This window comes from Pituophis catenifer, unplaced genomic scaffold (assembly GCF_029215685.1).
Source record: "Pituophis catenifer annectens isolate HBS135680 unplaced genomic scaffold, rPitCat1.0.hap2 SCAF_2, whole genome shotgun sequence".
NCBI lineage: Eukaryota > Metazoa > Chordata > Lepidosauria > Squamata > Colubridae > Pituophis > Pituophis catenifer.
Window position 1 is genome coordinate 88,953,742 of NW_027256882.1, and position 144,179 is coordinate 89,097,920.

The following is a 144,179-nucleotide window of genomic DNA, read 5'->3' on the forward strand; positions in this document are numbered from 1 at the left end:
CCCTCCTCTTGTAGTATCTGCCTTAATTTGAAACGGCGGGCTATGCGGGACGGAACCGGAGAATAGTGGCCCCTTAACTTTTCCTTCAGGACATCCCAAGGAATTGTGTGGACTGGCTGGGGTGCTACTAAAGCTCGGCTGTCGCAAAGACCTCAGGGCCACAAGCGTTTAAGAAATGTGCCCGTTTACGGCTGCCAGACAAATCAGTATAGTCATTTGCCTCCAAAAAACATTCAAACTTCTCTTCGTAGGCATCCCAGGTTTCGGCGCCGGTGTTAAACGGGGCGAACATGGGCAGAGCCATTTGTATAGTGCTCTTAAACTGTTGTTTGTTAAAATTCACTTTCCAGCAAGCTCCCTCAACGAATCGGCCCCTTCCTCAGGACTCCAATAACCATGCGCCTCAATATCCCATCCTCGTCACCAGTACTAAATTAGCGAGGGTGGTAATTACTGAGGCAACACGGGCGGCAGAGAACCTCATTTATTGAGTAACGAACGTAACCCAGTAACAACAACAACAGAAGAAAATGCCTGACAGCTCTTATATAGCTGCTGTCAGAATCGCTCTAACCAATCAGGAACTGCAGAAACAAAAGGAATAATGTGACCAATTAGGACGAGGCAGCTCCGTTTTCAGGGCAACATGCCGACGCAACAATATTGGCTCCAGCAAAATTCACAATTGGCAGATGGCAAATGTTAGGGTTTGCCAAGTACATCAACATGATCTATCAATAAATAGTGCTTTTTATAAGGCTGTTTATGCTGATTTTATAACTATTTAGTCAAGGGCCACTCAGATTCAATTTTCACTACAGTACTTAACTGTCCATCAAGAAAAATATAATCTTTTAAATGTTGCAAAATCCAGATTATTGTGTACGAAAAAACCCTCCCTTTTTATGACCTTGTAGTCCCTATTATAAAACAATTATTCTTTTACCTTGGTTCTATTGTTTATTGTCAGCATTCCCATGCCTTGTTATTTTGTTGCTATTGTTATTGCTTTACTGGTTCTACTGTGATTTTTTGGGTTCTTGTAGACGGTTAACAAAGAACTCCATTCATTCCAAAGCTCTTATCCTATTTTGGAGATATAGATAAAGTTCTGCCAAGAGAGCTAGTATCTTGGAATCACACAAAAAATGGAGATTGTGGCCAAACAGCCGACAAGATGCAGAACCATTCAGGATACTGCTTTACTCTAGAGCAGGCAGATTTTCCTTCAATGGGAGGACTTAGGAGTGGCTCCCTCATCACCTTCTCTCTCTTTTTTAAAAGAATGCTATTTACAATCCTATTTCAATTATAGTATTCTACACCAAGTAAATCTGAATGTTAGACTACCATCCTTGCTCCCTCCTTTTTTGGGGGGGGGGGGAGGGGGTGCCTTCAAATCACTTTTTGACTCCTGGTGATTCCTTGGACTCCCTGCAGTTTTCTTGGCACAATTTTGGAAGTGATTTGCCCTTGCCTTCTTCCAAGGACCGATAGGGAATGACTTAACCAAGATTATCCAATTGGCTTTGTACCTAAGAGACAATTAGAACTCACCCTCCCGGATTCTAGCATAATGCCTTAAACACTATACCCAACTATCCCATTTACTCAGTGGTAAATTCCATTATTTTCCATCTTCTTATCACCTAGTAAGTATGCTTAAAGCTCCCTTACCTGAATGGTTTTGCACATGGCAGTTGGGGGTTTTGAAGCCAAATGCTCTTGGAAGGCCTGAGCTGGTCATTTGGCTGTTCTCAGTCACCCTGGCTGTATGTCCAAATTATGCCTGGTTCCCACCAGGCAATTTCTGACACGACAGAGGACTTGTGAGGGGGGTAATAGCAATAGCAATAGCACTTAGACTTATATACCACTTCATAGTACTTTACAGCCCACTCTAAGTGGTTTACAGAGTCAGCCTATTGCCCCCAACAATCTGGGTCCTCATTTTATCCACCTTGGAAGGATGGAAGGCTGAATCAATCTTGAGCCAGTCAGGATCATACTCCTGGCAATTTATTTATTTATTTATTTTATTTTATTAAATTTCTATACCACCCTTCTCCCGAAGGACTCAGGGCAGTGAACAGCCACAAGATAAAACACATAAATACAAAAATTTAAAATAAATTAAAAATGAATTAAATAATTTGGCTGAATTTAAAATACCCCATAATTTAAAACAAATTAAAATTTACATTTAAAAAGGGGAGAAGATTTAGGCCAGGCCAGCTTGATGAAATAAAAAAGTCTTAAGCGCGCGACGGAAGGTGCGTAGATCCGGGATCCTCCGTATCTCCGGGGGGAGCTCGTTCCAGATTGTAGGTGCCCCCACAGAGAAGGCTCTCCCCCTGGGGCCGCCAGTCGACATTGTTTGGCCGATGGCACCCGGAGGAGCCCCTCTCTATGGGAGCGTACTGGCCGGTAGGAGGCTATTGGTGGTAGCAGGCGGTCCCGTAGATAACCAGGTCCTAAGCTATGGAGCGCTTTAAAGGTGATAACCAGAACCTTGAAGCGCACTCGGAAGACCACCGGGAACCAGTGCAGCTCGCGCAGGAGAGGTGTTACATGGGCAGAGTTAGCCTGCAATACTGCATTTTAACCACTGCGTCACCACGGCTCTAAAAGAGTCATTGGGGAATGGGTGACTGTATAAACTTACATACATACATACATACATATGCACACATACATATATGGAAAAGATTTGTGCACTAAATTAAAGTCAAGGCCAGAAACCAGTTGCCACTATCACAAGGAAGGACTATTATATGTAAATAATCAAACCAGCCCCTTCTACTGATAAAATAGCAAAGAGATCCAAGAACTGAATTTCAGCTTGTCGCACATAAAAGAAGCATAGGGTACAGTATAGCAGCCCTTTTTCTGTCGTTGCGCTGAAAATGCATTCAAAATAATTAAAAATAATTCAAGCACATACTGAGAAAGGAGAGGCATCTTTTGTGCCAGTGTTTACAGTCTTCATTGTTATTGCTTCTGTTTACTCTTCTATTCATTCCTTTCATTGTTGCTCAATGGCACTTAAACAATACAGCAACCCTCAGGTTGACCAGAATGGTGTACTTTTGCCAGGTAATCAAAAGCTTCTTGGTAATGTGGCATCCAGGTAAAACTACACTCAGGTTAAATAAGGTACTGTACATTTAAGCTGCATGTTGATTTTAAAGGCATACTATAGCGGTTGGGGTGGAGGAGCATTGCTCATATCATGGGAATAAAACAGAGGTGTGTGCAAAGGAACTGAATCTCCTCTTTCCTTGGTGGACTCCTGAACAAAATCTCTCTTTGAAATTAGTCATTGTTTTGAAGACGAAGAGGAAGAATTCACAGGCACCAAAGTAAACACCAGCTCTTTTTTTTTAACCTTCTGGACCACAGCCCAGGAAGAAAAGACTAATTCCACCCCCATTGCCATGCCCACTCCCATTCCATTAATCAGCCCATACAGTAGCTGATGCATTTTGCATTTTTGCACATTATGACCACAAAGATGCATTTAGTTCTACATGTAATTTGATTCTCATTTGATACAGAACCTCCTGTTTGTATGAAAAATTCATCTATTACAAGCTGTTATAAGGGCTAATATTGTAGAAGAAAATGGATAACATTTATTTAAAAAAAAAAACACTTTCAGTGTTGCCCTGAACTCACAGCTTCTACTTGAATGGCAGGTGAAGGCTATGGCCAAGATAAAATTTGCAAAATTACATCTGGTATACTAATTGTGTCCTTTCCTGGATGTGGCAGGACTATGAATTTCACTTGTGGCTTATCAACTCACAGCAGACCTGTTGCCACTCACTCTACATGGTACTGTGATGGAAGACTACTCAGATATTAAACTGGTACAGCTTGCCCATGTAACATCTTTCTTCTAGGAGTTGCCCTGGTTGCCAGTAATCTTACGATTTAAGGTGCTGGTTGCTCCCTTGAAAGTCCTGCCTGGGGTTTCTTCAGTGACAGCGCCCATCAGGGGATTTCATCAGCAAAAAGCCCACAATTGAGATCAGCTTGCTCTTACATCTACCATCCTTCCTTGTTATGATTTCACAAGACTGTAAAAACCCTCTCGCTATTTTAGAGAATATTTGGGTTAGATCCAGATTTAGTCTGGTCCCAGTGGATAGCAATGGTACTGTTTCTGAGGTTATATGGGTGAAAGGCCTGCTGTTTTATTTTAAAGATTTTGATAACTGCATGCTGTTTAGCAGGAGCAGCTCAGAAATCCCAATAAATAAATAGGGTCTGTCATCAAACTTATGTTCATGTCATATAACATTCATAGCCCTTACATTTTGCAAGTCACAAATATAGCGCAAAGTACTGAACAGAGAAAGCTATAGCTTCCAAGCTGCAGCCTAAAAGAGCATTAGTGCACTCTTAATAGGTGCACAACAAAAAGGAGATTTTCTGTCAACACGAACTATCTTAATCAATGGAGCTGAGCTGTTCCAAAGTAATGTTTACCAAACTTTTCTCATAAAGGTTCCCTTGGGAAAGAGGCCGAATTCAAAGTATAGAAACGAGTCCTGATTCAATTTTCTGTCAGTTTTAAATCTCATCGTTGATCTGGCTGATGGCAACAAAGAATGTTTTCTGGCTGACTTTAGATATTGTGCATTTACTAATGGAGTATTGAGCTTCTTAAAGGAGCAACTTAAGGCAAGGTGTCTTTATATTACATGAATCTGAGTGTAGGGACAACTATAGTTAATCAAACTCAATCTACTAACCCTATCACTTCTCTCATCTAAGTGTTACATAAGTCAAATGACTTACAGGCAGTATTCTTAACACTCAAAATTCTCACTATGAACTTGTTGTAACACAGGTACAAATCATTATATGCCTGGAATTAAGTGCTGAAAAGAAATTACAGAAGGGCAGAAAATGGAAACATCAGAGAAAGAATCTAAAGGCAAGCTGTTCAGGAGTTCCATGTGATTTTTCACTAATTTTCAATGACCAGCCATGTCTTTCTTAATGAGCAATACCGTAGCTTTCACCTTTCTATTCTTCCATGGGTGCCATTTTAACAGTGCATTTTTCTAATACTGGAGTTATGGACAATGAACAAAAACATTACCTGAGGCAAGGATGTTATTGGGAGATTTTTTAAAAAGTTTGTTTGTGTTTTGGTGACTTCTTAAATAATTTAGTGTAGCACTGGTACAGTGATTTTGACAAGACCCTCCCTTCCCTCTCTTGGGAAGGTTCGCTATTACTTCAAATCATTTTGAAAGTATATCGCTGACTATGGATTACTGGACTCCTAAAGCTACAAAAATAGTTTCATAATCTTTTCCAGATTGATATGCATCAGTTATCTTTTTGCAGAAGTCTTTTGAAATATATTTTGAGCTGCACATGATGTGCCTCTAGAGATATGGTGACAACTTCACTGTGATGGTGGATACCCAAAGTTTATTTGATTTGTGCAGTGCTGGGTCATATCAGTTTTGGTGTAGTATTTTTTCCACAGAGGTATGAGGTATAGCAGACATACTATATAACAACCTTGCAGATGTGAAACAGTCAGAATCTTATCAGTATCAAATACAAGAGTAGATTCTTTTGTATCCAAAGCCTTCACCCCTAAGAGTCAAGTCAAAATATAAATAAATATTTCTAGAAGAGATTTTCAGGACCCTGATTTCTTCATTTGCTGTTGCTTTTTTGTTGAATGTGTTTTACTTTCCTGTTATCAAGTCTGTTGCAGAAACAAATAAGTGCTATGCAAACAAACAATTTACACATAGAACCAAGGGATGTGAAATCTAGTCTCATTTTAAGCGCACTCTGGTGAATTCAGATATGCAAAACTAATATTTTTATTAGCTAGCAGAATTATGTCTTTGAGAGGCAGAGTATCCTGATAATAGCATATAAGGTATGCGGGATTTCAGATATCATATATATTTTAGGCCCATGTTGTCTGCTAATTGTTTCTTTCAATGTCTTGGGCAAATAAGATACAGTACTGGGAAGTGAAGTAGCTATTAATTTTAACATTATATTTCACTGTCATCCACAATTAAATCACACATAAAGCATTGGTCCTGTCTTCGCTTGCACTCAATATGACACAATCAATTTCCCTCTTTGGCCCTGTGACTCCATTTCCTCCCAATCCATGAGTGAAACATGTTTGTCATTGGCTGCAATGCTACAATAGCAATATTCTCCTTGTTATTCTGCTGCTCTCTAAGGACAGCTTCAAATGGGTAAAACAGGCCACCTGTTACCTGGATGCTGAGGTCAACTGATCGGTGGTGCATCAGGTATGATCAGAGGTGGGTTTGAGAGTGTAAGGATGTTTAGTGGCCAGAAGGGCATACCTTCTGGCCACTAATACAACATCTCTTTAGTCTGCTCAGCCTTGGTGGTGCAGCAGACTAAAGTGCTGTTAAATAGCACTTAGCTGCCAGCTGCCTGCAATTACTGCAAGTTCAAATCCCACCAGGCTCAAGGTTGACTCAGCCTTCCATCCTTTCGAGGTAGGTAAAATGAGGACCCGGATTGTGGGGGCAATAAGCTGACTTTGTATAAAAAGAACACCGCTAAGGGGGGGGGGGCGAAAGCCCTAAGCAGGTAAATACAAAAGTATGAAGGCTATTGCTTAACGCATTGTAAGCCGCCCTGAGTCTCCGGAGAAGGGCGGCATATAAATTGAACCAATAAATAAATAAACAATAAATACAATAAATCTCAGTTAATACTCTCTATTACCACTTTGTGTCCTGAGTCCCGAGCCAAACCCACCCTCTTTTTCTAAGTTTTTTGACACCATCTTCTGTTTAGGCTTTGAATGAGATGAATATGGGAGTAGCAAACTCCATTGTTTATTCTGAGGAAGGAGGTATATTAGTGCTTATTCTGCACTGCACGATGCAGACTGGAGCTATTTGCACTGTGGTATCTTCTTATGTGTTTCTTTATTTCACATTACAGTCAAGAGTGTCAGCTTGACACAGAGTTGGAAGAGGCCATTCACTGAGTCCAATTCCCTGCTCTGTGCTGGAATCTAAGTTAAAGCATTCCAGTCAGATGCTTGTCTAGCCTGCTTGAATGCATCCAGTAAAGGGAAATTCAATCCATCTGTGAAATTGGTTCCACTGCTGAGTTGCTCTTATTGTCAGGATATTTGATACTTTTCTCCCTGTTACAGATTTAGGAGATGCCCAAATGGGATTTGAAAGGTGAGGCAGACAAGCCAGCCTCAAGAAGCCACACAGGTCCTGAAGTCAGATCCTCCCCTGCTGAAACATGACAGCAAAATCGAGAAGAACTATTATCTTCCTTGTAATGAGTGCCACGTTTGCCAGTTAGGACAACATGCTCAGGCAGCATCTCAGAACAGATGTAGAGATGCCTATATCTGCATAGATCCTAATAGTCTTAATGAATCAATCCCCAAAACATATACAGAATTTGCCTGATCAACCTGATCACCAGTCAAGCTCAATCCAATGCTGATCTTGACATGCCTACTGCTTTCCAACAAACATCTGCTCACCAAGATTTTCTGTAGAATTTAAAGATTGGCCACTGTGCAGTTATGCCTCAAATGTGCATTTTTGCTGTTGGATTGATCCCTTTCAGCCATTGACTGGCTTTTAATTATGTTGCAACCCCAGCTGGCTGAACACAGTATTAAGGCCACTTCAGACTTCCTGTTAACTTTGGGAGTTTAGGGGATAGAGAGAAATAGCATGTATTCCAAAGGTGCTTTTTCAGGAGGCAACTGGACTTTGTTTTTTTCTTTGAAGACATTTCTCTTCTCATCCAAGAAGCTTCTTCAGCTCTGACTGAATGGAAGGTGGGGAATGGAAGGATTTATATTCCTTGCAGACAGCTGGACATTTGCATCCTTTAGAGAATCATTGAGGCCATTGGGAGGTTTATCTGTGTCCTCAGAGTCACCTGAGTAGTGCAAATGGGTGCGGAGCCTTCTTGGCAGCAGGATGCTTTCTGCCCTGTGTCCCTTCTCTGTTGAAGACAGGCGCAGGCTGTTGGGGATGAGTCTCTGTTGTCTGCTTCTCAAACTGAAATTTAGCATGTATTCCATCTTCCCTTCCAGTTCTTTTCTTTTTCCTGAATGCCTAAAAAAAAAAAATCCTTAGCATGGCTGTTAAGTACTAATTAATGCCTTAAGGCTGGCTTAATTTTTTTTAAAGCTGGAGCATGCAACATGGCAGCGGTCTCAAACCTTTTTGGCACCAGGGACCAGTTTCATGGGAGATAATTTTTCCATGAATGAAAGGGAGGGGATGATTTCGTTTTCGTTTGCTCACATGCTGCTTACTCCCAGATGTGCAGCCCGGTTCCTAACAAGCCATGGACCAAGTTTGGGGACCCCTGCAATATGGGATGGGGGTGTAGAGAGTGAAGGGCCACATTTAGCTTTGGAGTAGCTTGTTCAAGACAACACTATAAAAATGATTTGGGCCAGGATATAATGGCAAATTTAGTGAGAGTGGGATCTAATTACAAATTAATTAAATATATTACTATGTTTCCCCCTTCTTCATGTTAACAAATATTAAAAAAAAAACATTTTGAGGAAAGTGGGGAGCTACCTCCAAAGCAGTGGAAGAACCACAAGATGTGCAATCTTTATTCAGGTATAACTGGTAATATTTTTGAGCTCCAGCTCAGCAAGACAGTTTCTATCAACCTAAAACATACTAACATACATTTCACTGTATTGCATTTAACCCCAAGGGCTCCACTCGGAGGTGGGTTTCAGCAGTTTCTGACCAGTTTTGGAGAACCAGTAGCAGAAATTTTGAGTAGTTCGGAGAACTGGTAGTAAAAATTCTGACTGGCCCTACCCCCATCTATTCTCTGCCTCCCAAGTCCCAGCTGATCAGGAGAAAATGGGGATTTTGCAATAATCTTCCCCTGGATTTGGGGGGAATGGAGATTTTACAAGATCCTTCCCCTGGAGTGGGGTGGGAATGGAGATTTTACAGTATCCTTCCCCTGCCACGCCCACCAAGCCATGCCATGCCCACCAAGCCACACCCACAGAACCGGTTGTAAAAAATTTTGAAACCCACCACTGGCTCCACTAATATATGGGCTTCAACAGGGACATATCATACTTATTCCAGTTGCCAACTCTGACTAGGTTATTTCAGACATCTTTAGTTTGGCAGCCTTCCAATATGAAGGAAAGTTGTCTTGGCATATTTTATCATACTAGCAGGGAAAAGGGAAAAGGGGATGATCAAGATGTTATGGAAATTCTCAGTCATCCAGGTCATGGTTGTCCCAAATGTGCTTTTTCAAGAGGCAACTGGACTTTGTTTTTCTTTGAAGACGTTCGAAGAGTTGAAGATCTGAAGAAACTTCTTGGATGAGAAGTGAAACGTCTTCAAGGAAAAATAAGGAAGTCCAGTTGCCTCTTGAAAAAATCTTTGGAAGATGATCAAGAGGTACTACAATGTCCATTTATGTATCCCAGATTAATATTTGACCATGCTAAGATGGTCTAATATATTCTTATTTCATGTACATTCACTGATTTCCATGCTATCATTACTACAAATGATAATAACAGTTTCATATCCTTCTTGTTTGTTCATTTTCCTGGTTAATTATACAAACTAGCTTCCCTCTCTCGGTCTTGACAGAGATGTCAGAGACAGCATAAATCATGGAGACCGTGTTCATAATCAGTCACAGAAGTAACCTTTTTTTTTGAAAGAGCCATGAGATGGGGCTTCTGCTATATAAGCTATGGGGTTGGCTTAGAAGAATTGAGTCCAGGCCTCGCACCTTCACCAGCAGATGACAAGAATAAACTCTTGCAATGAATGGTCTGCTCTGGCCATTTCTGTAATGAGGGAAGGTCTGTTTTCAATCAGTGTTGCTCCCTGCTTTCCCTTAAGTGTATTCTATCATTGATTGTCCCCTAAGGGCTGCTGGCTAGATAGCAGTGCATCAAATAATTGGAAAGTCAAACTCTGTGCTCTATTACTCATGTTAACAGGCTCTCTAGATAGTAGATGTTTCAGATTGAGAGCTAATCATCACCGTCACCAAGGTCTGTGTGTTCTTGTGTGTGTGTGTGTGTGTGTGTGTGTGTGTGTGTACTGCTGCACATTCTTCAATCACATAAGACACCATCCTGGCAATTGCCAATGATATGGTCTTTTCCATTTGGCAATGCAAAAATGAGAAACAGAAACAGTGGGAAGGTGTGGAGTAAAATAAGAACCTGAACAGTGATACCTAATTGCCCCCTTTGGCAATAGGTTGTTCATGCAGGACTTCTAGTTTCTGTGGCTTCAATCTTCCCTGAGGAGCTCCACTTCCTCACAGAAACTGAAGAACCTATGACAAGTCTGCTCCACTTTAATTTGAGTTTATTTTATGTACGCAGAGAGCGCATGCACCAAAGACAAATTCCTTGTGTCCAATCACGCTATGCTATGCTATGCTATGCTATTCAAATCCATGTTTTGATTTAGCGCCTTGGCTAATGAATGGATGATTATACCTTCTTTCTCAAATATGAATTTAATCCCGATGAGTCACATTTTGAGTCCAGGAGTAGAGCATCAACTATCTTTATGTATCTTTTCAGGGATTTTTTAAATGAGTAATTTATTAAGAGCTAAATAAGTACAATTTTACTTAGCTAGCAAGTTTGTGTTATTATCCATCTGTTCCACCTTTCTGTTTCCTTCATAAATCAAGGCAGCTAACTTGTTCATGAGGCAATGATACAATTTCTTACAGACTTTAGGAGCAAATTAATTTATGTATGTATTTTCATAGTAATCAGCATACTTTAAAAACAGGGACTGTTTAACTGTGGTGCCAGCCCCAAATGAACCTCCTTCCACACTAAATTGCTGCTTTTTGTCTTTTGGTTGTTTGTGGAAGTCTAACTTGGCACTCACATTTATTCCTGCTGTGTGATTCATTGCAAAGGAATCCTCCACTTTAGTTGAAACATATGACAGGGTAAATTGCTATGGACATGGGTGAGTGTTTATATATGGTACCTGCAAATGAACCCTTAGAGAAAAACCAAATATCAACTATTCAAAACTATTCAAAAAATCTGAGATTTCAAAATACTACAAATACTCAGTGCCACTTGCATTCTTTTCCTATTAATACCGTAATAAATAGAAGGAATCAGACAGCAACTTCTGTATTAAAAGCATGGCTTTTGTGAGCAGCCACTTATTTCATCAGATGCATAGAATACCATGGCTGCCATAGATCAACATGGCTGTTTTCTTGAAATTGAAATACTGTAATACAGTAATGGTATTCTGTATTTTAATAACAGCAGAAGCATCAAAATAGGATTCACTAAATCCAGCAAGCTGATGCCTAAAGAACTCCCACTAGCAAATGACATAGTTGACTTTATCCCAACTGCTTTCCAGATGGACAACAAATCCCAGAACTCTCAGCCAGAATGGCTATTGGCATGTGGTATAAGCTATAATGGAAGAATGGGTAACTCACAGACCATGTGTTCCTCCAACCCAACCTCTTTTTAAAAAATATCAGATAGGTTTCAAGTAGTTTTAAAATATGAAATGTTTCAAAAACAGCCATAATTAAATTTTAAAACCAACTCTAATAAATAAACCAAAATGCAATTTAAGATATTAATAAACAAACTGAAATTCAAAGATGCATAAAAAATAATTAGATTTTACAGTTTTAAGCTGTTGCCACTGCTTACATTGGGCAAACTTCCAAGGGTGGAGGGGAAGAATACCAGGAAACTGACTGGGAGGCAACAGTTTTTCCAGTTGGGAGTGTAAAGAAGACCTATTCAGTATACAGGGACTATACTGGTCTACTCCAGTCTTGAACTGCTTGAATATCAGTGTTAGAGCTTTTAAGAGATCTTATCATTCATGTTCAATAATTTCTTTTAAAAATGCCTGGCAAAGTTTTATAGAATTGTGCGATGTGATGCAGTTCGATGTAGGTTTTAGAAAAGGCCTGTCCACCTAGGCCAGGAGGAGATGGTTGATGCAATCATTAAACAATATTTTTTTAAAAACAACTTTTAGTTCAAGGTACCAATTCCAAGTGGATAAGTACCTATATTTTTCATCACACTAAATAGGCCATTTTGCAGGCTTTGATAAATTTCCCTCCTTCAATAACAACTGGCTAAAGGAAAGGAAAATGTTTCCATGCAAACAGCAAAGGTTTTCTCCTCTTGCCTTTTCTACTTTCTTTAGGCACAAATAATAATGAACACAGAATGGATGTTTAAAAAACTATTTGCATCCTTTTGCAAATGAAGACAATGATCTTATAACAGAGTACTAAAACTCTAATGCACTTATAATCAGGTTGGAAGGATGGATTCAGGACATAGTGTCATAGTCTAGCTTTGGGCGTGTCATTATTTCTCAAACTAATGCAATAGAATGTTTTGCTGTACACACTTGAGAACACAGAAAAACCAAAAATTAGGGTTGGAGAAAGCAGCAGAAAAGGGTGCTTCAAAAAACAAGGCATCCTGCCTCAAACTCTTGAAGCAGCCATGTCCTTTGGAGGGTTCAACATGGCTACTTCAAGGTTGCTTGTTTGTCTGCACATATGCTTATACAGGCATTTCACTGTCAGAGGCGTTGCCTGCGCATATGCATTTATAGACATCTCAGGACCATCTCTGAAATCACTGTCCCAAGACTTCCAAAAAGATAGGACTGCTTTAATGTTCCAAGAAAGGGTCTTTTACTCATATTAATTTTTTTTTACAAAGTATCCATTTGATGTGTTTGCACAACTCATATCAAAAATGGTTCCTTTCCGCCAGTAAACAAGGCATCAGTTATTTTAAGTGGTTTGCGTATTTTGTTTTAACCATTGGTTTTATTGCACACTGCTCGAGTCTCTTTGGGTGAGATGGATGGCCACATAAATTGGATTAAATGAATAAATAATATTTTTGGATATTATTATAATAATGCCCTCTGGAACGATTTGCCCCCGGAGATACAAAGGATACCAAATCTCCGGGCCTTTCGCCATGCCCTAAAAACTTTTCTTTTCCATCAAGCAGGGCTGGCGTGAAACCCCCCCTCCCCTTTTTAGCTCTTTTTAGTTCTTTAAGTGTAAATTGGGTTTTAATTGGATTGTTTTAAATTGTGGGCCAAAGCTGTATAATTCTTCTAATTGATTTTAAATTTTGTATTGGTATGTTTTTTATCCTTGGCTGTGCACCGCCCTGAGTCCAATAGGAGAAGGGTGGTATATAAATTGAATAAATAATAATAATAATAATAATAATAATAATAATAATAATAATAATAACAACAACAACAACAACAACAACAACAACAACAACAACAACAACATCAGGGCTGGTTTAAGACATTTTGTATTCTAAAAGAAACTCCACCATTGCTGACCACCAGTAAAAAGACAACTAGTCTGGCAGTCAGCATTGGTGTGGAACAATGTCTTCTACAGCAGAAGACAGATGGACATATGAGCCACAGCATTCTTCTCTACCCTTTTGTCAACTTGTACCTAAGGTGAAATCCAAATTTAAACAAAACTGCTCACTCTAATCTGCAAGCCCATCACAGGGTATCCTTTTACTTATTTATTTGTCAGACTTTAAGGCTGTCCAACTCTTAAGGCAACTTTGGGTAGCTTCCAATTAAAAAAACCAACAAATAAAGAACACAACCGACTGCAGGAATAAAATATCCACCATAAACTACCAGAGCATAACAGGACAAAACATAATCACCTTGTCCCCAAAGACTGAGAGAACAATTAGATTTTTAAAGATTTCCTAAACGATATAAGGTTACATGAAATTTGTACAATGAAAAGGTGCTCGTTACTAGGAATCATATTAGGTGAGATCTTAAATTTGAGGGGTACAACATAGAATAGAAGGGAGAAATTGAATTTGGTTAAGATTAGAGGTGAGGATGAAGGGTAATATTGATTTAAAAAAAAAATAGAAGAGAGTAAATATCATGGCAAAAAGGAAGTATAGAAATTGTAAATTTAGTTGAAATGATTAAAAACTGTTTAAATTTGTGAACTGGCCAAATACTCTGTTCAGAAAAAATATATTGTATGTTTGTATGTGTGTTTGTGTAAAAAATAAAAAAAAACTTTTTTTAAAAAAAAAGAAAAGGTGCTCACATATTTATTAATATTAGTTAATCCAAATGTAAACTAATTTTCATTGAATTTATATTGCCGCCTATTCGCCCATGGCGACTCAAGGCAGCTTACAGAATATAAAACCACATTTAAAACAATAAAAACTAACAAAAAGAATCAAACAAATTAATATAGTAAAATATTACAAAATCACCCGCCATCTCCCACCCCCTGCCCTGGTGACAGCAGATCACACAAGCCATTTAATGGGCTTCATCCCACTCTGGGTTTCCCAGGCCCACTGGCAGAACCAGGTCTTCAGTGCCTTTTGGAAGAGTATTAGAATGATGTTCCAGAGAGAGGGAGCCACCATGGAGAAGGCTGTTCTTCTGGGTCCCACCAGGTATATCTCCCTCGGGGATGGGACCCGCAACATTCCCTGCCTCCCCACTCTGATAGGTCGGGTAGATGTGACCGGCAAGAGATGATCTCTCAGATAGCCTGGTTCCAATCCAATCTTTTGCATCAGGAAAGAATAGCTTCTCTTATAAAATTAAAATATATATATACTGGAAATTGAAATATGCATATTTGATCATGTATACAGTACATGTTAGCTTTTTAATTACTGAATGTGTAATTGATGGCATAACATGAAGATAATTTCTAATACATTGTATTGTATGTGTTTGTGTGTGCATCAGAGAGACTACAGACAAATAAATAAAGTAGACAAATAAATATAGATAAATAAAAAAAATACAGATCAGACATTAAAATAAGAATACAATAACAAATAAAATGAATCACAGTTGGTCCAACACATAGTCAATTGATTACATATTTCTCGGTGGCTTGTATAGCAGTAAGGAGAAGTATAATATATTTACATCTATTTAGAAAGAAAATATTTCCATCTTACTTCACGAAGCACATTGTGTGAAAGGAGATGAAATGAAAACAACATATACAAATATGGCTCAATGCAAGATAGCAGAAAGCATAATCAGTCACGCCTGCTTCCCTGCAAAGCAGCGTGAGGTCACTTTTTACCCGTCTCCTTAGATATCTTTAGTAAAGATGATTAGGTTGGATAGTTAATTATCTGCTCCATGGACAGGACTAAAATATTACTCTGCATTATTACTCTGTACTAATTAAATTGAATTTGCCCATGGGGAATATTTGGCGTTTCAAAAATATGACTTGTATTATTCAGAATCAGTTCTGAAGCGCTTTTAAGAGGACTACTATATATCTACCATTCCTTAGCAGTACTAAAGAATATTTCTGTTTTACATTTTATACCTATGTCCACCTGTCTGCATCATATAAAAATATAACTTATTTTATAATAGGGAAAGTAAACAGCAGTCCAAAATTTCACCATCTCTGATATCTTTTTACATGTTTCGAAAATAAAAGAATGAACCAACAGAAGATAGGAAATATCTACCTGTGATAGATAGGAAAACACTTTGGATCATCTCTTCATCACATTACTCCTTTGTTAAAATCAGGTCCTGCTTCTTCATTTAAATAAATGCCAAATTCACAGCTGTGAATTATAAACCTTCTTAAAAAATACAATTCTGAATACATATACATCATATCAATTCTTATTATATTGTAACAGATTCAAAGTTAGTGATTTTCTGCCTTTTAAATCTTTTTTTTTCTCTCCCACTTTTCTTGTCTTAGTACATTTATTGCTGGGACCAAAGCTGGTGTGCTTTTACATGTGAACAGAGAAAGTAATTTTAAGTTTCAGAAATGATTATATACATTTCATGCCAACTTTAACTATACGTGAGAATGCGAGAAATAAAGTTTGGGGAGAAAAATCTAATCTACTTATCTTCCCTGTCCTGTTCTTATTTTTGGGTTTGGCTATAAAATCTTATTTCGGAAGCAAAAACTATAATTCTTGATTGTTTACACTTCCCTATAAGGGGGTTGGAGGTTTTCACTTATGAAAAGTTAGAGTACATACAGCCCATGATCTCTACCTTTCTCTCTTTGCTGAGCATTTCCTAAAAATGGTGCACAGGCTGCCCATAACCTGGGATTGCATTCTTACTATCACTGATGGGACATTGTAGACAGTAGTTATTCAATATTTTCCTGATCAAATGTGTTAGCTTTAGTTGTGTTAATGTATGATAACATAAGGGCTCATATGAGATTGAAGGTACTCCTGTATCAACTGTGCTGCCAACCTCTGGCTACACATGCTTGTGCTTGTCTTTGTCTTCCCATGTTGGGAACAGATGTGATTGTGCATCTGTATGGCACTCATTGCTGAGCATGGCAGGAATGACATTTCAAACTTGCAAATTTGTTTCAAAGTTAATTCTCCCATATCATATTGTAAATGTGGGATATTTAACATGCTACTGAAAGTAAAAGCTCTAGTCTTTGCAAGCGTTATGACTATTTTGGAGTATTATTAGTTCATTTGCTAATTGCAGTGTATCATTAAGGATCTAATGCACATGCTGCCTTGAAATTACTTAGATCCTAACAATATATTTGGATTCCTTCATGCTAGTGGGACAATGTCTTGCAACATCTCACTTTCACAATCACTAGGGGCTGAAGACAGTCTTAAATAAAAATAACGAATCTGTCTATTAGCTTTCATGTAAAAATCAACAAAAACCCTACAAAAAGAAAGTAAAAGATGGTAGACAGAGCATGGATAAGGGTCTTGGATAAAACATAATTTTTCAGATGCTGTTGAAATTCATAGACAGTGGCAAGAAAAAAAAAAGAATAAAGGCAAGGTGGCAAGATACAGATAAAGTAGAACCTCTGGTCATGACCATAATTCATTCCATAACTTTGGTTGCAACCCGATTTGGTCGTGACCCGAACCTAATTTCCGATTATTATTGGAAAGATATTTCCTAGCAGCGGGAGCGAAAGTCTTGTGCAGCCAATGGCATGGAAGGGGAAATTGGCTGTGTTTGGTCATAACCCGAGTATGTGTTTGTGACCAGATTCCAAAATTTTGTGGATTTTTTGGGCGGAACCCGATTTGGTCGTGGTCAGAAGCATACGTGACCAGAGATTCTACTGTACCAAATAAAATAAACTATACAGCAAGAGAATTAAGGAAGAAGCCAAAGAATAAAAAGACTTAAGAGTAAATATAATTATGTCCTTGCCCATCAAGGAAACAAAACAGACTTGCAAAGCCTTCCAAAAGGCTACCTGGCACCATGTAATTGACATGTTTTCTTCACAATATCCTGGCTTTGCTTTCTGGCAAACCACCTTAATGGGGAGGGAAAAAGAACTGCCTGCAGAGATTCTAACAGGCTATAAGAGGCAGCACTGGAATCATGCTGATGAACCAAACAAAGTAATAATCTAAGATTAAACATAATGTAGTCATACTTACACGAAGAGGAATTTGAAAACATGAGATGTACAATGGAAACCCATCGAGATGTAATGCAAAATGCAGATAAATACATTCATTACGAACTCTAAAAGGATATTTCCACTCCTTTTGGGGTTTCAAATTTATTTAGCATTATAATCACATAGGACGGCCTACTTCTGCAAAATGCTCTTTGCCAGGATCAAACATTATTCTGGCTGAATCACTTTTACTATAAACTGTGGGCTTGAGGTCTCTAACCTTACAAATAAACCTCTACAACCCAGTAATTGTTGCTTCTTAGCAATTTATTCATGTAATGGGCACATTAGCCTTCATCTTTTTTTATTGATTCTCGGTCATTCTCTTGCTAGCAGATTGTTCCAGGGGAAAGTAGAGATTATTAGACTAAAATTGGGCTGTAGTGCAGTGATGTGATGAACTAACTTCTGCTCTTCCAATGGCTCCTCACTTAATGTCAGCTAAGTTAATCTGCAGCTCTTTCAGATGCTATCAGCTTCATGTACAGCGTATTTAATTAGCCTCTTGCTTTAAAAGCCAGCCCTGGGTGTCACTTAAAAGATGCATTTATTACATACTGGAGTGACAGAATGAATTACGAGCTCTCATTATGAAGCCAGTCTGGAGAAATTGGATTACTGAACTCTTAGTGATCAAATACCCTTTCACCCTTTTTTTTTTGGCTCCAGCTTTCAAGGAAAAGCCCAAAGCGCCATCTTCTGCTCACTAACTGGAACCAAAAATAATGTGAGCACTCAGCTCCGTCCAAAGGGATTTGCTAAGAGGGAGATCTTTGGCATTTAAAACTAGCCTTCTGTTCATCAGTTAAATCACTTACCTATTCTGCTTCTGTGGGCATGCCAGGTGCCAGACAGAAACGCTGAAACTTCCTAACAGCTGTCTAATGCACAATCAGGAGAGATTGATAAAACTGGCAGACTGACTCTGGGAAACACAGGATGCATCAGGAGTTAGAAGGCCTAAAGAGGAACACGAAATTAAAACTGACCTTCGTATGAATATACTATTCTCAAAGGATAAAGCAGCTGAAGGGTACTGCAATGTATTTGCATCCAGCAGAGCTATAGAAACTTTTTTATTCTTGCATATTGCAAGTTTCAAATTGAGTATAGGGGAGGGAACTGTCAGAAATCCTTTGTACCCTTATAAAGGCCAGCTGACACAAATGACTATACATACTTTCACGCTCATCTTGGTGAACCTGGAACATGCTGCCATCGTGTGTGTGTGGGTGTGTGTTAACATATAGGCATTATGATTTTCAGAAAATAGGTTCTCTTTCAAATACAAAGATAATTATTAGAAAAATAGGTTTGGATGGATAAGAAAGTTTGGATGCTTGGAAAGTTTGGAAGCATCCAAAAGTTTGGATGAATAATAATGGATAATGGAGCTGCTGATCCAGTTCTACAGAGGAATTATTGAGTCTGTCATCTGCACCTCTATAACTGTCTGGTTTGGTTCTGCAACTCAACAAGACAGACACAGACTTAAGAGGATAATTAGAACTGCAGAAAAAACAATGGCTACCAACCTGCCTTCCATTGAGGACTTGTATACTGCATGAGTCAAAAAAAGGGCTGTGAAAATATTTACAGACCCCTCACATCCTGGACATAAACTGTTTCAACTCCTACCCTCAAAACAATGCTATAGAGCACTGCACACCAGAACAACTAGACACCAGAACAGTTTTTTCCCGAACACCATCACTCTGCTAAACAAATAATTCGCTCAACACTGACAAACTATTTACTAAGTCTGCACTACTATTAATCTTCTCATCTTCACATCGTTCCCATCACCCATCTCCTTCCACTTATGACTGTAACTTTGTTGCTTGTATCCTTACGATTTATATTGATATTGTTTCCTGATTGCTTATTTGTACCCTATGATTATCATTAAGTGTTGTACCTTATGATTCTTGATGAACATATCTATTCTTTTATGTACACTGAGAGCATATGCATCAAGACAAATTCCTTGTGTGTCCAATCACACTTGGCCAATAAAAAATTCTATTCTGTTCTGTTCTGTTCTGTTCTGTTCTGTTCTGTTCTGTTCTATTCTATTCTATTCTATTCTATTCTATTCTATTCTATTCTATTCTATTCTATTCTATTCTATTCTATAAATCTGAACCAAAGCTACCTCACACAAAGCTGTTATGAAATTAAAATGGGATAATCCATGAACTTTTTATTCCATTTATATCCCAGCTTTCCTCCACGGATATCAAACGAATACATATGCAATCATTTCACTGTATTCATTTGCTTAAGATCTTCTGTTTAACTCAAAATTATCTATAACAATATATCACCTGAAGTTCTTGAAGTAAAAGCAAATACATACAAGGCAAATATGATTATTGACATTGCTTTGTAATAGACAGAAAGTCTATTTCCCCTGCAGAAAAATCTTCTGTTTTATTTCCCCTGCAGATGGATATAGCAAGGGGAGTGGGAGTTGGGGGCTGAAGTATTAACTCTGTGCATGTGTATATTCCTGAGAACAGGAATCTAATCTAATCTTTGATGGGCTGACATCAGACAAGATCTGTTTCTACAGTTGGTACTTCTTGTCTTTGAGAAAATAACACAATATTGTAGGGATAAACGTACTAAGCCAAACTACCTCCTACAGTAGTTTTCTAGTTGAATTAAAAATTTCAAAATATATAACTGTGAAAATAGAACATCTTTCTTCAGGGTTCCTTCATGTTTCAGTCAGAAGTCAGATTTGGAAGAGCCATTTACAGAAATTCAACCGAAGCATTTTTGACATACAGCAATGGCTGTCCAGTCTCTGCTTGAACTAGCAAAGGAGAATACACAAGTTCCTTAAGCAATTGTTTCCATTTTTCCTAATATTCAGAATCAACATTGCTATTGTGTAAGATAATTATTCCATGCCTTGCACTCTGGGATAATAGAGAACAAGTCTTGATGCAGGATCCAATCTGGGTCGGTCACCAGGACCACTGGTTTTGCCTTCTAAGCTTTCAGACTTGTACTGGAGCCCATCTTCAGGGAACTTCTCTCTAGCAGAGTGTCTACACACTGTGCTAGAGAGAAATTCCAGTACGAGTCTGAAACCTCAGAAGACAAAATTGCTAGTCCCGGTGACTGACCCAGATTGGATCCTGTAACATTATCCTGGGACATGCCTTTATTTGTGAAACAAGTCTTGATTTCTGTATTGACCATCATACCAGCAGGATGATGGACAAAAATATCTCTGGGAGTAGCTGTTCCACAATATAGGTGCCATCCCTGAAAAGGTCTCCCTCTGAGACCCCCATTCCCTTACCTTTTTATGAATTGTGAACAATTAAGTGTCCTTCTTTGGGGACTGCATAGAAAACATTCTAGTATGTGAAAACAAATTTGTAAGCCCAAAAGAACCAAAAAATTAGGACTTTACAAGATGGTGCCTGGACTTTGAACAAACCCAGAAAACTATTGAATTGGGTAGGCCAAAAATTTTGGAACTCTTTTTTTGCTTGAGGGTGGGAGAGATAAAGAGAGCAAAACAATTGTTCTAAGAGTCATAAGATGTAATATATTTATTTTGCCCTTTTGCTTTGCATCCAAAAGAAGCAACAAATCATGCTGCTGAAAATCAGAAATGTTTGCTGCTTTATCTCCAAGCATTTGATGTAGGATTACTCTGAGGTTTCAAGAGACCCGGAGGGACGGGGGGGACGGGACAGTGGGGACTCTAGTTGTTTTTATGGGCTGCAGGTCATATCATCAAGTACACAGAATACACAAGTACCAAAGGACATGGCTTAGTTCTCAGATTAATATCAGTTCAGGAGATGGTCTTCTCCAAGCTCCTAATGCCCACCAGTTTGACAGTTCATAGAAAAGCAGTAAAAAAAGAAAAGAAAAGAAAAAAGAGGAAGGTCTTGCCCTGATATATGTTGATACTGGCAATTAGTTCAGTTGCTGGCATTCTTGTTACCCTGCCCCTCTTTCCTCTTAATACACTTTGAGAGAGAAATGTCTGCTTGGAAAAGGAATTCCCGTTGGGTTCAGACAGAGACCAAAAGCTTGACACTGGGAAAGGATGGGATGATAAACAAATCAGAGGTAAATGAAATGTAGACAATACCACCAATAAAAATTACATTAACTGCACTCATTGAAAAGAAAAAAGAAAACTGAGACTAATGGCAATGAAATAGAGGCATCCCATCAGTGGCAAACATAAATATAAGCAGGAAGCCGGGACTGGCATTAAATGAGGAGGTAGATGATGGTACAAAAAGATTCTCCTCCAGTGTCTTAATGGCCAAGCAGAAAGGAGGTGCTTATCTGTGGCAAGTAGAGAAATCCTCCATAAGTTGCTGCTGAATTATGAGTGTGTGGAAAAGGAGAACGTCTGAAATTATTGGAAGCCATAATATTAGCTGTATTTATTCAATTTATCAGTTCAATTATTTCCATTCAACTTAATCGAATGCTTGGAAAAGATAATTTAGGCAGAGATCAAATGCCTGGCTCTGGGAAAGGATGAGATGGTAAACAAATCAGTGATATTAAATTGAATTCAGATGGCCTATGATTAAATGAAATCATACGTACCTTTCCTTTTAATTCTCCCATTTCTTCATCTAGTCCTTCAAAATTTTAAATTCAAATTTATATATATTTATATATATAATTTATATATATTTATATATAATATATATATATATATATATTAGTTATTTACTTATAAGAATTTTCTGTAACTACGGAAGTAGAGTCACGGGCTGATCCTGGGGCTCAGAAAGATGGGGATGATGATTTTTTTTTTTTTTTACAGATACAGTAATAACGTTGCCACGCACCTTTCCACCCGACGCGAAAAAACCCAGCCAATAACCCTGGTATCCGGCTAGCCTTTACAGGAAGGACATGCGCATTCCCCCAATAGATACGATCCCCCCACACCCTCCCCAAAAAAACAAAGCACCCCAGAAAGGGTGCCAGATCTCGCAGCCCTTCACACGTGAAAAAGGCCGAAGGGGAGAGCGGCTCTTCGTCCCTTGTATGCCACCTCCTTTCCTCGAGCCTGTCATCTCTCAGCCAATGAAGACTCCGCATTTCGGTCCCCTCCGTCGCTATTCGTCAGCCAGCGCAAAAAAAAAAAAAAAAAAAAAAGGAGAGGGACGAATCCTCCAATAGCCTCCCGAGTTATGTGCGGCGCGCGCGCTCCGAGGCCCCCGAGTTTGCCAGACCCGAGCTGGGGGAGGCTGGGAAGATGGCGGCGGGAGCGTCGGTTTCGGGGCCGACGGCGGCAGCAGGGGCCGACTTCGCTTGTGCGGATTTCTCCGACTTGCGGGAGATCAAGAAGCAGCTGCTGGATGTGGCGGAACGGAGCCGGGAACGCGGCCTTCAGCATAGTGGGAAATGGTACGGGGACGCCGAGGGGGAAGGACGCCCAGGGAACGGTCCCTTTTGTAGGCTGCTCTTCCGAGGTGGCGGCGGTGGGGGTGAGGAGGCGGGAGGGTTTGCGTTGGCGAGAAGGGAAGTGAGGAGGCTCGCTGCGCTTTTACCTCTTGCGGGCGCTTGCTTGGAGAACGTCGATCTGTGCGGTTGCTAAGAGCCGAAAACGACTTGATGACGCTCAGGCGATCCAAATCGATGCAGGCAGTTCCTTAAGTCTCAGAAGTAACGGGACTGCCCGATATGAACTCTTTAAGGGGCCTGGTGGCGTTTGGGTGTGGGAGGAAACAAATTTAGTTTGTTTCGCTATAAACAAAACAAGTTTATAGCGGATAGCAATAGCACTTAGTTCTGCAACCCAACAAGACAGACACCCACAGACTTCAGAGGATAATTAGAACTGCAGAAAAAACAATGGCTACCAACCTGTCTTCCATTGAGGACCTGTATACTGCACGAGTCAAAAAGAGGGCTGAGAAAATATTTACAGACCCCTCACATCCTGGACATAAACTGTTTCAACTCCTACTCTCAAAACGACACTATAGAGCACTGCACACCAGAACAGCTAGACACAAGGACAGTTTTTTCCCAAATGCCATCACTCTGCTAAACAAATAATTCCCTCAACACTGTCAAACTAGTTGCCAAGTCTGCATTACTATTAATCTTCTCATCATTCCCATCACCCATCTCCTCCCACTTATGACTGTATGACTGTAACCTGGTTGCTGGTATCCTTATGATTTATATTGACTATTTCCCTATGACTACCATTAAGTGCTGTACCTTATGATTCTTGACGAATGTATCTTTTCTTTTATGTACACCGAGAGCGTATGCACCAAGACAAATTCCTTGTGTGTCCAATCACACTTGGCCAATAAAGAATTCTATTCTTTTATGTTCTCTTCTTACACTTATATACCGCTTGATAGTGCTTTACAGTCCTCTCTAAGCGGTTTACAGAGTCAGCCTATTGCCCCCCCCACACATATAGCATTTTATCAAGCAGCCTATAGATGTGCAACTTTAAGGTAGCAGTTGCAGCTGGGAGGGCTTTCCCTAGTGTGAAGTTATTATACAGTTTAGGGAATCTTTGTATGAGTCCATGATTGCTAGGTTCATATATGATATATGACGATTTGTTTAACTGGGAGTTATTGAATGATCTATAATTGATTGACTTTGGAAAACATGCTAAGATGTAAACTGAGAGTTGCAAACCAAGAACTGGTTCACAGAATATGCCTAGCCAGAACTGAGTAAATGGTATTGTGTAAACTTAGACAACGTGTTATAATTAACCAGGCAGTTTATAAGCAGTGTTTGCTTTAACACAGTGGATGTTATTGTTGCAGGGCCTCAGAACTGGCCTTTGCCTTGGACCCTCTACCCTTGAATGAACTACCGCCTGTTCCTGAACTTACAGAGGTAAGGATAATTGTCTGTATTGTCTGTGTAATACTAAACTAAAAATTATTACTTCAATGATATTGTAAAATCCAGGGACATTGTATATTAATAGTTGGTGATATATGCAAGTTAGTTGCTAAGCCTGCAGTCCCAAATTTACTTGGGAATAAGATTCATTGAATATAATTTTTATTTATGATTGTATTGTGTATCTCTGACCTATTGTTTGTTTGAAAATCTTTAGCCTGAAAGGCTCCCAGTACTACTAATTGATTAATTTAAAAATATCGTTCTTGGCTTTAGGATTACAATTTTTTAAAAAGATATGAAAAAGGAAATTGATAACTTGTGAAAACAAAACTACTCAGGAATCAGTTTAATGATGTAAGATCTTAGCCTTCCTCTCTACAGCCTGATGGAGTGAATTTTGGACGGTATTGAGAGTGGTAAATTCTCATTAAATCTTCTCAAAAGAAGATATGATGATTCTTTTTCTGAAAAAACCAGAGGGCGAAATTTAAGATGTCCTGGTATTCCATTGTATGTTTCATTTTTCTCTCATAACCTACCAGTCCAGCTATTCTAGAATTGTTTGTTGTAGTTTTATAAAAATAGATTTTCTGAAAGTGATTTCTTATGTTCCAAACATAGTGTAGATCTGATTTGCTAGGTTTTGCACATTATTGAAGAGTACTTATATACTGCTCCATAGTGCTTTACTGCACTCTCTGAGAAGTTTACACAGTCAACATATTGCCCTAACAATCTGAGTCCTCATTTTACTGACTTCGGAAGGATGGAAGGCTAAGTCAACCTTGAGCTAGTCAGGCTCTTGGCTATGGGCAGCATTGGTCTGCAGTACTGCATTCTAACCACCGCACTACTGGGGGTCATTTATTATTAAATATATAATAATCATTCTCAGAGAAGCACAAATCTTAATTTGTTGTAGCCAATACAGTTTGAAAATTCACAATTTAATTAATGTATTAAATTCACAATTTAATGTTGCTGTTTATAATGGGAATTGGGAACAGGTGGGTCTTCCAAATGTTACTGAACTACAATTCCTAGCAAGCCTCAGTATGTCCAGGCTGTGTAGACTGGAATTGCTGTGAGTTATAATTCAGCACTGTTGGAAGGGATTAGGTTTTCCCACTTTTAAGGAAATTACAGAATTGAAAGCCTGTTGTTCAAGAATAATATGTTCTTTCCCACAAGCTTTCCATGCAAGCAATGTGTCATTTGTTATGGAGCAGTTTAACATTGATTTCTCTTTTTTTCACAGGAAGATGCTTGTGATTTGGATGCTTACACTCTTGCCAAATCTTACTTTGATCTAAAAGAATACGACAGAGCAGCCTACTTTCTAAGAAACTGCAAGAGCCCAAAAGCCTATTTTTTGTATATGTACTCCAGATATCTGGTGAGCTATTACTACTTCCTTTCTGTTTCTGATGGTCAAACCAGTGTGATAAATATGAGAATATAATACGATTTACACTTGCTTAATCTAAAGTTAATTGTTCTTTGTTTTCAGTCTGGTGAGAAAAAGAAAGATGATGAGACAGTGGATAGTCTAGGTAAGGAACCCAAGGTAAATCTTTCATTTGACTTAGTTTGTTTGTTGATATGCAGTTTCTTAGGCATATTGTTCTTTAGAAGAAGGGTGTCATGCCCCCGTCGGAGCCTGAATCTGTAGGGGAATATTAGCTGGAACCTGAGCCAACAGAAATTGAGGGGACGGCTTTTTGTCTCTAGAAAAAAATGGGGAAGGCCAGGGCCTTTCAGGATTATGACAGCTTGTAGACAGGGAGGAACAGGGACAGGATGAACATGAGAGATAGAGCTCAGGCGAGGAGCAAGGACCACCCTCTCCTGATCCAAGAGCTCAGAGAGTGGACAGAAGACGTAAACAGCACAGACTGATCAGGCTACTCGGGAGAAAAGTGCCCTGCCCATCTTCACAAGATGGGGAATGAGACTTAAGGAGACGCTGTGAGGAAGGGCATTTGTTGGGAACAAATGCCGAGTTCCTGAAGTGTTGAGTGCTGGCGTTTGAACTTTCCAAGAGTCCTTGCATTCTTTCTGGCATTCTGGACTAATTACCTGGATCTTTTGCTTCCTGAACTCCTTGATTTGCCCTGCTGGATTTATTGCTGTCCAGCCCTGGTGTACATAGTGCTGGGCTGGACTAATTGCAGCCAGAGGGTGCTTGAGGTTTGTGTGGGGGGTTGTTATCACTTTGCTCTGGGACTTGCCAGAAATGTGGGAGCGTTTGGAGAAATTTGGAGCAATAGAGGGGCGGTTTGAACTGCCAGCTGTTTTGTGTTATCTCTGTGCCGTGCCCTGGGTTATCACAAAGGGTGCAATTCTTAGCATAGCTAGGCAGAAAAATCAATTCTCAATATGATACTTTATGGAAAACACAACAGCCTAACAATATAACACTGAAAATGATGTAGCTCAGAGTTATCATAATAAATTCCAGGCCATATAGATCTAAATGCAATGGTACAAATACAGTATATGTGTTTTATCCTTGATTGCTGTGTAAGAGATTTTGAAAGCCTGAGAAAGATTATTTTATCACCTGAAATATAAAACACTTCTGATCTAGCTACAAATTGGAAGGATGTGAAGTTGTAAATTACACATCCATTGTTAGCATGCAAAATATGATTATATGACAGTGCAGAAAAGGTGACAATTAAAAGGCAATTTTCTTTCTCTACAGGTCCCTTAGAGAAGGGACAGGTGAAGAATGAAGTTCTGAGAGAATTAAGAGTTGAACTTAGCAAGAAGCATAAAGCCCGAGAATTGGATGGATTTGGACTTTATCTGTAAGTTTGTATGAGATAACCAGTAATATAAGCCATATAGAAGCATTTGCATTCCTATGTGAAAGAGAAATTGTGAAAATAGCAAGGCTTTTTTTTCCCGGTTTATTTGTCTGCTATTCATTGTATAGCATCATAAATTAGGGCCACATCAGGGGTGAAATGCTCCTGGTTCCGACCAGATCACCCGATCCGGTAGCAATGGCGGCGGGTGGTTCGGAGAACCGGTAGCAAAAATCCATGCCTACCACCACCACCACCATCACCATGCCCAGCTGAGCTGCACGATCATCAGAGGCTTTTTTTTTTTTTTTACACTTTTAAAAGCATTTTTTCTACAACTTCTTCCGCCGAAAAAATGCTTTTAAAAGTAAAAAAAAAGCCTCTGATGATCGTGCGACTCAGCTGGGATCATCAGAGGCTTTTCAAAGCATTTTTTAAACCACCTCTTCCGCTGAAGAAGTTGCAGAAAAAAATGCATCATCTCTCTGATGATCCCAGCTGAGTTGCCTGATCGTTTTAAAAAATGCTTTGAAAGGTCTCTCTGAGATCAGGCAACTCAGCTGGGATCATCAGAGAGATGATGCATTTTTTTCTGCAACCTCTTCAGCAGAAGAGGTGGTTTAAAAAATGCTTTGAAAAGGCTCTGACGATCCCATCTGTGTTGCCTCATTGGCAGAGGCTTTTCAAAGCATTTTTTTGCTTTTGCAGAAAAAATGCTTTGAAAAGTTAAAAAAAAAAAGTTGCCCAGGCCCATCCAGTAACATTACCACCACCCCCACCAAGCCATGCCCACAGAACCGGTAGTAACAAATTTTACATTTCACCCCTGGGCCACATGATTACAGAGTTTTGCCCTTACAGTCTTTGCCTTTGTGTCCCATTAGGTATGGAGTTGTATTGCGAAAACTGGATCTAGTGAAAGAGGCTATTGATGTGTTTGTTGAAGCAACCCATATTCTGCCATTGCATTGGGGAGCCTGGCTGGAGCTTTGTAACTTGATCACAGACAAAGAGACGGTAAATTGTAGGATAACTTCATGCCCAATCCTTGTTTTCTCCCATTGCTTGATCATTAAGCGTTGGCTGGTCTAGATTTCATGGTGTTTTTCTGATGAAGAAAAAACAAATCTAGCCTACCTCTTAATTAAATAAATAGCCTTGGAGGTTTTTACTGTAATCCTTTCTAAAGATCTATTCATATGAGCAGACGCAGTGATTCCTACAATTCAGGGGAGGTGCAATAGACTCCTTCTCTAAGTGTGTTCCTCTTCTATTTGGTGCTTGCTGCCAGCTGAAGTTCCTGTCCTTGCCAGATACCTGGATGAAGGAGTTCTTCCTGGCACACATATACACAGAGCTGCAACTGATAGAGGAGGCCTTGCAGAAATACCAGAGTCTCATAGATGTTGGGTTTTCCAAGAGCACCTACATAATCTCCCAGATTGCAGTGGCCTATCATAACATTCGAGGTCAGTGAATCTTTTTAAGCTTGGTGTGGGAGGGTCTCTTTATAGTTCCATTATGCGCTGATCAGGATAACTGTTGGAAGGGACTTTGGAGGTCTTCTAATCATCCCCCTGCTCCAGCAGGAGACCCTTCGCCATTCTGAACAAATGGCTGTCCAGTCACTTCTTAAAAACCTCGTGATGGAATACCCACAATTTCTGAAGACAAGCCATTCCACTGGTTAATTGTTCTCACTGTCAGGAAATTTCTCATTACTTCTAGCTTGGTTCTCACCTTGATTAGTTTTCCATCCATTGCTGTTTGTCCCGCCTTCTGGTACTTCGGAAAATAGCTTGGCTGCCCCTCAAATATTGGAAATCTGTTATCATGTCACCCCTAGTCTTTCTTTTCACTGGACTACACATACTGAATTCCTGGAACCATTCTTCTTATATTTTAGCCTCCAGCCCCTTAATCATCTTTGTTGCTCTTCTCTGCACTCTTTCCAGAGTCACAACATCTTTTTTATATTGTGGCGATTAAAAATGGAGGCAGTATTCCAAGTGTAGTGTTACCAAAGCATTGTAAAGCAGTACTAACACTTCTTGTGATCTTGATTCTGTCCTTCTGTTAATGCAGTTTAGGATTGCATTGGGTTTTTTGGAGGCTGCAGCACAGTGCTGACTCATATTTAAGGGATTGTCTACTAAGACTCCTAGATCCCCCTCGCAGTTGCTGCTATTGAGTAAGGTTCCACCTATTTCGTACACATACATTTGGTTTTTCTTGCCTAAGTGTAAAGCCTTGCTTCTCTCACAATTGATTTTCATTTTGTTAGATAGGGCCCAGTGCTCAGGTCTGCCAAGATCCATCTGGATCTTGGGCCTATCTTCCGGGGTGTTGGTGTTGCCTGCAAATTTGATGAGTGCTCCTTCTATTTCCTCATCTAAATCGTTTACGATCATGTCATGTTGCTTTTTCTTCAGATATTGACAAAGCACTATCCATCTTTAATGAATTAAGAAAACAAGACCCTTTCAGGATAGAAAATATGGATACTTTCTCGAACTTGCTTTATGTCAGAGTAAGTATCTTTTGTATTATTCACAGCCATACAATGTGTTCACACTGTCAACAATGTCTGAAGCAGCTTCCAACTCTTCCGATGCTTTCAATCACTCTCTGCATGGAAATCCAGTTTCCACATAGTTAGCAGCCACCTTTGATTTAGACGTCTTCTGTTCATTTGACTTGCTTTGCAACTCTCCTGTGCAATGCTGTCCTTATTCCCTGTTCCATACACACACCAGCACAGCATCTCTTCCTAACACACCTATATTTTGATACAGAAAGATGCAGTTCATGCATCAAAGTTCTGGAGAAAAGGAAAAAAAGCAGGAAGGGAGGACTTATGCAGACTGTTGCATGTGACTTTACTACAAATAGCTTTCAAACATTCCAAAGCCCTAAAATATCTCACCGCTTTTGCTGAAAATCAAGATCCCTTCAAATCAAACTGATGCTTGCCTGGATACATCCATATAGGTTTTCTTGGCAACACGGGTTGTTTGGGATATTTGTTTGCCTTCCCGTCTTCCCCAAGTACTAACAATGTTTGATCTTAATTATCTCTTTCCAAAATCGGCCAGTGTTACCTAATGCTGCCATCTGCTGTGACTTTACAGAAAACTAGATAATATAGTGGGTTTGTTGGGTAATTAGGTTACAGTATTGCTACAATAATCAAATAGGGTTGTGGTATAATTTGTTTGATTTTATACCTTTCTTTGCTTGGTTATCTAGAAACAACAAATAACAGTAATAAAGTACCAGAAATCACCTTGATGGATTTGTTTCTAAACTTGTAGTGTGGCAGTCAAATTCTTAAGGTTAAGTAGGTTAAGTAGATTCAACCAAGTGGCTGAATCTGAGACCTGAAGTACTGTATTTCCTAATTTCCTTTTGCAGCAGAGTAAATTTTCAATTTTCCCCCTCGCTCCTTTCTCCTCCCCTTACTAGGGTATGAAGCCCGAATTGAGCTATTTGGCCCATAACCTATGTGAGATTGACAAGTATCGTGTAGAAACTTGCTGTGTAATTGGTGAGAAACTTTGCATTTTCTTTTCTTGAAGAAGCTGATTTTTTTCCCTCTTAAACAGTGCCCGTGAAGCTATTATTTTCTTTCTTTTTCCTATTTTTTTTTAAATTTAGGGAATTATTACAGTTTGCGTTCCCAGCATGAGAAAGCAGCACTCTATTTTCAGCGAGCACTGAAGCTGAATCCTCGGTATCTTGGAGCATGGACCCTGATGGGGCATGAATACATGGAGATGAAAAATACATCAGCAGCTATTCAAGCATATAGGTGTGTGCATGTAAGAGTTAGCTCTACTGCCTAGAGCTGGAAATGCTTTAACTGGGTGTTACCTTTTAAAGAACTTTTACCCTGTCCCAAACGAAATGCTCTGGGTATCGAATGAGAAAAGATTTGTAGCAATAGCATTTAGACTTATATACCACTTCATAGTGCTTTACAGCCCTCTCTAAGTGGTTTACAGAGTCAGCATATTGCCCCAATAATCTGGGTCTTCATTTTACTGACTTCGGAAAGATGGAAGGTTGAGTCAACCATGAACCGGTCAAAAACGAACTGCTGACAGTCAGCAGAATTAGCCTGCAATATTGCATTCTAACCACTGCGTCACCACAGCTCTCTTATAGAAAAAAAATATTTACTAGACGCAATCTATTAACATAACTTTAAGCCTAAAATATAATTATAGTTCTCACAGTCAGTGTAGGGAGGAAAAAATGACAGGAAATAGGATTGTTTTCTCTTATTTAGGAAAACCAAGGAGGATAGCAGCTGCTTGTCCCCTTGGCAGGAGAGAGTTCCATAATGTGGAGGCTACTGCAGAGAATGCTTACCACCTCAATCACACCTCACTTACCTCTAAAAAGAACCTTTTCTTATCATAAATAAAACACTTTTTTTCCTTTCTCTTCCCTCACAATTCTTTTCCTTCCAAAATAAATAAAAATATGTGATGATTTTAGCTATATTACTCTTTTTTTTCAAATGCCTCCTCTGTTAGACATGCCATTGAAGTGAATAAAAGAGACTACAGAGCATGGTATGGCCTGGGGCAAACATATGAGATTCTCAAGATGCCATTTTACTGCCTTTATTATTACCGACGAGCCCATCAACTCAGGTAAAACAGTGAGCATGGTTATCCCTATTGCCGATTTTTTAAAAAATCAAATATCTTGGTATGTGAAGTTAAATTATTATATATGAAATAAATTCTTTATTTGGAAGTAAAGAATAATGCCCTGCAAATGATAAAACCTTGGTTTTAAGTGGTTTTCAGACTACTAGCTTTATAAAAGGCAAAGGATTATAAATTGCAAAGAATTACAAAGATAAAAATTTCATAAACGAATTATTGTGGAAAAAGTAAGTCCTGTGCTTATTTAATGTTAACCTTCAGGGTTTGGGGTTTTTTTGGCCCAGTTTGATGAATAAAGCCATGACATTAGTTGATATTAGGGTAAGTTCTTCCAGTAGTCAAATTTGAAAAATCCCATTGCCAAAATCTGATAAGTCTTTAATTTTTTAACTTTGTGGTGAAGCCAACTGCTCAGCAAGTTATAGATGATTTTAAATGATTTTAGTCTTTTTGTCAGCTAGGTATCTTGTCTTTTTCGCAGACCCAATGATTCCCGTATGCTTGTTGCTCTTGGAGAATGTTATGAAAAATTAAATCAGCTAGTAGAAGCCAAAAAGGTACTAGAAAGAACAAATTTGCAAAAGGGGGGGGGGATTTGTGGTTTCATGGGGAATTATTGCATGTATTATGTTGTCCTAGTCTGTGCATCATCCTTTTGGTTTGTGAGATGTAGGTCATATGGTTAGGCTATCTTTGTTAAGAAAGGGACAAAAAACATCCAAGTCCTTCCTAGAATGGAATGAAAAATTTGATTATGATGTGCATTCATTTCCACACTTTCACATGCCCAATATAATAGGGACTAGTCCTTATTGCTTCATCCTCCCAGATGAAGAAAAGGAATGTCACTCAAACTCAGTGTTATAAAGTTATTTTCATTCCCAAGTCCTGATAATAAAGTTACAAAATACAGTCAGAATAACTTAATATAAATATTACATCAGAATCAGTGAAAATCCAAAACATCAAAAAGACTTTTCATTATAATAGTGTTGCTCAATTTGTTCTGATGTTTAGGATATTTTTGCCCAGATAGAATAAGGACTTGTTGGCAAATATAACAAACGTATAGCAATTGCGAAAGAATCATTTTTATTAAACCTGTTTGTTAGTCTGATCAATGATGTTAATATCCCAGTAAATGCAAAATTCCATAATCTTTCACACCAATAACTCAAAAGTCATTTTTACTGTGCATGAGCCACCAACAAAAGGAAATGGATTTGATTATCTATAAATTAGTTTATGTGACATCTGTGATATATTTTAACTAGCTTATTCATTGGTGGGGGGGGGGGGGGTTGTGGTAACAAAGAGTGCCACCTGAGTCTGGAGCCCAGAGATGTGGAGAGTTGGATGGCATACAAGTTTAATAGCTTATTATTCTTTACTTCATCTTTGCTTTTATCCTTGGCAGTGTTACTGGCGAGCATATGCTGTAGGGGATGTAGAAAAAATGGCACTGGTGAAGCTAGCAAAGTGAGTATGGCATTGTATTTCTCTTGCCTTACTTCCTCTATTAAGACTGCAATATTTTAAATATGGAATGTTTCTGTTTTAAAAGGAAAGAGAAAGTGGGGCTTGTAAAGGCATGTGGGCAGCAGATGTGTTACATCATTGTACTACGGGTATTTTTCCCTAGAAATGCAGTTCACGTGTGATTAACTTTCTGAGCTTCTGCCTAAAAGCCCCTTGCAGGGTGAATCAAGTTCTACAGCTTTGTACTCAAAAGTATAATGTTGAGTAGGAACCTCCTGCTCACCTGATCTTTTTATCATCAGCCAAGAGCATCCTCTTACTATTTGTGTCCTTTCTTAGACTTCATGAGCAATTGAATGAATCGGAACAAGCTGCCCAGTGCTATATCAAATACATCCAAGATATCTATTCTTGTGGGGTAAGTGAGTTCTAAATAAATTTGAGGGGAAATATAGGAAAATCCCCAAAGTCCTTACAGGTAATCCTTGGCCTAGGATGGAATTGGGATTGGATTTTCTGTTGTAAACTGTGATGTCACATGACCGCATCACTTTGCAGCTGCAGTCCCAGTAGTCTCAGTTGCCATCATAACCCCAGGATTGTGTGGGTGGGAATCCCAGGCAAGCAAGAGGTGGGAAAAGGTGGGAATCCCAGGCAAGCAAACTGGTCACTACTACAGGCAGGTGCTAGGGAGCAGGGAGGGGAGTACCATGGGTGTGTGGAAGGTGCCAGAAGTGGGCATGGGGATGGCTGTAAATGCAGGTGGCTCAGATGTTGATCACATAATCATGAGGGTGCTGAGATGGCCAGAACTTTGAAGACTCATAAGTCATTTTTTTCAACTGTAACTGAAACATTTAGTTGTGACTTTGAATGGCTGCTGAACAAATGGATGTAACCCAAGAACTACCTGTATTGTATCCCAGGAAATAGGGGAGAACTTGGAAGTAAGCACCGCCTTCCGCTACTTGGCTCAGTATTACTTCAAGTGTAAACTCTGGGATGAAGCCTCAGCCTGTGCCCAGAAATGCTGCGCCTTCAACGATGTGAGTAACAGCTCCAGTTTAAGTGGACAATTTTTCACTGGGGCTTTATACCTACTTCATACCTATCCCCATATGTATGTATACAACATTAATATATGAGTCCCTTCTCCCCCTTCATTTGTTGCTAGGCCAAAAGCTGTGTCCTCCATGCTTGGTGTAATTCATATCTAAAAGTAATCTGGCAGAGCTACTGTTTTAACTTAGGATGGTAAAAAATAATGCCTTGTGATGAGATAGGTGGCAAATAAATTTAATAAATAATTATTTAGTAGAGGTGGCCCTTATTATTTGTAGGAATTCCATTTCAACCTAATAAGTAGATAACAAAACTGCAGCCAATGAGATCTTGGAAATAATTTATTCTATAGAGTGTATGAATTCTACAGAATTTATTCTACAAGTACTTCTTCCCAATAATTTTTTGGTTTATTCAGACATTTGTGTATTTGCAATTTGCAAACAACTTTTGGCTGTTAAAATGGTGGCAAATATAACAGAGCTTACTACTTTTCTTTCTTATCAGAGAATGACGTTCTTTAAATTAATACAGACAGATCCCAGAAAGCATATAGGCCATTACAAGAAATATTCATGTAGCTGCCTCCTCCATCACATATGATCAATACAAAAGGCAGCATATAGCTGTCTCAGTATGTTGCAGAATTCACCTTTGCTTAGCTGCCATTCAGCTGTTTAATGGACTAAGGAGATTGATACTGTAATATACTCATATGCACAAGAGATTTACCATTACTGTATATCCTCTTTTCCATCTATTGTGTGTGTACATTCTTTTTTTTTAATATAAAGCATTACCTATAGTTATAATTTAGTGTGATGTGCCTGTGCTCAGGAACATCCATATAACTTCTTTTCTATCAGCATCCTCCCTTTCTCCCCCCTTTCCTCATGCATCTGGCTTTTATTTCTAGACAAGAGAAGAAGGGAAGGCTCTTTTGCGACAAATCTTACAGTTACGAAATCAAGGGGAGACATCAAATACAGAGACGGCAGCCACACCTTTCCTACTTCCTTCTTCACTCTCTGCCAACAATACTCCAACCCGCCGAGTATCCCCACTGAATTTGTCTAATATTACACCTTGAACTGAACTACCTTTCTGTACTGGCTCAGTCGAGAGGACGATCCTGTTGTAAACTGGGTCTTTCTCTTGAATACTGCCGTTCTAGGAAGGCTTGTGTATTCAGTTCGGGTGACTGACATCACGTTGCTGAGGATGACTGTCTATTGTATTGTAACCATGAAATGGTAATAGCTCAGACAGTGCAGTGACCTGAATTCACTGTACATCTCAGTCTTCTTACAAGTCTGGCACCTGCGAGAGAGAGAACCTCTCTTTACACTGGCTGTGGGGTTGCTTTCTGTCCCTTTCTTCATCACATGCCTTTCTGAGGATGTTGCAGTAAGATGCAAGTTATCCGTTTATCAGACTTGCGTCATATTTGAAACCGTATCACATTTATTTGAAACTGAAAAAGAGTGTCTGTGAGCACCTGACTTTGTTTTTTTATTATGTGACGAATAAAAGTTTATCTTAAAAGATAGCAACAGGATAGAGAACGTGGACGGAAAAGCGAATAGGTCACATCTAATTTAATGCTAGGCTGAAACTGGCAACATAAAGTGATGAGTCTATTTTATGCCAGCAGGTGCAGTGTTGCTGCTTTCCCACACAGGCTCTAGAAATTGTAAAGACTATTTTAATTAAATATTTTGTTAAGAATCAGGAAATTACTTGAACAAACCTGTTCATTTCTTTGACTTAGCAGCTTGTAAATGCTCTGTTTTTAAACAATGACTATGTTATTATAGCTTAATGATTGTAATCAGTCTTTAAATGTCAGGACTGTTAGAATTCAGGAATCATAAAACAATTTTGTGCGGTTAAGAATCATGTTATCTATCATTACCGTTTATCAGTATATTTTCAAGAAATCAGATTTATGGCTTCTGACATGTTTCAGAGATGTTGAGACTTCAGTATTCATATGTAGAAGTTTATCCTCCTCAAGGAAACTCAGCGTGGGAAACAGCCTTCCAAATTTATAGCAGATAAGTCAGTATCAGCCAATTGCTTGGATCATCTACTTATAAAAAAAATCTTATAAAGTAGAAGTAATCTAGCTATCCCATACTTCTATAATTGTAAAATAATCCAACCCACTGTTGTACTGTATGGTAGTCATTACATTTGGTGCCTTGTTATATTAGTGGAAACTGAAGCAAGACTGCCACCCTTTGAATAGTAGATCTATTTTTTTCCACATTAAAATCAATAAATTTGTGCACAAGGAGGTTCCTGCAAAATAGAGAACCAGAGTTGTGTTGGTGTTGGTTGTTATTCTAGAAGTATCCCTCCTTTAGCCTTGGATTATTATTCCAAGGCTAAACTTGGAATAATGCCTCACATGATTATCAAAATCTAAATATCTTTTGCTATTGAAATGAGGTATTTATCAAAGTTAGTGTATACCCATAATTTTAACAAATGCCAGTTGCTCAGGTGAAGCTGAAGCCCATTGACAGGTGCAGGACAATGGCTACCACAAAAAAAGACCTTTCAAATATAAAAGAGTCCCCTGAGAAACATCCCAAGACCTGAATAGCTACATGGAAACGCTTGCACTTCTGGTCGGCATTATTTGTGAGTTGTAATACATTGTCACACTAGCTGTTGCCAAAGCCTGTGACTTTTTTTTTACCAAACTGGGTAAAAGCTGTCTGCTATAAATCTATAGGAGCATGTAACACTGCCTAATGTTGACATTAATGTTGATAGAAGACGGTTTTCTAAAAATGCCCTCACTTTCTGAGGACCATTTGCCAAGTACATGGGAAAAGGCCTCCTGTGTAACTCCCAAGTTAAAGGAGACAAATCTTTGGGAGATGTGCTGAGGCTTCACTTCAGCTTTTAGGGAAGAAGCCAGTGTTTTCCTTTCAGTAGTTGAAAGAAAAGTTGTGATCCCTCTGACCACATTTGAATTGGGTATGGCCTTGTTAACCACCTTGAATGCCTTAGAAAGAAGATATAAATTGTAAGAATATTTTGCAATATTCCCCTCTCCAATTCCTCTAGAAGGAACTCTATCTGGCCAATATTTTTAAACACCTCAATTGTATCAAATCCAGTCTACACAATTCTATAACATTTCAGAAGTGAAAACAATGCATTTATTATCTGTTTAACATAGATAAAAATATATGTGGTTCTGCATGCTGTGTAACATTTTTTTAAAACAAAAATAAAACAGACATAACATAAATCTAGGTTACATAACCACTGAAATAGCAGCTGGCCTGGAAGAAAAAACATGCATAATCATCTTTGGGAAGCCAAAGGTGTTTAAAAAAAACCCCTCAGGCCGTATGTCACTAAATATAGTATATTTAGTATATATACATTAATTGGATCCAAAGGTAATTGTACTTGAGGCCGACCTGTTTAAGGCACTTGGTCACAATCCTCTTTTAAACTCTTAAAGCTTTCCTGTATGTGGAGCCAACTCACTGATGGTAAAGGCACTAATTGGCTGCCCTGCCTGACAAGGCCTGGGTTCAAAGCATTCAGTATTTTTTGCTAAAGGGCATTGGTTTAAACTCTGGAGTTCCTCGGGCACGTAAGATGCGAGTATAAGGGCTCTCCGTCGCTGCAGGCTGAGCCACTGTCCGAGTGAGGAAGTTGTGCAAGAATGGCTTCTTGATGGGAGGCTGACTCTTGGGCTGCAAGTTTTCATTATTTGCAGAGAAGCGTTTTTTCATAGAAGCAGGTGCCGCCACGTGTGCTGCAGCCTGGAGCTTCTGTACAGTCTGATATTGCTCTGCAATACAGGCAGCTTTCCTCCGCATATCCAGCTTCACCAGTATCATGTTATTCTGAAGTTCAGCCAAGGTCTGGTCCTAGAAAGAACATCCAGCCAAAAGATGGTGATAGTGATTTATCCAGACCAGTGGTCCTGACAATCCAGCTGCCTCCTAGCTCTATGAACTGAAAGTGACACACTAATTTGTGCCTCTTCCAGGCTAACTAGCACCATTTTGATCAGCCAGAGACCTGCTCAAAACTGCATGAATAAACAGCCTCATCTCCATAAGATCTGTTGATTGACTTTGGGTTTGGAATGCAAAGTGTTACAGTGATACCTTGGTACTCGGTGTTAATTGTTTCTGGGAGGTGCAGCAGGTACTAAAAAGGACGAGTCGCAAACAAAGTACACGATTTACCATGTGACCCTTTGTTTCAGCAGGGAAGAATTTTGTCCGCCCTCTCGCTCCTTTTGCAGCGACCTTCCCAGCATGGCTGACTTCCTGTCTATTCCCCAAAGTTTTTCATGCCAAAATGCATTGAGTAGCAAATAAATAAGGGCTTGTGGCAGTCCTGTCTTCTCACAGAGTTTTTCTCTTTAGTACTGTACTTGGTAAAAGCATTCCCCAGCCCCCCCACCAATTAAAAGAAAATCTAATTTATTGGGCTGCTGCCTCTGCTTCACTGCTTTTACATTTTCTTTATACCGAGGGATTACATTTTGCAATTTGCTTATGCTATAAGGCAGGGGTGGGCAAATGTGGCCCTTTTACAACCTGTGGACTTCAACTCCCAGAATTCCTGAGACAGCCAAGCTGGCTCAGGAATTCTGGGAGTTGAAGTCCACAGGTTGTAAAAGGGCCACATTTGCCCACCCCTGCTATAAGGCAGTGTTTCTCAACCTCGGCCAGGCGAAGATGTGCGGACTTCAACTCCCAGAATTCCCCAGCTGGCAAGGCCAGCTAGGGAATTCTGGGAGTAGAAGTCCGTACATCTTTGCCTGGCCGAAGTTGAGAAACACTGGTATAAGGCTTTCAGCAAAGGATAAAAGCAGCCTATAAAAACGAAGCGTAATCCAAAAAAAGCCTCACAAAGTAGCTAGATTCAACAGGCCTTTCCATACCTGCTTGACCAGGATACTGTCACACTTATTGAGGGCTTCGCGGAGTTTCCCAGCACTTGTGCGGTGACAACATGCTCTTTCGGCTGACTGGAACAGCTCACCAAGATTCAGCAGCTCTGAACGTAGCATCCTCACGTTCTGAGAGAGCAAGGAAGAGTCACATAACCAAGTAGAGAAAGACGAGAGCAGAAAGCTTTGATTATAAAGGGCAAGCTTCCCACCAGCGGAGAAGAGGAGCTAGAAAGAATACAGGTAGTCCTTGAGCTAGGACCAATCATTCAGCGATCATTTAAAATTACAGTCGTACAACTGAACAAAAGGGGTTTACAACTGGCCCACAAAACTGAATGCCTTCACAGTCACTCAGGCATCCAGTTTGTGACTTCAACGTCACGGTGAGCTGCAGTCACGTGATTGTCACTTGCAACTTTCTGTGTGGCTTCCCAGAATACAAGTCAATGGGGAATCCAGAAGGGAAGGTCACAAGTCGCTCTTGTAAGTCGCTCCCACTGCCAGGATTACTATTGGTAAGTGATGTGGTCACATGACATTTCATTTTATTACTGCATCACTTAATGACAGCAATCCCACTCTCAGGTACTGTTGTAACTCAAGAACTACCTTGGTCAGCAACATCCAAAAGAAAAAAACTAATTTTCTTTAGCAAGCTTTTCCTCCCTCTGTTAAAGTTACCTTTTGACCTTCTCCTAGTTTCCGGTCTAAATCAGCAGCAATGGGCCTTGCTGAAGGTGGAGGCTCCAACATTTTTCGATACTTAAGCAGTTCTGTAGGAAAACAGGGCCAAGTGCAAGAAGAAATTAAGCCTAGCAAATGAATTGCTAATGAACATGGTGGCTTCCAAATCAAGACCAGAAAGATAGAGATGTTCCCTGAGAAAGATCAAATCTCTCTTGCTTCTTTTCCACAAAATAAAGCAGACTCGCTGAAATTAGATGAGAGGAGATTAGAGGTGATGATGAAAATAATTATTTCTGTTTTTAAAGCTATCATATACCTATGCGGTGATGGGCTTCTTACTCAAAGGAAAGCCACTAGAGTCACAGGACACAATTAAGAGGACTAAGTAACACAGGACAGGGGATAATTTAACACTGGGCAGATGTACATCAATTTTCACAACACTACAATAATTAAGGCACTTTGCCTTTCTCCAGATATATGGTCTGATCTCCATGTGAAATGACAAGAAGAGGGCCTCACCTTTGGTAGATGTACTCAGCTCTGCCTGGCACTTCTCTAGTGTATATTTCACCTCCTGCAATTCTTGCTGCATAGATGTGATTCGTGTGGATCTACGACAAGGTTCTTCCATATCTTGTCTCTTGTCTGCTTTGGAATTTTCTTGTTTTGCCTCCTGCAAGGCAACTTCCAGCTCTTTGATCTTGTCATCCCGATTCTGAAGAAAAAAATAAATAAGATGCTTTAACTAAGGAAATGGAGGGAAAAGAGCTGTGGAACCAAGGAGGTACCTCCCCCAAGGTTCCTATAAAAATGTGTCACTCTTAAGTATCAGGGACGAACAACCAGACCCACACTTGTAGAGTTCAAACAAGTTATCTTATTGTTCTGTGTGTGTTCTGCGGACATCTCCCTATTCTGCTAGCTTTCGCTGGGAAAGGCTAGATAAAACTCAAAGGCATGGGATGATTAGACCTTGCTCTCTTGTGTTTAACAGACTGATTTCCCAGTTGAGCCCTCCTCCCAAATGATTGCCCTCCAAGATCAAGGCAAATTATCACACATGTAAGAATCTTCCACTAGCAAAGAATTTCCATTATAGAAGCATGTATCTGCTTTCTTTGTTGTTAGGAATAGTCAGCATTTTATTTATTGACTGGGATTGTAAGATTGCCAAGTTGTCAAGCAGCTCAAGGCTATTTTACCAGCAGGTTCCTAACCTAACTCAGCAGGAAATAACCAAATAGCTACCAACTCTTAAAGGAACATCAGTTTTGGAGAAGAGATTGGGCCAAACTTGACATTCAAGTTTCACCTGGAGTCAGCTAAGCAGTTGCAACAGAGCTTTTTTCTAAGGAGCTTCATGTGGCACAAGCCCACCAAAATTTAGACAATTTTAATGCCCACAAGCTTTGGAGTCAGAATGGAAGGAGGGAGGGAGGCAGACAGGCATCAATTACCAGAAGATTGATGGTAGGTCTCTCCACACCACACTACAAATATATTAAAGTTAAAAGAACATTTCTTCTCTAAACTGCCACTTCTTTGTTTGTGGAAGATGATATAGTCCCTGTCTCCAGAAAACCCCAGTACATCGTCTACCTCTTTTTCCTACCTCAATTTCCTCCAGATAGTAGTCTGTCAGTAACACCTTCAGATTATTCAGTTTGTCTTCATAAAGCTCCTCTAACAACTCCTTTTGGGAATCCATATGGTCACTACAGTAGACATAGAAGAAGGAAAAAGGAAGATGACACTGTAAGATGGGTGGATAGAAAGCCAAGGATCAATCACAGAGGTTTCCTATAAAGTACAGGTGGCCACAAAAGTACCTGCTCCACTGATCTCTCTGTTGTAGGTGTGTCATCATCTCATTGCAGATTTCATCACGGAGACGCACCTCCAGCTGAAGCTTCTCCCGACGTTCCTTCAGCAGAAGCTGTTGCACAGCTTCAACTATATGCACAAGATCCTGGATTTTGGGATGGGAAAATACAAAGAACATGGTGATTCAGGTTCAATGGGGCAGCCATCAGAATGCATCACACCCCCAACCACCTGATTTAAAAGTAGTGATCAATGCTTAAATCAGATGCTCAAAAGCTGAAGGATTCTAAAGCCCCAGAGATGTCCAATTGAGTAGCTCTGAAAACTTCTCCATTCAATAAGGAAAGATCAATCTCTTACCTCCTTATCATATGCAGCCACATCTATTTCATCTTCGCTGTCTTCATCAGATTCTGTTTCTTCATCCAAAACAGACACAGAGGCATTACTAGTTTGAATGCTGTGTTCCTTGACGAGTGAATGGATAGACAAAAGCCCCACCTTTGTAGGAACCTGGATAAGCTGTAAGAGACCAAATTATACTATCAACAGTTAAAAAAACAATGGCACTCATTTCCTTCCACCTTATGCCAGGGCTACTCTGAGCAGAATACTTTATGTTTTTGAAAAAGGCTTCCAGGACAAAATGGCCCTGATGTTTACCCTCAGGAGGAAGCAACTTGTGAAAAAAACAAAACAAAAACCCACCACATAGAACACCATCTTAAAGCATCTGCATAAAGAATAGGTTGCTTGAAATTGTGGCTATACACACATAGATTGTGTGCCTCCACATTGACCCACACTGAAAATCTTCTAAAGCAGGAGATTTTTGTTGGGAACTGCCACTATAGCCAAGCTGTCTCAGGAATTCTGGGAGTTGAAGTCCACAGGTTGTAAAAGAGCCACAATTGCCCACCCCTGCAGTATATATGCATGTGAAAGACAGCTCTTTCCTTTTCCCTCAGTTCCTTGAGACCACTGAAGCAGCCCTAGAACTCCAATCTTACATGCAACAGTAATATAAGAGAAGGTTGACAGTAGGACTGCCCAGAGAACCACTGGAAAAACCAGTTATAAATAAGTAACTTTTGGGTCTTTTATAGAGTCTCCCTCACACAATTAGCAGTCTCATTTATTCAGATACCCTATCACAGTAAAAAAATAAAGGGGAGAATAGTACATTCAAAGGAAGCAGCAGATCACAAGCTACCCAAGCCACAGGGAACGGATTAAAACCAAGTAGCAACCTTTCAAAAATCCAGCAATGACAGGCTCAGAACGGAGTTATAGAAGTTGTAGTATATGGAGTAGAATGTCCTTCAGTGCTCCCTGGAGTGGGCTTGTCACTATCAAGTCCACAGTTTAGTAGAACCCCAGGGGGTTAATGGCATGAGAGAAGGTGTACAGTAGGACTTTTAGCCAGTCAACATTGAATACTTTTGTTGCCACCGCTCCCTGGTTGGAAAGCAAAGGTTGAAGCGCTGTACCTTTGCAACTGATAAGGGTGTAGCTAAAAATTTATTACTGGCCTCCCAAAGATCAGAATAAATTGCTCAAACATAATTTGTTTGCTTCACAAAGTCCTTGTCATGAGTGATGGGTGAAACCAATGGGACCCACATGCTCTCGAGAGCAAGCAGAGTCCACAGGAAAGAATATCCAAATTTGTTCTAGTCCTGCAAATACAGGGAGATGATCACTACAGGAAAAAAAATTCTTGCTCCATAACTTCTGTGTTGACAGCATAGGTAGGAGGAAGGACATTCTAGTAATTAGACTAGTAATTGGCCAGGTAGTCACAGTTAACAGTACTAATAATATTGCAGTGAACTATCCTATTCTATCCTATCTGTTTTCTATTCAGTAAAGAATTCAAAAACTACCCAAATGAACTCCAATATTCCTTTTTCTTACCTGGCTGGCAATGGCAGAGAACTTAGCCACATGGAGGGTCTCATCATATGATGAAGCACATGGGTTGATATTGACAATCATACAGGACTGCCCATGTCCTGTGAAAAAGCCTTGGAATACACGGGTTAGTTTGCTATCCCGGAAAGGCACCACATTCTGCTTTGACCTGTTTAAAGAGAGAGAGAAGAAGAGGATTTGTGCTCTGGAAATGCTAATACAAAATGTGAAGCCTACCCCCCACACATCCTCATCCTCATCTTAACCTAGGAAACTGTATACACGTTCATCAGTATCTTCAACCAGATTGGACTTAATACCAGAAGAGCCAGACAAAGCTATAGACTTATCAGTGAATGCTAAAAGTAGAAATTCCTTTAACTTACTTGGTCTGATTGTGGCGCAAGATTGTGAGACATCGCCCCAGCGTGTGCAAGGAGGTATTGATGTTATTGGCTTCTTTCATACGGTCCCCCGTTCTCTGTTCTTTGCAGCGTTCTGAGCCAGCAAGGTCACACAGTGACAGCCTGGTGAAGAGAAAGAGGAGTATTTGATGCAGAGCCTGGTTTCCCACCTCTCAGTGTAGTTCCCCCACCACCACCCAAAATCAGGTTCTGACTTGAGGTTAGAAATTCTGGCAATCAGCATGAGAATCCATGACAAGGTCCAATCATAGTTTTACTCTTTATTTCTGTAATTTTAGGAGCCACAGTGGCATAGTGATTAGAATGCAGTACTGCAGGCTACTTCTGCTGACTGCCGGCTGCCTGTAATTTGGCAGATCGGATCTCACCAGGTTCAAGGTTGACTCAGCCTTCCATCCTTCCGAGGTCCGTAAAATGAGGGCCCAGATTGTTGGGGGCAATAGGCTGACTCTGTAAAACCACTTAGAGAGGGCTGTAAAACCACTGCAAAGCGGTATACAAGTCTAAGTGCTATTGCTATTACTACACTGCTCAAAAAAATAAAGGGAACACAAGCAGAAGACAACTGAGATCTGAATGAATGAAATAGCCTTATTAAATACTTTGTTCGTTACATACAGTAGTTTTGTGTTCCCTTTAGTTATTTGAGTAGTGTATAAACTACCGTATGTAAAGAACAAAGTGTTTAATAAGGCTATTTCATTCATTCAGATCTCGGATGTCTTCTGCTTGTGTTCCCTTTATTTTTTTGAGCAGTATATTTTAGGTTGCTTTGCTCCATACAGGAAAAAGTCTTTTTCATTTCAGGTTAGACACAAGACTGAACATTTTACAGCAACCCAAAGTTGTCATTCTGACAAACACATGTCAAAACTACACAGGGCAGCTTTCCCTGTGTAGTTGTCAAAACAAAGCTGTCTTTCCCATTCCCTTCAGGCCTTCAGTAAGAAAGTTTCCCCTTACTCGCTGATCTTTGAGATCGTTTTACTGCTCCTTTCCTGAAGGTGTAGAATTCGGATGGAGAAGATGCTGTGGCTACAGAGAGCAAGAGAAGAACCATTTTTAGAAAATAAACCAGTTCAAATGATTAAGCTCATTTATTCTCATATTTCCCAAACCTGGGCAAATTATATTTTTTGTACAGAGAACATACTTTACTAATCATTCAGAATCCCAACACTCCCTCTGTCACCAAAGTGAGGAATAGGACAGACCTGCGGCTAGAATTCTCATTCATGTGGGTGCTGGCAAAACTTTGATTTCTCCGGCCTAATTTCAGCAGTTTCCAGGCCTCTTCAGCATTTTGCACATTGACCCAGTTCAGGTCTACAAAACAAAGATGAGTCAGGGAACTGAAATAGCAGGAATTAGACTCCAAATTTACCTAGGAATCACCAGGGAAAACATCACACCTCAATAAGGGGACTGTGTCTTCTTACACTGCTTCAAGCCACTCAAAATATGGCTTATTAGATGACTGATCAGCTGGATTAATTATTCTACATGTTTAGTCCAATTTATATACTGGGTGAGAAGGCTGGGCTGTACCTTTAACATATGTATTTCCAGTATGATCCTCACACAGCCGCAGTGGGGGCCTCTTGCGGTTTGGGGCAGATGCAGGGGTCTCCAGCAAGTCATAAATCAACTCATTGTAGATCTCAAAGAAGGAGACCCAGATAGAAAATTGCACATCCTCTTGAGTCACAAATGAAACACAATCTTGTGGGTCAATCTTGTCAGTTCCTATCTCTATCAATGAAAGCAAAACAAAAAAAGTTATCAGTGATTGTAGCAATTCGTAGCAGACCCAATTAACATGGATTTTCTGAAAGTAAAACCAAAGTGCATAGTGATTGTTCCCAATAATCCCAGCTTCCATACATTCACTAATGTTTCCTTACTCTTAAAGCAGAAAACAATGTTTTCTTTTCAGACTAAGTTTCTCATATATTTCTGAGCGCCAAGTGAAATTTTAGTTTCATTATACATTGCAGGTAGTCGACTTACAATAGTTCATTCAGTGACCGGTCAGTTACAACGGCACTGAAAAAAGTGACATATGATCATTTTTCACATTTATGACCTTTGTAGCATCCCCATGATCATGACATTAAAATTCAGATGCTTGGCAGTGTCCCAAGGACATAACTCTAACCCTAGGCAACATTCTGACAAGCTAAATCAATGGGCAATGGGGAAGCCAGATACACTTAACAACTGTGTTACTAACTTACTAACTGCGGTGACTTACTTCTCAACTGTAGCAAGAAAGGTTGTAAAATGGGGCAAAGTTCACTTAACAAACATCTCACTTAACAACATAAATTTTGGGCTCAATTGTGGTCCTAAGTTGAAGACTACCTGTATACCTTCTACTTTACAAAGCTTACACAGTTAGCAACAAGAGATGTTTCATTGTCCAGTAATTGTTAAACCAGAAGATATTTGAAGGGGCAGTTTAAATTGCACTACAGAAAAACCAACGATTGCATAATCCCAGTCCTTTTCTGTGAAATGTAATTTAAACATATTTTGATCCCCACCTTTGGTTAAGGCTCTTTTACAATAGGCTTATGGATATTCTTCTGATTCAAATGCTTCCCTTGAATTCAATTTTTTCATAATGTCTTTTTACTGCATTTCTTAGTGCTGAAGACTTTATTATTCTTAGTTTTGAGGTGCCTATAGTGCTTAGCTTTTCAATTCTACAGAAAATAAAATTGCCCCAGAACCAAGGTTCAGGACAGTGCGTACCTTCCAGCTGGCTCCAGTTTGTCTGGTTTGTCGACTGGCAAACAGAGGAGAGTCCACCAATGCCACTGTCAATACTGCCACTTGTGGGTGCTTGTGATTGGGATCCTGTTCTGTGACTTTTGCGCAAAGAACTACAGAGCACCTCCTGCCAATCCAAAAGGAAGAATTATAGCAGGGATTTTGACCAGCTCATCCTCTTCCTTATCCTTAAGGGCTTTGAGGCACTTACCTCCTTTGTCCCACCATAGATCAGAGCCTGCTTCTTGGCTTCCTCTTGATGACTCTGTTTGCTGTCCAGCCAATTTACTATGTTTGATAGGAAAGGTTTCAGGTCTGTGGCTCGGTACAACCGTGTCCCAATACTTTTGAATATGATGGCTAGGGAACGGGGCAGGATCCCTCTGTTAGTACCATCTCCTGCAAGCCAAGGTCAAAGAAGCAAATAGTCAAGTCAAAGGACCTCTATTAAGCAGAGGTTATCTGGAACATTATACACCATGCACTGCTTACCTTGGATTGTATAAGTCTTCCCTGAATTCGTGACTCCATAGGTATAAACAAGCCAGTTCTGCCCATTGAGGACATCCTTCACCACTTCCTTCATCGTTGCGTCAAAGAATGCTTTCTGGCCTATCTCTGGTCCAAAGATCTGAACATCAAATACTAAGGATTAATGTCATCATACAGAGTACGATTACTCTAGATGTATGGTTAATTACATCAAATTATCAGGAATTAATCCCTGTTTCTCCATGAATTCTCTAATCTCCTTGCAGGAATCCTGCGAAAAGAGTTTCAAACACCACAATCTCTATTGGTTTCAGTAGAGGTCCAAGAAGAATGAGCACCATCACATTAAATGAAAAAAGCATACCTGGCTGAAGGTGAATTTGTGCACTGCCTGGCCAATTCCTCGCTCAGTGTTTCTCATTGTAAAGGAATCTCTGGGTGCTTTGAGAAGAAGAGCATCAGCATTTTCGATGCAGACACAGCCCTAAGAAGTATAGTTAGCATTCAGTATCTAAAACCATCTGCCATAACAGCAAACCACCTTTCAGCGGGCATTCTTAATTTTAAATATTTATATCCAGCCAATCTATCAAAGTCACTTTTTTCAGTGCTGTTGTTTGAACTAAGTTGTAAGTTGAGGGCTATCTGTATTCTAGCACCCCTGTGCTCTTTTGCATATAAAACTCTGCAAACCAATTTCAAGTGAGCCCAATAGGCAAGCAAAGAAATTGGCCTATCAAAGTTCTCCTATACTAATTGAGGGCTCCTACTCTGTTTCAGGTACTCACCTGATCCTCATGCTTCTCGATTTCTGTGGGCTTCAGTGGGCGCACTCTTGCATACACCTTCACCTTTCCATTGTCTCTGAAAACAGTCTATAGAAGTTACAGGTTGTTATTCCATTACCAGTCTGGCAAAACAGAACTAGTATCAATCTGATTTACACACTAACATTCTACCATATTAAAAATAGAAGCCAACAACCCTAACCCTTCCTCCTCTCCCCAGCAACCCAAGGATACTATAGTCCTGTATTGTAAACTGGAACAAGATAAACATGGAGAGGCTGCACAGCAGTTATAGGAAATAATTCAGAAGCAGGAAGAAATTAGGGAGCATAAAAGTTGTTAGATTTAAAATAGGGATGCATTGCAAAAGGAATTCAGCTGCTCAGGGCTTGAAAAGGCCTTGGGCATAGCCACAAATTTGCTGCAAAACTTGCTCCCAAACTGATGATTAATGTAACTGAAAGCATAAGTTGTTACAAGAATTACATGTGGATGTTACCATATTTACCACATTTCATTTTAATTAAATACATGTAAATCAAATGCAATGGTGTACTCATCATTGCCCTGGTTACTTTATAGAGTATGGCTCTAGCATAAGAAGCCAGCCCACCCACCCCCATTGCCTGCTCCTCCACTTTGAATCTAAACTGAAGGAAAAAACCCTCACAGTTTGTAGAGTTCTGGAGCATGTTACATCAGTTCTATTTAGATCACATGTCTGGTGAGAAGACAGGTGAAAGGGGAGGGTGTACTTCCTTATTCTTCCCATGTTACATGAATGTATGAGCTGACTGTCTGAATAAAGCCATATAGTAAGTTGCTAGTTCTAAGAAATAATGAGCATTGAGCAAAACCAAACATCGTGTATTGATCCAAAACTAATTCTTTAACCATGTCTAATAGAAACATTAGAGACTATCAAAAAAGTAAACCAAAAATCATATTGCACAAACTATACTAGGCTACTAGGCAAGAGAGAAATTTGTGTCTCTTTATTTTCACATTATCAGAAATTCTAGAAACAAAGGTCTTCCCACATGGGAAAGCTTGGCCTGCTTTACTAATGGCTCAATGCCATTCAGGTTCATCAACCTGAAGCTTTGTGAAAGCATGCAAATAGGATTGGAAGTCTACGAATCTATTATAGCAATATTAAATTCCTGATAATCTTACAGCAGACCAGCAGAACTGAATTTGGAATTCTTGCCCTGATCCCAGGGGACTAACAATAAAAATTAAGTTATTTCAGCATTTGGTAGAGAGGAGACCCCCAGCCCAGCCTCTAACTCCTCTTCATATCTCCTGTCCTCCTTAATGTTACCTGCTCTTGATCTGCAGAGATGGCAGAGAAATCTGGCAAAAGAGCTCGCCGCAGTCCACATTCTGCTGCGGTGGATTCCAGGACAGGAGAGATACCAGCTTCTTCATCAGAAAACAATCCAACCGGGGAGGCAATTCCCTGGGCCATGACAGCCAAGTGCTCTTCCTGTAAGAGCAGCAAAAGGAAGCATAGGCATTCCTGCAGGCTCTTGACTATTTCTAAACACAGCTTAGAATAGATAGAACTACTGGAGGAAAATGGCTGCACTGCATACCAACCAGCAGCAGGTCCAGGCAGGCCTCACAAAAGAGAGCTTCACCACAGAGAATTGAGTTCTATTAGCAGCTTGCCCCTTTCCCCTCACTGCAGTATATAATGGATGATTTAGGGATTTAGTACGCTCACACACACACCCCAAAGAGGCGCAATTATTTTCCTAGACAACAGATCTTCATCCAGGACCAGGCTCCTGTAGTATCAGAGGTAGGCTCAAACCTATGGACTTTACTACCTAGCCTGCAATATGAGAACGAGAAACCTTTTTTTAAATTAAGGCGTCTATGTTAGTGTAGGAATATTTAATCAGTCGCGCTCACTCCTTTAATTCCGAAGGCGCTTAATAAAATCCGCGAAGCCCACCTGGAGACCGTTACTGAAATCAAGAGGCCGCGTGGCTTCTCGTTAGTCGGGCGCTGGGAGCACCCAACCCTGGGACTTCCTCCAGCATAAGCGACGAGATGTGGTCCAAATGGGAGTCTTACCTAGTGCCTTCAGTTCCACTTCCACCTTCCTGCTCTGTGCCGCTCCGCCGCCGCCTGCTCGATGAGCCACTTATATTTTCTTTTCCGACCTGTTTCAAACCTCGCGGCCAATCCGCTCAACCAATCAAAGAACGGGATACCCAGGAGCCAATCGCTACCCGGGGCTCACCTACCGAAGAGCCAATAATGTCAGGAGTTGCTTTCCCCTTCACGTGGAGGCTCTTTTTGTACTGGCTGGGAGGGGGGGGGCGGCGGATGTTGTGCGGCGGAGATTGCTTTATTTCGATCATGGGTTAAAGCGAGTGGCGTTTTTGCAATCAAAATAGATGCGATTGTCGCACGCCCACACGGTAGCGTTCTACAGCCCACCATCTAATTCAGTAAATTTTCAAAACTTGGCAACTTTAATACCTGTGGCTTTTTTTTCCCCAATACACTTTATTAAGCTTTTAATACATTAAAGACATAAAAAAATATTTCGCTCAACAACAGCTATTTGTGGTGTTTTTCTTGTGACGATAATTTGTGCATCATTTACAAAAATTAAATTGTGCGTATTTACATTCTTATTTTATCTATTACTAAAAGTCTAAAAGATAAAGAGATATTGATATTTTACAACCTGTGGGAACAGTGGTATAACTGGATAGAACGGAGATAGATTAAAGATAGATAGTTATTAAGTATAAATATCTGTGGCTTTTTAACTTGCAAATGCTGGCTGGGGAATTCTAGGAATTGAAGTCCACGCATCTTAAAAGTTGCCAAGTTTGTAAACCACAGTTTTAATTGTTCACGCTCCTGAAATTGCATTCTGGAAGCCATGTTGCTTCTGGGGCCACCAAATTTGGAAGCACGATCCTGGTCTTGCTCTCAGCAAAGCAATATTGGGGCAAGGATGAGGTTTATATTTTAATACAGAAGGGTCTTAACATGAACATAAGATTGAAACCAGAGGTTTTCCTTTTAGGATTACTGGACAAGGAACTTGAAAAAGAATAGGAATTTTGTTACTGTGTATGTTAGTTGCAGCGAGGATTCTTTTTGCACAAAAATGGAAAGACTATCGATTCCCATGATATAGGAATGGATGAAAAAAGTGATGGAGATAGCAGAGGGCAAAATTAACTGTTTTAATGGAAACCGCTTCTAGGCAAGACAGAAAAAAAGTTGAAATCTCGATTTTGAGATTTGCTGATTAGTTTGTTGCTATAAAAAAATGGCTAGTGTTTGGTGCTCTCTGAGCTTGGTTGTTTTCTTGCAGATGTTTCATTACCTAACATAATCAGTGTTAGATGTGGGGTTTGCTCTCATTTTATATTCTAGTGGCTTATCCTGTCAGTGTTGGTAGGAGTGGTCTAGGTCAGCGGTCACCAACTGGTGGTCCATGGACCACCGGTGGTCCATGAGAAAATTTTGGTGGTCCACAGAAAAATTATTTTTTATATTGCACTAAATCAGGGGTCCTCAAACTACAGTCCCTGGGCCGGATACATACAATGAACGTTTGTGTTGCTGCAGAGTCTCCCCGTTTGGGGTCTTTTTGTGTGGGTCGGGGGGGGCACAGAAATTCCAACTTGGGGTCTGCTTCAGCCTCCTGGTGCAGGGCTTTTGGCAAAGGCTGGAGGGAAGTGCCGCTGGTGGCAAAGAACTGGAGGGCCTTGTTCCAGTGCGACTGCATCATGGCCTGGAACTGTTCTGCCCCAGCTACGGATCCCAAAGAACGCAGCACACACAAACTCCAAACAAAACTCTGTTTACTATAAAACACAGTCTTTTGCAGCCTGCAAATGCAGGCTGTTAATAAAACGTTCTTAACAACATGCCAGAAATTCCACAGATAAGATAGAGTCTTACTAGAGTTGGCAGAAAGCCCAGAAGCACTGTTTGCAGAGAAAATCCAAACTCAATGATCAGCGAACGAATGTTGTTTCCTGCAGCTTTTTACAAGCTGTGTGCACTCTTAAATAGGCTAAGGGAGTGGCCAAGTAGCCCCAAGCCTTACTCTCGTGGAGACCTCCTCCTGAGGAACCACTCCTGCTTTTTGCCAGCTTTGTGTGCTTGTGCATTGAGAAGAGGCTCATCCACTTCATCCTCTGCATTTAAAGGAACCTCTGGAGGTTCTGAAGGCCCTGGCTGAATCCCTGCCTCTGGCACCACATCTTCTTCAGCCTCCTTGTGTCCGACTCGAGCGCCGGCTGCACAGGCTGCTGGCACGACACCACACTAGCCTCCTCGTTGTTGGGATCAGCAACAATCCGTGCAGGCCGCTGGCGGGCCACAACAGGAACTGGCTGACCATCTCAGCTCACTGAGCCTCCAGGCCTTGCACTCCTGCAGGTCTTCCCTCTGCTTGGAAAGCCTATGCTCGTAGTCCTCAGTGAGGTGCTTTTGCTGAGCCTCCTCGGTCAGACCCAATTTGAACTGAGACAGCTGTTTGCCCAACTCTTTCTTGTGGTGGCTGCTTAGCTCCAACAACTGCTTCCTGTTGGGGCCCTAAGGAGCCCGGGTGGGGAGGCAAGGAGTGGCTGGCAGGGGAGGAATGAGTAAAGGCTGGCGAGGCACCCCTTGACATGAGTGACAGCAAGTTGGTCGCAAACAATTACATTAAATATCTTATCTGGAAACACCACTTCTGAGAGATGTCATGGCAGGAGAAAAAAGTAGAAACTTTTGAACAATCCACTTTTCTCCATTTTTTCAAATAGCTTTCTTTACTTTTTTCAGAGAAAAGTTTGTGGAAACACGGGTTCTTTTCCTTAATTCATATAACCATGGATGTCGCAGAAAGGAAGAATCCAGACTGTTCGCTAAGCCACTGCTCTTGTATGATAAGGATACTTTCACACTATTCAAATCTTCCTAACTCATTCCTAACTCACTCATTTCAGATTTTCATTAAATTGGAAGAGTTTCAATTCGATAAAAATAACTATCCTTTTTGAAAATGTACTTTTAAAATATGCTTTGAAAAAATAAAATGTTCTGCAATTGTCAAAAGGTCCAGAGTCACTTTGCAGAGTGACTGGCTGACATATAAATTTAATAAATTAATGTTTTATTGGAATAAGTTTTTGTAGCTCCTTCTGAGTACAAGCTATCAAAAACTTTGATATATTACAGCAGCAAAGTTTCACTTATGCTACAGCCTACAGCTCATCTTCATTTTTTATTTCCCAAATTTTATTTACTGATAAGATTCTGAGCCAGAGATAATAATGATTTAAAAGCAAGCAGTAAAAGAAACACAATATAGTACTTTTATTATTGTCTAAGAAACCAATGAATCTCCAGATATTAAACAAGTCTCCCAATGAACAGAATAGGACACACATTCTATCATGAAGATTCTTAAGAAAAGAAAGTGAGATGTCAGGCAGTGCTAAATTAGTAAACAAACAATTTTTTCCTTAGAACAAGACTTCAGGAAACAAGGTTGAATTCTTAACTTCTAAACATGCACCTGCCCTTTTCACGTCTTCATCAGCACCTGCAGAAGAGAAAGAAAAGTAAAATTTTCCATGTTTCGAAGGAATTATAGTGTCCCAGAACAGTTTCAAGCTCTGCTATGAAAACATCATTTGTGTACTATGTGAAGATCCACTGAGAATAAAAGTGATATCTTAAAAACAGGTATATTTGTTATAGAAAGAGTTAAGAAAGGAAAAGGCTTCCAGGTGGAGATAAATGCCAGTTCTTGACGTATGACTACAATTGAGTCAAAAAATTCTGTTGCTAAGCAAGATAGTTGTGAATTTTGCCCCGTTTTATGACCTTTCTTGCTATTATTAAGTGAATCAATGCAGTTGTTAACTTAGTAACATGGTTGTTGAGTAAATCTGGCTTCCCCATTGACTTTGCTTGTCAGAAGGACGCAAAAGGGGATCACATAAACTCATGACAGCGGAACCGTCATAAATGCATGCCAGTTGTCAAGTGTCTGAATTTTGATCACCTGACCACAGGAATGCTGCAACAGTTGTAATTGTGAAAGCAGTCTTAGATCACTTTTTTCAGTGCCATTGTACCTTCAAACAGTCACTAAACAAATGGTTATAAGAGAAGAACTATATGTATATTTGGGAGACACAAGCAGGGTTACTGTTGCTTGTAGGGCGGATGATTGTCATAGCACCATCTTTTGCTTTCCAGGCATGAGAACCTAGCAGAGGAATAAGGAATGTGATTTCTCCTGTTCAGAGATGAACATCTTACCTTCTCACAAATCCTCGCATTTCGTCGGAGCACAGGAGTGCCTCGCCCAACATCTGGAGTTGCTCCAGCACTTCCTGCTGCATCTCCACAGCAATGCGATGGATGTGGTGGTTGGAGTTATTGTACATGATGGCATTCTGAAACATCAGCATGAGATCACGTTGGAACTGGACCATGTGCTGAATCTGGCCTTTGGACAGGTTTCTCTTTATGGAGGAAAGATCCATTGGTCTTCAGAAAGGTAGGAAAAAGCACAGGGTTCAGCTTTGTGTAATAACTTATAGAGTTTGCAAAATAAAAAGGATCCAGATCCTTTTCCATTATCAATATCCCAGAACTACTGAGAAATCAAATTAAAATTAGACTAATAAAAGCAAGTAGATATGAAACTGTTATTTGCGTTTACAAGATATTAAAGGTAGAACAGAACACTAGGTTTTCGATAGTACTCAACCTTTGATAAAGTAATAGCAATTCTAAATACATTCCCTTAATATTGTTATTTAATACTGATATTTATGGTATGCACTTTCAAGCATGCCTAGGATCAGTTTATAATGATACTGTATTTCAGAGAAAATAATGCTGAAGCAAAAACCAGTATTATAGCACCTTCAAGGCTACATCTATCACACTTTGGGGGTAAGCTACATTGTACAAGTGTAGAAAAGGAAATACTAAGCCAAAGAAATTAAAAGCTTGACAAGAAAAAAATAGCCAATATTTTAAGACTGATAAATACATTATAGCATAAATTTTTGTGGATTACAATCCTTTCATCAGCTTCATGAAGTGTCATTTTGAGAGAAAGGAATGCATGTGGAGGGATATAAGCAAAAGAGAGATGGGAGAGCAAGAAGAAAATCTAATGTCTAACAAGGTACTTGCAAGTTATTTGCAAATAGGGGCAATTCAGAAAACAATAGCTATGCTATGAAATCTCTTACAATATTGAGTTGAGTAACACGTGTACATTAATGGAAGCTGGGAGAACCATAAGTTAGTGACCCAAATAGCTCTTCTGATTGAAATATCTACTTTTTCATGGGAAGAAGTTCCACTATTTTTTTCTGAGAACCTAACAAACATGGATGGCATCTTTACACTAGACTTTAGCCTGTCACTGTACTTTGTTTTTCTTTGAAGTGACTTGTTCTCTCTCCTTCCCATCTCCAGAACTTGGTTCATACCTTCTGTTCTTTGGGAGATAGATTTAGCCATGTTCCACTATTTCCTGGATTTTAAAAAAATCACTGTTCCTTCCCTTTCAGAACTGCTATTTATCAACGTGTATACATATATAGAGGGGGAAGAAATATAACATTAGTACCAGTCAGTGGTTAACTGCAGATGCAATGAGAAAGCCATTCAAGCCAGAAAAAAACTGCCCAGCTTTGCAGTACCAATTCATATCCTACCTTTCAAAGAGCTGATAGAAGAAAGTAAAAAGGACATAATGCAAACCATGGTGTTTGGTCCCTCACTTATCACATGACATTACTGCAAATTAGTAGTAAAGTGCTCCTGCGTCCCAATAATTCCATTTCTTCTCTCCTCCTTAAAAACAGATTTTCTTCCTCTGCTGCATTTCTGCCACAGCTTATCCCAGTGAGATAACCCTATGTTGCAGGCATTTTTTAAAATATATTTGACAGGCTACTTGCTTCCACTTCTGTTGCACAGTTTAGGAAAAAACACCTTGAATGCAGCTACCCTAGGAGAATTTAACAGAATTACACACTCCGTAGTTTGCCTAAATAGTGCATGAGGAGTTCAAAGCATTTTGGGGCAAGAAGGATTACAGGTAGGGAAAAAAAACTCAGTGGCTGGCATTGATTGGTTTCCGAACTCACCTACCGGCTTACTCAGACTGAGCAATGATTGGCTGAAGGTTCTCCCTGTGATTTACCATGCTAAATGCATTTGGGAGTTACAGATGGGGCCAAAGCAGGGGAAAAGTGGATTATAATTTAAAGTGTATTAGGGATTACTGGAAATGGAATGGAATTGGGGGAAGGGGGGGCAAAGCTCCAGAATTTCTGGACACTCATCTAATAAGCAGTACAGGAGGAACAATTCCTTGCCATGACAAAACAGAAATCGGGACTACAAAATATATTGCAGAGAGAAAACTATTTTCCTATTTCTAAAGAGGAACATGCTCATAAGCAGTGGACAGAGACAGAGGTGGAAAAGCAATTGAAAAAACACATTCCTTACTTACTAGCACTCTCTTTTCCCTCACTGACCTTTTGACCACATCTTTGTAACCAGGAGCCTGCTTCTCGGAAACCGGCTTCAGGAAGGGACCGCTGTATCTAGGGAGAAAGACCAAAAAGTGGGCTAGCAAACAAACCGCACATCCTTTCCTGTGCAGTTCAAATTAATAGTGAAAAGGCAGAAGGATGAAAGTCAACTCCTCCAATCAGCCCAGAATCATTACAATAGCAGAGTAATATTTTGAATGTTGATGTTAAATATATCATTTCATATACAAAAGCATCTGGAAGTAGTTTATGGGATATAAAATACACAAAACAAAAGCAGATTCCTCCTCAAAGCATTTCTTGAAACATTCATAGATGGTTTAAATGAAAAAAAGAATGAGTTCAACAAGCACTTAAAAGATGTAAATTTGGATCTCACAGATTTCAAGAGAGACGGATTCTCTCAATCACAAAAGATTCACCTCATCTTAGAGCATGCAGTAGAACCTCCTCTCATGGTAAAAGTTATCCGCTCTGCAAGGTGAAGATGGTTCACCCCAGGTGCCTTGTATTATATAATAAGCAAAAACTTAGAAACTAGTTCAATAACTAACTGGTCACACCAATTATGGGCATGACACATACTTTCTTGTAGACCTCTACTCTAGATGATTTTTTAGTCATCTTCTCCTCAGTAGTCAGTAGTTTCACTAGTTTAGTCATTTACCTATGGCCAGCAACCATCTTCCAGATAGATAACAGAGTTTTCTTGAAGAGCAAATGCTGTTGAAATGGATCATCTTGGCTTAAGTGCATCCTGGATAGAAGAGAAATCAAAAAGATTCATTTACATTTGTGAATGGGAAAGTAAAGAGGCCAGGAAAATAGATGACAAACCCTTCAAGTAAAAAATGTAATTTTATGAACCTCGGAAGCATGCTTTTTCTGTCGTAGCTCCTACCCTCTAGAACACCATAACCCCTCCTGACCCCCGAGATAAGATTGGAATCTACTCTCTGGTGTTTGGTGAAACATCAAAGGCCTGGATGTGCTCCAGAGCTTGGGAGATGGAAGGCTATATGGCTCAGTTTCAGGTCTTTATCAATTATTTTATTTGGCTTTTTTATCCTTTGCTAGTATGATTTTTTCTATTATTTAATGTGTTATTTACCTGCCTAGCTCACATATACTCACATTTGGGTAGTTATATACATTTATTTAATAAATAAATGTATCAGTGAAATAGGCGGTGTAGAAATGTAATAAACAAACAGCACCTTTGAAAAATTCATATGAAATGTGTTAATTCAGCTACCAAACCTAGCAATAGTTTGTTCCTTTATAGAAGAGAATTGTACAACTCAACCAACCCACATAATTGTTCTGATTCAAAGCTACAGTTGCATATACCCTGTTGGAAGCCACTTATACAGTCTTCAGAAAAAACAGTTGTTTTCTAATAGCACTCTCCACTTCAGATTCTTGATACTCTTTTCTCCCCCCTTTATTGGTCAGAATGTTTATAAAATGGCCCAACTCCCCCTCTTTCTAGAGAGTTTTAGGCTGCAATATCTACTTATCTAAGAGGATTATCCTATTGAATTCAGTGGACATCTTTCTGAATAGGTAGAGTGTTGTGCCATTTAACTTAAACTGGCAGGCATAAACTAGAGAAATACGCTAATTCCATTCAAAATCTATGTTATCGTTACTTACAAAGGCAGGGAGGCTGTACTTGTGGAAGGAGAGCTTATTAGGGGTGTCCCATAAGGACTGGAATCGTCATTGCTGTAACTCAAGTGGAAATCACTGTCTTTCCAATCCTCAGTTTGATCTTCAGTGTTTTCCACAGCCACCTCCTGATGATCACATACGGTAGTAGGAATTAACCACTTGGCAAAATAACAATAGGAATCCTAAACCCCATGAAATTCAACCATGAAGTTCCAGCATAGAAAATGCACTTCTCTGGGAGAAGTAGTACCAAATACCTCAAAGGAGTTGGTAAAGTGCTCACCCCTCAAAAAAATTAAAAACTTTATAAATTCCTTAGATCTTAGGAACTACCATTCCTTAGCTAATATATGATTTTTAGGGAAGCTATTTGAAAGGGTAAAGACTGTACAATTGCAGGCACTCTTGAAAGAAATGGTTTATTCCTCTATTTCATCCACTCTGGGTTCAGTTTTAGTTTATGGAGTTGAATGAGAGTTGTTCGGCCTTATAAGACAATTTGAGGAGTTCAGAGCACCATATTGTAATATTTCTGTTCCTTCTTATACATGTTCAGATGCAAACATAGAATGACTGTAGCTCAGCCTCTTATAGTTGGGTATAAGGTTCCCAAGAGTACCATTCTCCCTCCCTCTCTCTCTCCTCCTCTCTCCCTCTCCCTCCCTCCTTCTCTCCTCTTCTCTCCCTCCCTCCCTCTCTCTCTTCATTATAAGATTTGGAGTGAACTGTTACACTAGAAGTATGCTGATGATATCCTATTTCTCCATACTATCAGTTGAGTTAGGAAAAGCTGATCTGGTTGTGCAATTAAATGAACGCCAGTTAGCTGAGGCTGAGTCCTAGTCATATGGAGGCTTTATGAAAAGGCAGTTCCCGTCTTTAGAAATTAGGAAGCTGTAGGTGGAGTTGCATTCTCCCTAAAGAACAAGTGTGTAATCGGGGGTTGTTCCTAGAACCATCACTCTTGGTGGAAACACTGTGGTCTCTGTGACATGGAATGTTTTCAAGGCTCTTAAGTGCTTTGCCATTTAAGGCAACTGGTCCTTGATAAGAATAATTTGGCCACAGTGATCCATTCATTGGTTACCTCAAGATTATTGCAATGTGGTGCATGTGGGATTACTCTTAAATTGTTCCTGAATCTGCAATTAATCCTTGCAATGTCATTTATAATGACATACAAACATTGTCTAGATCTAGGCATTTAACCAAATGGCTTGACCAATCTAAGTTATATTTAGGAAGTTCTTTGGAAGGTACCACATCTATGAAGCAATCCAAGGCAATCATTTCCAACACAAACAGCTTGGTTGGGGATTCTTCTCCTGTTCGGATGTTGGTAATGTCAATGCCTTAGATTTTGGAGTCCCTTATGTTTAGGATATTTATATTCATTTATGTATTACGGGTATTACTGTCCTGCATTTTAGAGCTTTTTATGTTAAGATTGTTTTTAAAATATATAATTTTCCTATATTATGTTAAATCACGAATGTTTTAATAGACTCTACACCCCATTGGAATTATCTTTAATAATGAAAACACAACTAGTAATTTTATATATAAAATAATAATAAATACATCCAGCTAAGTTACCCAACATTTTGCTCTCACTTTCTTTTATCCCACTACTAACACGCCTTTTTTCACTTTCCCTTGGTTCTTATCTGGCTGGGTTCCTCTATATTTGTCTTTTCAAAAGAACACAATTTCACCCTTCATCTACTGAAATGAAAGTGTTTCTCATACAGTTGGTTTGCCTCAACATGGAACTTACAAGGGGTTCAAAAAACCTTTTTACTCTCCACAAAACATGCTTAAGGAGGGCAAGATGGAGCAGCCAAGCAATGCCTCCAGCTTTGGAGCTGGATATTTAGCAGTCCACAAAGGCAAAAGATAAGATTCTCCATTGATCATCCAACCCAAGTAATCCATCTACTTATAAAACAGTGTTCTGAGCGAGTCATAGCTTACCGTTCTAGTTGGAGGCATCCCTTTCTTCCGTATTTTCCACTCACAAGGAGTTTGCGTCATAAGTTCTAAAGTCGAGGCCTCATCTACATCCGTTTCTGCCGTACTGGCCATCAGGTAGTGCGTGACTTTCTTTCCTGAATCCTCATCGAACTGGCTATCCTGAAACTTAGAGCATCCAGGTTCCTCATACAAACCAGGAAGTCCTTCCATGGCCTCTGCTTCCAAGTTTACAACCGGCAGCCCTTCCAAAACCTGCAGTGCCCAATTTCCCCTTCTTTCCTTAGCTTGCTTTTTAAAAATCTCTGAATGACTTTCCTGCCCCGATTCTTCCTCTTTGGCTACAAGTGATCCTTTCGCAGCACCTTTGTGAGCCATGGCAAGCCTTCCATTCTGCTCTCTAGCACCAGAGAAAACCTGAGATCCCTGTGCCAAGTAAGGGTTGCTAACACGAACTGGCTCCATTAAATATGTCACCTGGAACAGAAGGTAAGAAGTTAACAGCTGAGGCTTGTAATTAAAAACACTCAGAAAAGCACACCTGAGGCTATTTTTCTTTCAGATATTATGTTCTTTCTTAATGAGCATGCTTTGCAGTGACACTGAGACCATATCCCTAACTTGGCAATTTCTCTCCTCCAACCCTCCAGGATCTGTACAGCAGGTATCTGTTGGCTAAGCCCTATGAGTTGTTGCCAATCTTGCCCAAAGGGCATTAAGATCAGGATGGCTAAAGTGGAATAACATATGTTCTGAGAGGTTAGCTAACTTTTCAGGTCTCCTGAAAATTATTTAGTGTCCAGATGCCAAAAAAAGGCCAATATATTAAATTGTCGTAACAGATTGCATAAGATTGGAAAGAAATCTCAGAGATTTCAGCAATTTTTATTTCTATTTCGGGAGAGTTAAAAGTACCTTGGGGATCCATTGGAAGTCACTTTGCTAACCCCTGATAAATATATGGAATATATATATATATATATATATATGGTTTCAATAGCACTAGATCTCTATCAGAATTAGGCCCCATATAAGCAGTTAAGATCACCATTACTCGTCTTATTATTTTTGAAATAGTAGAAAATATTAATCTTTGCTCATCTTTACCATTTAGAATCCTGACTTTCTAACCTTATTGAAATTTGCCTCTGTAGGCAGACTACCCTTTTTACTGAGAACTCTACTCTCGGCCACCGGAGGAAACCAGTATCACATCCCACCACTTGTAGTCTTCCCTACTAGCTGCTATATACCTCAGACAGAAATCTCAAGAGGGCATCCTCTTTGCATTTCCCACTCTCATCCTGCTCTCCTTCGTTAGCATATTCCCACGCTGTGGAGTCACCAGCTTCCAGCTGGCTCGTTGCCTCCTGGCTGCTGCTCTCTTCTAACTTCTCCTGAGCATCATCTTCAATTTCCCTCCAGCTGCTCAGTTCCTTTAGGTCAAGGTCTAAGCTAGAGTCTGAAGAACTACAGAGAGATTTGCAGCAGCTGCTCTTTTCAGACTCAGTAAAGTATTCTTCTCTGGATTCCAGCCAGGTCCACATGTGACCCATCTAAAAAGGTAGAGAGGGTAAAAAGTTTGTGACTTATGCAGTTGCTTCTTTTCCTTTGAGACATTCTAGGCTAGGGTCTCCCAGTTCTGAAGTGGCTCCATCTCTGACTCTAAATAGAACTACTTAACAACTTACAACTATGCCGACTTCAGTCTGATCTAAGCATAGTACATAAAATTATCTGCCACAATGTCCTTCCTGTCAACGACTACTTCAGCTTCAACCACAATACATGAGCAAATAATAGATACAAACTCAAGGTAAACCGCTCCAAACTCGATTGCAGAAAATATGACTTCAGTAACAGAGTGGTCAATGCCTGGAATGCACTACCTGACTCTGTGGTTTCATCCCAAAACCCCCACAATTTTAACCTTAGACTGTTTATTGTTGACCTCACCCCATTCCTAAGAGGTCTATAAGGGGTGTGCATAAGCGCACCAGCGTGCCTACAACATTTCTATTACTAAGCAAGACAGTTGTTAAGTGAATTTTGATCCATTTTATGACCTTTCTTTCCACAGTTGTGAAGTGAATCACTGCAGTTCTTAACTTAGTAACGTGGCTGTTAAGTGAATCTGGCTTCCCCAATGGCTTTGCTTGACAGAAGGTCGCAAAAGGTGATCAAATGACCCCAGGACACTGCAACCGTCATAAGTATGTGACACTGTTGCCAAGCATTCAAATTCTGATCATATGACATGGTGATGCTGCAACATTTGTAAGTGTGAACAATGGTCATAAGTCACTTTTGTCAAGGCTGTTGTAATTTTGAATGGTCACTAAATGAACTGTTGTAAATTGGGAACTAAAGGTAAAGGTTCCCCCGCATATTCGTGCTAGTAGTTTCTGGCTCTAGGGGGTGGTGCTCATCTCCGTTTCTAAGCTGAAGAGCCAGCAATGTCCGAAGTCGTCTCCATGGTCATGTGGCCGGCATGACTAAACACCGAAGGCGCATGGAATGCGGTTATTTTCCCACAAAAGGTGGTCCCTATTTTTCTACTTGCATTTTTTAGATGCTTTCAAACTGCTAGGTTGGCAGAAGCTGGGACAAGTAACGGGAGCTCACTCCATTACGTGGCACTAGGGATTCGAACGGCTGAACTGCCAACCTTCTGATCGACAAGCTCAGCGTCTTAGTCACTGAGCCACCGCGTTCCCTAAATCGGGGACCACCCAGACTCTATTTTATTTTATATTTTCTTTATTGTTAATTGCCCAGTCATTGAGATTGGTGACCACATGTATTCTTTAAATACCTATATTCGTACACATTCATTGTTCAAACGCAACAATATATATTCCATGACAGCCATTTCAAGCCAAGAACTTCAGTAGGGAGGCTGAAACCTGGAAGAAAGCCATTGGTTAACAGCCAGGATTAAGACCAATGCATTTCAAAGAAAGAACGCCACTTCTTGGTTAAAATGAGATTGTCATTATTTCCCTAATAATGACAATTGATTCTTTTCATGAAAAATCTCTGTGGCCTTTGTCTTATTACCCTCAGATGTAATGCTCTACATGGGCTGCATCAGTGTTCTTGGGAAATAAAAATGAAGGCTGGCTGCAGTTCAATGCTGTATTTGTAAATGTGCCTCAGCATACTCATGCATTGAAAGAAACAAAGAAAAAGAAGCTGGGATAATAGACAAAACCCTAGGTCCTAACAAGGATGGCAGGGGAAAACTTTGCTAGTTGGCTTCCAGGTAAATTGATATCTTGTAATTAACTATATCCACCATGGCAGGCATTTTCCGACTACAGGTAGTCCTCGATTTACAACAATTGAGCCCCAAATTTATGTTGCTAAGTGGAACATTTGTTAAGTGAGTTTGCTCCATTTTACAACTTTTCTTGCCATAGTTAAGTGAATCATTGCATTTGTTAATTTAGTAACACGGTTAAGTGAATCTAGATTCCCCACTGACTTTGCTTGTCAGAAGGTCGCAAAAGGTAATCACATGACCCTGGGCATTGCAACTGTCATAAATAGGAACCAAGCATCTGAATTTTGATCATGTGACCATGGGGATGCTGCAACGTGTGAACAATGGTCATAAGTCATTTTTTTCAGTGCTGTTGTAACTTTGAACAGTCACTAAATGAACTGTTGTATATTGACAACTACCTATATTTCTGACTTTGTCTCAGGTCAGAAAGGAATAAAACAGTCTTTTACTCTTTATTCATTCAACCAATATACTGAATATATTTATTGAAGGAGGCTGGATCAGATGATGAGTATGGTTTTAAAACTGGAAGAAGCATCACTCTACCAATGACACTTCAAAATGAAAATGATCTGTAAACTTTAGTAATGAAGATCAAGGAGCACAGTGAAAAAGAGGTCTAAAATTCAATATAAAAATAGCTAAATTAATGATAACGGATACAACAATCACCATTAAAACTGACCATGAAAATATTGATGTGGTGGATACCCTTGCCTAGTATTTTATGATCATCTGTCAACAAAAGGTAACTGTCAATCAAGAAAAATGCTGCAGACTAATATTTGCTAGAACAACAAGGCCTCTGATGTACCTATAGGTACAATATCAGAATTATGCAAGTAAATTGATTTCCCTGATACTCTTTGGAAGCAAAAATTGGGACTTTGAACAAGATAGGAAAAGAATGGGCATGTTAAAATTTTAGTATTGGAGAAAACTCCCAAGAACATCAAGGACAGTTAAGAAAACTAATGGATAATAGTACAAATCAATCCAGAACTCTCATTGAGACACAAGTGACCAGGCTCAAATGACTGTATTTTAGATATCTATATAAATAAAAATGTAAACGTTCGTTTGTTCAAAATTTTAAATCTCCGAAAGTTCTTCACCGATTGCTGTGAAATTTTGACACAACGTTGCATTCGAATACGCACGTGTTTTTATATACCTATATTATAGAGATGTTACATCTGTGACAGGTAAAAACATGCTTTCAAAACATGCTTGAAAAACAGTGCCATCTGTTGGACATAAAAGCAACACACACCGGCCACCGTCCCGGAGCCACAGGAACACAAACTCACCGATGCCAGCCCGCCCGGAGGCCTCCGTCAATCCCACGACGTGCAGCTCTCCCAATACAAGCACCAAATAGGTCAAAGTCCAAGAAAGCAATTGATTAAGTGACGTTAAAGTCCAAAAAGAAACGTAGAGAAAGGCAACTCAGGTCTGAATCCAATCCACCGAGTGAAAAGACTGGTGGGACCTGAGCTACAGAGGGAAATTATTGGCACTCGGTCAAAAAATATTGTATACCCACAAGACTGAGCCACGGCAATGCGTGGCCGGGTACAGCTAGTATTATATATAGATGTAGATATCTGAAAAATCTATAATCCTGAGAAAGATGGAAGGAAAGAGATGATGAAGCAGAAGAATAGCAGATAGACTCGATTGTAGCAAGGATGGGTGTGCTGATATTTGAAGGATCAGGACAGAGACATACTATCATTCGTTTATAGTCACTAAGAATCAACATCGACTTGATGCACATAATCAACTTGCATCCAACAAGGTATTGTTTAATATATATTGAATATAACATTCAATAGATTTCTATGACTTAATGTCTGGTCCTAGAATGTTGTTTTGTGAGGTAGGTGCCCAGAATCCAAGGACACATGAAAGTCCAGTGAGTCAAAGTTGGATTGTGTGTATTTCCAGCTTGATGTAGTGCACAGGTGATGAGAACGATGATGTTCTAATTGTGGTGTCTCTGTAATACATAGACTCAAATACTACAATATTTAAAGCAATGCAATTACTTTAAATAATAATGCCATTAATGTAACTCAATTCACTCAGTGAACATATAATGGTCAATAGCTTTTGCCAGCAGCACTCAATTAAATGCACAATGTACTTGCAGGTAGTTATTTCCACATAAGGAACATATCTATTATAAGAAGTTAAAAGAACTGTCTGTTTACTCCTTTTTTGTGTTGTTCAATTGAAGCAAAAGAGCTTAATACCAGAATGTGGAACTGTTGTGTGTAAAAATTGGGCATCGCCATTTAAAGTGTCATTTTACATCAGTTCTTAACATTTGTAGTTTGAAGAGTGGATAAAAAACATTCAATTAAGCGAAGTTGGAAAAGATGCAAAAGTTACTGTCAGTCAGAGGCAACATACACTATAGGGACAAATAGTATGATTCAATCTAATTTAGCGTGGATATTCTTTTAAGAAAAAATGTCACAGTTCCACAAAGCAGATTGAAGATTTTCCTGCTATATAGAAAGCATATAGCAAAAGAATGATCCTTTGGCCTTCCACTATGCTGTTGACATTCTTATGTTTTTAGAAAAGTTTACCACTTGAGCTCATGTCCTGTATCAGAAATGTTTGTATGGCTACTGGAAGAACTGATTGCAAAATTATGTTCAGGAGATCTTTATCGTATCTGGTCTGGCTTACATTTTACAATTACAACAAAAATTACAGTGGGCTGGGGCTGGTGGGACAGACCCAACAAACAGAGAAACCTGGCATATTATGGAGGTAGCATCTGCCTGTTCTGACCTAGGCTTCCTTAGAAATTAAACAGCACAAACTTAGTCCCGGCAAACCTCTTTAATTCATATGGCTCTAAATTACTTTCATTTACAGTCCGCAAGGCTTGATAAACAGTCTTTCAGAGGAAAGTTATCAACATCCACCTATCTCACATGGAACACTGCCAAAGAGCTAATTTCCAGGCGCAAGGCATGGCCAAACTTGGCACAGAGTCACAAACAGAATTTTCAAATCTTGAATCGGCCAGATGAACTAATTGCTTCCAGCAAAAGCTCACGTCCCATTCACTTCTGTCTTATGGGAGGGGCTAATCATCTCCAAGCCTTACTCCCAAGTCAACCCTGTTTCCTTAATTGTTTCTGTCTCCTGGCAGCTCTGTGCATGCTCACGCTGTTCTTCTGCCTTGCTGATATCAGACTTGGAGACTCCGGAGGCAGCAAAGAACTACCAAATGGCCTTGGCTCCCTCTCTGCCTCCGACTCAGAGCCATCATCTGAGCCTTCCCCAGACTCCAGGACTGGCCCACATTCCTCCCCAACCTCCTCACTGTCGGAATCTGCTGGCCGCTGGTGGGCCACAACACTGCCAAGCTTTCTTCTTAGTATTTTATGATTTGCAGACAGATATTCAAGGTGCACAGGGTTGAAATTTTAAAATACGCAATAGCATTGAGACACGCAATCATAATGTGAAACCTTAACTCCCTTGAGACAGGAAGAACAGTTATTTTACACATTAGTTTTTTTTTTTTTTGTATTTTGTGATTGTCCAGATAGCTGAGTTTACTGAACAGCATTAACAATTGAGTAAATTTTCAACTGAACATCTGAAGTTTTAATGCTGTTGTGTCCTTGGACTATACTACTGTCATACCAGTTGTTGAAGGGAAACATTTATTTATATCCAGCCTTTATTATTTTCACAAATAACTCAAGGCGGCAAACATATCTAACACACTTTCCTCTTCCTATTTTCTCCACAGCAACAACCCTCTGAGGTGGGTTGAACTGAAAGAGGATGATTGGTCCATCTGGCTTTCATGGCTAAGGCAGGATTTGATTTCTTACTTTTTAGCCTAGTGCCTTAACCACTAGACCAAACTGGCTCTGGGCATATTTTAAGTACCATATTTTTTGGACTATAAGATGCTCCAGACTATAAGACGCACCTAGCTTTTGGGGAGGAAAACAGGAAAAAAAAATCTACCTCTGCCTCCCAGCAATTTGCCTCCTTGCAGCAAACAGCATGGTTAGCTTCAGCACAGCCTGATTTAGCATGAGCAGCTGATTGGCGACTGGATTGGCCTCCCGGAATACCACCGATCAACTGTTCCAGGCTGCCACTACCCATCACCGCCAACACCATTTATCGCCACCTCCACGTGCCCCATTTTCGGCCTCAGCGTGTCCCATTTTTGGCCTCCACACGCCCCATTTTTGGCCACCGCCTATCCCTGCTGCCTGGAACGGGCCAAAAACGGGACATGCAAAGGCTGAAAATGGGGCACACGGAGGTGGCAATAGGTGGCGGTGATGGGCAGCGGCAATCCCCACAGCCTGGAACAGCTGATCGGCAGTATTCTGGGAGTCCGATCTAACCACCAATCAGCTGCTCATGCTAAATCAAGCTGCGTTGAAGCTGACCATGCTGTTACTGCAAGGAGGCAAATTGCTGAGAGGCAGAGGTAGAAGGGTGGGAGCTGGTGGGTGGGCAGGGTTTTGGCAACATTCGCTCTATAAGACACACTTTTTGGGGGGTGGGGGTGGAATGAGTCTTATACACCAAAAAATATGGTAATTTAACATTTCCAAGTTTTTATAACAGAAGCTAAGTAGCCTGCAAACACATCTTTTTTCTTCAATATAAAATGTGATTGATTTGTGCTATTACATGTCCAGCACGAGGCATCTGCTGCTCGTGTAAACTGTTGCTACAAGTAAAACAAAATTAAATTAAATTTAGAAGCCAAAAATAATAGGGAAATGAATGCTTAATAAAATGTTCTGGCCTGAAAGTAGTAAAATACAAAAATGAAAGTAGCCAGCATACCATGCTATACTTGATTCTCTACAATTTATTATACACATTTACAATCCACAAATACATAAAAAAAATCTGTACACATCACATTACAATACATACTAGCCACCAGTTGCTAGCTAATCAGAACACTCATAGGACCTGATTACAACTGCCTTAGAACAGGCAGAGGACTGTTCTCCTGGGCCTGGGATTTACCCAGTTAAGTATTCCAGGACAACACACACTAATACACATGGCCATCCCGAGCTGTGTCTCATTCAGAATCAGGAAAATTCTCATTCAGATGCCAAAGCCTAGGGTGTCTCCTGCTTTTGCGTCATTTCTTCATCTTCATGTCTGCTTCAATGGCACAACGACGTCCTCTAGTTCCTCCATCCTGTTCAAAATGCAAAGGAAAAGGGAACACACTGTTACTAGAAGGACTTATCCAAAGGACAGAGAGGCTTGGCTGCTATCTGTGTTAGCAGGAAAGACTCAGCACCTAGTCTGACAATACTGCTTTCCTTCCTATAACACAGAGGATTCTTTTCTGGAATGGAATTGTGGGATTTCTGTGTCAGCTCAGGAGCAAATGGGGGAAATATCTATTGTGGCTTGTTTGGGGATGCTTCAAAATTTCTTACATTTGAACAACATGTGCTCATTTCTGCAAGTGGACAGAACAGATGTTGTCTAACATACCTGATCAACTGCTGCTCTTTACAGAAGATCTCTTCCAGATGCAATACCCTGGCACTAGTTTCCCTAGCATCTCCTCACAGCGGCTCTCCATGAATGTAGGGCAATCAGATAGTTTACTTCCATTTGCTGCCCTCTCCATCTGGCTGCCTGTCCTCATGTTTCTCTGTCTTAATAGATAAGTATTAGAAATATCCTGAACCCTATTCTTTTGGCTGGAGGATGAACCTGCCAAAATGTATTTTTGGCGTATTGAGAGACAATGATTGCCCTGATTACCCATGAAAGGAACAAACAAACCACTGTATTTTAGTTTTGTGATAGTTACTATATGTCTCAGAAATTTGGTTCTCATGAGTCAGACTCTTAGAATTGAAAGGAGGCAGTGAAACCAGTCTTATTAGGTACAAAATTCAAATTAAAGTATTTAAAATAGATAGCTAAGGTTTGCCGGAACACATCCAGTAATGATTAGCCCACCATCTCTTTTGCTAACTGTATGATTGTCAAATTACTTTTACTGTTAGGAAGTCTTTTTCTTCATTCAATCAGAATCTGTGTTTAAGCCCATTATATTAAACATAATGGATTTTAATTTGGTTTCAGTGTAGCATGTTGTGAAAATCCAAAGAGTGGTGGTTAATTCAAAAAATGTAGGTTTAGGAAAGTATCTAAACCAAGCCACTGTGTGGTTGAAGGACTGCAATGATGGAATACCAACTCTGAAAGCAAAAACCCTTAATGAAACAGGCATGGGTGTAGAGGAATAAAATTCCTCTATGTAAAGGGAAGCAAATTAAAGAATATTTACAGGTTTTTCATCTTTAAAATATGTGAGGAATAAATCTATTCAATATATTCTCCTACACAACCAATAAATGTGTATGGTATTTTCTTTTACATATAACAAAACTAAATATAAATTACTGTAAAAATGATACATGATCTGAGAGCGACTTCAAATATCAATTATATATTCCAACTGTGGCCATGAAAATTTATCTATTGGGTTCTGTTATTGCTTTTAGGCTTTGCCATGGTTATGTCATACTGCATTTTTACATAACTTATTTAAAGTTTCAGTTTTTCCAATAACACTATATTCTAAAGTTCTGGAACATTTAAACAAAGAAATATATTTCCACCTAATTATAATTGAAAAATGAGTCAATATGTAAAAATTAGTTCTCAACTATTCAGCTAGGCAAAGATAGTTAGAAAACCACAATATGCAATGTAAAGATCATTCAGCAAAACAGGTACATGCATATCATCTACATACAGTACTTTTTTCAAGAGTGGATATAGCAAGGTACAATCCATAAAGCAAGGTTAGCAAAATCTTGCAACAATATGCAATGTATATTGGAACAATGAATCCAAGAAAAACATACACAAGTTTCACAAGAAACAATGTTCTAATGGGAAGTAAGGCTCAAACAGCACTTGCAATCCATCTGTAGGAACCATTATTAGGCGGAGAAACTGAAACTGAACACAACGACAAACTACAACATAAAACCCTGGATTTTTAAACAAAGTCTGATTTTTGGAGCACAACTAGGATTCTACTTCCCCTGATTTTTTTAAACAAAATATTTATTTACATAAATTACCTTCATTTTCAAATGAACCATTATAGTCATTTAAAAAGTACTATTGCATCATATGATTCTAGTATTTTCTTGCTAAAAATTGAATTAAAGAATTCTGTTTTATATTTAATTTGTCAACTATTTGTTCAAAAAGATCAGGTCTACTTTTTTCTGCCATTCTCTTTTTAACAACAGCTTTATAGAGGAGTTAAGTAAAAATTTAATGATTGGTTTAAAATTATCCAAAGCATTACTTGATAATGTTTGAACAGAAATCCTCCTGCTATTTCAACCAACACTATAACACTTCTCAATTCTTTAGAACTTTCTGAAAGATATAATTGGCTGTCTCTGGAATTCCTTGTCCAGACAAAATCAGCGCCATCCAAACTTTAACAAGGTTTTTTTAAATTAGATTCTAGTCAAATTATTTATGTTCAAGGAGGATGAAAAAGACTGGAATGGTTCTATATTTAAATATTTGTATTGATCTTTGCTGACTACCTAAATGTTTTGTTGCAGGTTTATTGTACTATTATATCTCAAAGGTAAAGGTTCCCCTAGCACATATGTGCTAGTTGTTCCCAACTCTAGGGAGCGGTGCTCATCTCAGTTTCAAAGCCGAAGAGCCAGCGCTGTCCCAAAATGTCTCCGTGGTCATGTGGCCAGCATGATTGAACGCCAAAGATGCACGAAACACTGTTACCTTCCCACCAAAGGTGGTCCCTATTTTTCTACTTGCAATTTTTTACGTGCTTTCGAACTGCTAGGTTGGCAGAAGCTGGGTCAAGTAATGGGAGCTCATCCTATTACTCGACACTAGGGATTCGAACTGCTGAACTGCCGACCTTTCGATCGACAAGCTCAGGTCTTAGCCACTGAGCTACCGCATTCCTTTTTATTATATCTCTAAAAACACCAAATATTGCAGGCAAGTAAAGAAGAACAATATAAAGTGCTGCAAATCCAGATATTACTAAGTTACATTCATTTTATATATTTTCAATAACCCACTTTGCCTTTTCAAAATGCTGACGACAATCTTACGAAGTACCATATATAGTACAAAGCTACAAATGTAAGACACAGCAGGGTCTTCTACCCGAAACTGACAAAAGCCTCTATCTCTGTTATACAATTAAAACACTCTAAAGCAGAACTGAATGTTTCTTAGATTTCAGTAACAAAAGAGCTAGAATCTTCCTAACATTTTAGGAAGGTCTCTATCATGTATTCAATGTTCCCAATTTTATTGTAATTGTGATTGTTAAGTACTTACAAAGAGAGAAAGAAGGAATGCTGGGGAGCCCATAGGGCCATTGTCCTATTAAGAAACAAACAGAAGAGGTAAATGGATTTGACAAGAATGAATACAGAATATCTAAGCTCCTAATTGTAACGATAGTCACTATTTCATATATTTTACATTCAGAGCCAGGAAATCTCCAATTCATAGGATACTATTAGACAGAAAAGTCTTAACAATTTAAATATCAAAACACCAGTTTTGTGGTTTCAAAAGCTGCTTTAAATCCTCCCATGTCCATGATAATATTAAAAGTCAAGATTCATCAGCTCTTATTGATCCTACCTTCTCCGAAGCATCTTGTTTCCGAGTAGAATCTCGTCCACGGAGACTTTTTGCACTGATCCCAGACTCATTCGTCTGCATGATCAACTGAGTGGCTAGAAATTGCTAAAAAAAAACCACATTGCACAGTATGCATTAGGATTCAGAATGAATAGAAAGTTTTATTCTTTCTCTTACCAAGATGGTAAGAACAGCATCTTACCATCATAACATTGGAAACAATTAGCTTGTTTTTAACCCTATATTCTTCTTGCTTGCTTTGAAATAGTCAGGTATCAGTCTTGTCAAGTTAACCTATTTCTTTCTATTTTATGCCAGGGAGACATTAACAATACCAGAAGAAGCAGGCCACTCCCCTAAAAACATTAACATCTCCCATGTCAAATCAGAATGTTGTTCAATGAAGACATTAATTTTGTGCCTTTACCTGAATCTGCTCTAAGACATCTCGCTGCATTTCCACAGCCATGTGATAAACATCATGATCAGAGCTGTTGTACATGACAGCGTTTTGGAACATCAGCATAATATCTCGCTGGAACTCTGCTGTGGTTCTGATCAACCCATTCTCAATATTTTTCTTAATTGTTGACAAATCCATTGGCCTACAAAAAAAATCAAGCTTAAAATTAAATGCATTAAAAATAAAGCGCATTATGAATAGGCTCCAAGCATCACAGTATCACTTAAATTAATTGTGCTCTCATGTTTTCCTCTGCTATTTTATTATTAGACTGAATGGGCCCCAGGCCAGACTATAAAAGCAGTAGCAGACTAAGCACTGGTGCTGACAGGTGGCTCAATATCAATGTAAAATGAATACTAACCTCTGTACAATACTATGGTAGCCTGGAGCAATATCATCAGTCACGGGCTGTAAGAAGACATTGGCATACCTGTTCAAAGAAAACATATTAGTCCTAAGAAATATTAGTCCTAAAATAGACATATTAGTCCTAAGGCAATAAACATAATTCCCATTTATTCATTTGTATCTCACCTTTATTATCTTTACAAATAACTCAAGGAGGCAAACATATCCAGCACACCTTTCTCCTCCTATTTTTCCCACAAAAGCAACCCAGTGAGGTGAGCTGGATAAAGAGAGTGACTAGCCCAAGGTCACCCAGCTGGCTTTCACGGCCACTTGAAGAAGCTTGGAAAACTTTTCTAATATACCACCCATTTATTTGCTCAATATACTGTAAAAGGAAGAAATCTGTGACATGAATTCCAGAAAAAACAGAAGTGCATATTTGCACCAGATGATACAATACAGTACAGCAAAGCTGTAATATATAGTAGCAAGCATGCAAAAGGCAAGTAGATGCAGCTCCAAGAAAAAAAGGTGCTAACCTCTGATCACTAGACATGCACTGCTTTTGAAAGCTTCTGCCAAAATTAATTCATTTCACGTATTTTCTAATGCAGCTCTATGTGCCTGATAAGAACTTTTTGGTAAAGAAGTTGTTAAAGTAAAAAATGGACTTCAGAGGCTGCCAGACTATGTGCTAAAGGCTCCCATGGGTAAGTCTAGACTGCAAAGTTTTTTTAAAAAAACATTTTAATAAGAAAAATAAATTCTCTCTATATAAAATAATTGATAACAATTGCAAATTATTTTTTCAATAATAAAAATAAATTCTCTATATATACAATATTTGATAATAGTTGCAAATGGCAAGCATGCAATTAAGAAGTTCTCTCCACCCCATCATCCTGCACAATGTAAGCTTTCTTTCAAGATGATGCTTGTTGTGACATACAAATTCCTATTTCTATTTTCCAGGAGAACCAAGGCAAGTCCCAAGGTTGCTGACTTACCTGTGATTAGCAGCTGCTCTCCAAACCAGCATAATAGCCTTCTTCCAGATTTTTTGTGCCTGAATAGCCTCCTGATCTTCACTGCAAACAGAACTAGAGCAAGACAGGAAAAGCCATTCTTCAAAAAAGGATACAAGTACTTTACTTCCTGAAGTAAAGCATACAAAGAAGGATCTAGTAATGAACTCTGACCCTCAGTGGGAATCCCCATTTCTTTTACATTTTTCTGCAAAAAAGGATGGCTTCTCTCCTCGAAGCTGGAGTCTAACCATGAAGCTCGACCAGAAATCAACAACTCATTAGACAGTGTTCTAAATTAGACAGGTTGCAATTAATACATACTACAGACTATGGTACAAAGGGACAAAACTATATCTAGCCTTCAGCCAGCTGGAGTTTGCTCTGGGGTATCTACTGAGTAACTGGAGGTTGACCGATACTCACAACTGTGAGGAGGCAGGGCTGCTGGGGATGGAATCAGCCAGCGTGTGAGACTGCAAAGGTGCATTATGGATACTGAAGCCATCATCACTCTCACTCACAGGGGGCTCATTGTCCATTTCTGAGAGATATCCCTCACCCTGATCTTCCTCTTTGGGCTCCTCCAAACTGGCAGCCTCGCTGGCACCATCCTCCTCATCCTCTTCACCCTGAGCATCCCGAAATACAGGATTAAAAGTCTAGCAAGTCAGCCCAGCCAAGATGCAGCTGCCAACAAGAAGCACTTCCACTATCCTCCAAAGATGATGGTTGCAGGGAAAGCAAAAGCTACATGCAGACCCCCAGCCCCACGTATGGCAGAACATGCTCAGAACATGCCAACAGCTTCCCCATCTAATCTGTGCTGCCTGATTAGATGTTCAGATGGAGCTCTATCTCACATATCTGAATATGGACCGAGGGCCTTTTTAAAACCAGGTCCTTCTCAGCAGTGGCATCACCGTCAAGCAAAATTCAGCCATTCTTTTAGATTAGTAGTAAATAGTACTTTTCCCAGAACCCATTTTCAGCTACTGAGGTTTTGTTTCTCCTTGGTTTTTATTATATTATTTTTCATGTTTACATTGTAGACATACTGCTGCCTTTTTGTTTTTACCTGTCTGATTGTAATTATGCTGTTATCTAATACATATAATTATTCAGGAGGACCTTGGCTAAAAAAAAGCAGCACAAAAAATAAACTCCTAACATTAGCAAAGCTGTAACTGAACCCCTACCCACCACTTAACTCCCCCATCTACCCTTTCCCGTTGCTTCCAAAAAAGTTAATTGATCCCATATGATTTCTGGGCATCAGGATGAATTGGGATGGAATTCTGCAGTAGGTCTGGGTTTCTTTGCCTATAGATCAGTTGCAAAACAATGAATGTCTGCTTTTATCCTCCACATATCAAAGAGTAAATAAAATACCTTCAGCTGGTTTTCAAAAAGAGCTTGAGCTTCATTTTTCATTGATTCTGAAAAGAAAACAACAGGTGAAATCCTCATAATTTTAAAGGACATTCTCCATCAGATCCACATAGATTGCCCTTCCTGCTTCCCAGGGTATACAGTGCAGTTACCTGACAGCTCATATTTGTGGTGGACATCTGCCTGTGAGGAATCCTCACTTGCACTTGGAGCATGTGGAGAGGAAGTCTCCTCATCAGGGGGAAGCTAGAAAGAAAAGAATTTTTGTTGTGTAGGACAATGAAAGCAAGCTGGGAGGCTGAAGTGACAGAACCCCAACTGGACAGCTGCATGTATGCATATCCAGACAGGGGGCTCCTTGAAAACCTAACCAATGACCAGAGCTCTGGGTGGGGTATAATCTCACAAGGGGAAGAACGGTAGTATATTATATTGGGAATTGCCTTCTAGTTCCTGAGAAACTTGGGCTTCATTTATGAAGCAGCGAGGGACTTTTTTAGACCAGTGACTGTACAGGAACGTTTGCAGCAGTCTTCAACAAGAGAAGAGAGCTCAGTACAGTTATAAAAATACTGAAGCTGAGACACTTTGACTCCTAGATACTTCTGGTTAATAAACAATGATACATTATGTAAAATAATAACCGATCACAAATGTTTTATATTGGGTTTAACATTCAAGGTTGAATTTTAATGTCTTGGCACCAAAACAACACAGTGCCAAATTTAGCCAAAATGTTAAACGGAACTAAACCCAATACATGGGCTACTCTTTCCATTTCTTACTCACAAATTCTAAATTACCCATAGCTTCTTTATCGATTTACCTCTGCTTTCACACTGCCACGATCCATGTCATCTTTTGTTGATTCTACATCCATATCAGAGCCTGTCAAACCAACCACTGTTGCCTCTTCATCTTCAGATATATGGCCCCTCAATTCAGAAGCTTCACTTGTTCTAGCTGCTAGTACAGCGGCTTCTTCGGAGCCCAAACGTACCTGCCCTTGTTCAGCAGGTTCAGTTTTTATATCTGCTCCCAAATCTCCAAGGCTCATCAGATCTCGGATCCCTTTTGCTTCCAATTCCTCACAGTCCGGTCTTTCTTGCTTTATTGTTACTGTCATTTGGGGCATCTGGCTCTGCTTGTCGTGCTCCTGTTGGATTGGATGCTCCCGCTGGAGGGGGTGCTCCCAAGGACTGGTCAGAGACTGAGGATCCTCAATTTCTTCACAGAAAGATAATGCAGCCTCTACCGCTGCTACATCCAAGACTTCAGGATGATCATCCACCTTTCCAAACAAGAACATAAGAAGCAGAAATAGATCATTTGTACAATAGAGAGGTAACCGGGACTGCAGGGGTGAGGTTCCAACTATTCTACATGCCAGAATGCAGTGATAGTATGGATGGAAACATTTTTTGCCACTTTCCCATAAATCAGGCATACTATTACAGATGGATAATTATGTAAATCAGTGGCTTTTGGATTGTGAAAGATTATAACAAAGGCAAAGCTTCTTTTTAAAGGAAATTATTTCCATTTTTGCCTCTGTTTATTAAATCTGTGAGCCTCTATTCTTCATCAGTCAAAGAACCTTAATATATTTTGAGCTGAAACTATCTGTTGAGGTAGTTAAAACAATGAGGGAAAGTAAACCAGGCAAATGCCTATTCGATGAAAGAAATTTTAATTTTTGTTAGAAACTACGAATAAAAGCTCAGGCCTCTGGATAGTTACCTTGTCCTCAATGATAGCTATGATGTCCCCAACAGTTTCAAAATCAAGTTCTTCCCCAGTGTAGGAAGGCTCTTCCCCTGTGTAGGAAACGGCAATATCCATCTTCTCAGCCAGATCCAGGTCTTCTTTGCTATCCATGTGGTCTTTGGAAGTCCCTACAGCACCAGATGCCCCAGAGCCTAGGCAGTCTTTCTTGATGGAATCAATGATCATGGAAATTTCACTGCTATCCATTGATACTGTCACAGTGTGAGGATCAGGTACTGCCTCCATGGAAACACAGGTGTTGGGCTGATTCACTGGACAAGAGTGACAAGTCAAGTGAAAGCCTGGCAGCTGCAGCAACCAGCAATGTGGGTCAGATCAAGGCATCAAAAAAGCATTCCACAGCCCTGCATAAAGGCACATGCAGGCTGGTACCACTTTCTCTCCCCTCCCCCACCAAGTTCTGAAATCAAAAGAAGAGCTATTTCTTAGCCTCAAAGCCTAATTCTAGTCCCACTGCAGTACTTTTACCATAACCCTTTCTTTCATCTGTTCTGACTGAAACTCACAAGAACTTTTTCTTAACAGCCTTGAGCCAATCATTTGCTGTATAATTAGCATGATGCTGCTGAAGTCCAGCCATCTATCACTCTGCTATTAAATTTAGATGCCCACAGCCCACATTCATACAGCCCTTCCTCTAAATCAAGGGAAACAGTCTTCAGTTAGGTACTGAGTGGCATATGAGTGCAAGCACGCACCTGTCGCTACACTTTCTGGAGTTGCAGCAGATGGCACAGCAGGTGGCGCTTGTAGCGTGGGCACCATGACTATGGTGGCCTGAGACACGGACTCTATAGGGGGAGGCAGGAGTTTGGCTGGAGGTTCACTGGCAACAGCAGAAAAGGAAGCAAGCGATGTGGTGAATTGTGCTGGACCAGCTTCTAAAAGGCGGGAAAGAGTAGGAGCACCTAACGAAGTAGGAAGACAGGAAAGGCACATTAGGCCACAAGCAACAGCTATAGAAGACTACAAAGCAAGCAATTCCTGTACTTATCCCACAATAGCTCATGCCACAACACTAACATACAACACCTTTTACAAAATGGCTTCAGGCAACTATGCTGGAAGTCACCTATTGGAATCCCAAAACATATGCAAACAAGGTCGTAGAATGCTTTCAAGTGGGCATTAATACAATTTATATATTACTGGAAAAATGCAATCCATGTTTTGCACCAAAGAGTTCTATTTCATTTTTGTACATCAAATTATTAAAAAAATAGTATTTAACTTATAAAGATATGCAGAATTTACAATCTCTCTCTGTCTATCTCTCTCTCATACTTGGGAAAGCAAATTCTACATCATACTGAAAGTATTGAAATCTACAGATCAAGTAACAGCAGAAGGATCAAATATTACGTAACGTTCATAATGCCTAGATTAAAAATACTGCACTTTGTACAATTATCATGTCTTCCAAGAACCTAACTTTTGCAGTGTTACATTCACAGGTTTTAAACAGTAGATAAAACAGTTTAAAACAACATGTCCTACCTGAAGCAGCAGGGGTCGCAGGAATAGTGGTAGAAGACGACTGCATTTCCCCACCATGTAATACTGGAAGAACCCCTCCCACTTCCAGGAGGAGACCAGAGCTGCTTGGATGACCAGCAACAACAGAGAGCTCACCCTCTGCCACCTGCCAAAACACATCATATTCTAAAGGTCAACACAAAGATGATTTAACTTTCTGTAAAGTAACAAAGTCTCATCCAGGTACAATATGTTGCACCACAATAAACTTTTTAAAGGCTTTCTTGCTTTTGTAGGAATAAAGAAATATAAATGATTTTGTTGCAGTGTGCAAAAGTTCACCAAGGAGAAAGAGAGGGGAAATTCTTCAAAATGCAATATCTATCCCTATCTAAACAATGTTTCTATGTTGGGTTGGATTTAACAGACTTCTTTAGAGTGAACACCAGAACAAAGGAATTTCAAATTCTGATGTTAAATTCAGGGAGATAAGTCTCCATTTGCCTGGCATTCTAACCTAAATTGAACATGTAACGTAGAATACCACAATGGCTTCTGCCTCTACATAGCATACCAGATTAAGGCTTACTATGCTGTCCAAAAGTTCTTTCTGGCATCAACTAACAAAAGAACACAGCCATGATTTGTTAGTTACTACATTTCTGATAGAATCCTGTATCTGAATGATAATCAGCAATGGCTATTTAATAACTGCATCAACTGGGAGGATAGGAACCAGAATACACTGAAGGATGTATTCCTTGCTTACCAATAAACTAGAAGAATGTGTCATGAAAACCGGCTCTAAATAGACTTATGTTGGATTCAAATTTTTGATAAAATACCAGGCAACAAAATTTGGCTACAAAATGGAACAAAGCTGAGAACATCTTTTTAGAAACTAGAGAACCTTTCCAATATTTTTAGGATAACACTCTCAGAAACAAAGAACAGGTTTCATCAAAACACAAACACAAACACACACACAAGAGGAAGAGATAGATTAACCATGGTGTAAACAGTGAAATGAACGCTAGGTATATATTACCAGTACCTCAATGCAGAGGGTCAGCACTATCATCCAGTGGAACGTCCCTAACATGGCTCATTAGACGTCTCTTTTTCTTGCATAATCTCCCACCCTAATAGAAGTTCCTGTTACAGCTACGCCTACCTATATGTATGTATGTATACAGTGTAAGTTGTATAATTGCCCATCTTATGGATTTGTGATTCATAGTTTCATCAAAACAAGAGAAACCACAGGTTTTTTGAGCTCCATGAATGTTTCCACATTCAATGATGTGTTCTAAATATATTAAGTCATCCAATCTAATGCAAACTTTAAGCAGTAAAAATGAAGTAAAGTTTCATGTAATTACTGCACTTTACATTTGTCCTATAATAAATAGTTCAAGAGACACCATTTTAAGGAATCTATAAACTACTAAAACTCTGTGTACAACCTATAATTGTACAAAATGTTGCATCGTAGGGCAACAATTTTTGAACCACGATATCTCAAATGTGCCAATTTACAGAACGTGTCCAAAATCCATAATTCAGCATCCCGTGGAATTAAATCTGGCAAATTTCATAAAATATTTTATGACATAATACAAACTATTAAAAATGTTATGACAGTTTGCATTATTTTATCATCAAATGTGGTCAACTCCTGATTCTTGACTGCGCTATACAGTTCAGCATGGCCTATTTTCATCTCTGAATATCTCCCTGAATTTTTAAGAACTTTTCCAGTGAAGGCAGTACATTAGAAGATCTGCCATTGTTCAAGGCACTGAAGAAGCTGGTGAGGAAATATCTCAAACCATGGCCTAATGGGTCATGGCCTTTCAGGTCACACATAGCACAGGCAAATTTTCTTTCATTCTATGCATTTTGGTTAGTCCTGCCACCTCTTTCAGTTTTAATATTTGAAGAATTCATTTAAGATATCTTTATTCTACCTAGATTGCATACCTTTATAACATACAGGAAGTCATGAGCATTCATTCAGCAACCGTTTGAAGATATAACGGTGCTGAATGAATGGTTGTGATCAGTTCCAGCCATCCCAGGACCTTTGCAGTCAAGTGATTGCTATGTAGGCGCTTGGCAATTGGTTTGTACTTATGAATGGTTGCAGTACCCCATGATCATGTAATTGTCATTTGCAATCTTTCTTCCTGGTTTCCCCAAAAAGTGAATGGGGAAGCCAGCAGGGAAAGTCACTGGGATAAGTCTTCCATACCCATACACTCACCACTAGCCCCTCTGCATTTGGTGCCATGCTTGCCACTCATTCACCCCCATGTACCTTCCCTGAGCATCAACGCACTTCCCACACCACTCTCCCTGAACCATGATACACCCCCTCATGGACCACATTGTGCCCTCCCCCCCAACAGCTGCCAGTTACCTGCCTGCCAGCCTGCTTCTGAGCTGCCTGGGACTTAACAAAAATTTCAGGCCCAGTTGCTGTCTTAAGTCAAGAATTATCTGTACAGGTAGTCCTCGAGTTAGGATTGGTTGCTTAATGACCATTTGAACTTAAAAAAAAGTACTTATGATCCATCCTCAAAATTGACTGCCACACACTCCGTGATCATGTGATCACATTTCTGGCACTTAGCAACTGGCTTACATCCATGACTGGTTGAAACATCCTATGGTTACATGACCACGATTTGCAATGCTTTTGGCCAGTTTCTGGCAGGTTTGTCAGTTTTTTAAAAGAATGGATTCATTTAATAATCACGATTCATTTCACAACCATAGTGACTCACTTCACAACTGTTATAAAAATGGTCAAAAAATCAAGTCCAGTCACCTGGTGCCTCAACTTACAACTGAAATTTTGGGCCCCACTATAGTCATAACTCAAGGACTATCTATAACTAAAAATAATCTGACCCTGAAACATTATTAGAGTAATGAGCGAAGCATAACCATTATTAATAAATACTAACCTTACTAAAAGAAAAAAAATGTAGGAACAACTGCCTTCCCCAAATCTGGTATTTTGGAATTGGAACTTATAACTACCACAATGAAAGCCCATATATCTGTGAATTCTGGTGCCAATATGCCCTGAACATGCCAGACTGTGGAAGGCTGATGATCAGATTAAGAAGAGTTTTCTCAAATTTGTTGTCCACATGTGCCAAAATATATTTGACTGTATATATTCCTCAACCACAATAGGGATCAGGAAATTTATTGTTAAGCTTTGCTTAAGTGAGGCATCACACGGCTACACTCAATTTCACCACCTTTTTGCCAGGGTTGTTAAGCATGCTTCATTGCACCATGGAAAAAGCACTATGTTGATGCCGTGCATCACTTTCACTCCTAAAATCTATCCAAACTATTCCATTTGAAAAGCTTTGAGCCCTTTCTGGTGAAAGTCAGTCACAGAGATTCCCCCAGATTTTTAAACATGTAAGGAGGGGACTCCATACCAGCCTGGGGCTTGTGGGCAGGAGGCTGCCTTTCTTCAGCAGCTCTGAAAGCAGAGGAGAAGGAGGCGGAGTCGCTTTCTGTCCTAGCATCTTTTTCTGGGTTGAATCATCTGTGACTGGGGTCAAGGGGGCATCCAAGGAGGTGGAGCCCATAGGGGTGTCAGGGATCCCAATGAAGGAGGCAACTGGGGTGCTGGGCAATGTCCCTGGAGTTACCTGAGGAAGAGAAAAACCACACTGTTCAAAGCCACATCCTCACCATCTTGACATGTCCCTGTGACTCCTCCCAACAGGGCCAATGACACAGCCTATCCCAAGCAGCTCCTCCATCACACTAGTTTCCCTTGCCATTCATGTATCTCCACCTGTTTTTCCCTGTATTAGTACTGTCACCAAAATATGCCTGTAAAGCAGGAAGTCTGTGAGAGCTGTGGAAAGCTCTGTACAGCCTAATGGCTTCATGTTCCTGCCAGATCTTACCCCTGGACTTGTCTCTTCCACACTGGGTTGAGACAAGTCTCCCAGAGCATACTCTGCTCCTGGTGATGTGGACCCTGCTGGAGAACGGACCATCATTCCCGGCATCCTTCTTGATGGATTTTTAACTGCTTGACGAGCTAGAGAAACAAAGGCAGAAAATTACATTCTAGTTCAGATCAATTAAGAATTGTCAACACAAAATGTGGTCAATTTTTCCACCCCCAAGTCAATCCAATGGGTATCCTCCTAAATTCTTTTAATTCCATCACACATGCTATTTATGAATACGGAACAGGAAAAATGTTCATTATTAGTTCTCTGATAATTTCTTGCATATGTCCATATTGGACAGGTTTTCTTTTCATTTCTTCTATGCTACTTGTTTGGTACGGGATCATTATGGCAATCCATTGTGCCTTAGAGACCTAAGCCCAGCCTTAAACACAGTATTGTAAAGAGAAGTCTATGAAATGCTCAGCCTTTCCACAGGAACTTTGAAGAGGAAATTGGGATGACCAAATAATTTTGTAGGTCTTACTTTTTTAAACTGCATTTTACTACTTTTAATTTCTGTCTAAGAAATTTAATTCTGAGGATCTTGGCTCAACTAAAAATCCAAAATTCCAACTAACCTTGATAAGCAGCATCAGTAGCTTTTCTCTTCACTTCCGCCTCCTCTTCTTCTATTCTTTTTTTCCTGAAAAAATACAGATCACTCAGTTATGGAAACAAAACAAGCTACTTCCCACTCATGTAAGTGGACCTCACTTAACAACAGTAATTGGGAACAGAATTTCTGTCACCAAGCAACCTGGCTGTAAAGCACAATGTCAAGTGACTGTGCTGTTTAGTAACAGCACTTCTGATTGCTGTCATTAAGTGAATTCCACGTGGATGCCATTTGTGACCTCCTGCCAGATTTCCTGTTGACTTTATTTATCAGAAATCGGCAGTGACAGTCATAAATGGCAATAACAGGACCAGATGCTGCAATGCCATAATTGTGAGAATTGCTAAGCACCTAGATCATGATCATGACTGTGGGGATACTGAGAGAGCTGCAACTACAAGAACCAGTCATAAGTTCATAACGACCAGTTCGTTCTCACAGGGAGGGACTACTCAGGGTACCATCAGTCAAATTATGCCGACTGGTGACTCCCAGGGGGAGGACCTTCTCTGTGAGGGCTCCAACCCTTTGGAATGAACTGCCCCCTGAGATACGAAATATCCCTGATCTCCGTGCTTTCCGCCGTGCCCTCAAAACCCTGAAGTTCCAACAGGCGGGGCTAAACATATGAACATGTGAATATTTTTAAAATGTTATCTAATTTTAGGTTCTATTTAATTGGGCCAAATATGTTATAATAATAATTTTAATTAGCAATTTTATGATGTTTGTGTATCTATATTTTTCTTGACTGTACACCGCCTTGAGTCCTACGGGAGAAAGGCAGTATAAAAATATAATAAATAAATAAATAATAAATAAATAAGTATCACTCATTCAGCACCATTGTAACTTTGAAACAAAGTTGCTGAACAAATGATCATTAAACAAGATCTACCTGTATATAAGACAAACATGGGATAAAAACAATGAGAAACTCTATTTTTTAAATCCTTGAAAACAATTTTTAACCAAAATTTAAAAGATGTCAGTACAGGTAATAGAACCTGTAGGCAATTCATCAAAATTCTACTACAAAGGGCAGGTAGGCTGACAAGGCATGACATGAATACTACAATAGAAGGATAAGAATACATTGCTTATCTCAGTAATTTTAATGTATACTTAAATAAACTTCATTTTTGAGGTTCATTTAAAAGTTTGCTTGATCCCAAGGATTCAAGACATGGAGTTTGGAAGTGGAAAAGTTGGGGAAGAATGTGACAGAACAGGGAAATAAAATAACCCACATCACAATATCATTGTAAATTTCCTCCAGCCTGTGATCCATATGTCCTGCCTGGATCAGTTCTGCATCTCTCTTCAGCTGCCTGTAAAGAAAATACAGGGTATACAATTAATTTCATTAATTATTAGCAAACATTCTTGAAGAAAACAAGGATATCATTGACGTCTTAAAAATCTGAGACCTACCTGTACTTTTCCTGTGTCTCCTTAATTAACTTCTTAAGCTCCTCCACTCGTTCTGCTGTCAGTTTTCTCACAATAACATCTTCTACAGTTTCTACAACTTCTCCTTTCTCACCACGCTTTCTTCTACACACAAAAAACGAGAAGGGGAGGGAAGAAGACTCTAGGGACCAGTAACAGAAATCTGACCCCTGCAGATGAAGCACCCTGCATTCATGTACATCCAATCTTTCTGTACCTCCTCCTTACTCCAATTACTTATTACTTACTGCTTTGGTCTTTTGTAATGCATTACAAAAACTATTGTAAAGTTTAAGAATACAGTAAAGTAACCTCAGTCAAGTACCTATTGGGGTGAAAGTTTGTGATCAGAATTAGCTATTCCTATAGTACTGTGTGTACAATTTAATGAGAGCTTCACTTCAAATCTATTTTAATTAGATTCTGGTTAAACAAACATCACACAATATAGTATATTTTGCTATATTTTTTATTGAAAACACTATTGGAAAAAGTATGAGAAAAAAAACTTCTGAAAAATAAGATCAATAATTAAATAAAAAGCAGAATGCATTCCTGAGTTGGGATTATTTACTCTATTCTTACTTTCAGCCACCAAATCTACAAAGTAAATGGGGAAATGGGATTCAAGTTATTTGCATACCAGCAATATCTTCTATTTGAATGTACTCAAACTATCACAGTTGTGGTAATCCTGAATAATCACTGTCTGGGAGCAGTTTCAACTGCTCTGGTAAACTCACTCTGCTGTCATGCTCTTCAGTTCAAAGGCTGAACATGTTAGTAGAGATGAACGAGCTTCAAAAATAATCTAGAAGTGCTTTGTACCCAGCATTTTCCAGGCTTCCATGGAAGCCTGCCAGCAGTCAGGCTGCTTTAACAAATAACAAGGACATACATTGTTCAACTTCTAATCTTCCCCTGATAAGAAATGGTTCAGCCTTTAAACTTACTTTGGAGTCTCTGTTGTCTCCAGGAGCTCAGAATATTGCGATGCACAGTGCTAGAAAAAAGTACATATATACATTTTTTAGAAATCAGTCACTATAAACTACACTAAAAAATAATATTTCAACAATATGTAGTACATAACACATTTCCCACATTGTAAAGATATTTTCTAAAGTTGTGGAAGAGGACATACTTTCCTGATAAACTATATGGACTTTCTTTGTGTGTAGCAACCAGGCAGAGATGCTGACCGCAGCACTGGCACCATTAGAGCTATCTCAAGAGACCTTCTAAAATAGTGCTCTATTAATGATAATTAATGCAATGTCAAGGGGTTGTTTTTCCTTTCCTTTCCTTTTTTTTTTTGCAATGTGAATATGCTGTGGAGCAAAGCTCCAAACAGTTTAATCCATGATCTTTATTTCCCAGATGCTCACAATAAGTCTCTTGAGCAGATATTCCCAAATAGTAAAATGAAAGACCATTATTATGCACAAATGTAGCATTTAAGCTTCTTACCTTCTGAGAAAACCAATCTGGTGGGCGGCCTGGTTCTGCAAAGGGTTTAATAGCTCGGCTAACAGATACCCTACAGATAAAATGGATTCAAGATTTTCTTTCTCTGTATATCAGAGATGATACAATGTTTACAAGAGTGGGAAAATACTATAAAATACACTTTACAATTCATTCTGGTTGGTATTCCATTCATAGAGATCTAGGGTCAAATATGTATTCATATCTGAAATTTATTGGATGACATTGGTCAATTATACTCCATTAATCTGATCTATCTCAGCGTTGATACCTGGATAATTATAGAAGACAACCACTATGAGAAATTTGATTCTTGAGGAATAAAAATGTTGTAAATGTAAACAATAATCATCGTTCCCTACTACTTTTTTCTATTACACAAGTCCAAATTGAATAAAAATACACCATTCTGTTTTCAAATGTATTTTATGAATTTTAATTAATTTCTCTTCAGATTTGTGTCTCATTCCAGAAGGTGAAATCCAGTATGACTAAGATAAGAGTGCCAAATTGTACAATCTCTAGCTCATTTCAACAGTCAATCCAAAAACTATGGTTATGCGCTCCCCCCTCCCCCATGACTTCAATCTGTACTTCTGAATATAATCAGAAGAAGTGCTTAATCACTTTTCAACTAAAATTTGAGGCTGGAAAGTAGTACACGATCTGTTGATGTGGCTATTTGCACTAATAAATAATCTCACTTTTCATTGCCATTAACAGTACTAGGGGGGATTGTAGGTTTTGTATCAGATCAAAGCAATCAAATAATCTCCATCTTGGAGTTTGCAGAAAAAACGGGAATGTTTATTGCAAATTATTTTAGGAACTTCTGGAGTATGAGAATTGGAAATAACAGATATTTCTCATTTCATTTTCATCAAAATACCTATCACTAATATTGAGTTACATTTTAAAATAATTTAATAAATTATTTTATTAAATATTTAATTAAAAGGGTATTGTAACATGGCTTACTATAAAGTTACTGTAGTTAGTTCTTTGGTTAATATTAGGGATACTGTAAACTGGTACATAGCAGTTTGAATTAAATTACTTTTTATTCCAGCACTACAGGTAGTCCTTGACTTACAACCATTCGTTTAGTGACTATTCAAAGTCATAACAACACTGAAAAAAGTGATCTATGACTGTTTTTTACACTTACAACTGTTGCAGCATTTCCATGATCTTGTGATCAAAATTCAGGCACTTGGCAACTGTTCCGGGGTCATGTGATCACCTTCTGTAACCTTCCCATTCGGTTTCTCCGACAAACAAAGTCAATGGGGAACCTAGACTTACCTAATGACTGCATGATTCACTTAATAACTGGCGTGATTTGCAGATTTAACAACTGTAGTAAAAAGGTTACAAAAATGGGGCAAAATTAATTTAGCAATTTAACAACAAAAATTTTGGGCTCAATTGTGGTTGTAAATCAAAGATTACCTATACTCTCAAATGTTAATATCACTAACGGCTTTCATGCTTATTTGGTATTTAGAACAATAAGGTTCACAAATCGCTGTCCAATTCTGCACCATTGAAGAACATGCACTACCATTAACAGTATTTCTCTCACCAGTTCTGGTCCCCACTTCGCATGACAGAAGAAGCCAAGCACAGCTTCTCTCGAATAGACCAAGGTTCTGTGGGCCCGGCATTCATCAACTTGTGTTCTAACAGGGGGAAAAAATCATAATATTGCTGTAGGATGAGGCAAATTCTACATTCCTGATTTACCTGAAGAAAAAACCCAGATACAATTATCTGGAAAACTCTGGCAACAGGAGAAAGAACGAGTATTACGTATGTTCGCCCCATTACTTATAAAAAAAAAAAAAATAAGAAAGGCGAAATTAAATTAAAAAAAAACATTTTTTCGCAAACAAATGGTCCCTAGAAGGCAAAATAAGGTGACAAAAGGCAAACTCCAATAAAATGCGTGCAATTGACAGATACACAGGATGAAGCTTTGGCTGTACGCAGCTGCGCCAGACGACCTTCTGCTTCTCAGAAATGTAAGGCAAGGGGCATCCTAAGATAAAAAAAGGAGGCCCCGAGATTTTTGCCCACAGCAAGAAAAAAGATCGTTACTTACTACCCGCTCCGGCCGCCATTTTCGCGAAAGGACGACAAATTGCGAACCTCCCCAAACATCGAGTCCCAAACGTTAGGTCGGGCCTCTCGGCTCAGAGCGGTAGGCGGTCCGTTTTATTCGAGGCCACCTCCTATTGGTTGATTGCGGCGGTCCGTTCCATTCGAAGCCTCCTCCTATTGGTTATTTGAGGAGGGAAAAAATGGTGGCCCGAAACAACGGTTTAATAATAATTAAAAAAATCTCTATGGTGGGTTTTCCCAGGGTTCAGTGCTCTGAGAGCGGAAGCGGAAATAGGCTAGTAGTGGGTAGAAGTGGCGCGTGGGTCTCTGGCTTCTTCGAATTGCGGCTATGGGTCGAGTCAAGCACCAGGAACCCGAGGAAACGCCGGAGACCGAGGCAACAACCCCAGAACGGTCGTACCACGAGCTGGTCACAAATGTAAATGCTATTGCGCGGCCGTTAGCCTCTCGGAAGCTCACACGCAAACTCTACAAGTGCATCAAAAAAGGTGCGTGCGATGTGGGGAGGGGAGCCCTTCCCGGGTGGGCTGTGACATGGACTCCGTTTGGAGCTTTACTGTCGCTTGGGATCTTCCTGAAAGCTCTCCCGTTTTATTTTGTAGCATCGAAGTTTAAACAGATCCGGCGAGGGGTGAAAGAGGTCCAGAAATTCATCAACAAAGGCGAAAAAGGGTAAGAACCTGTGATGCTCCAGGCGGTGGAATTTTTGTGAGAGCTAACCTTCGTATTTCCGCTTGAAGTAACCGCTGTGGTGTGCTTTGGTCTACTCTAACTCTAAAGCAAAACCTCTTTAAAATCTATGAAAATATAAATGCTTAAATTAGCTTTTTCTACACTAAGTTCACAGAAACTAGTGTTACTCTCTAAGCAAACTAGAGACATACTTTCTGTGTTAGCGATAATAATTAATAATAATAATAGTAATAATAATAATAATAATAATAATAATAATAATAATAATAATAATAATAATAATAATTTTATTTCTATACTGCCCTTCTCCCGGAGGACTCAGGGCGGTGTACAGCCTATTAAAAGCACAAAGACAAACATCAATTAAAAATAATTAAAATTATTAAATAGTTTCGGCTCAAATTTAAAACCCCCAAAATTTAAAACCCCTAATTTAAAATCATTACATTGGTAGCCCGGCCTGGTGGAACAGCAGGATCTTGAGGGCACAGCGAAATACACGGAGGTCGGAGATCTTACGCATTTCCGGGGATAGTTCATTCCACAGGGCAGGGGCTCCCACAGAGAAGGCCCTCCCCCTGGGTGTCGCCAGCCGACATAACTTGGCCGATGGCACCCGGAGGAGACCCTCTCTGTGGGAGCGGACTGGCCGGTGGGAGGCTATTGGTGGCAGAAGTCGGTCTCGAAGGTACCTGGGTCTTATGCCATGGAGCACTTTAAAGGTGGTACCTTGAATCGCACCCAGAAGACCACTGGGAACCAGTGCAGCTCGCGCAGGAGGGGGTCACGTGGGCACAACGGGTTGTGCCCATAACGACCTGCGCGGCCGCATTCTGGACCAATTGGAGCCTCCGAGTGCTCTTCAACGGGAGCCCCATGTAGAGAGCATTACAATAGTCCAGCCAGGAGGTGACAAGGGCATGAGTGATCGTGCGCAAGGTGTCCCGGTCCAGAAAGAGCTGCAACTGGCGAATCAGGCAAACCTGATAAAAAGCCCCCCTGGCCACGGCCGTCATATGCTCTTCTAAAGACAGCCGTGCATCCAGGAGGATGCCCAGATTGCGAGCCCTCTCTGTGGGGGGCAGAGATTCACCCCCAATAGTCAGCGATGGCACCAGCTGACTATATCGGGACACCGGAAGCCACAGCCACTCGGTCTTGGATGGGTTGAGTCTGAGCCTATTTCTCCCCATCCAGACCCGCACGGCCTCCAGGCAGCGAGACATCACATCAAGGGCATCGTTGGGGTGGTCTGGGGTGGAGATGTTGGGGTGGTCTGGGGTGGAGAAACTTGTTTGAGATTTTCCATTATGCTGAATGTTATATTTTACTAATCCCAAGCACTTTAACCAAGTGCTAAAATTACTTTGTCTTGTTTCTCATAGAATCACAGTTCTTGCAGGAGATACATTGCCTATTGATGTTTATTGCCACATCCCCATCATGTGTGAAGACAGGAGTCTTCCCTATGTATATATTCCATCTAAAACGGTAATAATTGGTTAAAGTTTTCTTCCTGCTGGTCCTTGAGAAAGGAATGAATGTATAAAATGGGTCAAAATTCAATAGAATTTTGTCTCGCATGATCATTTTATTTTCCTATGTAAACAGAAATAAAAGCTCAGATACTTAGATATGAATACTTAGTTTTTCTCAAAAGCTACTATTTATCTCTACTCTTTAAATTCCATGAAGCGAATGTTGTTGATTATTAAAATTATTAACTATTATTGTTCATAATAGTTTATGAACAAACCTTTGTATATTGTTTTGTATCTTTTCAGTTGTGACTTGAATATATAACAAAACTGGGTGCAATAACATGTTAACATTCAGAAGCTGGAACTCTAAGCTAGATTCATTTTATAGATGGCTTGCTGAATAACATATGGCAGGTGTATCAAACAGGCGGCCCACAGGCCAGATGCGTCACACGCAAGCCACGCCTACCCCAGCTCTGCAAATTGGAAAAGCATAGCGTGACAGCAATGTGACGCTGCAGGTTTGACACCCATGACATCTGCATTCATACAATAGTCTGTCATATACAAGATTAAATTATTGCTTAGTACAGTGTTTGAATCTAGCTAATAAGTGCATATTAGATATTCAGGCTGCAGATCCTTATAATACCAAATATAGTTTCAGTATAATCATGTCCAACTATTGAATATGATACTAATACATGAATTTTAATTAAATAGCTAAAAAGTGGTACACGTCATGTTTAAAGACTTCAATACCATATTTTGTTAATACTTTGAGGTTATGAGAGGCCAGTTAATATTTAAGTCCCTGAGAATTCCTTCCTAATGTGAGCTCAGAAGTTGAAATGACAGGGAAGTGGTAATTTAAGAATTTTAATGCCTATGATTCCCATGTATTTTGTCCTGCAGGTGCCATGTTAAATTTTAATCTATTTTTTGTATAAGGTTTGTAAATATGGATGGTCATACAAAATCATTGGAATCCCTAATATTTATTTCCTTTAAATTATTTTAATATCTTAGCAAGATCATTTTCTCACATCAAGAGTGAATTCTGAAGCATTAAGTAAGCTTTATTTATTCTCAAGTTGTTGAAATTTGATTTCCATTTCTTAAAACTCAGTGCAGTTGCTGAATTAAGCTTTAGAGAAGTTAGATCTTCACCCTGAGGGGGCTAAAAATCAAAATTTTAAAATACTGGATTTGTTTAGTTTGCAGCTTGAAATATGTATGAAAAAAGGAGACCTTTTGTGTGATCCAAGAAACTGAATCCTTTTCTTCTTTTGCGTTCAGGATTTGGGAGCAGCAGCAGGCTCAAAACGCCCAACCTGCGTTATCATGATAAAGGCTCACGAGGACTATCAAGAAGCTTACAATGAGTGCTTGGAGGAAGTGGAAGCTCTTCCCGTTCCTTTGTGACGAACATTGATAACGGATGCTATTAAGACTCCAGGATATGATATACTGGATTCTATAGGCTTTATGTGGTTAAATATCAGTTTCATGTCAGTTTGATATGACAGTTGGCCTGGATTGTTGCACTGAGGAATATATCAAGTGACCTATTGAGAGCCCAGGAACCATGACAGCTATACTGTAATCATCTATTTTTGAAGAGTTTTGATGGCAATTCTTGCTGGAAATTTGTGTTGAAATGTTGGCCAATGTTCAGCTCTAAAAGAATTCTAGACCATTAGCATAGAGGAACTGTTAAATAATAAAAATATTTGTATATATGTTGGCCTTATCCAATTCAATATACTATAGTCTTACTTGCTTATTTCAAAGCAGGGGTCCCCAACTTCTGGTTCATGGACCAGCATCAGTCCACAGCATGCCAGCAGCCGGACCCGCAGAAACAAGCAAAGCCCCATCCACGGGATGCAGGCATTACATGCCCTCTCTGGTCTGCAGAAAAACCTCTATCCACAGAACAGGTCTCTGGTGCCCAAAAGGTGCTCCAAAATACCTTCAAGTTGTGTTCCTCTCTCCTTGGGGTAGAGAACATTTCTTGCCTCACTGTACGCTCCTTTATGCATACAGAAATGCTATTAAAAATTTTAAAATACAAGTCATCTATAGCCTCTTTATGAAAGGGCAGTGTTATTTCAACCCTTGTTAACTAGATCATACTGTATTGCAGAAGCAAATATGAAGCATTCAAAAAAAAAAAAAAAAATCCAGCCCCAGGCCAGCTAAACTAAGTTGCTTTATACAAATTAATCTTACACTGAAGATTTAAATAGAAGTTTGTAGGTATTGCATTGTATGGTAACATGCAAAGCAAACGAAAAATAACTTATTTCAATTTGTTTGTTTCCTGCTACCCCCTTTAGTTGTCTGATATGTACAAGATTGGATGGAACTGAGAATACCTGCAGCAAGATAAAGCCTCTGGCTACTCCTAAAGGCTATAGTGATTTTTTCAATTACCCTTTCTCTCATGTACAGGTTTTTGCTTCAGAAAAAGGCAGCCTCATTTTGTAAAGCATATGTTGTAAGCATTAGTTCTTACTTGAAGCCTCCAAGTTAAAATAACGCTGTAACACTTTAGAAAATTATTTCGAGGAATTATTTTGAGGAAATCTTAAATCTTTAAGATTAGTCCATGAGAACACCAATCCTGGATATTAGGAATAATCTATGCCTAAGGATATGTCTAAATTAAAATCTCTAAGGCAGATTTAAAATCCCTTTTACATACACAAAATGAAACATTTTATTACAAGCTGTTAACACCAAACTCTTGTTCATTACCTATACAGGTTTTAGATTTACCAAATTTAAATAGTACATGCTCTGATGCTATAAATTGTTTATATAAGGAAGAAAATTGATCCTGACTTTTGAGTTTTTATTTCTCTACTTAAATTTGTGTATTTGTATTCATATTCTAAGGAAATATTCCACTGTATACTCATCTCTTAGTCTCTGAAGAACAATATTGTATACAGAGGCTGACTTAAAATGTTAGGAAATGCCAGTAATCTTACAATTGTCCTCATTTGCATTTTAATTTACTTGAAATTTTTCTTCAAAACAGGAATAAGCTGGATTCTCCACATGCTTTTCAGAAACACATTTCTGTTTTCAAGAATTTGGTAATCTGTAAGCATTAAAAGTGGGGAATAGAGGGTAGCAGCTCCACATACAGCGCTTGTGGTATCCAACAAGAAACAGAATTGTGACCAGGGACAGGATAAACTCTACAACAGGAGTAGTGCCTGTTCAAGCTGCCAGGATGAAGCCAAAAACAGGCAGATATGGAGTATACGTACAGGATATTGCATTGCCTCAACCTTTGAAGTTTTTGTCTGGTCCACTAAACCAATCAGCTTCCATTGTATAGCAGCTGTTATATTAAGCAGGACATTATAGAGTTCTGCTTGCACACAACTGCTGTATTTGAAGAGCCTATTTCATAACAAGTCTTGCCATTATCAAAAGATGAGGCGTTTTCCATCGGCTGGGTTTTGTTCCATGGGGCAATATGGACACTTCAGTCTGCAAAATGTAACAAAAAAGAATTAAATCAGGACTTTGGAATCTTTACCAGAAACTACTTTTGTAACTAATATGAAGATGATCCACCCCACACTCCTGGAAAACTGGCAGCAAATTCTGTTGTATGAAAGTGTGATGGAGTGATTGTGCTGGCACCACAGACATCCACGCCAAGTCTATCGTCTGTTACTGAAGCTTGCTGGGCTTTAGGTTTGTTTCTTTGTTCTCGGCCCAGTTTACTTAATGTTTGTTATGAAAAATGGGAGCGCTACGTGTCTTGAGATTCTGAAGGAAAAGCAGGATAAAAATCTTAATATTCACCAACTTTGTTTCTATTTTTGATTCCATATTATTTTTTTTAAAAAAAATCTAGATTTGGTTCCATAATGTCAGTTAAGTCATTCCTTTTTAAGATGTGTGGACCTCAACTCCCAGAATTCCCCAGCCAGTATGTGGCTGGGGAATTCTGAGAAATAAAGTCTACACATCTTAAAAGTTGCCAAGTTTGAGAAACATTGATTTGGAGTTTTTAAAATAGCCTTGTTCAACAATTGAGCTGAAGGTAGCAGACATAATGCAGCCATAGCATATATATATATATATAGAAATTTTAAAAAGTATTTTGGGGGAAAGTTTTAGTAAATACATGGTATTTACATGTATAAATATGGGATGAATAAAATATATGATCTAACTGCAGTATGGAAATGGAAATAGTTCAGGCAATTACTTATCTACTAACCCCATAACTTTCATTGAGATATCAAGATTTGATGAAAATCACTCACTTCCCTCCATTGATAAGCTTGTTGAGAGCATCTCTAGAAATAACATGTCCACAAATCAACTTGATAGGTGGATTGGAATCTGTGGTCTGTTGGCGCAGGATGGGACATGCAAAGACTGAATGATACCAGCATTTCATTCCTAGCTCAACTTCAATCTGTTAAGAAAAGTTAACTTTAGCATGTAGTTCTATTCATTTTCTTTAGCAAAAATCCCAACCCATCCTATAGTTCCTCCCCAGAATGGGTTAAGTAACTCACAGGCAGCTCATCCTTGTGGCTCCAGACACCTGTGCATTGTCTCTGCTCAATCACAGCCTTGATGTTCATCAGAACTGGCAATGCTACACACCCTGCGGCAAAACTGCAGAGACAGAATGCTCAGTGCTGCCCAGTACAGCCCCCAGTCCCACCTGAATGAAGCTTTACCTGACACTAAGAGGTGACTCCACTGAGAGACCAAGCAAGGAACATGCATCACGAGTGAAAGTCTCACAAATCTCTGTCCAATGACTTTCATCCAGTAGATGCCTATATGGAGAATTCTGAAGGCCTAAGCGTAGGTATACCAGACTTCCCATCATCACTTGGATCTCTGTTCAGTAAAATACAGGAAGTGCCACTTCAGTGAACAATCTTCACTAAGGCCACCTAGGCCTATTTCAGAACGAATTGTAAGAAACTGGTGACAACACAAATGAACAGGCTGAGGAGACGATTCCATTGTTTTGAATCAAGGAATTCACCAGTTTAGTTTACTTCTTGTATTAAAACTGGGGAGAGAACACGTAGACCATGGTTTCTGGAATTCTTTTCTACCCCTTCATACCAGCTGCACTCAGTCACATGACCAGGTGGGAGGAAGGCGAGGCTTAAGAATGGAGCAGCTGGTAGCATTCCAAGGGCTGTCCAGCTGCTTCTCCCATATGAATGAATTAAGGGGAAGTTTTCTGGAATGCCTTTCTTCAAAGCCCCAAGCTGGATCAGGCCATTTTCAAGCTTGATCTTTTGTCAGCTTTTCCCACTATGCCAAATCTGGTCCTGTTTTTTTCAGTTCTCAGACAGGTACCCTGCTGAGAGATGAACAGGCTCAGTCCCTTTCCACACTCTCTTTCCACCATCCCATTGGGTTGGAGAGAAAAGAGGAATAATGAGATTCCAACATTCTTTAGCTTTAAGAGTTGTTTGAAGCAACAAAATCAGAAATGAAAGCCATCAGTTCTGGCAACTATAAAGAAACATTATGAAAAACAATCTTAATACAAATAAAATGTGTTATTTTACCTTTGTCAAGGATGCTGAGCAGAGCATTAGCCCAACAGACCTAGGAAAGAAGTATTAGTCCATAGCAAGAAAGCAGATCCAAGGAAAAAGTGTCCCACCTTGCTTGTGTAGGTGGGCAAAGGGTTGAAAGTGACGTGCATAGCTCAAGGCCTCCAACTCCTTGCCGGGGCCGCCAGAAAGAAGTCTGATGAAATGGAGCCGATGCAGCTGAAATTCCAGAGTACTGTTCAGATCGGCCAGCTGCTGCCTGTGGAAGACTGCCCAGCTAGGCAAGGTACATTATTCCCTCAGCACCAGAGTCTATAAAGGAACTGTCCTCAGAGTGATTATAATGAAAAAAAGACACTGCAATGTTCCAAACTCACATATCGGCTACAGGAGGTTATGAATGCTGCCAGCTTGTTTTTAAGTGAAATCTCAGAAATGTACTAGATTTCATAGATGAGAAACAAAGCATCTTAAAAAGTAATTAAAAACTAATCAAAGTAAATTAGAAACCTAAACTAAAATAATCAGATTAGGAATTATAGGAAGAAAAGAACCGGATTCCCCAAAGGAAAACAGGGCCCTGTTCTAAAGACTTACCTCAGAGCAGGTCCCAGGTCTTGTTTGTGCAGAGCTTCCAGAATGCTGTTCAGTTCCAGGAATGGTTTTTTGAAGTCTACATCCACATTCACAGTTGATTCCTGCCAAGGAGAAACCAGAAGTTGATTGAAAAACAAATTGCCTTGCCTTCTCCTGAAAATAAAGGAGCAGGCAAGAAGTGGAAATATCTGCAGATGGAGGTTCAAATAAAGATTATGGATAATCATTGACTTACGACTGGTTGCTTAATGACTATTCAAAGTCACGATGGACCCCTGAAAAGCTACTTACAAGCCAGTTTTGAAGTTACAATGGCCATAATCCCCCACCCCACACGGTGACATGATCGCATTTTGAGTGCTTGGCAAGTGGCTCACCTTTACGGCCATTTGAGCATCTCATGATCACATCACCACAATTTGCTATGAATTCTGCTGTTTTCCAGTGTCTACTTCCAGTTTCTGGCAAAAAAATGCATCTGGGGAAAATGGATTTGCTTAATGAGCACGGTGTTTGCTTAACAACTGCTACAAAATATGTCCAAAAAAAAAATCAGGTCCAGTCACATGATGCCTCAACTTATGACTGCAATGATTTATGACCATAACTGTTATATGTCAAGAACTACCTATAGCCATTTCAGAATGGACAAAAAAGATATACAACAGAAGAGAGTAATTGGGTCAAATGCTTCTCTGGTACTGTAGGTACTGTAGGCAAGAAAGTAAGTTTGTGGCCAGCAGAACTGAATAACCTAACTGAAGCATAAGCCAAAAAGGGTAACACAATGTAGGATTACAACCATAATGTACTATACATAGTCCTTACTTACTGACCATTGGTTCAAAGTTACAACTGTTCAAAGTTACAGTGGAGCTGACCAAGGAGATTTAAGCTAGTTTTCAAAGTTGCAGTCATTGTCACATGATCATTATTTGGGTTCTTGGCAACTAGTGCACATTTATGATAGTTTCAGGTCCCATAATCATGTAATCACCATTTGTGACCTTCATAGCTGGCTTCTGATAAGCAATGTCAATTGGGAAGCAAGCAGGAAGTCACAAATTGCACTCACATGATGTCAGCTTAATGATCTGTGGCGATCCGCTTTACAACCACATAGCGACAGGGTTGACAGTCCCAACTCTAGTTGGTAAGTGAGGACTTCATGTATACCATGCAAAGATTTCTGTCATTAAAGAGGTTAGTACCTGACACAGTTCTTCAGCCACTCCCAGCATTCCTTGTTGATAGAGATGTTCTATAATTGCCAATACCAGGATCTGTTTCTCTTGGGTTTCCCAGACCAGAGCAGGGACAATGCCACACAAATCAGCATCAAAATTCTGGAACAAAAATTTGTGAAAATGAAAGAGAAGCAGATGATCCTTCAATCTGTATTTCAGAAAGGAAGCAAAGTAACTTGCTAGAATGATAATTTGCCTTATCTTTAAACATATAAATATGGTGTAAATTCTAGCAATTTAAAGAAGGATGCTATACCATCTATAATGAAAGCTAGATAGTCCTCAAATGAGATTAAACTTCTTCTCTCTGATGAACAGTATAAATTGATGCTCGATATGAAAACTTGAACATTTCTCTACTGTGCAAAAATATAGGAGATTCTCATTCACAGGCCCCACCTCATATACCTCTACTTAATGCCCTTAATATTTTTATTCCCAGTGATGACTTACAACCAAATTGCTTCTTTATTAATTAATTTCTAATAAGAGAAGCCCACACATCACAATTATTTGGCATATAACAAATAATATGGTTAGCTACTTTACATAATATGGGTAGTTCTCATTTAGCAACTACAGTTGAACTGGCAACTTGATCATTACGTGAAGCCATTGCTAAATGAAACCAAAACAGTGTCTATGATCTTACTTCAGCTTTCCTTTACTTTACAGACCTGCAAAGGTCATAAGTGCAAGGATTGGTCAAAAAGTTACTTTTTCATCACCACTATGATTGCAAATGGTCACTAGAAGAGGCAGTCCCTAAATGAGGACTACATGTAGTCACATTTTGGAGAACCATTTGCTTGCATACCTCTTGGACCATTTTTCATGCAATATTTTAGATTCAGTATAATGTGAAGAAAATACAATGCTTATGAAGGTTGAGAAAACAGAACAAGAGTGTTCTTGTACTGTACTAAATGAGTGTTTATGCTATTAAAGAACAAAACAATAGAACATGCATATTTCACTAGTTCATAAGCATTCCAAAATCGACAGCATAAAATATATAATAATTGGGGTAACATCTACTCTCATGGCTCCCAATTTAAAATCCAAAGCAATTTCCTTCCAACCCCCTGCCCCCAAATTAGTGGAAGATACTTACTCTATCTATTGCTTTGCCCACGCGGGAGATACTGCTGTGAATATCTTTGTGATCTGAAGCTAAGTTTTGAACAGTATCCTTAATTTTCTTACAGCACTGGGACATAACAAGGGAGAGTGTAGCAGAAAGAGGTCCTCGCTGCAAGGCTATAGTAGGAAAAGCAATGACATTTTAGTTTTAGATATCACCTCAAGTGTTCAGTCTGTGCTTACTTGCAACTTTCATTTGACATAAATAGGTGAAGATATTTTATGGTATCCTCACCTGCAGGTATTTCACATTTGGGGAAAGGCACCACTAGATGCAATTCAGTTCCATATAATAATAATATTTTCATACTCAACATTCAAACTCACAAGTATCTTGGAATTCAATTGTGGAAATTAAAAGAAGACAGCAATGAAAATAAACCAGTTGTTGTATAATACCACAGAGAAAGTACAACTTCTGGATCCCAAGAGATGGCATTGTTTCAAAGAAGTCCCAGCAGTATGGCCTATGTGGACAGGGAGATACCCTTGGGACCAAATACTGGTAGTTCCCAAATAATCCAGTCCTGTCTTTACAGGTATCAACCAGCACACTGAATTGCACCCAGACCCAGAACGTTATTGGTAGCCAGTGTCAAACTGGCATAACAAGCAATGTCCACAACTACTTGCATCACTGCATTATGGATCAATTGAAGTTTTTGGATGTTCAAAGACAGCACATTGCAATTGTTCTGATGGGAGGTGACTGTGGGTGATCATGAGCAGGGCCCATAATCCAGAAATGGGTACAAACTGCGCATCAAACAAAGTTATGCAAAGACACCCCTGGCCACAGCTGCCAACAGTTCTTCAATTTGGATCTGGGAGTCCTGGAGGACCCCAAAGTATGCACTGATTTCAAGCAAGGCAAGGTAAGACTGCTCAGTGTCATAGATCAATCCTCTCCAGTTTTGGGACCTTTGGAACCTAAAACCTACAGCCACTTGGTTTTGGTAGGGTAGAGCCAAATCCTGTTCTTCCCCAACTGTACTCTTGCAACCTCCAGACACAGAGACAGAGCCTCAATACCTTCACTTGAATTTGAAAGAGGAAAGATGTACAATTGAATATTACCTGCATATTGTATTGCATTGTAACAGCCAATAATTAGATTGATCATTCATTCATTCATTAGAATAAGAATAAGAATAATTTTATTTCTATACCGCCCTTCTCCTGAAGGACTCAGGGCGGTGTACAGCCTATTAAAACACAAGACAACATCAGTTAAAATAGTTTAAAATTATTAAATGAATTCGGCTCAAATTTAAAACCCCAGAAATTTAAAACCCAATTTAAAATTGTTATGTTGATAGACCAGCCTGGCGGAACAACAGGGTCTTGAGTGCACAACGAAACACCCAGAGGTCGGAGATCTTACGTATTTCCGGGGGCAGTTCGTTCCACAGGGCTGGGGCTCCCACAGAGAAGGCCCTCCCCCTGGGTGTTGCCAGCCGACATAACTTGGCCGATGGTACCCTGAGGAGACCCTCTCTGTGGGAGCGAACTGGCCGGTGGGAGGCTATTGGTGGCAGAAGTTGGTCTCGAAGGTACCCGGGTCCTGTGCCATGGAGCGCTTTAAAGGTGGTGACCAACACCTTGAATCGCACCCAGAAGACCACTGGGAACCAGTGCAGCTCGCGCAGGAGGGGGGTCACGTGGGCACAACGGGTTGCGCCCATAACCACCCGCGCGGCTGCATTCTGGACCAGCTGGAGCCTCCGAGTGCTCTTCAAGGGGAGCCCCATGTAGAGAGCATTACAATAGTCCAGCCGGGAGGTGACAAGGGCGTGGGTGACCGTGCGCAAGGCGTCCCGGTCCAGAAAGGGCTGCAACTGGCAAATCAGGCGAACCTGATAAAAGGCCCCCCTGGCCACGGCTGTTATATGCTCTTGTAAAGACAGCCGTGCGTCCAGGAGAACACCCAGATTGCGAGCCCTCTCCGTGGGGGGCAAGGATTCACCCCCAATAGTCAGCGATGGCACCAGCTGACTATATCGGGACGCCGGAAGCCACAGCCACTCAGTCTTGGAGAGGTTGAGTCTGAGCCTGTTCCTCCCCATCCAGACCCGCACAGCCTCCAGGCAGCGAGACATCACATCAAGGGCATCGTTGGGGTGGTCTGGGGTGGAGATGTATAGCTGAGTATCATCAACGTACAGATGACACTTCACCCCAAAACCACGGATGATCTCACCCAGCGGTTTCACATAAATGTTGAACAGAAGGGGCGAGAGGACCGACCCTTGTGGCACTCCCCATGCGAGACGCCTCGAGGTCGACCTCTGCCCCCCTGCCAACACAAACTGCGAGCGGTCGGACAGGAAGGAGGAGAACCACCGCAAAATGGTGCCCCCTATTCCTAACCCCCTCAACCGCTGCAGCATGATACCATGGTCAATGGTATCAAAAGCCGCTGAGAGATCTAATAGGACTAGGACAGAGGAGCAACCCGTCCCGAGCCCTCCAGAGATCATCCACCAACGCGACCAATGCCGCGTTGGTCATTCATTCATTCATTCATTCATTCAAACAAGCTCAGTTTTGGCTAACCTGAAAGGATATACTTTTTATTGAATTAACCCATTTTCTCAGTTTACTCAAATACATTTGACTCATAAACTAATTAAATGGGCTGGGTTCACATAACAGGCTCCACAACCTGTACATCTAACTCAGGGGTGAAATCCAGCAGGTTCTGACAGGTTCTGGGGAACCGGTAGTGGAAATTTTGAGCTGTTCAGAGAACCGGCAAATACCACCTCTGGCTAGAGGTGGAGTGGGAATGGAGATCTTGCAATATCCTTCCCCCAGGAGTGGGGCGGGAATAGGGATTTTGCAGTATCCTTCCCCTGGAGTGGGGTGGGAATGGAGATTTTGCAGTATCCTTCCCCTGCCACACCCACCAAGCCACGCCCACAGAACCGGTAGTAAAAAAAAATTGGATTTCATCACTGATCTAACCAAGGACAACACTTAAGGAAGGTTGTTTAAAAATTTCACTAGTTTTATTAAGTGTGTTTGGTTCAATAAGCATGTAAAACATAAAATCTCCCAAGCAAACTCAACTTCCTACAGTTTCATGGATCAATTGTGTGCATTCTTTTCTGGCAACAAGATAAAGGTGGTGGTTTTTTTTCCCATTGTGTTCTTCCAGGATGCCTATGACTTTCTAGTGTAGGGTTTGCCGTGGTGGTCTCTCATCCAAAGGATTAGCCAGATCCGGATCTGCCTGCCTTTTTATGACCAGATGGCTGATTACGTTCAAAGCCGAGACCGCGATCCCAAACCCCTTCCGCGCCTGTCAGGCAATGCGAACCTGCCGCAGCCCTGCCTCCAAGGCAGGGGCATCCGTACCTGCAGCGCCCAGCTCCTCCCTTAGCTGGCTGACGTAGCGCAGCAGCTCTTCCAGGCCTCGCTCACAATGCTGGCCGTAGCACAGGAACTTCTGCAGCACTTTGTCCACCTCCCTCTCTACGCAGGCGCACCGCTCCATTAGCCCGGCCTGCCTGACACGCTCTGAGGCGGAAGGAGAAAAAGCTTCCAGTCAGGACAGTCGATGGTGACCTTTCCAGGCGAGAGCCCGGGCGCGGGGCTCGGCTGAGGCGGAAGGTCCTCGCCGGTTGAACGCCGGCGGCGCTGACGAGAAGAACAGGAGACGAGGCCAACCAGCCGGGCATCCACCTCTCTTTCCCCTCTTCCCAACCCCGGTTTAAGGGAGAGAGAGAGAGAAAATAGTTCGGGGACGGGATTCTGCCTGTGTCTCGGCTCACCCCGTATCGACCCTGTGGGATCCTTGGTGGTTCCTATCACAGACGAGCGATAGGTTAGAAAGGCACCCTCCGTACGCTGAATGGCACGTTCCTTTACTATTCAGTATGAAGGTTGGGTGGAGCCACTTTGGAAAAAAAGGGGGGGTGAGGGAAACTTGAAATAACGCTAACCTGAGAACCGTGGAAAGGAGACGTCAGTTTTCTCCAATCTGAGAAAATAGAATAATTAATAATTAGCTTCCTCCTTGTCTTATGCTGCCGCCCTACCCGTACCTAATTGCTAAAGTTCTCTCATGATGGAGCAAACCATTTTTTATTGGGAAGGGTGTGCCTGGAATGAACTACATAGGGTGCAACAGCTGATTGGGACAAACCATTTTTGGCTTAGGTAAATTGTAAGTGACGTATAGGAGTTGGAGTGAACCATTTTGTAGGCAGTTTGGAGTTGCTTGTACGGTGAGAGTCCAATGCAGGTAAGATGGAAATATCAATCGCAGATCAGGCAAACGTTTGATGAACGGTGGCCCCAACCTGTCTTAGACTTGGTATTATCAATTAAAATAGATCAAGTCTTTCAGCTTTCGCCCTCTCATTGGTGATTAGAGGCCCTGTTCCCACGTGCAGTTTGGGAGCACCACAACATCCTGAATAACTTGTCTTCTCCCTTGGTATCCAATGCTGATCTTATCTTATCCCCAGCTCATTATTTAAATAGTCTCGTGTCATCACTTCCTGTCCTGGAATATTTTTTTTCTCTCTCTCTGTCTCATAACATCCCATCAAAATGTCACATTCAATAAAATTTAACACTGTGCCATCCATTAGGTTGGAGCTAAATTCAAATTACCTGTTGTATGCAAATGACCATGTGCTTTGGGTATGGCTCTGCCATTCAGAGGAAAGATGACCTGTTATAGGTGTGTTCAAATTATGTTTTGGTATATGTGCTTGGAAATATAGACACTCCTCCCTTGGGGTCATTAGTCTTCATTGCAGCTATCACTCAGCAGTTACCTTCTCGTTTATCACTAAATATCCTGTGTTCCTTTCATCCCGGTAATATTCCCCCACCCTATTTTGGAATTAATATCTCTTCAGTATTCTAGCCAGATACCCAAAAGAAGAGACAGGTTCATTATTTTATTGAGAGAAGTGCGCCACGTTTATGCAATTCTACATTTGCATAATTCCAAAATGTTTTCAGGAAACAAATCCGCTTCACATTTTTCCTCAATGCAGCATCTGGAAAATCATGAGGGTTGTTAAACTGGGCATTTATTATTTGCCATTATTTATTATTTTATTTATTATTATTTGCCATTATTTATTATTTCTCTGTGTTAATTTCTTACTTTCCTAGAAATAATTGTGTACACAGGATATAGTTATACAATTCTGTAGGTTTTGGTTAACAATGTAATTATATCAGGGTCTCTCTCTCTCTCTCTGTTTGCAATGATTTCCAGTCTGATATCTCCCTAAAAGTGTTTACTTTTATCTCAATTAAAATATGCTGGAACTGCTCGATTAATTCAAACATTTTTGGAGATAATTGGGAGCCTTCTTGGTATTTGCCCAAGATGGATGTGGAAGATAAACCAATGTAAGGAGTTGTCCCTAAATTGTGGAATTATAATTCCTTTTGTGCTGCATTATTCCAGTTGGGGAATGTTTTCCTGCTAGATAAAGATATGAAGATGGATAATAACAAAGTTATAGAAAAAGGCAAATTGGCATGCATATAACAAATGGTGTAGTTGCAAATCTGGACTATGCGGTTTAGCAGGCAGTTGCAACAGAAAAGCAATTGAGATTGGCCCTTCTGAGATGCAATTTTATGATGGGATTATTTTGTACCAACATGAAGAATGGAATTTTTTTTAGATTGCCATTTTGTAATGCATCTTTTCTGGAATACAACTGTTAATTCTTTGTCTTAGAAAATTACCAGATTGTGTGAACCTTAAATATTTATATTTTAATTATATATCTTAATAAATATTCAGTTTGGCTGCTGTAATATATTTACATTGTGTGGCTGTGAAGTCATTTTAGAAACAACTGTTCAAAATATAGTGGCTGATTTATTATCTTGGGTCATGAATACAGAGCACATTAGACCAATTACTGCAAAAGTTATAGTAATTTACAATTTATTTCCAATTGAAGCTAGAATTGGTATTGACCTATATTCCCTTAATAGTCTAGGCCTGCATATGTCATATATCAAACATCTATCTACCTGCAGTATCTATCTGCGGTTGAAAATTAACACAACTGTATCTTAAGAAATGTTTTTTATTTAGTCTCTCTCTTGCAGGGCTAAATGATTGTGGTTATTATTAAACTATTATTAATATTTTTGTGGTTATTAAGTTGCTTGATCTCAGTCAAATACTGATTGCAGTCATTGAGACATCATGTCGCAACTTGCAATCTCCTACCCGCTTCCCTATTGACTTTGTTAGTTGGAAACTGGAAAGGTTGCAAATGGTGAGCATGTGACAATGAGATGCTGCAACTGTCATTAAGCGAGGACCACCTGTACAGCAATTTGTCCACATAGAAGGGACTTTGACATCCCAATTGTCAGTGAGGTTATACTGGAACTTATTTCAGTCCCTGGTATTACTAGAACAAACATAGGTACATCTTTTGTCAGACTATATTACAGCTTTTATTGGTACTACTACTACTACTACTGCTACTACTACTACTACTACTACTACTAATAATAATAATAATAATAATAATAATAATAATAATACTGGGAACTGAGCAGAAAAATGTCTGAAGTAATTAGAGATGAGGTTTGTCACATCTAACCTTGGATTGTCACAAATACACAGAATCTAAATCTTTGCTGAATATGAATAGCAAAAATACAAAATTTGCTGCGTGATGCCCAGCTACAGGATGTCACAGAAGTGAGTACACCCCCTCACATTTTGTAAATGTTTAAATATGTATTTTCATGTGACAACACTGAAGAAATGACACTGTATACAGTGAGTATACAGCTTGTATAACAGTGTAAATGTGCTGTCCCCTCAAAATAACGCAACACACAGCCATTAATGTCTAAACTGCTGGCAACAAAAGTGAATACACCCCTAAGTGATACATATTTGGAAAATAAGGTAAATCTGATAGGTTTTAAGAATTCCTAGCAATACAAATGAAATGCACAAAAAATGAAAAGCATATAATTTAGGAGCTATATCATGTTGCTCTTTCAGTTCCCTGAGAGAAATGTGGTTCAGATCTAGATGTATAGAGGGGTCAGACTATCTGAGCCCACCAAGTGTTTTTAGATTAGAACTATAACACTGCATCCCTCTTCATATATTTGGCAGATGCCTGGGCTTTCCTACTTGGATGAAATGAACCAGTCCTGTGGAATTCAGGAAACTGGTTTATCCAGCAGTTCTAAGAGGCAAATACCCTTGTTACTTTTTGTGACGCCTTGACTCTTCCCTGTGGCATCTGAGCAAGCAACTTGGTTTCTGGCTTAGCTGCCAAGTTTTGGTGCCGCCCTCCCTGGGTTGCTTCTCAACTCCCTGCAGTTCTAATTGATGGGTGGAAACCTGCTGTGGGGATTTTGGAGTGAGGCACCAACAGAGTTTTGGACTGGCGTGGGCACAGGAACCAAACAAGAAATTTCAACAACCAGCTGTCTTGCAAGAAAAACAAGCATTTGTGGTTTTTTGGGACCAGCAAAGAAAAAAACCATCTGATATAGTAGGAAGTATGTTACTAGTCCAGCACAGTGTAATCTAATTTACAGTATCTTTTTTTCAGTCCTTTTATAATTTGCTAATTTATGGGTTGGTATCTTGAAAATTAACCACATCCATATAAGTAGTTCCTGATAAGGGATTAAATTTATAAAGTGAGAGTGAGACTGCAGTACGGGTTAACCGTTTAGTGGATTTCTAATTATATTAAGTGCTTATACTCAAGGATAATTCAAAGATGATTCTGCAGCAAAGAACTCTGGCATACAACTGGACTGTTTCACATCTAGTGTGATACATTTTCATCTAGGTTCCATCAAATCACTTAATAGCCAGATAGCTTTTCTGCTCTGGAAAATGAAATATAGGAGGAAGTGATGTCTTATAACTAAAATGAAATATGCTAGGCAGCGATGCCTCCAGATAGCATACTAATGGCAAGTTGTGTAGCATCAGTGAACATGGATTAAAACAAGAAATGCAATCTGAGACATATTAAGATGTCCTGAGCTGATCACTATCAAACATATTTAATATAGGATTTCATGCACCATATTGGATAATGGCAATCCAAAAGTAGTAAGAAGATTTGAGTAAACTGACAAAATGTTGGCATTTGGAACATAACAAGACAGCACTCTGCATTGATCTGTCATATAGTGATATTTCTCTTAGGGCAGGGGTGTCAAACGTCACGTGATATATTGCAACTTTTTCCCCCTTTGCTAAAATGGGGGTGGGCGTGGCCAGTGCATGACACATCCAGCCCGCAGGCCATGAGTTTGACATCCCTGTCTTAGGGCATATATACAGTAAAGCTTCTGACTTCATGCCAGAGCTACATTCTTAAGAACACACTTTTTCCTTTAACTTCACATCTGTATAGTCCATACAACATACCACCTGATACCATTTGGCTTGGGCAAGCACTATTCTACAAGCAAGGCAGTTTTTCCTCATCACTGCAGGTTTTCCTTACCAGTGGGATATGTAAAGCTCTGTTTTAAAAGAGAGAGAAACTACAAAATCGTTGAAAACATCATTCATCCTCTTTTTGGTGGCTTAAAGGATATTTCGTATAGGATTATTTTCATTTTACATCCATAGATTCCCAAAAGTATTTTAAGAGATTTCCCAGCCCAATCTTCCTCCCCTCAGAGGAAAAATCCCCAAGATTAGACATTGTTTCTTTGTTAAAAATGCGTGTCCTAATTTTTTCTTATATTGGCTTATCAGGTTTTAGAGTTTATAAAACAACATGCAGTTTATCCATTGAGAACATCCCTTATAGCACAAATGGCAAAAATACTAGGAACAGAAAACATTACAACAGGGGAAAAAATAGCAGTCATAGAGCCAAAAGATTTAGGCAAATATTTATTCAATACATTGCCAGGTTGTGCTTCCATTTCAGAATTCTTTACGTTAGCAAGAACCTTCAAACCTAGAACAGAGACACCAAGCAGCAACCGAACAAATATGTTCACAGCTTCATTCTCATTATTATGGAGAAACTGACCATAAGCCAGATAACATTGTCCTATGATATTTTAACGGCTGAGCCCAAATGGCTTGGCTTGTGCTTTTGTTTCATAGGCCAATGGAACTGGAGTTGCTGTTTCGCTTTCCAGAGCCAAAAAAGGATCTCTCTTACAATACAAGATCATACAATCACATTATACCTGGAGCTTTGACCTTGACATAGCATGAGGCCCAGCCAGATGGATAGAAAACAAATGCTATATAGAGGGATTCCTGATAGAGCAGATATTCTATGCCTTTCCTTCTAGTACAGCAAGCCAAGTTTCAAATGATTAATGGACAAGGCTAAACCTTCCTAATAATGAATAACCTATATATTCTTCATTTGTTTTCCCCACTGAGCCATATCAGGAGGGTTCCCAATTACAGCTAATTCACATTCCATAATTTAAAAAGAAACTTCTGTATTGACTCCATGCAGGATACAAAAGGAAAGCCTTTTGCTCTCCAACACAGCAGTGGTACGGAGGCAAGCGTCTACTTGGATTGACAAAAAATTCCAAATATATTGCTGTGATTCCATCCTTTGAACAACAATCTGCAAAATCCTGTATGTTACTACAGGAACAAACTTCTGCGCTGGGTTAACAGGCTCTTTAGTTTAGACATTTCTTCTACCAAATCTTATAGTCCATGTTGCAGTATGGGGCTTCTGCCCATTTGCCATCCCAGCAGAAGATCTTTCTCAAATATAGCTCAGATTTTAGAAGATTCAGCTCTCTCAATCCAAGGTGATTCTGAATCGCTATTTCTAGATTCAGCTGGGAACTGACGAAATTCACTCAGCTGCCTTTCCAGAGCCTGATTTCGATGGTACATCTCCATGTAGCTGGCCTGAATCTCACGCTGATAACGCAAGACTTTTTCTTTTTCCTCTTGCCATATTTTTCGCTCATGCTCAAAGTTTACCGCTTGCAGTTGGGCCTGGCGCCTTTCCCGCAACAATTCTGCCCACAGCCACTCAGTTCCTTCTGCACTCTCACCCTGCATTCCCCGACATTTAGAATCATCTGTTTCACAACCCAAAAAGTCCTGGCATGCTTGCATGGGAGACTCCCTGGAAGAAGGAATAGGGGAACCATGATCTGATAAGGGTTGGAAAGAGTCCCCCAACTGCGCCAGCTGTGAGTCCTTGGCTTGCAACTCTGTTCGAGCCTCCCGCAGCTGTGTTTTCAAACTGAAGATTTCACCCAGTTTCTGGGTCATCTCTTCTTGGGCATCGCGGATCTGCTGCTTCAGCAATGAAATCTCTGCAGTTTTTTGACATACCTATGAAAAAATATACTAGGATGAAGACAAGAAATTAACTAAGAAAATGTAGTAAGATAAGAGAGTCTGTGAGATGGTGGAATATTTCCAACAGAGGCAACAATGACAACCCCAGATACAAAGGGAGATGATGGGATAGCTCCGTGTTGGTGAACCTATGGAACACGTGCCGGAAGCAGCACGCAGAACCATCCCGCAAGGAAAGCACAGCCTCGCTGGCTCTTCTGTGTTCCTGTGCACACATGTGCGCCTGTCAGTTGGCTGTCACGCGTATGGGAGCAACAAAACCCAGAAGAGCGGTGTTCCGTCGCACATGCGCAGACTGGCACCTGAATTTCCGGGTTACATTGCACGCATGCATGATGGCCAGCAATTCGCCGGGTGCACATCCATACCGGAAACCGGAAGTTTGGGTGCCAGCCCAAGCATGCATGATGGACCACCGCTCTTCCGGGTATTGGCGCTTCCACGGACGCAAAGGCCAGCAGGGCTACGCATTCTTTAGGGATGGTTTCGCGTGCCATTTCCGGCACATAGGCCGGCAAGCGGGGACGTAAAAGGTTAGCCATCACTGGGATAGGTCATACTGAAGATTTTTTTGTGCCTTTACATATGAAATCTAGTTTCATGGTTGGACAAAGCTCTAGTATGGCAGTAATCTTGTCAGTTATCTAACAAGAATATACCTGCTTCATAAAGAAGTCCAAAAGTTCAGTTCAATTCACTGCTTGCACTCAGCATGGACATTAGAACTAAATAAAGATAGTCTTTGGTGCATATTTCTCACCTCCCATTTGGTCTCCTCCAGTTTTGGACTGAGGCGTTCTGCTTGCTGCTGCTGTGCCCTCAGCTCTTCACAGTGGCTCTGTTGAAGATCCAGTTCTTCTTGCAGCCTCTTCTTTTCCTGCTGCACTTTGTAGAGTTGTAGCTGAAGTGCCCTCTGGCTGCGCTGGGCTTGGTACATTACCTGTTGCAGCTTGGCCACATACATTTGCTTTAGCTCATCCAGCTCTTCCATCCAAAGACGCTGTTTGTCTTCAAATACCTGCCAGAGTAAGAGAAGGTTAAGGTGGGCTCACAAAGATTAGGCTTCCTATGGAACGTCACATCCGTTTCTCTCAAGAGATGACATAAAAGTTACATCTATACATAGATACACTGCAGTAGCTGAGTATGTCCTAAGATTTTGGTGCTCATTGGAATTAGCCAGTACCTTACAATCAAACTGCTTAAAAGAATATGAAGATGCAAGATTAAACTTAGTAGTAATTAAACTTACATTTTTTCTATAAATTTCTTGCCATCCAACATTTTATAGATGGCAAAATAAATCATATCCTGGTGGTATGGATACTATTGTGAACTCCCAAGGGTGGATAACAACACACACAGGCATTGCTCTGATATCTTAAAAAATAAAATATAGCAATATAGCAGCCTATTCCAAACTGGTACAGGTAGTCCTCGAATTACGACCATAACTGAGCCCAAAATTTAATTGCTAAGTGAGGCAGTTGTTGAGTTTTCCCCTATTTTACCTTTCTTGCCACAGTTTTTAAGTGAATCACTGCAGTTAAGTTAGTAACACGGTTGTAAAGTGAATTTGGCTTCTGCACTGACTTCCTTAGAAAAAAGACGCAAAACATGTCCCCAGGACATTGCAACCATCATAAATATGAGCCAGTTGCCAAGCATCTAAAATCTGATCACGTGATCATGGGGATTCTGCAACTGTCGTAAGTGTAAAAAACATTCATAAGACACTTTCCTCAGTGCCGTTGTAACTGAACGGTCACTGAATGAATGGTTATAAGTCGAAAACTACCTGTATTTTCTTGAACATCTACAATGGGAAATATTACCTATCATATCTGGGTTTGAGAAAGCGGGTGTATATAGTATTTTCCATCCTTTAATCTAGATTTTTTCTGAATTCATTTATTTAACAAATAAAGAAAGAATTTTTCAACCAGTTTCAGGAAAAAAATGTGAAGGTTAATTCATTTGATTGCCTATGATATATGAGAACTAGCATCAGGGGAAGAAGGTTGGAGGCAAAATGCCAATCACCTAAAGCTATAAGCCTGGGTTTAAACTTCCCTCAGTGCTGTCTTCCCCCAGCTTGATATTAGATCAATAAAACCACTACTTTGGAGTGCTCAGGTCTAAAGTGATGGCTTCCGAGTGAGACAGCTTCTCCCTTTCTTGGTGAGGCATGCAAATGAAATGCAGGGATTTGTGAAGCATTTGTGAAGATTTTCTCTGCATCATCAGAGAAAATATTGAGTTTCCCCATCTTTAATATAAGCAATCAGGCAGGAAAGCACACAGACACACACATATACACACACACGTATGTATGGCTGTGAAAGTTGGACCATAAGAAAGGCTGAGCGCCAAAGAATTGAGGCCTTTGAACTATGGTGCTGGAGAAGACTCCTGCGAGTCCTGCAAGGCGATCAAACTGGTCAGTCCTAGAGGAGATCAACCCTGACTGCTCTTTAGAAAGCCAGATCCTGAAGATGAAACTCAGATACTTTGGCCACCTAATGAGAAGGAAGGACTCACTGGAGAAGAGCCTAATGCTGAGAAAGATTGAGGGCAAAAGAAGAATGGGACGACAGAGAATGAGGTGGCTGGATGGTATCACTGAAGCAGTAGGCGTGAGCTTAACTGGACTCCAGAGGATGGTAGAGGACAGGAAGGCCTGGAGGAATGTTGTCCATGGGGCCGCGATGGCTCGGACACGACTTTGCAGCTAACAACAACAATACTTCAACAAACGTTGAAGTGCTCTAACTACATAAAAAATTACATATTTCTGTAGCTTCAAAAAGTCCAATAATGTTCCCCAAAATGTTATTATAGAGTCTTGACTATTATAATATGCACCATATGGGGCTACCCTCAAAAGTATCCAGAAGATTTAGTTGGTTCAAATTGCAGCAGCCCACATGGTTTTGTGCAAATGTAGAATTGCACATGTGTCACCTCTCTTGGGGAGCTGCATTAGTTGCCAATTTCTTTGTGGGTCTAATGCAAGGTGCTGGTTGTTACCCGTAAAGCCCTATATGGTTTGGCCCCACCTTATTTCAAGGACCATCTTTTCCCAATTACATCTACTCAATTCAGCAGATTGGAGACGCAGAGTATATTATAGGTTCCTCCTACTAAAGAGGTCCACCTTTTCAATGGTAAATCCCTCCCTGTGGAACTCCATCCCCGCCAAGGTAAGACTGGCTTCATATTCTGCCAAAAGCTCCTGAAGATCTGCTTTTGGCAGTGGGCCTGGAGATTGATATAGAGCCCATCAGATGGCTTCTTTGAATGTTGTTACTGGATTGGGGTGCAAATAGGTTTTGTATTTGGGGGTTTCATTCCTGTAAGCTGCCTGGAGTCACTGTGAGTGAGTTGGGCAGCCATATAAATTCCCTTAATAAATAAAAATAAATATTAATATTAATAAATAAAATAAAAATAATAAGAATCATTAATCTTAATATTAAAATATTAGGATATGTCTAGTTTAATGAAAAGTTCTAGGGGTGATATTATGTTCCACTATCTAAAGGGTTGCCACAAAGAATGGGGGGGTCAACCTATTTTCCAAAGCACTTGAAGGCAAGACACGAAGCAATGGATGGAAACTAATCAAGGTGAGAACCAATCTGGAAATAAGAACAAATTTCCTGACAGAACAATTATGCTAATCAGTGGAATGACTTGCCTCCTGAAGTTGCGGGTGAACCATCACTGGAGGTTTTTAAGAAGAGATTGGACAACCATTTGTTTGAAATATTAGTTTCCTGCTTAAACAGGGAATTGGACTAGAAGATCTCCAAGGTCCCTTCCAACTCTGATCATCAGAATAACATTCTGATCAACAGCCAAAAATGGGAGCATCAATTCCCAACTATCCAGGCTCCTTCACACAGGACATCGTTCAAGATAGCTCATTTCTTAATAAAAACATAACCTCCCACTGACACAATACACATTGCAAACAACTCAGGCAAGTAACACAACTCTTCCTACATAAACTTTCTTTTCTGACTCTATTATAAATTACAAACATAATGAGATATATCTGCAAAATTATAAAAGCAGGTTGAGGACTACATCAGCTGATTTGCCTCCGCTTGGGTGTGGAAAGCAGACATAAGAGCTTCAAAATAAGATTCTTGCAAACAAATCAGAACTACTTGTCTACTTGCCCAAATATATCTCTTATTTGTGGCATGCTGAAAGCATAAAAAAGAGGGGAAAAGCAACCAACTGCCTCTCTATAAAAGCTTTCAGCTTCATTGCCTTGAGGCAATTTTTATTCATCAAGAGGTATCCATGCGAGTGGCTATTAAAATGCTTATAGAAAGATTAAAGAATGGATAACAGAGACAGATAATAGATACCGTGTTCCCCCAAAAATAAGACCCTGTCTTATATTTTTTTGAACCCTGAAATAAGCGCTTGGCCTTACTGCCATATGCTCAAAAGCCCGATTGTTGGGGAAAACAGGGTAACAACTATTACAGAGTCGTATGGAGAATTTTACAATCCGAGATGAAGCCAAGTCCAGTAAGCTAATTGAGTTCCTGATATCCATAGGACCCAAAAATTTCCTATGAAGAAAATGTACCCACCTGTGTGAAGGGGTCATCATTCTCACTCAGATTTCTCTTAAACTGACGGAGCTCCATGCCTTTCTCACTCAGTCGGTCCTCAAGCTGCTTTACTACATCTTCCAAAGAATACGTGGGCTCATACGGAGGGGGTGGTTCCCCTGAGCTCTGTAGTCGGCTCAGGCTCTTGCAAGACAGTGGAGCTTTCTCTACTGCCAAAGGATCTCGTGGTCCCAGAGAAGCCCTATCTAAGGAACCACCGATGTGGTTGATGTGTCCTATGGAAGCACTCAGCTGATTTGGACTAGGCTTGAAGCGGGGATTGTATGTGGGAAAACTTTGAATGGAGTTTGTGCCCTCATCAAGACTGATGGTGTGCAGCAGATGGCTACGCAGAGGTCCACGTTGTGAGGAGCTGCCAGTACTGCTCTGGGTTAACAGTGTATGCAAACTCCCATTGCTCTTTGACATCTTCTGTCCTTTGCTGGATGACAGTCCCTGCATAGACAATAAACTCCTCCCGGGCACCACCTTGAAAGCTGAGGGCCTGATCCGACACTAAAATTAACAAAATGGCCATTAGCAGTTAAATTGGCTTTTGCACCCTGGATGAATTAGTTTAGCAAGATAGTTTAGCATAGCTGGAATGCAAGGAAATAAGCATATTATTATCATATTTATAGAATTAGTCATTTAGAACAGCTCGCCTCTCTCCTACACATATTCAGCTTTTCAATTTCTTTCAGCTAGTTGTTGTTTTTTTGTAGACGTTTCATTATCAAACTAGGTAACATCATCAGTGCTGATCAGAAGGGAATACACCAAAGACCCCACAGTTCAACTCTGAGCTACAAATATCCTCTTTTATTAGTAAGATCTAAAGTGGTAAACAATAATTTCTTTCTAGTCAGGATGGGGGAGGGGAGAGATGTCCTTTGCAGCAGCTTTCCAGAGATTAAGCTGTTTTTTAACTATAAAACGTAGAAGCAACCCATCTGGCTGGCATTAAATAAGGATACTGTTCTGATAGCACTATTAGCACTGTTTCTCATTGCCTAGATTGGCACTAGCATTTAGGATCCTGTTTCAGAGCTAGATGAATCTTTCAGAGCTGAAGGAAAAGATTCCTCTGCTCCAACTCCGATATGGATGATTGTGATTATCTATCTCAGAAAGAATAGTTTTTTTTAGCTTGGCTTTTCTGCTGTTTTAGAGAGTCTCCTGGAAATGACCATAACTAAATGAAGTTTAGCATATCTGACAGTTTGGCACCAGTTCTTAGCAATCACTTTTGCGCTTTTCAGACATAAACAGATCACATTGCAAGAGCCCCTGCACTTAACATCAGGGCCTTTGAGGCATTGCTTCTTTAGGTACCATGACACTAAAGTGACCTGGAAGTGGAGAAATAAGAGCTGTGCATGGATCAACAGGTATTTTTCAAGCCAGCAGAACAGCATGCTAAGTGACATCTCTGAACTAATAAGTGTTGAAATTTGTAAAGAACTGGCTTGGGGTGAATGTCCATCACATGGCCATTCCCACTCTAAAGATTCAGTAACCGATTCAATTCTGTTCAGGGAAGATTACAATTAGCTCAGTTCCTCTGATCCATTAGCTTCTTAGTTTCACACATCATCACACAGCCTTCCCAAAACACATGCTAGCCATAAATCTGTATATTTTAATATCACAAAACTCAGAAATACTCTAGACCTACTGGATAAAGGACAAATATATTTGTTTCATGCCAGAAAACTATTTCTAAAAAATCTGTTACCACATTCTTGACGTCCATACCTTGTCAAAACGTCCACGTTCAGGCAAAGAACTCTTGGAAAAATCTGCTCCTCGTTGATTGTCCTGGAAGTACCGCTCAGGGGACTGATTCTCCCGGTCACTCTCATAATCCCGTTTAAAGCCACCACCAGATGATGGATGCTTCTTCTCAGCCCGAACATCCCGTTTTCCCCCATGTGGGTAACCAGAGACTTCACGTTGCGATATTCCTTTCCGGAGCAACCCGTCTGGTTGGCGCATCCGTCGCAGACCTCCTGATGCAGAGGGCGAGAACTCTTGCTTCTCTACTAGACTGCCCACGCTGCCCATCTCACAGTTGTTGTCAGGCTCAGAATCCAGAGAATGAGGATCAAAGAGACAATGGCTGAGGTCACAGGTCACATGAGAGGCCTGTGCTGTTGCCATGGAGATTTAGAGATAATTCCAGCACTGCCAAAAGAAATCATATTCACAAAAATTAGTGATGACTTTGATCCCACCAGCCCCTGTGGGGACATTGATCCCAATCTATTCCTGACAGTCAAAGAACACCAGTTAAACATATCACGGGCATAAGAAAATGGTAATCTTTCAGGCTCAGTAGCTTCAATGCCGGAATCCCCAGTTTTATTTAAAAAAACAAAAAGAAAAAACAACAACCACCAATACTCAAAGACAGCTGACTGCATGAACAGAACTATGTGATTTTCTCAACAAAAGTTCCAAAATGATTTGCTATTACCTTCTTCAAACACCACTGCTAACTTCAGACTCCTGGCTTCTGCATCTCTGTCGTGCTTTACTCACCTCCTGTCAACTACGTTGAAATGGTGCCTCACCAGGAAGAAACCTTTCCCAAAAAGGACTACGTTTCACCCAGGTCAGGCCTAAGGGTATGTTGCACCCTTTCTATGACATGCAGATTCTTAAATCAAGCTCCTCCCCTTACTCTAGGCAATACTGGAATTACTTGTACAGCCACCAGCTCTTTATTGATCAGAAGGGATCGATCTTGGGCTGATGAGCATATGAGATTTTCTAAGAACACCAAAAGCAATCACTGACCATCTCCTCTGCTTACTTGGCTTCATTTACGGAGTTCTGCCAGGAGCAAAGCAGAGGTAGTCCCCCACTTACAATTAATTGTTTAGTGACCATTTGAAGTTACCATGGCACTGAAAAAAGTGACTTCCGACTAGTCCTTGCACTTATAATTATTACATCATCCCTATGGTCACATGATCAAAATTTGGGTGCTTGACAATCGGCACATATACATATACATATACATATACATATACATATACATATACATATACATATACATATACATACATACATACATACATACATACATACATACATATATATATGTAGGTCTTTGGTTATTCAGGTTTTCTCCTGCGTAAAATTGGAAGTGTCTTGGCGACGTTTCGACGAAGTCTCACGAAGCCGAAAACACCAGCCTGAAGATGACGAATGAGACTTCGTCGAAACGTCGCCAAGACACTTCCAATTTTACGTGGGAGAAAACCCGAATAACCAAAGACCTACATACAAACACCCGCGAAAACCTCAGAAAACAAATATATATATTTGCAGCATAGAATGTTGCAGCATTCTAGAATCATGTGATCATTATTACTGAACCTCTCAGCCAACTTCCAACAAGCAAAGACAATGGGGGAAACCAGATTCACTTAATGACTGTGTGATTCGATTAATAACCATGTGAATTTCTTAACAACTGTAGCAAAAAAGGTTATAAAACCAGGCACAGTTAACTTAGCAACCTCCTTGTTTACCAACAACAATTCTGGTTCTTTTTGATACTTGTGTATCAAAAAAAATCCACAGTTCAGCAAGCAGCTCCACACTACTCTTAAATCCTTCTAAAGTCAGATATATTTAGAATATGTTTGAAGCAGTAACACAGTCAAGTAACAAGATAACCAGCCAGTGGCTGGCCCAGAATAGCCCACGCATTATCAACTGAGAACTTGATTACTGGAATTGCAACAAAGCTAGCATCTCATCAGTGCCAATTTAAATGAGCTTGTTGACAAACACCAGTGCTCTGACTTCAGATGACAATGTCCCTAAGTACTATAAAGGTAATGGTAAAGATTCCCCTCGCACATAGGTGCTAGTCGTTCCTGACTCTAGGGGGCGGTGCTCATCTCTGTTTCAAAGCCGAAGAGCCAGCGCTGTCCGAAGATGTCTCCGTGGTCATGTGGCCGGCATGACTAAATGGAACGCGGTTATTTTCCCACCAAAGGTGGTCCCTATTTTTCTACTTGCATTTTTTACATGCTTTCGAACTGCTAGGTTGGCAGAAGCTGGGACAAGTAACGGGAGCTCACCCCATTACGCAGCACTAGGATTCGAACCACTGAACTGCCGACCTTTCGATCGACAAGTTCAGCATCTTAGCCACTGAGCCACCACGTCCCTCTTCCCTAAATACTATACAAGCTCCTTAATCATTACATAATTATTAATTAATTAATTAATGCCAGAAGTGAGAAAGCTTGTTGGATGAGAATTGAAATGTTTTCAAGGAAAAACCAAGAAAGTCCAATTTCCATTTGGAGAATCTCCATTGAAAATTAATTGAACCAATATACCAATAACCAAAATATTGAAAAATATCATATGGGAAGAAGATGTTTGTCAACAGATACAAAAGCATCCATAGCTGAATGAGGAACAGATCCTATGGTTTCCAATTTTCCCTTTCCACTAAGCCAACTCTAGTTAATTCAAGTGGTCAACATCAAGGCAATATGAAAGGGTTTTTTTTCCCATGGTAGTCATCTTCTATATGCTTTTCTTCTTCCCACATGTGTTAATAATATAATCTTTCCAAGTAGGCCTATGGTAGAGAGCCAGACTAGCTATACTGTAGCTGATGTTGGCACTGCTCTTACAGCAGAGTAACCCATTTTAATGTATGCAGCTGGGCCCTCAATTTAAATAAGAACAAGAAAGGGCAGGAGCTGAGGTCTTGCATCAAAATCTTCTTTTTTCAACATCAGTAGAAGAGAAGTGGAGGATAGGTCCCAGAGGTGTGACCCAGATGGGAATGGCAAACCCCCTGATTCTTGGAACATCTCTGTTCCAGAAGGTCATACCCATTGACTTCCAATATCCTGTGTATAATGTAAATAAAAATAATAATCATGATTCTTAATTGCTCATACACATAAGCATTTGCACATACATGTGCATCCTATCTAGCAGTTAAAACTGGAAATTGTCACTGTCTTTTAAAGCTCCATTTCTTAGCAGCCAAGTACTGTGTGCAAATTCCTGAGAGGAGGAAGCTGGCAGTGAAATGGAATAAGCAGCTGGAATTCATTCTGTGGATACTGTTTGGCATTCAACTTAGTGTACAAGATGCAGATTGTTGTATCTAATCTTCCACTTGTTTTGAAATCTTTGAATTTCTCTTTATGGGCATCTTAAAGAATATGCCTTAGTATGTTAAATACCATATTTACTAGGACCTACAGTACATACATACATTTCCATTGCACTATTTCCTTTCAGGATAAGCAACATTATGTAGAGTGCGGAAAAAAGTGCAACAAATAGTTCAGCCAAAGAAATTGAAGGCAAAAATAAGAAAAAAGATACAGCAATGTAGCTGATTGCCAAACACAAATGCAATATGCACAAACACATGAAACAAGTTTTATAGACATACATAAGCAAGCATAGCTGCTGTTGTGGGGGAAATGCCTACTTTAATAAGGAAGTGTAGCATTTGGAGACTGTTGAAACAGAAATATTTTTATTGGCATGCACAATTACAGTAATCACTGGGCTCTTTGCCAAAGGAATACAGAAGAGCCTTAAACAAAACTATGGTTCAGATTGTATGTCTTTGATTTGTTGGACAGGAATGATAAAATAAATATTGAATATTATATTATAACCTTTACAACCATAATGTAGCAACTGATAATGTGGGTCCTCTAACTACATATACTAATACTCATACCATAAACAATTTATTGTGGCCATTTACTGCCTCCTCTTCATACCATAAAAAGACAAGTTTGGGTTTTATTATCTGTCCCTTTCTCAGGGTCAAAATTCCAGCTAGCTGTTTTTTCCTCTCACATTTTCTCATGTTTCAGTCATAGCCAGAATATGTCATTAAACATCCACTCTGTCATTTAACATTTCTTCACTTACAGTTAACAGTTTCAGTTAAGGAAATGTGGTTGCCAAAAAAACCCACCACACAATTGCTAGATATCATCAGCCGACACCAAACTGAGCATAAGCCAAGTGAAAGAAACCATACAAGGCTGGAAAACGTGGAGACACCTGGTCCATAGAATGGCTGAGAATCGGATATGATTGAACAGATAGCATTAGCATCTTAAGTCGCGCCATCTATACTTGCAGCCTTAGCCTTCCATTTAAAGCGTTTATTAGTTCCTTTCCAGCATTTTTTTCTTGAACATTAATAATTATAGAATTCGTTTCGATTCCATTCTTCAGTATATCACTATCATTCCCATGTATCTCACTAAGATACACTGCCGATTCCTTCACTTTCGTTTCATCATAAAACATCCCCTTCATTAATAGCAGAGTAAAATCACTCTGCTAGAAAGTCCTTCTTCAGCTCACCTACAGAGGAGGGATCTATTAAAGCAGGGGTGTCAAACTCGGATACGGTCCACCGAGTGCTTAGATTTGGCCCACGGGGCTGCCCTGGAAACAGCGAAGGATCGGCCTGTGGTGCTTATGCCAGTGAAAATGGAGCTTGGGAGAGCTGCACATGCCCCCCCAAGCTCCGTTTTCACTGCCAGAGGGTTGCAGGAGGCCATCACAGCTGGAAACAGAGCTCACTAGGGCCACGCACAGCCCCCCCCAGCTCTGTTTTCGCTGGCAGATATTTTCAGGAGGCTGTCGCAGGCAAAAATGGAGCTTGGGAGCCTGTTTTCACTGGCAGAGGTGCCTGTGAAAACGGGCACCTCTGGGAAATGGGCACACTCATGGGAAACCATGAGTGACGCTGAGCTGGCCATGCCCACCCTGGCTGCACCCACCCCAGCCCCGAGGTCAAACACAACCCTGATGCAGCCCTCAATGAAATTCAAGTTTGACACTCCTGTATTAAAGCAATGAGAAGGTAAATATGACCTAAGCCCAAATAACGTAGGGGTTTTGTGAAATGCCTCAGACAGAAAACGCCCTAATTCATATAAGAAGAGGAGAAGGTATAGCATAATCAGAATTGCAAGATTTTGTTATTATAGTGTATCTTAATAAAAGTTGTTTTAGTCTTCTGTGGAATTTATTTCTTAGTCTTCTCTACCTCATGGAATTGACAGCTCCCTTGACCCACTTTTACCAATTTTTATTTCCATTAAATTGTTCTGCAAGTTCTCTGACTCTTTTAATCTGTATCGTTCCTTGTTCTCTATATAAATTATACAATATCTTTCTTCTCATTCTCATTTTTGCAGATAAATTTTTATGCATATAATCTCACCCATCTCATCATTTCATGAAGCATAGGCATCCCAAGAAATCAGTGTTTTTGTCAAGAGCAGTGCAATCTCTGTCCTTTTTGTATATGTATAAAAAGGTATGTATGATCCTACAACATGCACACAAAAGGGACAAAAAAAGCACCACATCAACATGATGCTCCTTTCATAAATTTTTCTCTTTGCCCTTCTTTTGTGGATGCCTCTCCTGGAGCTATCTACAGGAGGATCCAATATAAAAAAAATCAAACTGATTATAATCAAGAAAGCAAAACCTAACCTTTGTATGATTCCCACCCGTATCTATTTGTGTCATTTATGTCATTTATTATCATCTTAAATACCATCTGATTTTTTATTATCATAACTCACCGTAGTCTAACATTAAATCATCAGCAACCTTTGGATTCCTAACACAACAACAAACAGCAACAACAAATAGCATGACAAGTTGTACTCTCTAACATAAATTTTAAACTCTTTTGTTCATAATGAAACCTATTCCTCCACTTCCTGTCTATATTCATCAACTCCACACCAAGATTAGACCACCTTCATTCATATATCTGTTACATCAATCCTCTTTCTCTTATTTGCACAAATACACAAAATATTTCATGCTCTTTACCATTTATTCCTCTTGCATTCGAAGTCACGTTATTCTACATTCCCTGGTTGTCACTAGATGAGCCCATAAGATTGACCTCCGCCAACCCTTATGGCTTTGGTCAACATAATGCTTTTTAGTATTAGAACCACGGTGGCACAGTGGTTAGAATGCAGTAGTACAAGCTACTTCTGCTGATCACCAGCTGCCAGTAGTTTGGCAGTTCGAATCTCACTGGCTCAAGTTTGACTCAGCTTCCATCCTTCTGAGGTGGGAAAAATGACGACCCAGACTGTTGGGGGCAATATGCTGACTCTGTAAACCACTTACAGAGGGCTGCAAAGCACTGTGAAGTGGTATATAAATCTAAGTGCTGTTGCTATTGCTAGTAAAGTAGAAAATGAGTAAGTAAGCTAAATTCCCAGTCTTGCAACATACAGCCAGGGTGGATAAAAATCGATGATTTTATAAAAAAAAATAATTTAAAAAATGGATTTTTAAATTTTAAATCGGATTTTTTTAAAAATCAAATTTATTTTAACAAAATGCTTTTGGAGTAAAACTCTTTCTAAATATAGCTTTCTATTTAAGATACATTAATAATTTAGTTTATTCAGCATGAAATGGAGCTTAGTTATGTAGCATGAGGCTGTATATTCTGCAAAATTAGGACTGTCAGTGAGTCAACAGTGGGTTAGAGGAGAAGCCGCTGTGGGAGAGAGATGGCATTTCCTCTTTAAAAATTATGATTTAAATCGAGTTGATTTATATCAAGCCTTCTTAGTAGTGATTTAAATCATGATTACTGTAAAGACAACTTGGATTATTTTTGGTATATGTGAAGCAATATGCTGGAAGTGTAACCAAATATGTTTTACTGTCAGCATGTTTATATTTGTAGAAATACATTTATCATCATCATCATCATTATGATGAGATAAATATGCTGAGGTGGGAAAACACTAGATGGCAAGAGAGTGTTTTCTAACTCTGCTACCACCTAGTGGTTATTTGGTTGTTTGCAGCCTAGGATCAGATCAACAGACTGGAGAGAATTATGAATTGGTACTTCTAGACTTAAATATTCAATATGAAACTATACCGGGGTGAAATGCTCCCGGTTCAGACCGGCTTGGGCGAGTAGGTAGCGATGATGGCCGGTGGTTCGGAGAACCGGTAGCAATGGAAGCTGGAGGCTCCGCCCACCCGCCACCCGTCCCATTCCCCGGAGTCGGGGAATGCACCATTCCCTGACTCCTACTGCCCACCTTTCTCCCGCAGCTGTCAGGGAAGGCAAGCACCCAAAAGATACCGGAGTCGCTCACTCTCCTTCTTGAATGAGCTGCTCTGGTCCATGCGCCGGCTGCGCAAGCGCATACTGTTTATTTAATTCAGTGGCAGGTTGGATGTGCGCTTGCACAGCCGGTGCGTGGACCAGTGCGGCTCATTCAAGAAGGAGAGTGAGCAACTCCGGTACCTTTCGGATGCTTGCCTTCCCTCACAGCCAGCTGCGAGAGAAAGGTGGGCAGTAGGAGTCGGGGAATGGTGCATTCCCTGACTCCGGGGAATGGGGCGGGTAGGCAGAGCCATGGGAGAAAGGTAAGGACACGCATTTAAAAAGTTTTCCTACCAGGTTCTGTGGGCGTGGCTTGATGGGAGGGGGGTCTTGTGACTGAGTGGGCGTGGCTGAGTGACTTTGAGTTGGCCATGCCCACTCAGTCACAGGACCACCACCCCCCCAGCCATGTTCACAGAACCAGTAGGGAAAAATTTTAGATTTCACCCCTGATCTATACCCCAATTAAAAGAGGGTAATCAGGAAAGGAAGCAGAGAATATTTGTTGCAAAATGCAATTATGAGAGTCTCATGTTTGTTTCCCACTTACAATTGCAATTGTTATTGCATCTTATCTGAACTGTATTTTATGATTCTTGTTCTGTCACAATAGGGAGGATCAGTGCCTTCCATATAGGAGAAGAACTCTGCCTTATTGCAAAACGGGGCACTCCAATCATTTGTCTGTTGAGCACTTTCATTTCCATACAGCATCAGGAAAAAGCTAGTTATATAATGATTGTATTTGTATAATAGGCTTATTCTGATTACAGTGAATTTATTTCCCAACACTTATATACCACTTACTTAAGTGAACCCTGGTTCACTTAAGTAAGTGATATATAACCCCTGGTTATTTCATAATAATAATAAACAGGATAACACTATCAGTAGATGAAGGCATTAAAAGAGAATTAAAATCAACCAAATTCAACAGAATTAAAATTAAGATAACTAAATTCAGTCACACCACTGAATGAGTACTCTTGTAGTTCCAATGTTGCAAAAGGTTGGAGCTGGAAGACTACATCTTCAGTTCTTGAAAGTGGCCTGTGTAGGGCCACCTGAATTTAAAAAGAAACTTGTCTGAGAAAACCTGTTTCTGGATTCCTCCCCTCCCCATTACTGCCAGAGATGCATCTATAGTACTGGTATGTACCTGTTGGCTAAACAAACAGGATGATGAGATTCTGATCCAACTGGAATTGTGAATCCACTGTACCTCCAAATCACAGACTTGCTCCTCTGGGAGGAATATGATCCCCACCAAAGTCAGAAAAGGGACCCTGAAACTGCCAAGTTATTCTGTATGAACACCTACTCTGTTTTTTAACAACTCTGTTTTCTTTGTCCTATTCAGTCTCATATTGTTTCCAGATACCAGGTAAAGAACTTCACTGCATGTCTGTGAAAGCAGAAGAGTTACCCTAGTCTTGGAAGCAAAAAAAGACCTTGCTGTATTTCCCCCCTTTTTATAAATATTTACGATCCTTCAAATCTAAAGACCAAATGCTCCTGTTGCAGAATATACAGATCCTGTTTTACGTTAACTTCTAATTGCCATAAAAAATTATATCATGATTTATATCTGAAGATTAGAACTGAGAGGTCTGAGTAAAATGGACCCATTCTATAAATGCTGGTAGTTTGCAATGTTCGGTTGTGGATAATACTGTATTTTGGACATACTCTTCATGGATTCTTATTTTGTATATTTTTTTCACTGGTTAGAGGCCTATCTAGTCCATCATTCTGTGCCACACTGTAAGTGAACTTGACATATGTGGAAAGCTGGACTGGAATCAGTGTCTCTTTTCAGATCATTTACAATAAGCAGTGATTAGGAACAATAAATACAAATCAATGTTAACAAGTGTACTACATAAAATTATTTCTGTCTATCAGTCCTGAATCTCTCTGCAATTAGTTTCAGTGGATGATTTAAATTCTAACACATGCAGAAAGGAAAAAAAATCCTCTTTATTCATATTATATGAGCCAGGCATTACTTAATAGGCATTCATTTCCTCTCCCTTTACTCTTCATTTTTCAAGTGGAAGAACTATTCCTCATAGAGGAGTTATTTGGTTGTCATTTCTGAAGCTTTCTTAAAAAACCTATTGTGGCTAATATTATTAGATATCTATTCTCAAATTCCATTTAAATTCATCTAAAATTGATAGTGCATTTCATTCATTGATGGTGACACAGTAGTAATAATAATAATACTTATTTGAATTCATTTCTTTATTTTTTAATCTACTGCCAAACAATTTTTGCTAAATGACAATGAATTCTAGTAAGAACTGTACTCTTTCTGCACAGTGCATAATTTTTCTAAACCTTAGTCAGTCATGTGTTCCCGCAAAGAGCTTCATATGCTTAAAATTTTCCTTAGAGGAAAATATTTCCACGCCATGATAATTTCTTCTAGTTATGCAATGACCTTTCTCAGACAGAGGAATCATAATCATACATTTCAGTCAATAGACTAGCTAATGGAAACTTCACTCCCAAATTAGGTCTTCATCAGCCAGCTTCTTAATTCAGGAATACCTTTTCATGGAATCCATTATGTTTTGTTTCCGGAACCTCACATCCTCCAAGATACCCCAAGGGGATTTGTGGGCTATTTGCTGTTGTAAACCTGTGGCAAGAGCTATTTTGCAAGACATGTTTTCCAAAGGGGAAAGGAAAAGTCATGGAGAAGTACAATAAAACCTTGATATAATGGGCTGTGAATACAATGGGCAAGAGGGGAAGTGAAATCCAGGTTTAATTATACTATGGTATTCAGTACCTATAGATAACAGATAGCGTTTACATATTGCAATAAGCCATAAAGTAATTTGTTTGGTCTTGATTTAGCATAATTTACCCTGTTGGATAACCAATTGACTACAGTGTATTCAAAGTTAATGGGTAAACAAAATGTTATTTAGTAAAATGTGTGAAGTAGGTCACTATGTAGATGTTCTGAGTTAGCCACACCTGTTGAAGATTCTTAGTAGACTATGCACACTGCTGACAGTACAGAATGGTGGAGCACCTCTCACTACTAACCAAATATTTTCAGGCAAGACCAGTATCCAGAGAGGAAGAAAGACAGCCTTAATCCCTGTGTGGCCCATGTAAACTATAATTTCTTCTCTAAACAAGGTGAGGCCGCAATTGAAAACAAGGAAATAGCCAGTATTTCCTGTAACCTACAAACTCTAAGAATAGCAATGTCACAGGAAGCAGCTTGTGAAAGCCCCAGGCAGGTAAAGCTGACTGTGTCTGGAGCATTCAGAACTGGAAAGCAATATCCAGACATTCCTTTGAGTATGAGTATTTTCAGTCTTGGCTCTGCTCTGAGAGCGCTCTTTCAGGAACAAAATAAATATGTCTACAGAACTGCTTTGCCACAGACAGTATTTGCAGACACCCCAACTCAAATCATCATATGCCAAGAGATACAGGAAATAGCACATGGCCATCAATGTCCTACAAAGAACTCCAAAGAAATGCACAAGTCGTTTGGTTTTAGCTCTCCTACAAATGAATAATGAAATCACCCTCTCTTTAAGGAGAATTCTACAGCCTAATGTTCTTGGCTAGATGATTCAAAGCAATTAGATTTGTAGTTTCAAATACAAATAGAACTATTTCAGATACGAGTGCATAACTATTGGGCTTATAACAGCTACTGGGGGCCATGTTGCCCACATACACCCTCAGGGTTAATTTAATCACAGTTTATTCAATTGAACCAATTTTCTGTGTTCTTTTAATAATGGATAAAATTCTCTACTATTAATTAGTGGTATTAATAATTATTAGCTACATGCTAATTGGAATTATATGCTAGGCTAAAACTGGGTTGAATTAGAAGTATATGCTAGGCTAAAATCGGTTGGACAGATTGGGGCTCAGTATTTTATGCAAACTTTTTCTTTATGTGTTTTAGCACAGTGTAAAAATAATAAATACAATATTGCCCACATAAAGTACATATTCATATAAAATGTAATCAATTTATATTCTGAAATAAGAAAATGCCTTGTTTTAGTGTATATAGCCTATTCTCTAATGCAAACTACACATTTTTAAAAGAAATATTTGATTTATAAACTGCCATACTTCATAGGCTCTACACAATTATACAAATCAAACCCAGTACAAAGAACAATTGTAAGACAATAAATTCACTTAGGTAAGATGGGTGGTATAGAAATGTGATGAATGAATGAATGAATGAATGAATGAATGAATGAATGAATGAAATTGTAAAAATAACAAAAAAAGCAATGATGTAATCTTCCCATAATTTAGTCACTAAAGGCCTTCCAGAAAAAAAGTATTGTCAACAATGTTTGCATATATTATATCGCTGAGAGAATACTTCTGATTATCAAAAGTGGGAAGATAAGACCAAAATAAAATAGCTAGGATAAAATTGGTTATCTGATAATTTTTTGTACCATGAACTGCAACAAATACGAAACCAAGTATTAAAGCTCTTACCTGATATAATCCCACTTTGATTTCATATCTAACAAAAGATTTTATTCCAAACTTTAGCAAATTTTCTGCAACTATTTCTGCACATTATTTATAAGAATTGGAAAACAAAGTACATACTGTGACTGAACCCTCTCCCTACATAAAAATCCCCATGAAATCAAAAGGGCATTAGTACTTTCTTGTTTGTGATCTGGATTATAGTTTGCTCATGGCTCTGATTATGACTGCATAGAGAACTTGCACAATGTTTAGCTTATTTAACTTTTCAGAGTTGGGAATTTCCCTCAACAATCAGCGAGCCTGGAGGGTTTTATATTCCCTAAATTGAAATATATCACTTGGCTTACAGCAGGAGACAACAAGCTATTTTTGCAGCACAACCCACTGTTTCCATTTAGTAAACTGTAGTTAGAATGTGTAACTTGATCTGCAGGAGGTGGAAAGAATGATACTGTACTGCTACCATTGATAGATAAATGATCCTGATTCCTGACTTAACATTCTTTTCTGCCCAAAGTCTTGATTCTACCAATGATCAAATGTTATATTTGTAACTATAAATTAATGAGTGACAGCACAGCAAACTAGTCATATGTATGGAGATGAAACCTTATAATCAGACTTGGAGATTCCTTATAGCAACCTCTCCAATAAAGTGGGTTAGAATGAATATCCCATTTCACTAAGACTCAAACGGAATGGGACAACTTTCCACGGCCATCTTGCCATGGCCAACTCATCATGAGACAACTTGCCACAGGACAATCACATTTGTCAATCACATTTCATTTTGTCTCTCTTTTGGCATCCTTTCTTTAATGATTCTGTTTGACCATTTCTTTGATATCAGTGTAACTCTTGTCCCGTGACAAGTTACACCATTTGAAAACAGGTTAGGATCAAGTTGTCATGGAGAAAATCTATGTAACCATTAAGAGCCAATATGGATCTGATGGCACACAATCAGTATTACAATATTGATGAAGCTTGCTTATGGAGTGGCTGAACAAGTTAAAAGTTGTTGGCTATATATGAATGGAGTGATATTAATTATGGAAGTAAAGCATGTGGGAGAATAAATAAAATGTTTGAAAATGCCTCAGTAGGGAGCAGGAACTAAGGCAATGTGTGATTAATTTATAAACAGATAAATCTCTAAATACTTATGGTAATAATAGAGCTATGTTGGTTTGGGATGTGAATGTATGTGTTCTTTTTATGAAGATGCCATTTTGCTAGCCAAAAACTGAACTATTTACAGTCAATATTAGATTGATTACATGATGAGAAACACTGATCTGAACATGAACATACTGACATGCCTATGTTTAAAAGCATGCACCTGTCCCTTTTGTTATGTGGGATAGGATATGTCAGGAGAAACATAAAATTAAGTTGAATATTACAGGAAGAGAACATTTGAAAAATGTGTGTGATAAAACAGGAAGAGATAGGATGAGGGAGTAATGAATGAATGTAGACAGAATACAGGTAGTCCTCAACTTATGACCACAATTGAGCCCAAGATTTTTGTTGCTAAGTGAGATAGTTAAGTGAGTTTTGCCCCATTTTACCTTTCTTGCCACAGTTAAGTGAATCACTGTAGTTGTTCACTTAATAACATAGTTGTTAAGTGAATCTGGCTTCCCCATCGATTTTGTTTGTCAGAAGATTGCAAAAGATAATCACATGATCCTGGACACTGTAATCATTATAAATATGAATCAGTTGCCAAGCGTCTCAATTTTGAACACATTACCAAGGGGATTTTCAAATGGTCATAAGTGTGAAAAATGGTCATAAGTCACTTTTCAGTGTCATTGTAACTCTGAATGGTCACTAAATGAACTGTTGTAAATCAAGGAGTTCCTATATAATGTGAAGTAAATAAGTGTGAGTTTTAGAGTCTTAGACCAATATAGAAAAGTGACTCACTAATAGGAAAGAAATATGCTGAAGGGGTTTGGAATGGACTGAAAGGAAGGGGTAAATTGAGAAAATTGTGGTGGAATGGAGTTAGGCTAAATGGAAAGGAGGAGAAGTTTAGAGGTTAGTTTATGAAGCAATGTATGGATATGATAAAAGCATCAATGATTTGTAAAGTAGAAAAACTTACAGTGAATGGTATATATAATCACAATTTCCTTTTCTGGTCCCAAGCCTTTAATTTTTTGAGCTATTTTTACCCTCTTTTTAGGATTTATATAATACAATATTGCTTAGCCCAAAAGAGAAGAGCATGATAGGTACAAATACAAATGAATTATATAAAATTATATAAAAAATCCAGAGTTTAACATCGGAAAAAGATTAAATTATCTGTTATTGATATTAGCTTATACTTTCCTAACTCAGAAATGAAGGGCCACAAAAATGTGAAGTTTTCAAGTTGGTCCTTTAATACCATATAATTAAAACTTAAATGCACACTCACACCCACAAACAGAAATTATATCATAGCAAACACAATCCCATACACATTAGGTGTATCTATAAATACATCTATAATCGCAGAGAGACTAGATTTAGATATCCATATTTCTATCCAAGCACCATTTGCAAGGATGAATCCATTAGAAATTAGCTGTTAGGCAATTTGGGGGCATTGTTCAAATGTTTGGGGGAAGATGTCATGATGGCAATGGAATCAGTTTGTCTCCCAAGATCTCCCATTCTCACTTTTAATTCTCTACACACAAATACACACACAAATCACTGGATGGCCTCCAGTTGTCCTTTGGAAAGTTCCCCTACAACTACTGACCCCTCAAGTTTTGCCCATGCCAATATTTGGTGTTTTCCAAACATTTTTATTGTTTTGTAAGAATTCTCTGGCGACCTTAGAAGAAATAACTGCATTTGTTCCATTTTAAAACAAATGGTAACTTGTGAACAATTCTTCTGCAAAGCAGCTTCTCACAAATAGGTTTTCTATCAATAACCAGTTGTATAAAATCCACTAGTTGTCAGTTGAACCGATGCTGTTTATCCATGGATTTAAAATATGGGTAGTAAGGAGTGAAAGAAGGATCAGGGACTCAGAATTCATTTCCTGCTCTTCCAAACTTTTACAGTGAGATTTAAATATAGATTTGTGCTACTTCCTTATCTACGAAGAATGCTATTACAATTGTTCTTTTGAATTCTAGGTAATTTAACTGAATTAATTTAAAAACATCAGAACAGTGTTCCAAGGCTGAAATCTTGCAATTTCCATAAGGAGAGTTTCCTTATTTTATAAATTGCATAGTCAAACATTTGCATATTCAGGAATCTGCCCCTTTTACAAACAGAGGCCAGAACTTCAGGGTGGTCTCTTCCAAGAAAAGAATAAGGCCGGTAGCAGAAGAGCAAAAGGAGTCGGATGATGGTTTCATGCAGACAACTAAGGTCGCACAAAAGACTGAAGGAAAAGGATCATTTACAGCAGAACTGTAAATGATCCAAATTGAAATGAAAGCCAAATTGGATTTAATTATTTTTAAATTATTTTAATTTTCATACTGTATGTATTTTAACCCTGGCTGTTCACAGCTCTGAGTCCTTCGGGAGAAGGGCGGTATAAAAATTTAATAAATAAATAAACTACATAGACACACAGCATACTCGAGATCTACTACTGAATTCTGAACAAATTTATGTCTGATGCCTGTTATATCTTGGACTCATCAAACATTCCAAAGGATTCCACCTGTATACATGATTTAAATCAATGAACTTTTTTTTCCCTTTTCTGTTGCGAGGGCAAAGCGTTTGAGAACTGTATAAAGAGATCGTTCGCATCTACGGCACTGATCTGGAGCTTGTTTATTAAAAGCAGCTCCCCGCATTTTTATTTCATTTTTCGGGGACAATGAGCGTAGGTGAAATCGTTTAATCTCTGAAGAGCAGCAGCCCCAATTCACCTTCGCGTGAACTATGATTAGGCTGCCTGCTGGCAAAAAAACCAAACAAACAAAAAAACCCAGGCGCTGCTCTGCTTTCCTGCCGGGCTATATTTTAATCTATCTAGTTTGCTATTCTGCCCTGCTGGATAAAAGGCGCGCACAGAACCCGACCTACCGTATAGCTATCATGTGTTCCGGTTTATCCAGATCTACGGCTCGGTAGAAAACTATCCCGGCATTAATGTCACAATGCGAAGTTACCCAGGAGGCAATTCATTGAGAGGAGTTCTCTACACAAACTAATTACATCGCTACCATGATTATCCCAGCTTTTTTTACCCCAGCCAAGCGGGACTGCGCCGAGCCTCTGCCATGGAGGGATCGTCCTCCACAAATAAAAAGGTGTCACTTCTCCCCTACCCCCCCACCAACTCGGCTTCGGGCAAATCAGCAGCTGGCTCTGCCGGACTGGCTTCGCTGGCCGGCCATCCTCCCTACCCCACCCCATCACTTCGAGATGCTGAGTCCGGCACTAAAGAGACCAAACTCCTTCGCTCCAAGTAATGTCCGAGGCAACATGAACCAGCCGTCCCCCACCGGCATCTTTATATCCCCCACAAACAACCATTAACCGGTCCCATATCCCATCTGCCGCCCCCAACACCCGTAACCCGGCCTCAAGGAATCGGGTCCAGCCGGCTGCAGACCACCAAGGGAAGCGGTTCCCCTTTTCTCTTTGGAACCCACGTGTCGGGGAATCAATGGATTAAATCGAGGCGGGTTTCAGAAGGGCAGACCAAAGTATTGGTGTCCGAGGAAACCCAGAGGACAAAGGCAACTGGACCGATCTCGATTTTTTTTTTTTAAAAAAATGGGGGATTTTCGAGAAAACTTCCCGGCCCAGTGGCCAAGAGCGACTCACCATCGTTGCTGCTCGAAAGGTCGATCCTTTGCTTAGATGGGATTCGCCTCCATTGCTCCGCAGCCCCTCAAGCTTAGATCCGCCTTCCCTCGCTGAGATTTGAACACCCCACAGTACAGTAGGCAAGGAATCCAAGAGTTTTTGGCTGCGCCGCTGGGGAGGCAGCAAAACCCGGACTGGAGTTATTTTAGCGTCTACACGCCTACTCAGATTTTAGAAGTGAAAAAAGCTAAGGCTAACGCTAATAGACTGCGGCAAGGGGAACGCTAAAGTGCGGCCTGGATTTTGCCTTTTTCCTCTGACCTTGGCCCGGCCAACAAAGGGGAGGGAAGACACAGATTTAACTTTGCTGCGGTATTTCAGCGATCGTGTATTCTAGATGTTGCCCCACTGATTCAGGAAAAAAAGTGCAGCAGTCTAATTGAGCAGGATTATAAAATCAATTAAACTGTCCCCTAAAAAAGAAAAAAGTACAGTTTCTTAGGAATGAAAAAAAAAACTATATATTGAAAACTATATACGGGAAAACAAATACTAGTATCATATAATTCTGAATTAAGTTATCTCCACTGAAATTCTTCTGGATATCAGAACAGGGGAAAAAATGTAATTTAACATTCGTAATCATTGTTCCTGTAATTCGAACTACTACATTTTCTGTAGCGTTTCTTTGCAAGTTTAGTTCTGACTGGGTCATTGAGGAGATTGATACTTCAAGGAACTGGGTTTTTTTTTTTTAATTCCAGGGGTTCCAGTATTAATATGTTATGGAACTCAAGTAAGGACAAGAGCCAGACAGCAATTGTATGGCTCCTGGAAAAAAAAAATAGCATCTACAGAGTTGAGTCAGTAGGATGATTTGTATCTGGATGTCAGGAGACTTCAACTGGTAGATCATGGTATATCAAGCACTCTATGCTGGTATTCAATACCTTCACAATCTATAGAATGGGAACGACAGAGGTGTGGGTTTCAGCAGGTTCTGACCAGTTCTGGAGAACCGGTAGTGGAAATTTTGAATAGTTCATAGTAAGTTGGTAGTAAAAAATCTGACTGGCCCTGCCCCCATCTATTCTCTGCCTCCCAAGTCCCAGCTGATTGAGAGGAAATGGGGATTTTACAGTATTCTTCCCCTGCCACGCCCACCAAGCCATGCCACACCCACCAAGCCACACCTACAGAACTGGTAGTAAAAAAAAATTGAAACCCACCACTGGAACATGAGTGTATTAATCCATAAATTTGACCCCAACGTCATAAAGAATATTGCTGTCAGCTTTGGAAGCCATATTAGGCCAGAAGCTCCAATGCTGCCACCTTCTCATGTGTGGGAAAGTAGGAGAGAGGGTTAGTAGACATAATAGCATTCTTCCTGTCGTTCAAGGTCAGGGCGATCCAGCATCTGGAGAAGGAGTGGTCAGGGGGCTGGATCGGGATGGAACGGAGGTTGATTGGAGCATGTGACTGACTGGATGGAAAAGGGGATGGTTTTGGGAGCTTTGACTTACTGAAGGAAAACCCGGGCTTTTCAGATTCGGGTTTCCCCAGATGTGCCAGTTTGCCTATTCTAGTAAAGAGAACTTTGGAAAATGCTTGCTTCCGCGTCTTTACTTGGAGTTGGGGTTTTCCTGGAACGTTGACAATTGCATTGAAATACTCAGTACAATTCATATTGCTTTCCTAGAATAGGGAACTTGAACTTGCAACAACCATTAGTAAAAAATGAACTTCGTCAGAATGAGAAAGAATGGAAAAGAAATTAAAGATCATCCCACCTGGAGCCTCTTTGGTATAAAACTGATGGAAGAAGAAGCATTATCAAGTGTTCAATATTCTGATAATATTGCCTAATATTGGTAGCGGTCTAGTGATGTCTGATCCTGCCAACCTTGAAGGACTGAAGACTAAACTTTAGTAAGTGTTAAGGATAACACTTTTTAAATTATATACATAAGAAAATGTATTTGTCCAAGATATTACCAATCTATAGATAACAGACAAGTAGTACTGATTTTGTAGCATAAATAAAAACTTAAGGGAAATGTGTTAAATGTATAAAAGAAACCATTTTTAAGAAAAGGCAAGATATGCAATTAAACAATACAAGCTATATCAATCAACTGTCAAATCAACTCCAAATCCCTGTGCTATCTTTAGATATTAAAATCAGTACTGTGCTCTTTTCAAGATTGTCTCTGAGAATACGTCCTTATCAAAGAGTCTTTATATTCAAACAAATGTACAATAGTCACTTTAGATCTGATAATACTACTGAGGTATGCCATTACCAGATCAGCTGATAAATTATACCAAAAAGCTGCTGTAACTGGATCCTAAATATGCTTCTACAATTATCATAGATATGCAGTCTACCTCTTTGAGGATCAGCACAGTTGTGTAGAAGGCCACTGAGAACTAGACATAACAGTTACTAGCCTCAATAATAGCTGGCAAGTTAATATTAGTAATCCAAAGCAGGTGTACAGTACACACTTGTGGCTAAGGCTGCAATCCTAGAATTGAATCTCAAAGTTTTAATGGTCAATAGAACCTTTCAGAGTAGCAAATTTGAACACGATGAGAAAATGGGAGCTATAGTTTGCTCTGACTTGAGTCCCTGAAGCAAAGGGCCAAACCATATGCTAAGTTAATTGTGTATTCTCATTTGACAGAGCTAATAGGCAGTCATTGCTGAAAAAGCAACCTTGCCATGTCTAGATTCACAATGAACTGGGAAGGACTTTAATATTTTTATCCCACTGCACCCTTTGTGGAAATCATTGTTTGCCCTAGGAGACAAGATATCCCCCTAGAACTAAACTTTAAAAGAGAATATTTTAGTAGCTCAGGGTTGAAATGAGGGGTCCTTGGTGCTCTTTGAGCTTGGCGGTTTTTTTGCAGACAATTCATTACTCAGTCTACCTAATATCATCATTGTTAGTGCTAACAGTTAGACTAGCACTGATGATGTTACCTAGTTTGGGTAATGAAATCTCTGTAAGAAAACAGAGAGCACCAAAGACCTGTGAATTAAACTTTTTACACACAAAGTGTGACCTTCACCTCCAGATGAGTCCCAGGAAAATGTGTTTATTTAATTTTGTCAATGTACAATATATAGCCATCCAATTCACAAATTGGGACTCTAAAGGTTTCTCTATTCCCTATCTTGGCCAAAGTCAGATGAAGTCAAATTCTTCTAATCAAGCTTATTTCACTTTTGTATCTGCATTTTCCAGCCTCCTCACTTTTCCCAAAAAGCAGGTTGCCATTTCAATCTGCACAGCTGAAACCCAGCTGCCCCCTCCTTCCTAGCTTTGGGTTCCGACAGTTGTTGTTACCTTTTGACTATAATTCTCTCATTTCCAGCTGCTAAATCACATTTAAAAAGCTAAAAATATACTAAACACTCCCCTGATGTGACTGTTGTTTTACATGTCAAAGTAATTGCCACAAGAAAGGCACGTGATCATGAGTTGGAGGAGAAGAACTAGATCCTGGCAACCAGAGAACCCCTGCCCTGGAAGCAAAATTCAAAATGGGAAGAAATTAATTATATATATTGAACTTGTGGGTAAAATAAAACAGATTAATGTCCACAGCAGTGGTGGGTTCAACCAGTTTTACCACAGGTTCACATCGCACACTCCCATTTCTTTCTCTCTCCTCTCTCACTAGCTAAACTGTCCTTGAGCCTCAAATTTTCATATTTCCAAGGATGCTTAGAGATTTCCAGCTATGAAGGAACGTAATTATTTTTGTTTCCACCCTTGTTTGTTGATGGTCCTCACCATGCAATTGCTCAGCAATAAATCTGCCCAGGAGATAATCCAGATTGATAGACAAATATTTGTGGTAGTGGGTGATTGTACTTAGACGTTCTCTGAAGAACATTTTGGGTGCATATAACAGACAGCCCAGCATATGTTATGATTATCCAAACATCACATGAAAATGTAAGAGGAATAGCATGAAAATTACTGTTGTGAGCCGCCCTGAGTCCGGCTGGAGATAGGGCGGCATATAAATCTCATTAATAATAATAATAATAATAATAATAATGAAAACGCTGGTTCGATACACCATGAAGCATAATGAGCATTTGTTTATTTTTCAAATGAGGCAATTTAGATGCCGGTTAAGAAATTATTTTTTATTTATTTATTTATTTATTTATTTATTTATTTATTTATTTATTTATTTGTTCGATTTATATGCCGCCCTTCTCCGGAGACTCAAGGCCACTTACAATGCATTAAGCAATAGCATTCATACTTTTGTATATACTTGCTTAGTAGGGCTTTCGCCCCCCCCCAGCTATTCTTTTTTATACAAAGTCAGCTTATTGCCCCTACAAACCGGGTCTTCATTTTACCTACCTTGAAAGGATGGAAGGCTGAGTCAACCTTGAGCCTGGTGAGATTTGAACTTGCAGTAATTGCAGACAGCTGATGTTACTTAACAGCACTTTAGTCTGCTGCGCCACCAAGGCTCTTATTATTATTTGTAAATACTGTATATGCAGACTTCATCTTGTAGCAAATAAAAATATGCAAGCCTGCAATTCAATTGGATGGTCCTAACATTAAATTCTCAGAATCGGTTTTCCTGGAATTGTGAGAATTGGGTGGGTTGTCATAATTGGCTGACAGCTACAGGGAACAGACTGTCACCAGGCTGAGTCAGTGTTGAAGGTTTGCACAATATTAAGGACACTTTTTTACCTCTGCTGTTCAAAGAATAAAAGTTAGACATGATTTCGGTATTCATATAGCTCCGCATTTGTCAAAATAATGGATCCTACATGAGAAAGAGCCTTTGTTTATAGGGAAGGTTCTCTGTGCTTAATTCTTCCCTCCTAAGAGCTCATTCTTTACAAGAGGAGTTCTGACTGGAGGGGAAAATATGAAAAACGTTTAAATGATAATCAGTGTATGAGATTTAAAAAGCCCTTCTTCAGCCTTTAGCTTAGCTTCAGCTAAGTAATATTAGTATATTAGACTATATGGTCTGATCTCCTAACCTGGTCTATAACATCGTACTTTTGCTGAAAAAAATATTAATTATTATTGTGGCTCAGAGAAAATGTAGTCCTCCTAAGGAACAGAGATGTAATTATTCTTGGGAATGGGCCAATGCTTACTTCCCTTTTTCCCACTTATCTGACCACAGGGAAGGCTGTTGTGAGCATTTTATCTTGCTGCTGCTTAATTGTATTGCAAGGATACTGTAATTCCAAAACAGATCTCTGAATAACAAATAGATCTTATTCAGCTCTGATGTGCAGCCCAACTGAATTTCTGCTTCCAGACAAATTACCAACTTATACCCAGATGCTGCTTCTAAGCATTCAGTTGGAAGATCAATCTTATTTCACTGGGGTGGTCATATAACAATGCAATAGCCATCTAGGCTGCAGCAGAATCCTCATCTGGGATTGTCCCAGGCTCTGGAATGTGATAGCTCAGCTATGAATGGCCTTGTCAGAGGACAGATCAAATTGCTGCAAGAGCAATACTTTGTTTCATTATGATTAATAGTTGTAGGAACTGTTGTTCTGCAGAAGCTCGGATTTGCCAGGACTTGTCAAGCACTCAACTCTACAGCTAACAGAACAACCCCCTTGATATATATCGCTGTGAGTCAGCTTGTGAAGCCTACGAAAACCAATAACAGGAAACGAAATTGGCTACAGATGAAACGATTTGACTGCATGATGAAGCATCCCAAATTCCCAGCCACTTGCAGGTCAGAATCTGGAAGGCTGCCTAGGATTCCAGCTTTGACTCTCTGATGTAATCACTTCAGCGTGGCTTGAGCTGAAAAGCCTTGGGAGAAATTTAGCAGCTTCAAATAATGCAGCAGTTGGGGTTAGGGACATCCTCAGGAGTCTTTTTCACTTCTAAAGACTATTCATTCAGGACAGAGTTGTCTGCTTTCCCCCTCCCCAGTCTCATCTTAGTTCTTCGTGGAAGTCTTGGCTATAGAAAAATAAGTTGGCAAGTTGCTAACAGGCCTATAATGGCATCAGAATCTGGATTTCCTGAATGGTGTCAAGAGTTTCTTCAGAACTAAGTCCTTCAAAGAACTATACTGAGGAGGTAGCTCATAATGCACTGAAGTTAATAAATAATAAAATGTGTGGTTCAGAATGCAAACGCGATGTTTGAAGGTTTTCCACAAAACCTTCATTTAACTAATCCTCTGGAAAAAAGGAACAGTGTTTAGAGCAGTTGTCTAAAATGGGCACCCTCTAATTTTAACAATTTCATAGATAGATATTTTCAGTATGAATGGAAGAGTTAAAGATAACCAAATACATATTTCCCTTTATTCACTATAAAGCTCATTTTTTTAGAGATTGGTGGCATATAACTTTACTAAATAAATAAAATGTAAATGATTACATTCTTGTGATTTCAAAATAAATATGTTTAGGGTTATTATCATGCAACATGACCTTACACATTCAGAAAAAAATCCTGTTTCTAAGCTTGATGTGAGCTTCTCCCAGCAAATTTGCAACTACTTGCAGCCTTAATTTCATTTGTTTTTGCACCCAAGATAGAGAAGGTCTTTATAACAACACAGGTACTGTTCTTATCAGGTTCACATCATTGCACTTCTATTCTGCTTTGATCAGACTGCCTCTAGAATACTGCATCCCATTCTGGGCAACAAATTTTAAGGTTGGATACTGATAAACTAGAATACACCCAGAGGAGAACAGGCAAGACACAAAAGAAAGAAATTACGAGGAATAGTTGAGGACATTGAATATGATTAATGAGAAGAACGGCTGTGGGGGGACGTGATAGATGTCTGAAGGGCAGAATTTACCAGAAAACAGGGCACAAAAATACAGGTTTAAATTACAAAGAAGTAGATTTGGATGAACATTAGAAAAAAAATCCTCACAGTAAGAATTGTTCAACAAGGGGAGAGACTGCCTTGGGAGATGGCACACCCCTTTGTTGGCTGTGTTGGAAGTGCTGCTATTGTGGATTCATGCACTGGGCAAGAGGTTGGGCTTGGATACTCCTCAAGATACCCTCCAACTCTTCTTTCCATGATTCTTTGAATTAGCTATGCTAAGCCAATTGAGCTGATAACATTCAGAACATAATTGTTCAGCATCCTATGGAGACAGCTAGATTATCATCAGCTGGAAATCGAAGAGATTTGGGGAGGAGTAAGATAATGCTGTTTAAGTGAACAGTTAAAGCTCAGTTTGTAAATACAGCCTTTGAAATAACAAGTTGATCATTTTGGAACCCAAGTCAGCTATTCCCAGCCTGCCACACACACACACACACATAACTTGCCAGGTTTGCAGTGGGATCACAAAAAACCTATGTCTTTGGGCAGGCATTCAACTCAACTTGGCTTGGCAACTCCACTGCCTCTGCCATCTCATTATGCAAATGAGACGTGATATAGCTGAGTGGTGGTGACTCAATCTTGCTCCCTCCTAGCCACATTCTGGGGTTTGTTCCTTTCTGTCCCTCCCCAGCTGTCACGGGCTCATGAGGCAGGAATTGGGGGCGGGTTGTCAGGGAGCCTCCTGGCTTAGTGTGATGGTTACACCTGGGAGAGATGCCAACATCACTGCAGTTCAGCTCAAAACAGGAACCCGGGCAAAGCACCTTCTGGCTTAGTAATTACACACTGTGCTCCTAACACATGCTCAATGCTGGGTGTGTTCTTCATCAGTCATATATGACAAATTCCAAATTTCTCCTTAGCCTCCTGCATATTTCTAGGCAGAGATTCAAAACCTGACCTATAATCTTCTCTCCCCGAAGTACAGTGCCCCACATTCCTCCTTATGATCTTCTCTCTGCCAGCCTATTTAACAATTTCTGTGTGGGGGTATTTTTTCCCAGTGGTCTTTGAAGATACTATCCTCCAGCACTCATCCATACTTCTGTCCAGTTAGATCTTCTCAATATCTTTGTTGTCTCATATTTGATTATTAATGCTGTCTGAACCTGACAGAAATAACAGGGCTGTGCAAAATGTCCCAAGGGGGCTTTAGACCCCCCCTTTTTTTTGGGAAGGTTTCACAGATTGTCTTCACATGCATGTGGATGCATAGCTGCTTCTATTTAGCAAATTGAAGCAGTCTTACACACATACAGAAAAGCTAGGGAAACTCACAACGCTGGCAGGCTGAGCTTTCTGCAGGACATGGTGGCTTTGGCAGTTTGAAAAGATGTTCTCATAACATCATATTTTGTGAAGCAACCCTTTGAATCCTTTCCACATTCATACCAAATAGTAGCTAACATCACTGGTTTCAATGGCCCCTTCCAACTCCATAATTCTGTGGTCTCCAAACACTTGTGGTTATGCCACAAATCCTGTCAGTTGTAAAAAGCCAGTGCCCCTGTGGTGCACATTGCTACCACACTTGCTGTCACCAAGTCAATATAGTTTTTGCCATTTATTGTCCCAAACAAAGTATCCAATGGCCACAAAACAAGACAAAGAAAGTGCAGGTTTGCCTCACAAGCCTTTCTGTTCAGGTATACTATGTTCTCCTGGCTCTTGTCACCGATGCAATCTATGTTTGCAAACTGACAGGCAAGTTCTATGAAATAATATATTCAGTAAGCACAAATAAAACTAGCATTCTACACAGATGGTGTCCTCCACACTGAAGGGCTATGCCATTCTCTTGCTGGGGTGGCGTTCTTGCATAAGTCATCTCTTGGGGGTCTCATTTCATGCCAGGTGGAATTGAAGAAAGCTGTGGGAAGATCAGAGCCAAAAATGTTTGGGGCCACCCATTTTCTTTTTTTTTTTTTTTTTGCAGCACTCTCTTCCTCCCTTCCTTCTCCCTTAACTGTCTGCGAAGAAAAAGACAGATTATTCTTGCCAAGGGTTTTTGAAAATATGAAATTAGTCCAAGAGTGGCATATGGTCCTAAGGTTGCCCATTTCTGCCCTCCAGAAATTCCATGGTGAAAATTGAAGTATGAGGTCATAACATTTCCTTGAATCATCAATGCAGAAGCCCTAGTTAAGTAGAATAATAGACTAGGTGAAGGTTAATAAACTGAGAGTTGATTCAGAAGACAGGAGTATTATTTGTGGATGATTTAACTGCTAGGCTGAATATTCCACTCCCACAAAAGGGTCAAAGCAACACTTATGGAATGCTGTTGTATCCACTGCTGTTGCTAGAGGCACATGTGATGTTAATGGAGTCATGTGCCTTTCATTAGATAGGCCAGAACAAGCAACCTGTTGTTCTCCAGGTGTTTCTGGACTATAACTCTTACATGTCCCAGATGGCAAAGCCATTAACCCATGGCAAAGCATTCGGGGAAGTGTAACCCAAAACATCTGGAAGGTACCCAATTGCCTAACTGATGCCTTGGGAAAGTTTTATTCATGTTCAGGGAATCCTTATGGCATATTACATGTGGAGCTACCTTTGGAAAGTAATTCTGCTAATTTGTTAATGGGGATAGCTCAATCACATTATGCCACATTTTGCCATTTATTTATTTTTATATTGGCTGGAGCTGGTCACAAGAAAAATAACTTTTTAGTAGTGATACCATCTGAGAAATAATCTCCCAGAAGAGGTTCATTTGAAGTCTACAATATGATAATTCTAGTGCCAAGTAAATGTCTTTTTGGTTCCTGAGAGCTTCATTCCTATTGGTGATTTCTACTTATTTTTAATGAATGACTATTTATCATACCAAATAAATAATTAATCTTAAAGTAAAAATGGCTAAAATCAAGTATGGTAGTGAAAGAATTAAGGTCATGACAGCTAAGAGAAATAAAATCAGTGTTAACTTCTGCTTCCTGCCTGGACTAATCCCTGTAGTTTTATTGGCAAGATTTCAGAAGTGGCTTGCCATTACCTTCTTCTTAGGGCTAATTGAGACTAGCTGGCCCAAGGCCACCCCATTGATTTAGTGTCCAAGGCAGGACTAAAACTCAGTCTCTTGGTTTTTAGCCAACTAGCTTAACCGTTACAGCAAACTGGCTCTCATGGAATGGGGAAGGGGAGGCAAAATAGTGGACTGCCCTCTGAGAGTTTTCCCTTGGGATAAGATGGATTGTACAAGGACATTTATTTATTTATTTAGTTTATGGCGGTACAATTTGCCAGGAAATTACAATGTTTGTATAGTTATTTGGCAGCTGAAGAGTGCTAGTTTGTTTAGTTTGCATGCATGCTATCCAGGGGGCACCACAAGGGGACAAACTACCTACGCACCAGAAAGAAGAGTGCATCCTGCAGCGACATCCAGCGACTCTCACCACCAGTGTCACCTCGCTGTTGGGCATCGTAACTGGGCAGGTCCAGCACTGGCAGGGGTCCAACTATCCGCATGAAACACTGCCACAGTCCCCCACTGAAATGGTACCTATTTATCTACTCATGCATAGTATGGTTTTGAGCTGCTAGGTGGGCAAAAGCTGAGGCGAGTGATGGGATCTCACTCTGCCCCACAGTGCTAGGACTCAAACTGCCAGAGGAAAGATCGTCTCCGGTGTCTTTGAGCTACTGACCTATCATGCCTCTTGTACACATCCAGAGACTCTTCCATGGAGTGTGGATGTGGGTCAGTTTTTTTTTCCTTTACATTTCTGGCTGCAGCAGAGGAGCAGTCATCTATGTCCCTATTTCAGAATATTTGGAATCTCCCAATAAATCCTGATCTACACTCTATAAGGTCTGTAGTGTACTCTGCAGAACATTAAAATGTAAAAAGTAAAATGAGGACCCAGATCGTTGGGGCCAATATGCTGACCCTGTAAACCACTTAGAGAGGGCTGTAAAGCACTGTGAAGCGGTATATAAATCTAAGTGCTGTTGCTATTATATTGTCCTGCTACTCTTCTGAGGAGGATTGCACATCCTTCTGTGCAGACCTCTGAGCTGTTGTTCATGTTTTTTTCATAAAGGAAAATACACTAATTCTCTCTTTTCCTTTTACAATTCTCAGGACCGGAGTTTCAGTGTATTTTGTTACTCCATTTTCATTATACAAATAGATGGCTTGAATGTACTTCATTTCAAATTATACATTCAGTCATGGGGATGGTGCAAAAAAAAAGTACTAAAGTATACTTTAATTGCTTCTGCTATAACATTATTCTTAAACTACAAACTATAATATAAACTTCAAATTATAGGAATAACTTTAGGTCAAAGTTACACAATGTTTATTTCCTATTGCAGGGAACGTCTATAT

General features: G+C 39.8%; 7 protein-coding genes across 9 annotated transcripts; 2 read left to right on the forward strand and 5 right to left on the reverse strand.

The window, feature by feature from the left end:
* Positions 1–22,834: 22,834 nt before the first annotated feature.
* Positions 22,835–37,628, forward strand: CDC23 (cell division cycle 23). The gene is made up of 16 exons (XM_070933780.1): positions 22,835–22,986; positions 24,381–24,453; positions 25,724–25,861; positions 25,976–26,018; positions 27,173–27,278; positions 28,163–28,295; positions 28,570–28,747; positions 29,711–29,808; positions 30,744–30,825; positions 30,936–31,089; positions 31,820–31,939; positions 32,439–32,514; positions 33,375–33,436; positions 33,776–33,854; positions 34,363–34,482; positions 35,415–37,628. The coding sequence occupies exons 1-16, from the start codon at positions 22,835–22,837 to the stop codon at positions 35,586–35,588; spliced, it is 1,788 nt and encodes a 595-aa protein (XP_070789881.1). The 3' UTR covers positions 35,589–37,628.
* A 196-nt stretch (positions 37,629–37,824) lies between these two features.
* KIF20A (kinesin family member 20A) lies at positions 37,825–49,819 on the reverse strand. The gene is made up of 18 exons (XM_070933781.1): positions 49,673–49,819; positions 48,349–48,435; positions 47,925–48,044; positions 47,561–47,699; positions 47,280–47,467; positions 47,051–47,195; positions 45,842–46,045; positions 45,508–45,619; positions 45,257–45,328; positions 44,258–44,395; positions 43,872–44,043; positions 42,315–42,476; positions 41,960–42,099; positions 41,743–41,845; positions 40,650–40,845; positions 40,122–40,213; positions 39,429–39,566; positions 37,825–38,400 (listed from the first exon to the last, which is right to left on the reverse strand). The coding sequence occupies exons 1-18, from the start codon at positions 49,817–49,819 to the stop codon at positions 38,068–38,070; spliced, it is 2,688 nt and encodes an 895-aa protein (XP_070789882.1). The 3' UTR covers positions 37,825–38,067.
* A 4,020-nt stretch (positions 49,820–53,839) lies between these two features.
* LOC139310216 (bromodomain-containing protein 8-like) lies at positions 53,840–62,107 on the reverse strand. Its single transcript, XM_070934377.1, has 7 exons — positions 61,814–62,107; positions 60,564–61,037; positions 58,572–58,714; positions 57,583–57,672; positions 56,898–56,966; positions 54,649–54,879; positions 53,840–53,923 (listed from the first exon to the last, which is right to left on the reverse strand). Exons 1-7 carry the CDS (start codon positions 62,105–62,107, stop codon positions 53,917–53,919), a joined length of 1,308 nt encoding a protein of 435 aa, XP_070790478.1. The 3' UTR covers positions 53,840–53,916.
* A 6,598-nt stretch (positions 62,108–68,705) lies between these two features.
* BRD8 (bromodomain containing 8) lies at positions 68,706–88,810 on the reverse strand. Of its 3 annotated transcripts, XM_070937130.1 has the most exons (22): positions 88,715–88,810; positions 88,196–88,292; positions 86,593–86,662; positions 86,076–86,125; positions 85,105–85,227; positions 84,921–85,001; positions 83,633–83,697; positions 83,001–83,137; positions 82,521–82,736; positions 79,078–79,222; positions 78,279–78,488; positions 77,533–77,831; positions 76,619–77,083; positions 75,945–76,038; positions 75,793–75,839; positions 74,827–75,032; positions 74,383–74,475; positions 73,386–73,454; positions 72,986–73,163; positions 72,559–72,663; positions 72,247–72,291; positions 68,706–69,070 (listed from the first exon to the last, which is right to left on the reverse strand). In XM_070937130.1, the coding sequence occupies exons 1-22, from the start codon at positions 88,731–88,733 to the stop codon at positions 69,011–69,013; spliced, it is 2,874 nt and encodes a 957-aa protein (XP_070793231.1). In that variant the 5' UTR covers positions 88,734–88,810; the 3' UTR covers positions 68,706–69,010. The 3 variants fall into 3 exon arrangements, with proteins under 3 accessions (XP_070793231.1, XP_070793234.1, XP_070793233.1); XM_070937133.1 differs by lacking the exon at positions 82,521–82,736; XM_070937132.1 differs by lacking the exon at positions 78,279–78,488.
* A 215-nt stretch (positions 88,811–89,025) lies between these two features.
* NHP2 (NHP2 ribonucleoprotein) lies at positions 89,026–93,747 on the forward strand. Its single transcript, XM_070937135.1, has 4 exons — positions 89,026–89,222; positions 89,337–89,406; positions 90,813–90,918; positions 92,208–93,747. Exons 1-4 carry the CDS (start codon positions 89,063–89,065, stop codon positions 92,331–92,333), a joined length of 462 nt encoding a protein of 153 aa, XP_070793236.1. The 5' UTR covers positions 89,026–89,062; the 3' UTR covers positions 92,334–93,747.
* On the reverse strand, positions 93,607–103,279 carry RMND5B (required for meiotic nuclear division 5 homolog B). Its single transcript, XM_070937134.1, has 9 exons — positions 102,823–103,279; positions 99,434–99,579; positions 98,284–98,418; positions 97,073–97,173; positions 96,586–96,752; positions 95,633–95,798; positions 95,465–95,567; positions 95,207–95,361; positions 93,607–94,418 (listed from the first exon to the last, which is right to left on the reverse strand). Exons 1-9 carry the CDS (start codon positions 102,959–102,961, stop codon positions 94,355–94,357), a joined length of 1,176 nt encoding a protein of 391 aa, XP_070793235.1. The 5' UTR covers positions 102,962–103,279; the 3' UTR covers positions 93,607–94,354.
* A 4,969-nt stretch (positions 103,280–108,248) lies between these two features.
* On the reverse strand, positions 108,249–133,039 carry N4BP3 (NEDD4 binding protein 3). Its single transcript, XM_070933783.1, has 5 exons — positions 132,956–133,039; positions 116,206–116,634; positions 114,427–114,963; positions 110,574–110,831; positions 108,249–109,786 (listed from the first exon to the last, which is right to left on the reverse strand). Exons 2-5 carry the CDS (start codon positions 116,608–116,610, stop codon positions 109,214–109,216), a joined length of 1,773 nt encoding a protein of 590 aa, XP_070789884.1. The 5' UTR covers positions 116,611–116,634; positions 132,956–133,039; the 3' UTR covers positions 108,249–109,213.
* Positions 133,040–144,179: the final 11,140 nt, after the last annotated feature.

Coding starts and splice junctions, on each gene's coding strand:
- CDC23 (XM_070933780.1), top strand. CDS start 22,835: ATGGCGGCGGGAGCGTCGGTTTCGGGGCCGACGGCGGCAGCAGGGGCC. Junction 27,279..28,162: donor GATGGATTTGGACTTTATCT/GTAAGTTTGTAT, acceptor GTGTCCCATTAG/GTATGGAGTTGTATTGCGAA. Junction 32,515..33,374: donor AGCTAGTAGAAGCCAAAAAG/GTACTAGAAAGA, acceptor TATCCTTGGCAG/TGTTACTGGCGAGCATATGC.
- KIF20A (XM_070933781.1), bottom strand. CDS start 49,819: ATGGCCCAGGGAATTGCCTCCCCGGTTGGATTGTTTTCTGATGAAGAA. Junction 47,468..47,560: donor GAAGACTTATACAATCCAAG/GTAAGCAGTGCA, acceptor CTTGGCTTGCAG/GAGATGGTACTAACAGAGGG. Junction 39,567..40,121: donor AACTAGGAGAAGGTCAAAAG/GTAACTTTAACA, acceptor TTGCTCTCTCAG/AACGTGAGGATGCTACGTTC.
- LOC139310216 (XM_070934377.1), bottom strand. CDS start 62,107: ATGTGGACCTGGCTGGAATCCAGAGAAGAATACTTTACTGAGTCTGAA. Junction 61,038..61,813: donor TCTTGAGATTTCTGTCTGAG/GTATATAGCAGC, acceptor CTTCTGTTCCAG/GTGACATATTTAATGGAGCC. Junction 54,880..56,897: donor TACAAAGATGTGGTCAAAAG/GTCAGTGAGGGA, acceptor ACCTTTCTGAAG/ACCAATGGATCTTTCCTCCA.
- BRD8 (XM_070937130.1), bottom strand. Junction 83,698..84,920: donor ATTTACAATGATATTGTGAT/GTGGGTTATTTT, acceptor GTATTTTTTCAG/GAAAAAAAGAATAGAAGAAG. Junction 77,832..78,278: donor TCCAGAAAGTGTAGCGACAG/GTGCGTGCTTGC, acceptor ACTCTTGTCCAG/TGAATCAGCCCAACACCTGT.
- NHP2 (XM_070937135.1), top strand. CDS start 89,063: ATGGGTCGAGTCAAGCACCAGGAACCCGAGGAAACGCCGGAGACCGAG. Junction 89,223..89,336: donor CTACAAGTGCATCAAAAAAG/GTGCGTGCGATG, acceptor TTTATTTTGTAG/CATCGAAGTTTAAACAGATC. Junction 90,919..92,207: donor TATATATTCCATCTAAAACG/GTAATAATTGGT, acceptor TTTTGCGTTCAG/GATTTGGGAGCAGCAGCAGG.
- RMND5B (XM_070937134.1), bottom strand. CDS start 102,961: ATGGAGCGGTGCGCCTGCGTAGAGAGGGAGGTGGACAAAGTGCTGCAG. Junction 95,799..96,585: donor TGCCCACCTACACAAGCAAG/GTGGGACACTTT, acceptor TTTACTGAACAG/AGATCCAAGTGATGATGGGA. Junction 95,362..95,464: donor GCCACAAGGATGAGCTGCCT/GTGAGTTACTTA, acceptor TTTTCTTAACAG/ATTGAAGTTGAGCTAGGAAT.
- N4BP3 (XM_070933783.1), bottom strand. CDS start 116,610: ATGGCAACAGCACAGGCCTCTCATGTGACCTGTGACCTCAGCCATTGT. Junction 114,964..116,205: donor AACGTGGACGTTTTGACAAG/GTATGGACGTCA, acceptor TGTTAATTTTAG/TGTCGGATCAGGCCCTCAGC. Junction 110,832..114,426: donor ATGATGACCCCTTCACACAG/GTGGGTACATTT, acceptor TTACTCTGGCAG/GTATTTGAAGACAAACAGCG.